This window comes from Prionailurus viverrinus, chromosome A2 (assembly GCF_022837055.1).
Source record: "Prionailurus viverrinus isolate Anna chromosome A2, UM_Priviv_1.0, whole genome shotgun sequence".
Taxonomy (NCBI): domain Eukaryota; kingdom Metazoa; phylum Chordata; class Mammalia; order Carnivora; family Felidae; genus Prionailurus; species Prionailurus viverrinus.
In genome coordinates, this window is record NC_062562.1 from 46,441,166 (window position 1) to 46,585,344 (window position 144,179).

General features: G+C 41.7%; 2 protein-coding genes across 2 annotated transcripts; both read left to right on the top strand.

The window, feature by feature from the left end:
* Positions 1-352: 352 nt before the first annotated feature.
* ARL8B (ADP ribosylation factor like GTPase 8B) lies at positions 353-50,296 on the top strand. The gene is made up of 7 exons (XM_047832658.1): positions 353-662; positions 36,291-36,371; positions 37,290-37,363; positions 37,769-37,862; positions 41,377-41,444; positions 42,282-42,352; positions 48,191-50,296. Exons 1-7 carry the CDS (start codon positions 540-542, stop codon positions 48,238-48,240), a joined length of 561 nt encoding a protein of 186 aa, XP_047688614.1. The 5' UTR covers positions 353-539; the 3' UTR covers positions 48,241-50,296.
* Positions 50,297-58,280: 7,984 nt separating this feature from the next.
* On the top strand, positions 58,281-87,931 carry EDEM1 (ER degradation enhancing alpha-mannosidase like protein 1). Its single transcript, XM_047832645.1, has 12 exons — positions 58,281-58,881; positions 65,365-65,437; positions 68,363-68,466; positions 69,705-69,876; positions 71,097-71,280; positions 73,868-74,042; positions 75,638-75,758; positions 76,259-76,429; positions 78,273-78,346; positions 79,194-79,290; positions 81,404-81,607; positions 84,121-87,931. Exons 1-12 carry the CDS (start codon positions 58,385-58,387, stop codon positions 84,208-84,210), a joined length of 1,962 nt encoding a protein of 653 aa, XP_047688601.1. The 5' UTR covers positions 58,281-58,384; the 3' UTR covers positions 84,211-87,931.
* Positions 87,932-144,179: the final 56,248 nt, after the last annotated feature.

Genomic DNA, 144,179 nt, shown 5'->3' on the forward strand with positions numbered 1-144,179 from the left:
CCCTTTTAGGGCCACACTACAGTTTCTTTAATGAGGTCCCTCCTGATGTACACTTGTGGCTTCCCAACTTTTGCTACCAAAAATGTCAGAAGGGATTTTTATCCCGTGCTGAAGCCCACAGAGTCTTGAATACTTTCCGCATAGAACGAATGTAGAATGAATGATGAGTGTGAACCAACCAACATTACTGGGCGAGGGAGGTGTGGTCGAAAGGGAGCGGGGTCAGACGCGCTGCAGGGAGGCTCCAGCCGGTGGCGCTGCAGGCAGCAGACGCGTGTGGCCGGACCGGCCACGCCGCTCTTGCCGTGGGCGCCGACGGTGGCGCGGGGACGAGCGTGGGGGTGGGGGGCGGAGGGTAGGGCGAGTCATATGACCCGCTCGGCTTCCTGGCTTCGGCCGCCGCCGCCCGCCCGTGTCCGCCAGTGGTGCGCCGCGGCCCCGAGGAGCCGTTGAGGGGTCCGGGCTGAGGCCCGCTCGTGTGCAGGCCGTCGCTGTTGCTGTCCGCGCCCGCGCGTCCGTTCTCCCTCCCGGCCGCCATCATGCTGGCGCTCATCTCCCGCCTGCTGGACTGGTTCCGCTCGCTCTTCTGGAAGGAGGAGATGGAGCTGACGCTGGTGGGGCTGCAGTACTCGGGCAAGACCACCTTCGTCAATGTCATCGCGGTGAGTGCCGCCGGCTCGCCCGCCCCGGGCGCCGCAGCCCGCGAGTCCGGCCCGGTGCTGGCCCGAAGCCCGTGGCCGGGGCTCCCCTCAGCGCGATGGGGCGAGTGGGACGAGGGCTGGAGGCAACAAGGCGTTCCTGTCGCCTCGGCCGGGGCCGGGGTTTGGAGTTCGCGCGTGTTGGCGCCTGAGGCGTAGCGCTGAGCTCGGCCGCCGAAGGGTTAATTCCATTTAGTCGTGTTCTACAAAGGGCTGGGTCCTCGACGCGGCCGCGGCTTGGAAAGGGTAAAATCGGCCTTGTCACATTTTTCAGGATTGGGATTTCCTTGGGGCTTGCTCTGGGTGTGTGTGTTGGGGGGGGGGGGGCACCTGAAGGCTTAACTCCGGCCTGTCCCTTCCCAAGAGGGGGGGTGGATTTGGCGAGCTGTCAGTCCCGTGAGAACGCATGAGTAAGACTCGAGAGCGTCCCTCCAGTATCCGCTCGGGACGGAGAGCCCATCGCGAGGAAAGCAGGGGAGCGTTGTGGGCCCCTTCCCGGATTTTGTGGGCAGCTGGTTCCTTGTGACTCAGTTACTGGTTTTCAGTCGGTCCCCTTGGAGGGGGCGAGATCGAGTTCATTGCTGCCGGACTCGTTGCGAGAGAGACTGGGGAGAAACACTTCCAGCCAGTCTGGTCCACAGTAGTCCGCAGCCTTTACTTAGCCAAGCAGTTCGGGGGCTCTGCTTTCCCAGTGGTCGGAAGAGATGGATCTGTAGTCACTTAACTTTCTTGGGAAAGGGGGAGTTGGTCTTTTGTGAGAGTGTTTCTTGTTTGAAGGGGATGGCAGGGAAGTGACTGGGGAGCATAGCTTTTTCCAGATCCAGGAAATGGGGTGTCTGGGATGGAAATTGCCCTGGGAACCTAGTGTGTTGTTGATTCAGCAGTGATTGTGTGGAAGGATGATTATTAAATTTTGCCTGGGTGGTTAGTTGGGGAAGGGATAAGAGAGATTCTCCTCAATCTTTAGAAGCCAGGAGTCGATGTGACTCACTCTTAGTTGATAGGTGCTTGTACTTGTCAGGGATGAGCTTTAGAACTATTCTAAAGAGAGATGGCAGCCGTCCTTCCGTCTTCTAGATGGTGGTTGAAATCCTTATTTAATAGACTAGTTGCCCAACTGGTTTGGTTACAGGAACGATTGAAACACAGCTCCCTTGTGGGAGAAAATAGGTAACGTGTGACTCTTAGTCCTCCAGTAATAGAGTAGCAGGAGTAAGACTTGAAAAAGATTAGCAGAGATCCAAACTTCCTTTGAAGAATGTTGCGTATAAGTATAAAGAAAATTTACCCACTTGTTTGGCTCCTTTTGTGATAAGGTTTTTTAAATTTTTTATTTATTTTTTGGCTTGAGATGACTATCTTTTCAACAGGTATAGTGGAGTGGAATGTGTATGTGATGACACAGTAAAAAAAACCCAACTTGGATTCAGTATCCAAAGTAGAGCTTTTGTATGATGGGGAAAAGATAAGACCTCAGTTCGCTATACATTTTCTGGTATCCCTTGAGATAAGAAAGTTTCCTTGTAAACCCTATCCTTTTGACAAAACTGAATTAATATACAGCGTAGGTGTAGGTCTATCACTACATTTAGTTGTATTTGTTGCAGAGAAGGAGTTATGCGTTGGAAGTCTGAAAAGGTTTAGTAAATCTCTGAAGAACTTCTAAAGACATAGGCATGAACATCATGCTTATTTATTTATTTATTTTTATTGTAGACAGTGTAGCTTAATATAATGAGCAAGAACTTTGAAGAGAAGGAGCCCCAGCTTTGCAGTCTGGCTCTGCCACTTAGCAGCCTTGTATCCTCTTTCAGTCCTTGCTTTCTCATCTTTGAAGTAGAGATAATAATGTGCTTCTTAAAGAGTTGTTCTGGGGAGTAAATGAAATGACAGATGTGACCAGCACTATGCCTGCCCAAAGAAGGGGCTAGGTAGGTGGTAGCTGTTGTTATTTGTAGCGGATACACTCCTTTAATGCAGAAACAGTGTTTTGAAAAACATTCAGAAGGGAATTAGCTGTGGTCATTTCCTTCTTTGAATCTAATTTATCCAAACCTAGGCTCCAGTAGCGGGTTTATGGATTGTGGCAAATGATGACATCATGTACTCCCCCCGACCCCCCGTTTTTGTTTTGTTTTGTTTTTTTACATTGTATTAGATTATTTTAACAACTGAGCTTCTGCAGTGCTGTTGAACTTAAAGTGAACCAGTGGTGCCACTATTTTTTTTTTTTTTACATTAGACTTTTCTTTTTTCTTAACGTTTGTTTATTTTTGAGAGAGCACTAGAGTAAAAGCGGGAGAGGGGCAGAGAGAATCCGAACCAGGCTCCAGGCTCTGAGCTCAAACTCACACACCACTGTGAGATAATGACCTGAGCTGACATAGGACTCTTCACTGACTGACCCAGGTGCCCCTAGCCTATTCTTTTTAAATTATAATTATATGGGTAGGTTTGGTTTAGAAAAAATTCTGGAGTGTAAGTGGTTGTAACCCTTAAGATGCTGACAAAAAGAGACCTTAATAAATTTCACACTTAAAAAAAAAAAAAAACAACTCTAACCTAACCTGTGATTATCATAGACTATATTGAGGGTGAGGAAAAGGTTAATAAATAAAGGTGATGTTGCAGACTTTTCGATAAAAACAAAGTTTCCAGAATAGTGAATTTAGCCTTGTCTTTAAAAAAATTAACTGCACTGTTCTTTGTATTTTGCATAAAATGTCTGATTTATAGACTCACAAGTACACATGGGTTGAGTGTGTCACTTTAGAAAGTTGGCCATTTATTTACTCACATTCAACAAGTAACTTAGGCATGAAAAGCTTTAGGTAAAGGCAGTTTTCTTCAGGTAAAAATCAACTTTTTGTAAACATAAAATGTGGCTCTATCTTCTGCCTTAAAAGTTATGAAAAATTTCATAAATGTCATTTAACTTACTAGAGAGGTTTGTGTAGGGTTTGGTCCATTCTGAAATTAGGCAGTTTATTTACAGAGAGGTTCAGTCTTAAAATTTATATTCTTGTGATTTTAAAACTTCAGTGATACTCCATTTTATCTGGTATTTTTATACAGAGACCCTTAACGTACATACTGTATTCTTTGATTTGGACATTAAAAAAAGAAACCCCTCTAATATTTAATTTTCTCATTAGTGTTAGGGAATGAAATATTGCCCATTGCCAAGTATTCTGGCAGTTATTGCATAATAAATCATGTGTCCTATATGTGTAATTTATGTTGAGTAATCTTTATTTTTAACAGAGACTCTAACACGGGTTATAAGATAATTACTAAGAAATGTTTAGTAGGATTTACCAAGGTGTTATAGGCTAAATTTTATAGACACTGTGTATTTTTGAGATGAGTAGTATAAAAATTTGTCTACATTTTTATGAAGTATTAGTGCTCCCCAGGTTATTCACGGAAAAGTTTATTAACTTCCAAGAATTAGGAAAAGGAGATATTTTGAAAGATTGTAGAAATTTGAACGTAGAATAATTTTTTTTAGAGTTTCTAGAAACTTTAATTAAGTGGTTTAATTTTATTCTCATTTTATAGATGTAGCTAGAAGATCCAGAAAAATAAGTGAAATTCCTAAGGCAACAAAGCTAATTAGCAGAGATAAAATTAGAATGTAGGGCCAGTGTACTTTCTACTTTTCTTATCTGCCTCTGTAGGATCTAGCTGAGATTAGAATCCTAGAGCTGTGGATTGGGAAATCTTAATCCTTTAAATATCTTTTTTCATGTATTTGTACATAAATACACTCTTCTTATGAATGTGGATAACACTTTATTTATTATTTTTTAAAGGTTTATTTTATTTTATTTGTTTTTGAGAGAGAGCACAAGCAGGGGAGGACAGAGAGAGAGAGGGGACTGAGGATCCAAAGTGGGCTCCATGCTGACAGCAGCAAGCCCGATGCCGGGGCTCAAAGTCACGAGCCGCAAGATCGGGACCTGATGGTCATGGTTGGACGCTCAGCCACCTACCCACCCAGGTGCCCCAAATCTGGATAACATTTTAAATCCAAGTATCTTAAGCATGTTGATTGACATTTGAGGACTATTTGTATATATGTGTGTGTATTTATATTTGAGGATATGAATTAGAGGAAGTAATGAGCATCTGTGTAAAGTAGGAATAGTGGAATATTGTTTGGACATTTAAATAACAGGCTAACAGGCATTGTTGGGTTATTGAGCTATGTCTGTTTTCTTTAAAAAGCAGAAATAGGGGCTCAGTTGGTTAAGCATCCTACTCTTGATTTGGCTTGGGTTATCATCTCATGGTTCTGTGCTGACAGCTGGGAGCCTGCTTGGGATTTTCTCTTCGACCCCTCCCCCCACATGCAGGCTCTCTATCAAAATAAACATTAAAAAACCAGAAATAATTCTGGGTTTGATTAGTGTTTATTATTTAGTTACTTTAGGGCAAGAATGGCAAAAACGGTTTTTAAAGAAAATACAATGTAGCTGAAGTCTAAAGGTTAGTAAATTTGAAATTTTACTGTAAAAACTAGCCTTCCAACGAGGTAGTCTTCCAATTCACATTAGGAATTGTGGAACCCGAGGCATCCTGCCAAGGAGCTTCTCTTCTAGGCTCTTTATCTTTCACCCCTGTTGCCATTATTTCTGCCATGCAGACCTAGAATCTCAAAAGCCACATGTTCTCATGAAGAAGGTGGTGCAATAATGCATTTTAAATTATTGACAGGGGTGCCTGGGTGGCACATTGGTTAAGTGTCCAACTCTTGATCATGGCTCCGGTTATGATCTCATGGTTTGTGAGATCCAGCCCCACATCGGGCTCTATGCTGACAGTGCGGAGCCTGCTTGAGATTCTCTCCCTCTCACTCTCTCTCTGCCCCTCCCTCAGCTTGTGTGCACTCTCTTTCTCTCTCAAAATAAATAAACATTCCAAAACAAAGAAAGAATTTCTAAATTGCTGACTTAGAATATATCTCACAATTTGAAGCCCTTTTTAACTTTCTCAAAGATAAAAGTGGGTGGTAAGTGAACATGGATACAAAATGCATCACAGCTATAAAAACTAGTTACTTAAATGTTGTTTTAAGAATTTTTTTCTGATTGTCAATATAATACAGGGTCATGAGTAGAAATTTGAAAAAGGAGTATAAAGTAGAAGAAACCACTTGTTACCTTCATCATCCAAGGTTAACTAACTGTCAGCGTTTCAAAATATTCCCAAAGCCCCCGGCTTTGGGCTGACAGTGTGGAGCCTGCCTAAGATTCTCTCTCTCTCCCTCTCTCTCTGTCCCTCCCCTGCTCTCTCTCCCAAGATAAATAAAGTTAAAAGAAAAGTATTCCCTTTTTATCCTTTTTAAATGTATGCATTGAAATGCCTTTCAACTTAAAAAAAAAACTTTAAACTTTTTTTTTTTTTTAAGTTTTGAGATGATACCTAGTTTGTTTTTTTAAAATTATGGTGTATGCATATTTCTGTGTGTAAAACCATTTTAGTGCCTTTATAATTTATGTTATGGCATTCATGTGGCTATACCATAATATATTTGATTATTTCCTTATTATTGGACATTTGGGTAGTTTCCAGGGTTTTGCTATTGTGTATCAATTTGATCTGCATTTCCTAAGGATGGGTTCCAGAGTTACATCATGGGGTCAGAAGATAGAAACGTATTTCATGCCAAATGGCCAAATTGCTTCCAGAAAGTATGCGCTATTGACAATGTCTTATGAATAGATTTCATGTATAAAGTTGGAATTAAGCTAAGCACTTGTTCTTTGTTATTTTTAGGGAAAAACATATTTAGTTTTGTTGATAAGTAAACCAGTAGTATTTTTAAACTATTTTATTAGGTAATTGCTCTGTTTCTGTGTTTAATGTTTAAAGAAGTATCTTTATGTTTCAGCAACTGCTAAGACTGAGACTATAGAGAACATAATTCCTTTTTCAATTTTCTTTTTTATTGAACTTTGCAGGCAAGTCTTATAAATACAGCTCATCCCCTTTAGCTATCTGCATCTAATTTGTTTTCAACTTACTGGTGGATTGCATTAGGAGTTTGTATTCCAGGAATCTGGCATATTTCCACGCAGTCCTTACCTAATCTTGGCCTATTATGGTGTGATGCTGCCTTTTCTTGGTGGGCGGGAGGGTGTCTGTATGCTAAATATTCTTTTCTAAATCAGAATCTAAGAGCGTTTGCTAAGGAGACCACTTTTTGAGGGCTGTAGCATATGATTTGTGTGTGTGTGTGTGTGTGTGTGTGTGTGTGTGTGTGTGTGTGTGTGTTTTAATGGTTATTTATTTTGAGAAAGAGAGAGCAAGAGAAGAGAGAGAGAGAGAACACCTTGGAGCAGGGGAGGGGTGGAGAGAGGGGGAGAGAATCCTAGGCAGGCTTTGCACTATCAGCACAGATCCCAGCAGAGCCTGATGTGGGGCTGGATCTCACAAGCCATGAGATCATGCCCTGAGCTGAAATCATGAGCCTGAGACTTAACTGACTGAACCCCCCAGGTGCTCCTAGTATATGACTTGTTTTGAATGAATAACTTGGGTATCATTTATGATTATAAAAGTTGATTCATGTCCTTTGTCCTCATATATGAAAAAAACCATAGAAAAATACTAACTTATTTGCTCAATAGGGCAAAATTAAATGACAATTTAAGTCATTTAGTTTTTCTTTTTTTTTTTTAAATATAATTTATTGTCAAATTGGCTTACATACAACACCCAGTGCTCATCCCAACAAGTGCCCACCTCGGTGCCCATCACCCTTTTCCCCTCTCCCCCCCCCCCCCCCCATCAACCCTCAGTTTGTTCTCTGTATTTAAGAGTCTCTTGTGGGTTGCCTGCCTCCCTCCCTCTCTGTTTGTAACTGTTTTTTCCCCTGTCCCTTCCCCCACAGACTTGTTAAGTTTCTCAAGATTCACCTATGACTGAAAACATAGGATAGGATATCTGTCCTTCTCTGACTGACTTATTTCACTCAGACATTTAGTTTTTCTAAGATGTAGCAAACCAAAATTGGAGTCTCTAATGAAATAATGTGAGTTAATTTCTTTCTTCAAAGTCAAAACCACAAGGCTTATATTCTATTGTGCTATTTTTTTAAAGGTTACACTGTTTCTTAAATTAGACATTGGATCTTGTATTTGGATCGGATTTCATAGTTTGTCTAGTTTTATTCACTAGAATAACGTTCTTCATATCCCAAAAGGAATTTTTTTTGTATTAAATCTAAACTTTAGGGTTAATTTAATTTAATTATATGCTTTAGGGTTCATTTTAAAATCATCTCTAAGAATGCTGTATTTTTAAAAAAATAAAATTCTGGCAAAATAGTTTTAGGTTTCAGGTATCAGAGTAGTGACATTTCTGCTTGAAAATTGAAGCCTTTCCTTCTAAACTAGGTTGGAAAAGTAATCATTTGTTATTAAAAAAAAACAAACAAACAAACTTGGATTATGATTGGCAAAATAATCCTAAAAGTGTCTTTTTAACCAGTTTACTTGATAACAATTACTTTAGACTTACCAAAGTAGTATTACTGAAGAATATATTTGAGCCTACATTTGTTGGCATCTGAGTGTGGTATGAATGAGTTTATTTGGAATATGTTTAAGTGGCTGCAGGAGTTAGAATGGCATAGAAGTTAATAATTGAGAGCCAGACTGTTGAGGTTCAAATCCTTATTCTTTGACTTGTGTTATTTTTGGCAAGTTATTTAACTCCTCAATGTCTGTTTCCTTAAATGTAAAATGGGAATAATAGTAGTTCTCCCTCATAGAGTCGTTATAAGTTAATATTTATAAAACATTTTGAACAGTGTTCAAAACAAAGCATATACTATGAAAGTGCTTCATAATGTTAACCACTAGGTTATTGTATTGTGCTCTCCTTGAGGTCAGGGATTTCTGTTGCTTTTGTTCACTGATATATTCCAAATCCCTGAAACAGTGCCTGGCACTTACTAGATGCTCAAATATATTTTCAAATAGACTTATTCACAATAAAAAATTAAGAAAAATGTCTTTATGAACCCATATTCCCATTTTCATAGTTAAGTTTGCAAACTGTAGCATAGTGTTAAGAATGTGAGTTAAGAATGCAGCTTTATGGTACTAGGTGGAGAAGTAGACTGATCCCAACAGGAAGAAAAGAGTGGCCCTTGGCAGTACTACCTGCCCTCTAGAATTGAGGTGCCGTGTACAAGTGTATGCTTGGATTGTCATTGTAAATTTGGTTAAGACCATACTATTGGCATCCATTTACATGTGTTTGCTTTGATTTTTGAATGAAGATTTATGATTAGAATGGGTTTAATCACTGTTGGCAGCCATAAATTTGCAAGCCCCACCAGGCAGTAGACTGTGTGGTAGGCCATCCTCTCCTAGATGAGAAGTGGGCCCTTGAGGGTGCATGCAGCCTGTACCAGAAAGAGCTTTTGGCAGAGTTTCCTCTCTGAAGGTGACTTAAGGTCCCGTTTAGACACTGATCACTAGACCCAGTTTTTCCTGACAGCTCATTTTGTCTAGAGAATGTTTGAATGCAATATATTGACTTCATTATTTTTAAATAGTTCTTATCAGAGGAAAAACCAGGAAATGGAAGAAACCCACTTTTTTTCTCCTCCAAAATCTAGCTGTTTCACTCCCAGGTTTTAGTTTTTTTATTTAATTGTATTATTTTCTTCAGTGGCTGAATTAAAAAACTTAAAACATTTGTTTCTTAAAAAGAATACACATAATCCATATTGTTTAAAAAAAAGAGGGTAGATACAGTGCACCTGGATGGCTCAGTTGGTTGAGCATCTGACTTAGCTCAGATCATGATCTCCTGGTTTGTGGGTTTGAGCCTTGTGTTGGGCTTTGGAACCTGCTTAGGATTCTCTCTTCTTCTCTCTCTGCCCCTCCCCTGCTCGTGCACATGCGCACTCTCTCTCTCAAATAAATGTTTAAAAAACTATAAAAAGAGAGTATAGATACACAAATAAATTCATCTTTAATACCATTAGGACCTAATCATTATTAAACTGTATATCCTTCCAATTTTCTCCCTATCCCTTTATATATATATATATATATATATATATATATATGTATACACACACACACACACACACACACACAAATAATATACTTTTTTGTTATGATATAATTAACATATAACATATTACATTCAGGTGTATAATGTAATGATTGCATATTTGTATATATTGCAAAATGGTCATCATAGTAAGTCTAGTTAACATCCATCACCATGCATAGTTAAAATTTTTTTTTTGTCTTGTGATGAGAATTTTTAAGACTTTTTAGCAGCTTTCAGATATGCAGTGTAGGATTATTAACTACAGACTGTGCTGTACATTACATCTTATTTATTTTATAACTGGAAGATTGTACCTTTTGGCCCCTTCGCTTGTCACCTGTTTCCTCTCATTATCCCCCTACTCCCTGCCTCTGGCAATCACCATTTGTTCTCTGTGAGTACTCCCCCCGCCCCTTTTTTTTTTTTTAAAGATTCCACATAGAAGTGTCTTTCTCTTTCTGACTTCTTTCATTTAGCACAGTGCCCAGTATATGCTTTCTTGATAACAGTGACAGGATCATATTGTACATACTTAGTCATCTCATGTAGTCTATTTGATTTATCTACTTTGATGGCTAATAGGCAACTCAAGTTTAATCAGCTCAAGATGGAACTTTTGATCCCCTTCTGCCTCAATCCAGGGCACCAGCATCTATCCTTTTCTAAAAAATATTGAATGAAATGGATGCTAGAGGCTTTAATTTATCTATATATTTATAGTTTGGTTGCAGGCATTATTTTCCACTGTTCAGTGATGAAATATTTGTGCCTAAGACTTTGTTTTTGCAATTTTCTTTTTTTTTTTTTTTTTTTTTTTTAATTTTTTTTTTTTTTTCAACATTTTATTTTATTTTTGGGACAGAGAGAAACAGAGCATGAACAGGGGAGGGGCAGAGAGAGAGGGAGACACAGAATCGGAAACAGGCTCCAGGCTCTGAGCCATCAGCCCAGAGCCTGACGCCGGGGCTCGAACTCAGGGACCGCGAGATTGTGACCTGGCTGAAGTCGGACGCTTAACTGACTGCACCACCCAGGCACCCCTGTTTTTGCAATTTTCTTTGGAGTGCCTGAAGATGGGCCAGTTTGACCAGTTTTAACCTTTCCATGCTCCTCTCACCCTGTCTGTAGCATGTAATTTCCCAAGTTAGGATTGATCATATCACCTCCGTCATAATTTTCACCACACTTACCACCTTAAGAAGTTATCTTGGGGGCGCCTGGGTGGCTCATTCGGCTGGGCGTCTGACTTTGGCTCAGGTCATGATCTCGCGGTCCGTGAGTTCGAGCCCCGCGTCGGGCTCTGTGCTGACAGCTCAGAGCCTGGAGCCTGTTTCAGATTCTGTGTCTCCCTCTCTCTCTGACCTTCCCCCATTCATGCTCTGTCTCTGTCTCAAAAATGAATAAATGTTAAAAAAAATTTTTTTGTTAAAAGAAATTATCTTGTTTATTGTCTTTGTCTCTTTTATGAATGTAAGTTCTTTTATGGATGTAAATTACATAGGGATAGAGCTTTGTCCTTTTTTCAGTACTGTATTAAGTACAAAGCACTATGCCCTGCGTATAATAGGTTTTCTAAATATTGAGTGAATGTATATAAAACAAACTATTTTATGTATTCTTAAATTGTGTGCAAGGCATTATGATAGATGATTCATAAGTGTATCAGATAAGGTTGTTTTGCTGGAGTATGTGCCTCATAGTAGCCATGTATAGAACAGAAATGTTAAGTGCCTTAAGACTGGCACAAAATGCTTTGGGAATCTCTTTACCCTGACCTCACTAAGACTTAGGGGGTGTTTTAGAAAGTCGGTTTAGTGGGACCATGGTGGGAATGGCCACTGAGGGGAGCTTTGAGAGTAGAGTGGTTTTCATTTATCAATGAGTATTTGAAGAAGCAGTGTTGTAGGTAGCATAGATAGAACGAGGAACAAAACAGACATTCCTTTACTTGTGCATCTTCCAGTATTATGGAGGGAAGAAAAGATGTTCAAGAAGGAACTGTGGAAGTAGCAAAGACACAACTGAAGGCAAGAAATTTTGTTGAATTAAGTGTGACTTGCATGAAGGAGAAAACAAGAGACTGGAAAAGTAGATCTGTATGCCTGGGGAGCCATTGAAGATTTTTGTTTGGGGGAACGAAGTAAGACTGTTTTCCAACGGATTAATTTAGTAGACCAGTGAAAAGGAAGTTGGTCACAAGATCATTACAAAGGTCTGATTGAGAGGTAATGGGGTGGTGGGGGGGGGGAGTTAAGGAGTAAGGAAAAGATGAGCTTTATTAGGGAAGTAGAATAGGTACAATTTAGTGGTCGAATCAGATATGCAGGGCAAAGGGGGATTTGTAAGGAGTTGAGTGAATGTTGGGGAATATGGCTGTGGGATCAAGTAGTGGAAATGGGGTAGAGAATGAGAATGAGTTTAGAAGAGATAAGGATGAATTGAGTATAAAATGTATTATTTGATTAATGATATAAAGGGGATTTGTATTTGGGAAGGGCATTCATTCTATTATTTTTAGATATAGTGGGACTAAAACTGAGAATTAAAATGTCATCATTTCATATCTTTATCTTAGTAGTAAGGGACTTAAGAAGTAGTTGAGAATTCAATCCTGGTTTCTCTTCTAAAGAATGTTGTAGAATATTTTCTTCCTTCTGATTTGTGTCAATTATCCTATTCTGCTGATAACTTATTTTGCAAATGTTTTATAAGCAAGGAGTAAACAAAATGTTCTCCACTCTTCCAGAATTTCAATTGAGCTATCTTGATTTGTTTATGGGGCTATGTACATTAGTCTGTGCCCAGTTTGCAGGCTGCCCAGAAGACGTCCTAATCCATAGGCCCTTGAGGCAGCTGAATGAAGGTTGTATATTCAGAGTGGCTGAGGCTCTTGTAGGCTTGGAAGTCTTCCTGATTTAATTTAAAGAGGAATGTTCTATCCCTGGAAAGTGTCTGATTTAATTTTGTATGCTGTCTTTCTACTGAAGAGAAAAGCTGGTATGTATAATATCTTGTGCTTTAAACATAAAGGATATCTGATGTCTTGGGATTTCAGTTGTGATTTTTTTTAGGTGCTGGGTCAATATGTAGTAGTCTTAGACTCAGGATATCATTTTTCTTTCTTCTTGGGTCACATTACTGATTATTTTACTGTGTGATTGAAAAGACGCAGTGTGATCCTCAGTCCTCCTATCCCAGTTAGGCTGTCTGATACCTGCTAAGAGATTTATTTAGTACAGTCTTTTGTGGACTTAACAGTGCTCAAAGACACCTGTTCATCTTAGAACATGTGGACATTATCATATAACAAAAAGGAACTGGCTGTACCATCTCTGCCATGTCATTCTTAAGGGTAGTTAATGCAAAGAATATTCGTAGACATCCTACTGTTTCTTAACTGTCCTTTTCTACAATGCAGAAGGGGTATTCAGTGAAAACCTTTTTATTTATTTATTTATTTATTTATTTATTTAGTGAAACAGTTGATTGTTTTATGAAGTGCACTCACATACGAAGCATTGTATGATTCTTTTGGTCTCCTTGTTAAATAGATACTCACTGGCTTATAAAAGGTAAAAAGAGCTCAAGTGATACAGTTTTGAGATAGATCTGGAATGCAACTCTAACGCAGCCTGGATGTTCTGTTCCATAAAAAAGGTGAGCTATGATGAATCCTGTTTACAGACAAATCCTTTAGGACCTTGGTTTGCCACTTGATATAGTACAAGTTTTCCAAGTCCTGTGACTCAGACTACTTGAGAAATTTGATATCACCTCTTGTGGTGTTCCTTAGGCATTTTTAGCTTTCTTTGGCAAGTCATTGCCAAATACTTTAAGTCTATTTTACTGGTTGTTGTAATACTTTTCTGTATTATACTTCCTAGGAACACTTGTAAATTTTAGTGGTTTGAGTGTGTGTGTGTGTGTGTGTGTGTGTGTGTGTGCGCGCGCGTGTGTGTGCGCGTATGCACGCATGCGTGGCAGACTTTGGACTGGGCCTTAAATTTGCCAGTGAAAATTAGCAAGATGGTTGTAAGCAGAAAGAGGAAGCAGGCTTTGAAATACATGTTAGACCGTGTTAATGATGGAGAATGAGACACCCAAGATACCAAGCCATTTTCCTTTGTCTGCAATACATTATCTCCTGGTCCTCCTTTTCCCTTAGACAGCACTGTCTTACACATAGTTTAGGTCCCATATCTGTGGAGCCTTGCCTTAACTCTTTTCCCAGGCAAAGTTAATTGCCCTTGCTCTCTTTTCATAGCGCTGTTAAAAATTGTGTTTATTTGTGCCAATTTTATATCTTTTTATCTGTTTCTACTTACAGACTGCAGACTTCTTGTTTATATCCCCTAAACGTATCTCTGTGCTTGACTCAGGAGGTGCTCCATAATTATTGACTTACTAGAGTCAAGCACTGTAGGGTATTGTTTAAGTATGTTGAGTCAGACAAGCCTACATTTGAATTCTATATCTGTTAGAGCTCTCTGCCCCCCTCAAAGTTTCAGTTTCTTCATTGGTGATTTGAGAATGAATGAGAGTAGTTGTCCCATGGGCTCATGGTGTGAGGTAAGATAAATCAGCATAGTACCTGGCATAAATGCTCCATAGTTGATAATTATCACTGTGGTTGATGTGATATTTGGGGGGGAAGGGCAGGAGCATGTGCTCCAGTTAGATGGCAGATGAAATGGATCCTCCCTCACCCCTCAAGTAAGCACTGAATAGGGATTCAGTTTTGGAGGAGGATGAAAGGATTTTGAGTTCCAGGATGGAGGTCTGCTGGCCACTAGGGACCAATTTCTGATTCTTGATGAAGGTTCTGTCATTGTGAGAGAAATTAAAATCAGACTGTCCTTTGCCATAATCCATTACAGATGTGCTAGGGTGCTTGGGCAACTTAACTGAAAAATTTACTGGTCTATTTGTTTTGTCTTCCTGTTGGTAAACTTGGTAGTAGTGACTAGTTTCGGCTTGGTGGAATACTAAATTTGTATTTTACTACGTATGCTTAGTATAGTATCTATTTATAATCTCTCAATTGACCATTGAGGTTTTTTTTGTTGTTCCTGTGTTTGGGCAGCCTAACGTGGACTACAAGCTTCTGTACATATAAAAATCTTTGCTTATTTATCAACAGATAACTCTCAAATGTGTGAAGCATTTTACTCAAGTAGAAAGTAGAATAAAGGTTTTGAAACTCAGACTTGGGTTCAGATCCAGTTTTCCTGCTGTGTGTGTGACTTTGTGACCTTGCTCTCAAGCTTCCTTTTCTGTAAAATGAGGCCAGTAAAGTGAATGGTGTCATGTTGCTGTTAACATTATTACTATTGTTATTAATAGTGTAAGTCAGTGGAATGTGTCCTAGCTAATAACAATGATGTATTCTTGATGCAGGAGTCACATATAACTGGAAAACATTCTTGACACTCCAACCCCTTGTGCATTTTTATTTCCCTGCCAGGCTCCCTACCTGGATGGTAGTAAGTGGGGTTGTAGACAGCTACTGAATAAATAATGATGTTAGCATTTAGAAGACACAGCAATTTGGAACTTGAGCACTGTACAATGACTCAGTATTTCATGACTGCCCATCATTTAAGAGCTGAGTTTCAGTATGAAGCGATGCTGATAACACTGAGTAGGCTAATGGAGTAGCTTTGGCATGTTTGGTGTTTCTTCAGGGACACCCAGAGAGAGCCAGAGGGTGAAAAATAGCCATTGAAAGGGAAATAGATGTATTCAGGCCATGGCATTTTCTGCAGCCATACCACTGTACTGCCAAACTAATAAATGTAGAAGCAGAGATGTCTCTACTGATACATGAATAAACAGCTGCAAGACCTGATGTATTCTAGTTTAAAAATGTTTTTAGAGATTTAGTACCTTTAATATTTTAAAAAATAAGCAGTGTTTCTAACTGCTTTACTTTGTTTTGGGGGTAAAAACAAAGCAATCCACATGATGTTATTAGTGGAGGAGATAAGGATGCAAATCCACAAAGCAGGAAAATGTTACAAGTTGGAGATAAACGACTAAAATTAAAATCCAGGTTTTAATGTATCCTAATGATAGGTGCCAAAGTTTGCTTCCTCCAGAGTCTGACATCAGAATTGTATTTATAAACATTTTCTGCTTCCACTACTGCTGTCAAGGATGCCTGGGCTACTCTTTAAAAGATAAGAAAGAGAGTATTGCTTATCTGTTTCATGATATACCTGTGGAGCAGGGTTTTAATAGCTTTATTTATCGTCCAGTTAGAAAAGAGATCTGATAAGAGGACATGCATATGCTGTCATCTGGCGGGATATGCTGTAATCCTTGGTTACATTTAGAGGCTTTTTCATTCTAACATTTAAAGGTTCTGAGTAGCAGTAGGAGTCATGGGTTAAATTCTAAACTAGGGGACAGTTTCTGGATAACTTCTCAGTAATGTTTCTGACATTTGTTTAATTGCAGATCTAAATAGCCACTAATGGATGTTACAGTTTCAGTGAGCAGTGATGTTTATTGTCTCGGAAGTAGAATGAGGTAGACTCAGAAAATGATATAAAATGTTCATCCCCAGTTAGATTTCTTGATAGCCCAGAAAAACCCCTGTATAACTTCTTTTAAAGAAATGGAGCTGAACGGGAAGCAGAAGTGGTTATGGATGATGTTGGACCTGGGAATTCTGAATGAGTCAGTTCAATTCCTACAGGATGTCCTGTCTCAAAGAAATTAGGGTGATAGGTGATGTAAAGCTTGCAGGGCTCCCTGTGGCCTTCCTAGTTCTGTTCTTTAACAGGTGGCAGTGGTCATGGCCTCTTCCCATACAAGATGCAATTAGGTGATTTTCTTCACTTTGGGGACTCTGCACAGCAGTTTTAACAATCATGCTCTGGTTGGTTCATCAGGAACTAAACCTCATGGCTAAATTCCAACACAGACTAATCTTGTAATCTTGTCCTTAATTCTCTATATAGTGAGTGTTGGAGAAGGTTTCCAGACTTCTTCAAACTAATCCAAGGGTACAATAAGAAAAGACAACATGAGGAATGCAGCTGTAGGTGTTTGTTGTATTCTGAAATTTTTAGGTTAGAATAGATGGTTCCTGGGTTACCAGAAAACATGTGTGGGTTTACCAGGAACCTCATGATGGAGGTGGGGGTTGGTACACTCCCACTCCCCTACCTTTCCACACACCAGCGTTTGGCTGAACAAAATTGACAACCTAGATCATTCAACAGATGATATAGATCTCCCTTCCTCAAGGGCTCTTGTCCCCAAATCACAAGCAAATCTAGTAATTCATAGAACTTTGCTGTAGATTGGTGTGAATGTTCTAGCTGTTTTATATCATTCTAGTTGTTTAGGACATGTAGCCACCTTTTTGAATATTGTAAATTACCTTTTGGCATCAGGGTAGTGCTAGACTCCTAAGATAAGCTGGGAAATGTTCCTGCCTCTTCTATTTTTTGGGAAGAGATTATGTAGAATTGGTGGTGTTTTTTATTTAAATGTTTTTTATTTAAATGTTTGGTGGAATTCACCAGTGAAACCATCCAGGCCTGAAGATTTTTTTAAAAAAGACTTAAAATCTGAATGCCTGGCTAGCTTAGTTGGTGGAGCATGACCTCTTGTTCTTGGGGTTGTGAGTTTGAGCCTCATGTTGGAGAGAGTTTACATTAAAAAAAAAAAAAAGATCTGAAGTCACTTATTACATTTTTTTAATTGACAGAGAACTATTCAATTTTTTTCTTCCTGGGTCAGTTTTAGTAGATTGTGGCTTTCAAGAAATTGGTCCAATTCGGGGTGCCTGGGTGGCTCAGTTGATTAAGCATCCAACTTTGGCTTAGGTCATGATCTCACAGTTCGTGAGTTCAAACCCTGTGTTGGGCTCTATGCTGACAGCTTAGAGCCTGGATCCTGCTTCCGATTCTGTGTCTCCCTCTCTCTCTGCTCCTCCCCTGCTCACTCTCTGTGTCTCTCTCAAAAATAAATAAATATTAAAAAAAATAAAAAAATTTTAAAATAAATTGGTTTCTTTCAATGGGGTTGTTGAATTTATATGCATAGGGTTTATAGTATTTCTTATTACCCCTTTAGTATTTGTAGAGTTTAGTGATATCCCTTCCTTCATTATTAATATTGCTAGTTTTTGTTTCTCCTGTTTTCTTCTGTCAGTTCGTCAGTTTTATTTATTTTCTTAGAGAATCGGCTCTTGGTTCCATTGATTTCCTTCTATCGATTTTCTGTTCATTATTATTGATTACTATTCTTACTGTTTGCTTCTGTCTGTTTCAAATTTATTTTGTTCTTTTTTCCTCCAGTTGTATTGAGATATAATTGAAATACAGCACTATGTTGTTTAAGCTACATGACCATAATGACTTGACTTATATATTGTGAAATGATTATCACAGTAAATTTAGTTAACATCCATTGTCTATAGATACCAAAAAAAATTTTTTTTCTGTGTAACGAGAACACTTTTTTTTAATGTTTGCTTATTTTTGTTTTTAATGTTCATTTTTTTATTTTCAGAGAGAGATACAGAATGAACAGGAGAGGGATACAGAGAGAGGGAGACAGAGAATCCCAAGCAGGCTCCACATTGTCAGCGCAGAGTCCAATGCGGGGCTCGAACTCGTGACCTGAGGCAAAAGCAAGAGTCAGACGCTTAACCTACTGAGGCACCCAGGCAGGCACCCCTAATGTTTGTTTATTTTTGAGAGAGTGAGAGTGAGTGGGGGAGGAACAAAGAGAAGGGGGACAGAAGATCCCAAGAAGGCTCTCTGCTAACAGCAGAGAGCCCAATGCAGGGCTTGAACTCAGGAACTGTCAGATACTGATCTGAGCTGAAGTTGGATGCTTAACCGACCCAGCCACCCAGGGGCCCCTGTAATGAGAACTCTTAAGATTTCTTTTTTCTTTTCCTTTTTTTTTTTTTAAATGTTTATTTTTGAGAGTGGGTGCAAGTGGGGGAATGGCAAAGACAGCGTGACCAAGGATCTGAAAAAGGGGCTCTGTGCTGACAGCAGTGAGCCCTGATGTGGGGCTTGAACTCAGGAACTGTGAGATGATAATCTGAGCCCAAGTCAATGCTCAACGGACTGTCACCCAGGTACCCCTTAAAATTTATTTTCTTTCTTTTTTTTTTTTTTTTTAATTTTTTTTTTCAACGTTTATTCATTTTTTGGGACAGAGAGAGACAGAGCATGAACGGGGGAGGGGCAGAGAGAGAGGGAGACACAGAATCGGAAACAGGCTCCAGGCTCTGAGCCATCAGCCCAGAGCCCGACGCGGGGCTCGAACTCACGGACCGCGAGATCGTGACCTGGCTGAAGTCGGACGCCCAACCGACTGCGCCACCCAGGCGCCCCAAGATTTATTTTCTTAACAGTTTTCAAATACAGCATACAGTAGTGTTTTTTAAAATAATATTTATTTATTTATTTATTTATTTATTTATTTATTTATTTATTTATTTATTTATTTATGAGAGAGACAGAGACAGAGTGTGAGCAGGGGAGAGGCAAAGAGAGAGGGAGACACAGAATCGGAAGCAGGCTTGAGGCTCTGAGCTGTCAGCACAGAACCCAAAACGGGGCTTGAACTCACGAACTGTGAGATCATGACCCAAGCTGAAGTTGGATGCCCAACCCACTGAACCACCCAGGCACCCCAATAATTTTATTTTTAATGTTTATTTAATTTTGAGAGAGAGTGAAAGAGAATGAGTGGGTGAGGGGCAGAGAGAGAGGATCTGAAGTGGGCTCCGCACTGACAGCCAATAGCCTGATGCAGGGCTTGAACTCATGAACCCTGAAATCGTGACCTGAGCCAAAGTTGGATGCTTAACTAAGCCACCAAGGCACCCAGCAGTGTTAATTATAATAATAATGTTGCACATATTTATTCTTTTTCTAATTTCTTAAGTTGTTAATTTGAGAATTTTCTAATACAAACATTTGAGTGTCTAAATTTCCTTCTAAGCAGTACTTTAGCTACGTCTCACAAATTTTGATGTTTTTCATTTAGTTTAAAATATTTCCTAATCTTCCTTAAGACTTCCTTTTCTAACCTATAGGTTACATATAATAAAATATTTGGTTATTCCCAGATATTGTATTAATTATTTCTAGTTTAATTCCATTATAGTCAGAGAACATACTTTGTTTGACTTGAATCTTTTTAAATTTCATAAGCTTTGTTTTATGGTCTGGATATGGTTTGTCTTGAATGAATATTCCATGTTCATTTGAAGAAAATGTGTATTCTGCTTTTTTGAGTGGAGTGTTCTATAAATTTCTATAAATGTCAATTAGATTCACTTGATTGCTACTGATGTTAAATTTTATATCTTTGCTGGTTTTCTTGCTCTTTGTTCTGTCAACATGAGAGGAATGCTGAAGTCTCTATAATTGTGGGTTTATTTCTCCTTTCATTTCCATCAGTTTTAATTTTATTATTTCATTTCATTTTTAGAGAGAGAGATAGAGTGTACAAGTGGAGGAGAGGAGGTGGTGGTGGGGAGAATCCCATGCAGGCTCCATGCTGTCAGCACCAAGCCTGATGTGGAGCTTGATCTCACAACTGTGAGATCATGACCTGAGCTAAAATCAAGAGTTGGACATTTAGCTGACTGAGCCACCCAGACGCACGAGGAAATAGATTTTAAATAAATTCTTTGTGTTCAAGTCTACTTTGATATTAGTATAGCTACTCCAACTTTCTTTTGGTTAGTGGCTGCCTGGTGTTACTCTTTCCGTCCTTTAACTTTTTTTTTTTTAAACCACTTTATTGAGGAATGATTGACATGCACAAAGCTATACATATTTAATGTACCCAACTTGATGAGTTTAAGATGGAGCTGTTTTGGTTTTTAATTTACATTTACATCTGTCATTTAATTATTTGTTTTCTGTTTCTCTGCTTTGTTCCTTTGTTTCTTCTTTACTGCTTTCTTTTCAGGTGGACTATTTTTCACTAATTTATTGCGGTTTTGACTATTCTCTTTGTATGGCTTCATTAATGCTTGTTCTAAGGATTACAGTATGTATACTTTACCTAGTTTACTTAGAAACCTTCTACCATATAGGTCCCTTTATCTTTCCTCTATGGTATGGTTGTCATATTATATCTACACACATTGAAAACATTACCAGAGAAGCTTGTAATTTTTGTTTTCAACCATCAACAATTTTAAGTATTCAAGAGGAAGACAACATTTGTTGATATTTACCCAGATGTTACTATTTCTGTTGCTTTTTGATTTGCACCTGTTTTTGATTCACATTTCCCTGATGATTAGTGATGTTGAGCTCCTTTTCATGTGCTTGATGGCCGTCTGTATGTTTTCTTTGGAAAATATCTTTTCAGGTCTTTTGGCATTTTTTTATTTAAAAAAATTTTTGTTAATGTTTATTTATTTTTGATAGAGAGAACACAAGGTGGGGAGGAGAAGAGAGAGAGGGAGACACAGAATTCGAAGCAGGCTCCAGGCTCTGAGCTGTCAGCACAGAACCTGACATAGGCTCGAACTCACAGACCATGAGATCATGACCTCAGCTGAAGTCACTTGCCTAACCGACTCAGCCACTCAGGTGTCCCTCTTTTGGCATTTTTTAAAACCAGATTGTTTGTTATTGAGTTGTAGAAGTTCTTTATATTTTGGATGTCAGCCCTTCATTAGATATATGATTTGTAAATATTTTCTTCCATTTAGTAAGTTGTCTTTTCATTTTGATGCAGAAGCTTTTTAGTTTGATATACTTTGAATTATTTATTTTTGCTTTGGTGTCAGGATTCAAAAAATCATTCTGAAGACCTTTGTCAAGGAGCTTAGCACCTGTTTTCTTCTAGGAACTTTATGGTTTTGGGTCTTATGTTCAAGCCTTTATTTTGAGTTAAGTTTTGTGTATGGTGTAAGATAGTGGCAGTTTTCCCAACACCATTAATTGAAGACACTGTCCTTTCCCCATTGTAAATTCTAGGCTCCTTTGTCACAGATTAATTGGCCACATATTCATGGGTTTATTTCTGGGCTCACTACTCTGTTTCATTGATCAATGAGTCTTTTTTTTTTTTTTTTTATGCCAATACCATACTAATCGACTACTATAGTTTTGTAATAGAATTTGAAATCCGGAAGTGTGAGGCCTTCTTCTTTCGCAAGATTGCTGTGACTATTTGGGGTCTTTTGTGGTTTCATTCTCTTTCTGTTATTCTGGGATTTCAGTGACATGAATGTTAGACCTTGCGCTACAGATCCTTGAGGCTTGGCTCTTTCTTTTTCCTATGTTTTTCTCTTTTTTTTTTTTTTTTTCCTGGTTGGATAATTTCTGTTGCTTTATCTTCAAGGTCATAGAATTTTTCTTCTGTCATCTCTATTCTTCTATTGAGGCCATCCAGTTAGGTTTTTTTTTTTGGTTATTGTATTTTTCTTTTTTTTTTTTTTTTAATTTTTTTTTTTCAACATTTATTTATTTTTGGGACAGAGAGAGACAGACCATGAACGGGGGAGGGGCAGAGAGAGAGGGAGACACAGAATCGGAAACAGGTTCCAGGCTCTGAGCCATCAGCCCAGAGCCTGACGCGGGGCTCGAACTCACTGACCGCGAGATCGTGACCTGGCTGAAATCGGACGCTTAACCGACTGCGCCACCCAGGCGCCCCGGTTATTGTATTTTTCAATCTAAGATTTTCATTTGGTTCTATTTTACAACTTATTTGCCTGCTGAAATTTTATGTTACATTCATTTAATCCTTCTTGGAACATGGTTATGATAGCTAGTCTCTGATATTTACAACATTGGGGTCATCTTGATACTGGCATCTGTTCAGTGACCTTTTCCCTTGTTAGTTGAGTTTTCTTGATTCTTCAGATGTTCAGTTATTCTGGACACTTTGAATATTATGAGTCTCTGGTTTTGTTTACATCCTATAGAGAATGATTTGTGGTTTTGTTTTAGTGTGCATTTGACCCAGTTAGGTTCAGGCCACAAGATCCAACCAGCCTTCTTCTGTGGGCTGTGGTTCTAAAGTCAGTCCAGTTTTCAAGGCCTCAGTAGTACTGTTTGGCTATATACTGTGCAAGCTGTTATTCAGAAGCCTGGCTAGTGGTTCTACCTCCTAGTTTAGTTTTTAAGACCTTTGATATGTTATTTAGGGTCAGATCCACATGTTACAGTTTAGGGATGAGCCCAGGAGTTCATGTATAACTTTATGGGGTCTGTTTCTCTAGAAATTTCCTTTGCAAATTTCACCAATACTATGGGTCACAGCTCTGGCCCCACTTTCCTGATCCTCTGTCTGGAAAGCTGGGCTTCATTATCCCTCCTTTGCTATGTCCTTCCCTCAACTGAATCTATCTTGGGGGCCAAGAGAATAGACAAAAAGAAATAATAATAATAATCAACAGGGTTTCCTGTCTGTATTTTCTCCACACTACCAAGCACTTTTGGAACAGGGTTCTTATGGTTAAAGAGGATCCTTTTCTTTCTAAGGAATGCCTGCCTGGCAGACTTGGTTTTGTCTGGAGGCTATGGCATGAGAGAGAGGAAAAAACCCAGGAGACTTTTCCCACTCTCTGTCCTTTCTTCCTCTTGGCTGCCCCCCCTCCCCGCCCCCGAAACACACACACACTCCCCTACCTCAGACTCAAAAGAGAAGGTGCTTCTCTTGGAACCTTTTCTGTTCGTGCTTGGTATATGTTTGTTAGCATTTGGGCTACCTTTGATTACAGGATAGGAGATGGGAGGAAAGAAAACGACTAGGAAATAGCACCAGATTATTTGTGCTTTTTAAGTTCTGATTTCCTTTTCTAATCTGTCTGCTGCCACTTACACCCTGAGCAACCCTCAGGTGCTGCATACATTCTGTCCAGGGATTTTAGTTACCTTCAGTGGAAGGGATAGGGTGGAGTGTATTTATCTAATCCTTTTTTTTTTTTTTTTTTGGAGAGAAAGTGTGCAGGTGGAGGAGAAGGGCGGAGGAAAGGAGGGGGAGAGAGAGATACAGAGAAGGGGGGGCGGGGAGAGAATACCAAGCAAGCTCCACGCTCAGTGTGGAGCTGGACGCAGGGCTTGATCCTACAACTTTTGGACCATGACTTGAGCCAAAATCAAGAGTCAGACACTCAACCGACTGAGCCACCCAGGTGCCCCCTTACTTAATCTTAACCAGAACCCTGTGCATTACTTTTTAACATTGCATTTAGTGGACTCTGTGTAATGATGATGCTACCAAATGTTAAAACCTTTTCCATAGCTGTTTCTGAGGCAGGCATTGTTGTAAATTCTGTATGTGTTTTAATTAATTTAATTTTTTAAAATTGATTTGATTTTTAGACAATTCTATGAGATAGAGACTATTACCTCCACTTTACATTTGGGGAAAGTGAGGCATTGCAAAGTTAAGGAACATGCAGGGAGGACATATAACTAGGCAAGTGGTAAGACCAGAGTTATAACCCAGTCAGTATAACTGTCTCCAGCGTCTCCATCATAACCACCAGACTAATACTATCTCTATTTCACTGTGTTGTAAATTACCTGAGAAAATGAACAGGATCTCTTCTAGTAACTCCACACCCACTGGGATTCTTTAAACTTTACTGAAATGATTGTCAGCTATTTAACTTTCTTAAGATGGGCTTTATTAATTACATTAAAATTTTTATTTTTCTCCTGATTCTGGCTTACTTTAATAGATTTTGATGAAGACGAGGCTTGTTACTTGTTTTAAAAAGTATGAAATTCACTATACAGTTTATTTGCAGGTTAAAACTTTGTTATGTATGATGCACCCTTTCCATAAAGCAGTTTTCCTTATGACTAGAGGACTTCTGTTACATATATAACTTACTGATTTATAGCATTTGGGTAGTTCTAGGAATCCTCCTTTTGATTTAGTAATAGAAACCTATTTTGAGATTTGAAGGAAACTTTTTGTAATTTCTTTTTGAATAGCTATACATGGACACACAGAAGGGCACATGCAGCAGAAAATAGAGGTCTTCTTCTCATTCTATTTCTTAAATACCCATTTTTTTCCCAGAAAGAGGGAAAGAAACTTTTAAATATAGAAAATCACTTTCTTTATGAAAAGTATTTAAGTTAGAAAAGTAAAAATAAAAAAAAGTTGAAACGTCTAGAGACCAACAAGTAGAATATATCAAGGCCTGAAAACGTGACTGTATGCTAATTTTCCCTACTCATGCTTTTGACTTTAGAACCTGCTTTAGCCCATGTGAAGATTAGTAGTCTTTTTATATAAAGACACAGGTGTTATTAAAGATTTATGGTGGACCCTTGATGTTTGTGGGAAATAAATCCAGACATATTAGTGACTTGACAAGTTAGCAGAAACTATATTTGCTAAAGGTCTCCAGCACTGATTTCTTTTGGGGTCCATTTTCACATTATTACTGTGTCGTGATAATTTCTGAGTATCTGAGTGAAAATAAACCGTGGTATATGGTCTTTGAGGGTTTGACTAGGGATGTTCATTAGCAAATCGTTTTACAGACAAGCAAGTTGAGTTTTTCTTCAGTAGTTCTTTGGATATAGATTTATAAAACCTTTATTAAAGTACTTTTAATGAAAGGTGTAGTGAATGTAGGAAATAATCATTACAGACCTTTTGAAATGAATTTTCTTCAAGAATGGAGGTTAGCAGAGATGAGAGTTTTCAGGCTCCTAATTGAAATTGTGGGTTTGAGAACATTTTAATCCTCAAGAGTTATCTTTATAAAGGAGATTGCTGCAGAGTAGCTCTACTGGTATTAGCAGGCAGTAAGGATTAATTAGTTGTTCAAAATGAGTTGAATTGGAATGACAGGCATTTAATTAGTAGTAACAGAGTTCCCTATGCCATTATGCTTTTAAAAAGTTCTTATTTGATGGGGCGCCTGGGTGGCGCAGTCGGTTAAGCGTCCGACTTCAGCCAGGTCACGATCTCGCGGTCCGTGAGTTCGAGCCCCGAGTCGGGCTCTGGGCTGATGGCTCAGAGCCTGGAGCCTGTTTCCGATTCTGTGTCTCCCTCTCTCTCTGCCCCTCCCCCGTTCATGCTCTGTCTCTCTCTGTCCCAAAAATAAATAAAAAACGTTGAAAAAAAAATTAAAAAAAAAAGTTCTTATTTGGAGAATTTTCATCTGTTAAATTTAGTTTTCGTAGCCTAATGTCAAAGAAAACAATGTCTTTCGGTGAGTTTTTTTTTTTAATTTTTTTTTCAACGTTTATTTATTTTTGGGACAGAGAGAGACAGAGCATGAACGGGGGAGGGGCAGAGAGAGAGGGAGACACAGAATCGGAAACAGGCTCCAGGCTCTGAGCCATCAGCCCAGAGCCCGACTCGGGGCTCGAACTCACGGACCGCGAGATCGTGACCTGGCTGAAGTCGGACGCTTAACCGACTGCGCCACCCAGGCGCCCTTGTCTTTCGCTGAGTTTTAATGTTACCACCCAAAAAGAGCTATTTTAAAATCCATTTTTCTCCTCTTTGGGGTGTTCTATGTATCCTACTATGTAAAACCTACCAACAGTTCACTTGAAAAGTAAGCTAGCCACCTCCAGTCCCCACAAGGCAAACCTGATTGCTTGCCAAATTAACATAATTTAACAACATTAATAACAAAACAAAAGTACACTGGCAATTTTAACACTAAAACCCAGAGACTTGCTTTCCTAGACCCTTAGATTCAGGAGTAGTCTTCAGCTGAGAAGTATGTCAAGAGTGTCTCTGCTGGCAGGCAATGCTTGAGTGGTTTGTAAGGACGAGGACAGCAGTTAAGAGTTAAATATTGTATCTTATGGGTTGGAGTGGGTCTTTTTGCCTCAGATGAAAGGAATGCACTTGTTATTAAAGGCCTGCTCTTTGCGAGCGGGAACTCCTATCTACAGTAGCTTTGGGAACTCAGGAAAGAAGAAAAGCAAAAGGTTGGGAGTGGTAAACACTTGAAGTAATGAAGAAGTGAACTAGCTATAGGTACTTAAGTGGCAGTAAGGAGAGAGGTAGAACCTTTGCATTCTGAGTAAAAGGGTTGTTCAAAGTTGTATGTATCTATATATAATCTAAAGTGATATAGCTGGGACCGGAATTTAGATTTCCTTACTGATATTCAAGTAGCACAGTAGTTAGGTTATCTGCAGAAGCTGCCGATTTAAAATGATCTTTAGATGTTTAAATGTCACTGTTTCAGAGAGGCCTTTCTAGATACCCAGTCACCTCATACTGTCTCCTTTGTTTTAAATAGTCTATATTCATTGTGTGGTATTTTTTAGGTTTCCTAGTTTCTTTTCCTTCCTTCTGTTTGAATGAGTGAGTAAATAAATGAGTAAAAACACAGGCAAAGTAGCTTTGTGGGTTTATAGGACAATAGAGGAAAGGTGAACAGTATAGGTGTTTGTGAGTCAGTACAACACACAGTCATTGTCTTTGTATGCTGTTGATGATTGGATCATGTGTGAAATAGGCTTTTATTTTTATTTTAATTTTTTTAATGTTTATTTTTTGACAGAGAGAGAGAGAGAGATCGAGACAGAGTGTGGGCAAGGAAGGGGCAGAGAGAGAGATGGAGACACAGAATCTGAAGCAGGCTCCAGGCTCTGAGCTGTCAGCCCGGACAGAGCCCAACACAGGGCTCGAACTCACAGACTGCGAGATCATGACCTGAGCCGAAGTCGGGTGCTTAACTGACTAAGCCACCCAAGTGCCCCTATTTTTATTTTATTTTGAAAGTTTTATTTATTTAAGTAATCTCTCCACCCTACGTGGGACTCAAGCTTGTTGCTTAACTGTATTTTAAGAAGCTTGTGAATAAAACACAACATCATAAACATTAGAGGTAGAACTGAATTTGGACCTACTCTTGCAGTTCCCTCTTCTTCTAGATAAGATAGCTTCATTCCAAAGGTAAAATGACTTGCATGTGGTTAGTAAGTAGCATAACTGGTAATAAGATTCCCTGGCTTAGAGGATAGTCTTCTTTTTACTATTTTATTTTGCCTCAATCTATTTTGTCCAACCAAATTCCAGGAATATTGCCTTGAGACTTTGGCTTATGGATGACAACAGTTGCATCCATCATCACAGAATCAGTGAGTGCTACTTGTATCCTACTTATTAAGTGCTAAGAACAGTTCTTGGTGTTATTTAAGTGTTAAATTTAAGTAAATAGAATGATACACTGCTAAGTAGTATATTTTTTAAGCATTGATTTGCTTCCTAAATTGCCAGTCTCATTTTAGTGGCATAGAAATAAGTATTCCCAGTTATCTAGAAAACAGTTGCTGAGTAGTTTAGTCATTAAGCACAAGCTTTGAAAAGTGAGGAGTAAGATTTGACACTTGGAAAGAAGTAGAAAATGCTTCCAAGTGTATAAAGTAGTTATACCACAAAATCCATGCATCACAGTTATTATTTATTACTTATTTAAACATTTATTAAACATATTTCTGTGTTCAAGACATTTGGGATTAAAAACTTAAAAGACTTTGGACTTCAAGCGTATTACAAAGCTGTAATCATCAAGACAGTATGGTACTGGCACAAAAACAGACACTGAGATGAATTGAACAGAATAGAGAACCCAGAAATGGACCCACAAATGTATGGCCAACTAATCTTTGACAAAGGAGAAAAGAATATTCAATGGAATAAAGACAGTCTCTTCAGCAAGTGGTGCTGGGAAAACTGGACAGCGACATACAGAAGAATGAACCTGGACCTCTTTTTTACACCATACACAAAAATAAACTCACATTGGATGAAAGACCTCAATGTAAGACAGGAAGCCATCAAAATCTTTGAGGAGAAAGTAGGCAAAATCCTCATTGAGCTCAGCTGCAGCAGCTTCTTCCTCAACAGGTCTCCAGAGGCAAGGGAAACAAAAGCAAAGATGAACTATTGGGACCTCATCAAAATAAAAAAGCTTCTGCACAGCAAAGGAAACAGTCAGCAAAACTAAAAGGCAACCGCTGGAAAAGGAGGAGATATTTACAAGTGCCATATCAGATAAAGGGTTAGTATCCAAAATCTATAAAGAACTTATTCAACTCAACACCCAAAAAACAATCCAGTGAAGAAATGGGGGACACTTCTCTCAAGAAGACATCCAGATGGCCAACACACACATGAAAAAGTGCTCAACATCACTCATCATCAGGGAAATACAAATCAAAACCTCAATGAGGTACCACCTTACACCTATCAGAATGGCTAACATTAACAAGTCAGGCAACAACAGATGTTGGCGAGGATGCAGAGAATTTCTTTTGCACTGCTGGTGGGAATGCACACTGGTCCAGCCACTCTGGAAAAACAGTATGGAGGTTCCTCAAAACGTTAAAAATAGAACTACCCTATGACCCAGCAATTGCACGACTAGGTATTTATCCAAGGGATACAGGTGTGCTGTTTGGAAGGGACACGTGCACCCCAGTGTTGATAGCAGCGCTCTCGACGATAGCCAAAGTATGGAAAGAGCCCAAATGTCCATTGATGGATGAGTGGATAAAGAAGATGTGGTGTGTGTGTGTGTGTGTGTGTGTGTGTGTGTGTGTATACACATGTACATACAATGGAGTATTAACTCAGCAATCAAAAACAACGAATCTTGCCATTTGCAGCTACATAGATGGAACTAGAGGGTATCATGCTAAGGGAAATTAGTCAGAGAAAGACAGATATCATAAGACTTCACTCATACGAGGACTTTAAGATACAAAACAGATGAACTTAAGGGAAGGGAAGCAAAAATAATATTAAAACGGGACAACATATAAAAGACTCCTAAATATGGAGAACAAACAGAGGGTTACTGGAGGGGGTTGTGGGAGGGGGGATGGGCTAAATGGGTAAGGGGCATTAAGGAATCCACTCCTGAAATCATTGTTGCACTCTATGCTAACTAACTTGGATGTAAATTTAAAAAATAAAACCAAAAACTCAAAAGACTTGGGGCGCCTGGGTGGCTCAGTTCGTTAAGTGTCCAATTTCAGCTCAGGTCATGATGTCATGGTTCGTGGGTTTGAGCCCTGCATCGGACTCTGTGCTGACAGCTCAGAGCTTAGAGCTTGCTTACTTCAGATGCTGTTTTTCTCTCTCTGCTCCTTCCCAACTCGAGCTCTGTCTCTTGCCCTCAAAAATAAACATTTTTAAAAAAATTAAAAAATTCAAAAGACTTGATGACCTAATTTGCAGCCGTTGCAGGTTAGCAACTGAATTAGAAAAAAGTTATTGTTAGCTTCTGCCACCATTGAGAAGTATTGGTGAGGAAAGAGCTGAAGAAACATCCAAGAAAGTTTAGGGGCACCACCCCAGTATACTGCAGACCACCCCCCTCCATCATTTTATCTTTGAGTGGGTGCTGTAATTGATGTTCATAATCATTAAATTTTATTGCCAGAAGGGCCCTTACAGGTTATCTAACTTAGTTGTCTTGTTTTACATTTGGAAAGTGACCTTCAAATACCAAGAACACATTAAATCATGTTCCATATATTGTATGTGAGAAGTTAGCCAACTATGTGTGCATCTTAGAAAGCTTTCTATGCAAGCTAGTTTAAAAGTTTTGGTATTTAAAAAGTTTAGCTACCATTTTTGGCTGCTTCATTATATAGCACATCTTTTTCCTAATGATACCAAACAAATGAGGCATTATCTCACATAGATCTCACTTCAGACATTAATTAAAGGTTATTACAATACATAAAATTACAGTGGAAATCTTTAAGAAAAACAGAATCACCCACTATTGCTATGTGACCTTGGGATTTATTTCCTGTTCTATAAAATGATACTGGTAATTGCCTCTTCTTAACAGCAATGAGTTTTAAAGTTGTGGTAAAATACTCAAAACAGAAAATTTACCATCGTAACCCTTCTTAAGTGTACAGTTAGCTCAGTAGGTATTAAGTGCATTCACCTTGTTGTGTAACCGTCACCAGCATCCATCTATAGAACTTTTTTTTTTTAATCTTTCCAAGCTGAAATTCCATACCCACTAAGCAATAACTCTATTTCCTCCTTCTCCCTAGCCTTTGGCAAACACCATTCTACTTTCTGTCTTTGCAAATTTAACTATTCTAGGTTCCTAAGTAGAGTCATATAATATTTGTCTTTTTGTATCTAGCTTATTTCACAGTATAATATCTTCAATGTCATCTGTGTTTTAACAGGAATAAGGTTTTTAAGGCAGAGTAACACTACATTGTAGGAATAGACCACATTTTGTTTATTCATTCATTTACCAGTGGCACTTGGCTTTCTTCCATCTTTTGGCTCTTATGGATAATACTGCTGTGAACGTGGGTATACAGATACAATTTTGAGTCCCTACTTTCAGTGCTTTTTGGTATATAACCAGAAGTGGAATTCCTGGATCATGTGGTAATTCTATTTCAAAAATTTTCAGGAATTATTATACTGGTTTTCATAGTAGTTGTACCATGTTATGTTCCTGCAACAGTGCACCAGGACATAGCTCCATATGCTCACTGTAGTTTGTTGTTTTGTTTTTTGATAATAGCCATCTTAATAGGTTTGGGGTGGTATCTTCATGGTTTTGATTTGTATTTCCCTAATAATTAGTGATGTTGAGCATCTTTTCTGTCCTTATTAGCTATTTGTGTATTTCCTTTGGAGAAATGTCTTTTCACGTTCTTTGCCCATTAAAACAGATTTTTGGGTAATATTTTTTAAGAGCAGTTTTAGGTTTACAACATAATTGAGGAGGGGACGGTATAGAGATTTCCTGTATACCTCTTGCCCCTACACTTACAGCTTTACCTGTTATCAACATCCCACACCAGAGTGGTACATTTGTTACAATTGATGCATTTACACTGGCACATCATGATCACCCAAGGTCGTAGCTTTACATTATTTTTCACTCTTTGCGTTGTACATTCTGTAGATTTGGACAAATGTGTAATGACATGTATCCATCATTATGGTATCATGCAGAGTATTTTTACTGCCTGAAAATCCTCTCTCTGTGCTCTGCCTATTCATTTCTTCCCCACCCCCAACTCCTGTTAACCACTGATCTTCTTACTGTTTCCATAGTTGTGCCTTTTTCAGAATATTTTTGGAGTCATATTTTTAGTCATTTTGTTGGAATCATATAGAGTACGCAGTCCTCCCAGATAGAGTCTTTCATTTAGATATGTTTTTAATATTCCTCCATGTCTTTTTGTGGCTTGGTAGCTTGTTTATTTTTAGTTTTGAATAATACTCCATTTCTTGGATATGCCACAGTCTATTTATATACTTAACTGGAGGACATCTTGGTTGCCTCCAGTTTTTAGCAGTTATGCGTAAAGATGCTGTACGCATTAATGTGCAGATTTTTGTGTGGACTTCAGTTTTAAACTTCTTTGGATAAATACGAAGGAGAATGATTGCTGGATTGGAGAGTATATTGAGAGTATATTTGGTTTTGTAAGAAACTACCCACCGTGGCTGTACCATTTTGCATTCCTTCTTGCTTCCACCATGGCTGTACCATTTTGCATTCCTACCAGTAATGAATGAGAGTTCCTGTTGCTTCACATCCTTAGCAGCATTTGGTGTTGTCAGTGTACAGATTTTGGCCACTCATTGATAAGCGTATAGTGGTATCTCATTGTTTCAGTTTGCATTTCGCTGATGACGTATGATTGCAGCATCTTTTTGTATGCTTATGTATGCTTATGTATGCTTATATGCCATCTTTGTATCTTCTTTGGTGATGTATCTGTTAGGGTCAGTGGCTCATTTTTTAAATATTTTTTAATGTTTATTTATTTATTGGGGGGGTGGTGCAGAGAGAAGAAAGGAAAGAGAATCCCAAGCAGGTTCTGCAGTATCAGCACAGAGCCTGACGTGGGGCTGAGATCATGGCTGAAATCAAGAGTGGGATGTTCATACACCCACGTGCCCCATGTGGCTCATTTTTAATTGGATTGTTTCTTTTCATATTGTTGAGGTTTTAAAAGTTCTTTGTATATTTTAGATAACAGTCCTTTATTGGAAGTATCTGTTACAAATATTTTTTCCTGCTCTGTGCCTGTTTACTAACTCTAATTCTAACTCTTGTTCACAGGACAGATTTTAATTTTAATGAAGTCCAGCTTATTGTTGCTATCATGGATAGTGCCTTTGGTGTTGCCTTTGTTCCTTTTTAAATCAGTTTATATTTTTGTTTTTGCATCAAGACTAGTTTTGTATGTAGTTTTGATGTCATGACTTGACTTTCTCATATTAGTCATATGTGAAACTTCTGAGAATTATGTCTAATATAAATGAAAGTAGTGATTGTGGTTAACATTTTTTCTTTCATTTTTTAAATTATCATTTAGTTAAAAATTTTTTAAAGTTTATTTTTGAGAGAGAGAGAGAGAGAGAGAGCGTGCGAGCAAGGGAGGAGCAGAGAGAGAGGGAGACACAGAATCTGAAGCAGGCTTCAGGCTCTGAGCTGTCAGCACAGAGTTGATGTGGGGCTCGAACTCACACACTGTGGGATCATGCCCTGAGCAGAAGATGCTTAACCGACTGAGCCACCCAAGTGCCTCAACATCTTTTTTTTCTGAAATCAGCCTAAATTCCACTGAACGGGATGGGGGAGTGAGGTATAACTTTGGAGTTATGTAGAGGATATTAATTTATAAAATTGGAATTCATTGTGTTTGGGGCTTGTAGACTGTTTTAGAATCATGTGTGGCTAGCATAAGGTCACAACAAACAATTGGCCAGTGTTAGGACCTTGAAAATAGTCCTATTTGTTTAACCATTCCTGTCTTGAGAGATTTCATAATCCTGGGCTGTTTACCTAAAAAGTAAGAGTCAGGTCAACTGAGAAATTAATATTGGGTAAATAAAATATATAAATAGATAAAATTAGTATTAACTGTGACTCATTTGATGTACTTAGTAATTGCAGTCAAGGTAAAGAATACGACAAGAAGCGTGAAAGAGCTGGTAGGAGAATTATGATACTTTCCTGAGGATTTAAAAGATTTGAATGTTTGAGTGGACAAACCATGTGCCTGGAGATGGAGAGATTTGATAGTTAAATATTGTGAATTGATACAGAGCAATCCTTAGAATAGATACAGTTAATATAATTCCATTCAGTATTTTAACTGAAATATGAATTTCTAAAGTTTATTTGGAATGTGAGCAGTGAACCATTCCAAATTCTTGATCTTCTGTGTAGTGTGATACATTGCACAAACAGACTAATGGAAAAGAATTGAGGACTCAGAAATAGAACTGTCTCTGTATGGCATTTGGCAAATCACTTCAAATTAGTTAAGAATGGGTGGATTTTTTTTTTTTTTTTTTTTAAGTAGGCTTTGTGCCCAGCGTGGAGCCCAGTGCAGGGCTTGAATTCACAACCCTGAGATCAAGACCTGAACTGAGATCAAGAGTTGGACTCTTTAAAAAAAAAAAAAAAAAAAGTTTTAATGTTTATTTATTTTTGAGACAGAGACAGAGCATGAGTGAGGGAGGAGAAGAGAGAGAGGGAGACACAGAATCTGAAGCAGGTTCCAGCCTCTAAGCTGTCAGCACAGAGCCTGATGCACGGCTTGAACTCATGAACTGCGAGGTCATGACCTGGGCCGAAGTCAGATGCTTAACTGACTGAGTCACCCAGGCGCCCCAAGAGTTGGACCCTTAACCTACTGAGCCACCGAGGCACCCCAGGAATCCATGCATTTTTAAATGAGGAGTGAGATGATTGAAAAAAGGAGTTTTGCACTGTATAATCAAATTCCAGATGGGTGAACATTTTAAATGTAAAAAAGTCATTCAGTAGCAGAATGTATGGATAAATTGTTGTCTATTACTATAGTGGAATACTCTACAGCAATGAGAATGAACAAACTGCAGGCAGCATAAATAATGTTGAAAGAAATACAAAATATTATGTCGTAAGAGTTTATTAATATGAAGTCCTGGAACAGTAAAAACTACTCTGTAGTGTTAGGAGTCAGAACAGGATTAACTTTTGGGTGAAGAGTAGGAAATAGTGATTCAGATGGGGCAAGATAAAGACTTTGAGGTTCTGGAAATGTTATGTTTTTTTGATGTGGGTAATTGTCTTTAATCCAGTTGTTCATTGTGATTATTTATTGGTCTTCATACTTACGATTTGTGTACTTCTTTGTATGTATATTTAGAAAAAAAAGAGTTATAAAATTAAAAAAAAAGAATAAGTCATTCAAATACTAATAGAAGATACTTCAGTTTTATGACAAGAAGGTCATAAACCAAAAAGAGAACAGAATTGATTACATAAAAGGAAAACCTGTAAAGTGACAAAATAATTTGGGATGCCTGGGTGCCTCAGTTGGTTGAGCATCCAACTCTTGATTTCGGCTCAGGTCATGATTCCAGGGTTATGGGATTGAGCCCCACATTGGGCTCTGTGCTGAGTGTGGGGCCTGCTTAAGATTCTCTTTCTCCCTCTGCCCCACTTCCCTGCTCATGTCCTCTCTCTCTCTCTGTCTCTCTCAAAAAATAACTAAATGAAATAAATAAATAAATAAATAAATAAATAAATAAATAAATAAATAAATAAAATCATCTCTTTAAAAGAAATGGCAAAATATTTTATAAGCCTTGTTACAAGACAGACCTGGAAAAGCTATTCAGCCATGAATTGTAATAGTTATTGTCAAAATAATTTAAATGCTAAAAATGGAAAACTTTGAAGTTTTACTTCTGATTTCCCACTTTGTGTGTTAACATTTACGTACAGGTGGGGAAGTTAATAAATGTTTCTTCATAGTTGTATAATAATTCTTTTTTAAATTTAAGGATATACGTAAAAAATTTTTATTATTTTTTAAATATTTATTTATTTTTGAGAGAGAGAGAGAGAGAGAGAATCTTAAGCAGGCTCCGTTCTGTCAGTGCAGAGCTCAACTTGGGGCTCGATCCCATGAACTGTGAACTCACAACTTGAGCCAAAATCAAGAGTTGGATGCTTACCTGACTTAGCCATCAAGGTGCTCCCAAAATATCTTTTTTTAAATGGGAGAAATGTGTTTGTATGAACAAAATATATCTCTTCAAGAATTAGGGGTATAAAGCATGTTTTTTTTTTTTTTAAGTATTTTTTTAAATTTTGTAATGTATGTTTATTTTTGAGAGAGAGAGACAGAGAGAGAGAGAGAGAGAGAGAGAGAGAGAGAGAGAGAGAGAGAGGGAAAACGTGAGCAGGGGAGGGGCAGACCGAGAAGAAGACATAGAATTTGGAGCAGGTTCCAAGCTGTGAGCTGTCAGCACAGAGCCCGATGCAGGGCTCAAACTCACAGACTGCGAGATCGTGACCTGAGCCGAAGTCGGAGGCTTAACTGACTGAGCCACCCAGGTGCCCCTAAAGCGTGTTTTCTTAAGACATTATTACCACCCCTAAAAAATTAGTTAAATACTAAAATGGTTACAGAAGCATTGTTGATGCCTGAAGCTTATACCATGTTATGAATCTTAATAAATATTGATTAATCTAACTTGAGATGTTTTCTTTTCATTCAGTCAGGTCAATTCAGTGAAGATATGATACCCACAGTGGGCTTCAACATGAGGAAGGTAACTAAAGGTAACGTCACAATAAAGGTATGTTATCTTGCCATACTTGACTTAAATTGTTAGCATACATAGCTAGAAATCTTTGTTTCTTTGTTTTTTACATGCTTATTTGTACTTCTTAACTCATGAATGGGTAAGTTTCGAAAGAATGTAAATCAACTGTTTTGTTTTTTTCTTTTTCTAATAGATCAAAATGTGTAAGTTGAAATGGTTAAGTGCCATAAAAAAAAATTAAACATATGGTTTGGCAGAATAATGTTTAGGGTCTAAATGTTTCTAGGAAATAAAAACCCCATGTTTGAGATCCCTAGTTTGGGATGTAAAGAAAAATAAAAATCCCATGTTTGGGATGTAGTGTTACATTATTTCATGGGTAGTATTTTATATTGAAAGATAATTTATTATTTATAATATTGGTAATTTAGTATTATATTTGTGGTATATATGTGGTAACCTAGTTTTCTCTTTCTTTGTTACTAAGCCCTAAAATTAAAACTATAAAATTGGAAAGTTTATAAAACTATAAACATAATTTTTTTTTACAAAATGTTTATTTATTTTGAGAGAGAGAGCGTGAGGTTGCATGAGCAGGGGGAGGGGCCGAGAGAGAGAGGGAGAATCCTGAGCAGGCTTTGTGCTGTCAGCATGGAGTCTGATGTGGGGCTCAATCCCACGAACTGTAAGATCATGACCTGAGCTGGAATCAACGGTCGGACACTTAACTGACGGAGCCACCCAGGCACCCTTGAACATAAAGTTTAGAATGGCCCCAAGAACTTCTAGATGAAGAGCTTGTTTTATTAGCTCAAGTTTTTCAGGAGTAGTTTGGCTCTAACGTTGTGGAAATAAGCACACCTGCCTAATCTTTCTCTGCCTCTTGTAATTTTTTCCTTCCGTGTATTACTTGAAATATCTTTCTTAAGAATTGTCTTTCTTGGTTTAAAGATTTGGGACATAGGAGGACAACCCCGATTCCGGAGCATGTGGGAACGGTACTGCAGAGGAGTCAATGCCATTGTGTAAGCACTTTTTACAAACGTCAATTTAGGTTTCCAGGAAGAAAAGTTGTTTTTAATACTCAAAGGCTCAATTTTTATTTCACACAATAACTTCCTCAGATATTTTCTTAGTGTAATTCCATTAATATGAAACTTGAAAAAATGAATCATAAATGAGAGTTTTATTTATGTCTTTTGTTTATGCAGTTAAGAGCTGAGGGATAGAAATGTTTTACTGCCATGTTTTAGCACCTAAGAATAGTCTATTTAAAAGTATTTTTGGGTACTGAGCTTCTCTTTATGTAGGCCTTTATTTTGATTAACAGTTTCAGTAGTGTAAATCTTAAAATTAAAAACCTTTATTCCTAATTGTGATCATCAGAGAATTTGGAGAAGACATATTGAAACTGCTTTTTTTTTTTTAAGTTACATGATAGATGCTGCAGATCGTGAAAAGATAGAAGCCTCTCGAAATGAGCTACATAATCTTCTAGATAAACCACAGTTACAAGGAATTCCAGTAAGTATGGAGTTTTTGGTATATTATATGATTATAATATATTATTAGAAGTATAATTCTTTGATTATGTTATGTTCAAAACCAGTAAAATGTCTTCTGTTTTAAAGGCTTAAAAGGCTTATATTTATTGAATATGAGTCATATACTGGGCACTGTGCTATTTATTCATTTCTTAAACTATATGCAGTAGGAGCAGTGCTCAGTCCTGGGGATACAGTAATGAACAGAAGTGAATAGAATCATGCTCCCTGCCATCATGGAGCTTGTGGTTTAGTAGGAAAGGTGGATGCGATGAAATCATTTGAATAGTACAGCTCTGATAAGTGCTGCAAAGGAGAGGTACAAGGGGCCATGAAAGTTGTAAGTTAGAGGAGAGATTTGATCTAGTTTGAGGGAAGAAAGAAGGATTCCCCAAGGAAGTGATGCTTGAGCTGAATCGTGAGGGATATGGAGGCATATGAGGGTTGGTTGGGACGATTGGAGGAGAAGGGAGTTGTAGACAAAGAGAGCGCCTTTGGAAGGAGGAAGCAAGGCACTGAGAGGAGGCCAGTCTCTCTAGAACACACAGCAGAGTGAGAGGGTGGTGAGCTATGAGGCAGCTAGGACACTAGAGGAGGCTGGGCTAGGCTGGGCTGGGCTGGACTGGACTGTGTGGGAGGCTGATGTAACATTTGAAATGATCAGATTTATTATTTAAGTCACTTATTTCAGTTTGAGAGTAGATTCAAGGGTCCAGAAGGACTATAAGGAGGACAGTTTTAGGAAGCTGTTGAAGTTGTACTGCAAATTATAGTACCATGAATTAGGGTGGTAGTAGACAAGATGGTGAGAAGGAAACAGGTATTAGGGATATTTAGGAACACTGTCCTCAGACTTGATAATGGGTTAGAAGAGAAAATGTAAAGAATAATTTCCTAGTTTTCTGGTTCGTGCATTTGTGTGGAGGGTGGTGCCTTTTGTTGAGCCAAGAATGCTGGAAAAGGACCAGGATTTAGCCTCATGACAATGAATGTCAAGGACTTGAGGTGTATTATCTCTGTGAATTCTCAGAACATAATGAGGTTCATGGTTATCCCTGCTTCATAAAAGTTGTTACTTATTCAGGGTTACATGGCAACATTTGTATGTTGTGCAGCCAGGTTTTGAATCCATGTCTATCTGACTTCAAAGCCAATTCTTTATCTCCTGTTTTAAAACCTGGTTCTATATACCGTAAGTAAACGTCAGCCTTAAAGTCATCACGAGTCTTCTTAGTTGCAAGCAAAAGAAAGCTGCCTTAAGCAGAAAGGAATTCATTGAAAGGACATTGGGTAGCTCTGAGAAGGCAGCACATAAGCAGGCTCAGGAAATGGGCTGGAACAAGGAAGCTCAGCAGCTGCCAGATACCCAGACCCACACCACAGAGTAAATCCGGTGACCACATGCAGGTTCTAAACACTGGACGTAATTTTTCTGGTTGGAAAGTCATCTAGGTGATTCTCTTTCCCTGTCAGAATGGGTTCTCCCTCCTGCTTTCTTGTGTAATTGGCTCTTCCTGGAAGGTTTTGGTCAATTCTAGATCTAGCAGAAAGGAAAGCTGGGGAAAAATGATCCACAGAAGCAAGAAGCTCTGTTGGGAGGCAGATTCATATGGTAGGAGGAGGTTTCTTAAATGTAGTAAGAGGTCTAAAATGCTAGGCAACCTCCAAACTGACCACTGATAACAAATGACCGTGATGTTATTTTTAGAAACTCAGGCAGGTCCAGCTTGAGAGCCTGGTGTGACTTAAATAAGAGTATAGAGAGGCATGGGAGTTGGGAAAGGGGAGACAGGCTGACCAAAGATATTGAGGTTTGGCTCTTGGCACTCTGACTCCCTGTAGTGCATTCTCCTGTGAGCCCCTGGTGTCCCTGGCTTTCTGTCCTTTGTGCAGAGTCACAGTCTGGGGCCTAGGAGTACGATTGGTCAAAGTGTATGGAGTCAGCTGAGAGTATGCTGTATTAAGTGAAAGGAATAGGTATGACAAGGTAGACCTGGCATGTACTTTGTTGAGATACAGGTTTTTTAGAAAACACTGACTTTAGAGTTTGGATATCATCAGGTATGTTACAGGTACTCATATTCTCGCTCTCTCTAAGGCAGAAAGGACATAGCTGAGAAAGATAGATTGGTAATTGGGAAGCCTGTTTCTGCTTTCCTTTCTTTTCAAAGCACATCTAGCAACCTGATGACAGCATTTATTGCTACAGTTTAGAGCTGCTATATTTATCCTGAGCTCCAGACTTAACCATTGTCTTAGAATATTTATACGTGGTATTCTGTAGGATGGATCAGGAATTTTAAAAGCCTATTTATGTGTTTATATGATTAATGGTTAACAAAAAAATGGCTAAAAAATTGTTCCCCCACTCTTGGTTGTGTTGGTAGAGATTTATTTAGAAATAGCAGAATGCATACCATAGACTCAGATTTTTTTTTTTTTTTTTTTTTTGAGAAAGCATGAAAGCACAAGTTGGGGAGAGGGAGAGAGAGAATCTTAAACAGGCTTTACACCTAGCTTGTAGCCTGCCTTGGGGCTCAATCTCATGATTGTGAGGTCATAACCTGAGCCAAAATCGAGAGTTGGACACTTAACTGACTGAGCCACTCAGGAGCCCCTAGACTTAGAATATTTAATTTTTTATTTTAGAGAGAGACAGTGTGAGTGGGGGAGAGGGGCAGGGGGAGAGAGAAAATCTCAATCAGGTTCCATGCTCAGCATGGAGCCCACTGCGGGGCTTGATCCTATGACCCTGGGATCATAACTTGAGCTGAAATCAAGAGTAGGACACTCAACCAACCGAGCTGCCCAAGTGTCCCTAGACTTAGAATATTTTATTTTATTTTTATTTTTTAAAATATTACTTGTTTTTCAGAGAGTGTAAATGGGGGAGGAGCAGAGAGAGGGGGACAGAGGATCTGAAGCGAGCTCTGTGCTGACAGGCTGACAGCAGAGAGCCTGATGTGGGTGGGGCTTGAACTCAGGAACCATGAGATCATGACCCGAGCTGAAGTTGGATGCTTAACCAACTGAACCATCCGGGTGCCCCTAGACTTAAAATATTTTAAATGTTTATCTCTTATTTTTGAGAGAGTGAGAGTACCAGTTGAAGAGGGGCAGAGAGAGAGAGGGACACCTCACTGGCAGCAAAGAGCCCGATGTGGGGCTCAAACCCCCGAACTGCAAGATCACAACCTGAGCTGAAGTTGGATGCTTAACCAACTGAGCCAGCCAGGTGCCCCAAGACTTAGAATATTTTAAATAGAATTTGGCAGCCACATGTTGGATTAAGGGCATCTATGTGGGAGAAGTTAAAATGGATGCTGATTTGAATGACAGAGTGAATGAGATAGGCTACCACTTAACACAAATACGCCTTAATAGTATGGCATGTGGTACCATTCCAGTTTTCATGTCCACAGATATGACTATCATATGCTTCTGTGACCTTTTCTTACATAAAAGTTTATTGTTAATATCTTTTCTTTTTAAAGGTACTAGTACTCGGAAACAAGAGAGATCTTCCGAATGCCTTGGACGAAAAACAGCTAATTGAAAAAATGTATGTCTTTTATTTTTTTTAATTTTTTTTAATTTTTTTTTTTTATTTTTTTTTGGGACAGAGAGAGACAGAGCATGAACGGGGGAGGGGCAGAGAGAGAGGGAGACACAGAATCGGAAACAGGCTCCAGGCTCTGAGCCATCAGCCCAGAGCCTGATGCGGGGCTCGAACTCATGGACCGCGAGATCGTGACCTGGCTGAAGTCGGACGCTTAACCGACTGCACCACCCAGGCGCCCCGAAAAATTGTATGTCTTAAGAAAGAATGATGGTGTTTTTAAAAAAGTTTGGTTCTCAATTACACTTTTTTGCCCACTACTTTGTTTAGCATCATTATATTATTATTTAATTTTTAATTTTTATTTTTAGAGAGCACGTGAGACGGGGGAAGGGGCAGAGAGGATAGAGAGAGAGAATTCTAAGCAGGCTCCACACTCAGCACAGAGCCCAACATGGGGCTCGATCCCATGACTCTGGAATCATGACCTGAGCTGAGATCAAGAGTGGGGCGCTCAACTGACTGAGCTACCCAGGCGCCCCTTAAGGATTTTATTTTAAAGTAATCTCTACACCCAACATGAGGCTCGAACTCACAACCCCAGGATCAAGAGTCACATGCCCTTCTGACTGAGCCAGCCAGGCGCCGTTATTTAGTAATGCTTATTGCTGTGTTTTTAGGTAAACATGGTAAATTTGGCCCACCAGAGAAGTGAATTTCTAAAATTTCAGTAGTGGTAAAATAATTTCTTCAGTATAAAAAGACCAGGAAATGGAACAAAGGGTGATAAGTATGGTTGTTTTAGGCACTGACTTATTCTCTTAATTCTGCTTCTTATAGGAACCTGTCTGCTATTCAGGATAGAGAAATTTGCTGCTATTCAATTTCTTGCAAAGAAAAGGATAATATAGGTAAGAAATGACTGTTGAAGAAATGGGTATTACTGGAAAGGTGTCTTAATGCTTTCTACTGTTTATTTTCCTCATTTCTGTTTAATTGACTTCCCTTTTAGAGTACTGTTGTTTTTGCCTCAGGAAAAATAATAGACATTATATATTTTGACAGCAAATACACATCCTGAATGTGCTCTGTGCTATTTAAAGAAGTGAAATAGACATGAAGTTAAACATTATGTGATATCAATTTATTGTATTAATTTTGGTCGAGCTAGTATCCAGCTGTGCTTTTTAACAATGATGTTTTTGAAATAAGACTTCACAAAAATTGGTCTATTATTTGGTCTATAGGCACTGAAACAATTGTTCATTTATTGAACCAGTATATTACTGCAATATGTCAGTACTCTATTGGAGATATAAGCCAAAAGTACCCATTATCTATTAAGTGTCTGTATAAATTTTCTAGAATTGCCATAGCAAAGTACCACAAACTGGGTGGCTTAAAACAGCAGAAATTTATTTTCTTAAGTTCAGGAGGAGAGGCATCCAAACTCAAGGTGTCACAGGGCCCTGAAGGCTGCTGGGGAGTATCCTTCCTTGCCTTTTCTTAGTTTGTGATTGCCTGCAGTCTTTGACTTGGAGATGGCATAACTCCAGCTTCTGTCTCTGGCCTCACACAGCCTTCTCCTCTGTGTGTGTCTCTGTGTGTATTTTCTTTTCTTATAAAGACATATATCATTGGATTAGGGCCTACCTTAATCTAGTGTGATCTCATCTTACATCTGCAAAGACTATTTCCAAATAAATTCTAAAGTTCTGGTAGGTGTGAATTTTTAGGGGACTCTCTTCAATCTAGTACAGTGTCCTTAAAGAATACATATATCTGGTTGGACTTTAGTTTCTTAACTAATTTATGAAAGATTATGTAATAAAAGTATATTGGAATGGGTAAAAAGAGTCAAAGGTAAAAAAGAAAGAGGACTGGAAGAGTTTGACAAGATAAATGACTATTCCAACCTGTTAGTTGCTTGCTTGAATGAACAGACCTCTAACAATGCAATAAAATATACTCAGTGGTAAAGTATAATCTTCACGAAAAAAGCTACTCACGCTAAGTCACATGGTTCTTGTCTGGACATGACCGGCTCAACCAAAGTATGAAAGGAGAGTTCAATGCATGCATCTTGAAGCGGCTGGGTAGGAGCCTAGGGATTTTTGTGGCACCTTCACTTTTCTCAGTTTTGGTGGTCACTGATGAAAAAGATCACTGTGTGGGTCAGTACAGAAAAATGAGGCTATCTGTCATTGCTGCATAGTAGGCTACAGACAGCATGTGCTTTGGAGTCACGCAGCCTCAGGCCAGAACACTTGGTCCTAAGTTACTTTCTGACAGGCCTTGGACAAAGCACTTAACCTCCCTGATCTCCAGTTTTCACTCATCTATAAAATGGTGATAATGGCAGCAATTTCAAAACTCTCTTGTGAGAGGGAATGTGACAGTGCATTACAACATTTGACATATGGTGGATGTCACATGGGGGTATTAGTTTTCTATTGCTGCTGTCAATTAGCAGCCTCTCATGGTTCTCACTGAGCTAGAAATCAAGGACTAAAATGACAGGTTGTGCTCTTTCTGGAGACTCTAGGAGAGACTCCTTTTTCTTGCCTTGTTTTCACCTTTTAGATCCTGCCTGCTTTCTTGGCTTATGGCTCCTTCCTCTATATTCAAAGCCAAAAACATTATCTCTCTCTGACCATTTTACCATAGTCACACCTCCAATTAAAAAAGAAAAAAAAAAAAACAACAACACCACCGAAAACTTGTGTTGGCACTTGTAAATAGTGCCAAAAAAGTGTGTTTAAAAGGTATTTTGAGATTTTTTTTTTTCCTTTAGCCTTGTTCATTATGTATTGGTTCTTACCATAGTTAACTTTTTTCCCAAGTCATTTCTAGTCTATCAAGTTTTTCCCCATACCTTCTCAAACATGCTCTGATGAGCTCAAACTGTTGATAGTTTTCTGGCTAATTCTGGGCTTTCTTTCTCTTTTATTTTATTTTATCTTATTTTACTTTTGAGGGGTTTCTTTTTTTTTTTTTTTTTTTTTTTTTTTTGAGTTTATTTGAGACAGAGAGACAGCATGTGTGCATGAGTGGGAGAGGGGCAGAGAGAGAAGGAGAGAGAGAATCCCAAGCAGGTCTACGCTGTCAGCACAGAGCCTGACCCTAGGCTGAGTCTCGAGAACCATGTGTTCATGACCTGAGCTGAAATCAAGAATCAGATGCTTAACCTACTAAACCATCTAGGTGCCTCATAAAGATTTTATTTTTATTAATACTATTTTTTAATGTTTATTTATTTTTGAGAGAGAGAGAGCGAGACAGACAGTGCAAGCAGGGGAGGGGCAGAGAGAGAGGGAAACAAAGAATCCGAAACAGGCTCCAGGCTTTGAGCTGTCAGCACAGAGCCCGATGCAGGGCTTGAACCCACAAACCGTGAGATCATGGCCCCAGCTGAAGTCGGATGCTTTACTGACTAAACCACCCAGGCACCCCAAGATTTTATTTTTAAATAATCTCTGCACCCAACATGGGGCTTGAACTTAACAACCCCAGGATCAAGAGTCCTATACTCCACTGACTGAGCCAGCCAGGCCTCCCTGAGCTTCCTTTAAAGAACACCTAAAAGCAGCTTGATTGAGCCTAATAAGTTGGTGATGGACACAAACTCTCCTCTATTAAATGGGTAGAATAAGTGGTTTGTTATATTGTGAGCATTCAGATAATTTGCAGACTCTTCAAACACTTAGGGTTACATAGTTTATTAACCCCCCCCCCCCCCCCCCCGTGTTAGGAGGAATTCTTGTTAAATTTTAAGTTGTGACGCCATGAGAGTATTTACTTATACAACAGTGTTCTCATCAAAGGACTTTTTTTCCCCAAGAGATGTTTGGCAACGTCCAGAGACACTTGGTTGTCCTAATGAGGACTGTGATGCTGGCACATAGTGGGTAGAGACCAGAGATATTCTAAACATGCTACAGTCTCCACGGCTAAGAATCGACCAGCCTAAAATGTCAGCAGTAGTGGCGAGGCTGAAAAACACTGTTCTATACTAACCGTAATTTTTAGGGCATTGTGCTATTCTGTAAATCTATTTTACCACCTTGAATACTCTCTAGTATTTCATAAAATAGGAAAAAGAAGTTATTGAAAGGAGAAAAAAAATCCTTTATTTTATTACTTTAACAAACTAGCCAGATAGTTTCTTGAAAAAATCCTGGGAGCTCATTTAGGAAGGAAATGCTGGAGAGCTGATGAGAAAGAACTTTTGCTATTTGAGGCTGATCTTCCTAGTCTGTCATAGAGCTCCAGAGACACCAGTGTGTGATTGTAGAACTCCTGCTTCACTTTGTATTATCAAGCCCTAGGACATGGATCCACTCTACCTAGATTCAAATAAGCAGTTTGTAAATGAGAATTTGGAGCAAGAAATGCAGCTAATAGCGAATTAGATTAGACTTCTTGGATAATCAAGTCAGAACATCCTCCTTAATTTCAGCTTTTACAACATTTTAGAACCAAATTCGTGAATTTACTAAATTGTTCCAAAGGTATCTCAGTACACATGGATTGTATATTCTCCTTCCAGCTTCCTAATGTGGCATATGAAATACTTGAGTAATGTATCCTCAGACCACACATAGAACAGATTGCTTCTGGGAACATGATTTTTGCAAAGATGTCTCATGTTTGTGGCCCTTTTTGTCATGGAAGATGACTCTTTTTCTGAGTATCTTATTTCTTTCCTGCCTTTTTATCTAGTCTTAAGGATCCATCTGTCTTTAGGATATGACTTCTGTCCAGTGTCCACAAGTTTTGATTTTTTTAAGTGAATATCTTAAATATTTAAAACTAGGCATTTCACTTTCAGTTTTACCTTTCTTTCCGTTCAGTTCTAATGAACATGGCTTTGCTCTTACTGCATACTGCTGTCCCCCTTTGAAAGTGCACAGTCTGGTTCAGCAATCAGGTTAAATCATTGTTTTCACAACTCTGAGCAGATCATGTTTGTTCAGATCTCAGCTCTAGGCTATTCTTTATATGTGTGTGGGGTACAGTTTCTGTAACACACGTTAGCTGGGAAACTGAATTTGCACTCAGCTCCCAGGCTTGGAGAATCGAATGCTCCTTTTGATAGATGACACATTTTAAAGAACTCAATGACAGTGACTCAGTGTTTGACTTAGCTGCTTTCTCTTGTCACTCGAAGTGCTTTTCTTAGCTAATTTCAGCTACTATAGCTTCACCTGCCACCTCTATTATGGTACCTTACCAGTCCGCATCCCTTTCTGAGATCCATAGAGCTAAAACTACCTGCTGGACATCTCCATGCCTGTTATCTTCTTACACCTCAAACCTGATGTGCTTTATAGCTTAATTCTTTTTTTTTTTTTTTTTTTTTAATGTTCATTTATTTTGAGAGAGCACAAGTGAGGGGACAGGCAGAGAGAGAGAGAGAGAGGGAGAGAGAGTCCCAAGCAGGCTCTGTACTGTCAGTGCAGAGCCCTATGTGGGGCTCAATCTTATGAACTATGAGATCACGACCTGAGCCAAAATCAAGAGTCAGACGCTTAACCGACTGAGCCACCTGGACGCCCCTACAGCTAAATTCTTAATCTTTTAATTCTCAAGTCTGTTCTTTCTTTAGCCACTGTGTTTGTCAGCAGCTCCATGACATACACAACTCATTGAAGTCAGAATATTCTTTCTCACCCACTACATATAGGCAGTTTGTTCTATTCTGTATGTTAGTCAGTTCTGCATTTCCTTCTTCTATCCCTATAGCACTTGTTTGCTTCAGGCCTTCCTCCACTTCCTATTCCTGCTGTGGTATTTGGCATCTGTATTAGCAGCTCTCCAAGTTGTTCTCTGTTGCCATTGTTGAGCATGCTAAAATAAAGTAATATATGTTCTCTGCTTAAAATTCTCCAATAACTTCTAGTTGACTTGAGAATAAAACCCAAACTTAGTAGCACCTTAGAGTGAGATACAAGGATATCTGGCTCCCTCTTGTCTGTGGTTCTTTGTTGAGGACATTTTTGCTCCCAGGGGACATTTGGCAATATCTGGAGACATTATTGGCTGTCACAACTATGAGTGTGGAGGGGGAGTGATAATGGCATCTAGTGGTAGAGGTCATGGATACTGCAAAATGGTCTACCATGCACAAGAAAGGCCCTCTTCCCATCCCAGCATAGAATTACCCAGTCCAAAATGTCCAGAAGGTGAAGTGAGAACTCCTGCTGTAGCCTTAGCAACGAGTGGCAGCCCCTTCCCCCATCCCTGTGCTTCATCCACATCTTATCAAATATAACCCATCCAGATCTCCACAGTGTTCATGTCTTTGTTTATTCTTTTGCTTTTGTTGTTTCCTTTGCCTGGAATTCTGCCGGGCAACCCTCCTCCCAACCCCAAATGATTTCTTCTCTGTTTTCCAGCTTTGACACTAAAAACTCCCTGAGGGCAAAGAGGGTTTCTCCCATATCTTTGCATTCCTGGCACTTCATGTAATAGTACCTTGTCTTAAGGCAGTTAGTAAATTTTTGAGTGAATAAAAAGATGGCACAAGCTGTCCTGAGCACAGAGACCTCATGAGTCTCTCATAATTCCTTAGACTGCCCTCTTGATGTTTCGGTAATGGAGAATAGTAGTATAGATGCAGAAAAGCAGAAGAGGGCAGGGCCAGCATGTGTTTTGAATTAACTGCATTTTAAATATTATCTCTCATGTTTAGTAGTTTCTTAACTTTGATATCTTAATGCCTTCAATTTTTTTCCCTCCATCTTTAGATATCACACTTCAGTGGCTTATTCAACATTCAAAGTCTAGAAGAAGCTGAAGCATCTCCTGAAGTCATCCAGTCCTTCCTGGCTATAATCCTAGAATTATTGTCCGTTCCTCTGAAGTACTTCCCAGAATACGGTCCTTCCTAATCCCAAGAAATTGCCTTTTTCAGAGTTTATTTCTCATGTGCACTGCTGAAGATGTGTATCCCTAATCCTTCATAAAGAATCAGCTAGAGTTGTCATGATAAAGTCAGCACACACAAAAAAGCTTCTTATACATACTTGTCTTAAACAGTGTGTAGAGCTTTTTTTTAAAAAAACAAAAAACAAAAAACAAAAAACCCCAAACACATGTGACCATCTTAAATCAAGACAATTGCATATATATGTTCTGGTCTTTCTGGGCCAGATTTTTATATTGGTTTTCGGTAAATGTCTATGATATTTCGTTATAGAGTCCATTAGCTTAATACTGATACTGACTTGATACAGCATGAAGTTTCTAGTGCCACACACAGTATTTAGAAAACCTTTAGCCTGACTCGTGGGATAAAAACATAATGTTTACCTGTCTCACAAATGCATGTGAAATGTATAATTACACCTTAGGAATTTAAAAAATGGTCTGCAAAGAGTGAGCGAAGGCACCAGATCAGTGTTGTTAATTGGTTCTTTGCACTGGTGAGATCGTATATGAGTTTAAAAAACATTCTGCTTTCTGAGAATTCTTCATCACCAGATAGCAGTTGGGAATATGGGAGGAACTGAGGCATGCTGTTGTTGTATCTGTCCAGATCATTACTTCTCTATTTTTTCTTCTTCTTTTTTTTTTTTTTTTTCTGGGTTCAACACACTTTTTTAAAGGGTTGGGAATTGAGGATTTTCTCAAAAGCTTTCATGAATTTAGAGCATTCCAGCCAATATAATAAAATGTGCTAAGAATGTCAGACTTTGTTCAAACACCTGTTTGTTCTTTCTTTCTCCAGTCATTAAATCAGTGCTGCTGCATGACACTCTAACTCTCGACTTTTTATATCCAGTCATAGACTTTCAGCACAATAGATACTTAGAAATAAAAATTCTTATTTTTCTCTCTTATTGATGTAAGGTTTGGCACTCTTTTGTCTGGTGCCATTAGACATCTCGATTATTGTGACAACTCTAGACCTGCCTGCTCTATCTAATGTAATCATGCGCAACGTCTACAGGTTGTTTAATAATCACCCGGGGAACTGAGGAGCTGATGCTGTGGATTGTTTGCTTCTATGATACAGAGATGTATACAAACTTAAAACGAACATGTTTTGTAGTTTAGTGATGTCCATATACACAAAGGGACATATTACTACTGGTTCACTTGTAAATTGTTATTCACATAAACCACTGTAGTAGATAAAACTCTATGGTACACCCGCTTATGTGTTGCCTCACACTGTGTGTGATTTTGTTTCTTTTGTTAAGCAGCACTCATGTAGACAGTGCATTTCCAGACATGTTGAGCACTCAGAAGTGCAGTCAACAGTGAGTTCTTTTAATGAATACCAGTTTTAATTTATAGACTGCCATGGCCTTAACAATATTCTGTACAAAGTACTGCACTGTGTTGCACAGATACTCCTTGTTTTCCCCCATTCGCATTTTTATGAGTAGAATCTCAGCTTTTAAAATTCTGTTCCTGTTCTTTGAAGCATGTTGCATACTTCCCTGATGGGATGGATGGTTCTGTAAATGAAGGGAAATTTAAACTTGCTACTGTAGCTCAACACCATTAATGGTCACTGTGAACCATTACAGAGAATGTGGCAATTTGCTTGTGCCTAAAAGGAGGAATTGGAACTAGAAAGTGTGACTCTGTGGGGATCGCATAGGTTTGTTATTTGACCTATAGCTAAACCTTAAATGTGTTTGTGTGTCTGTTCATTGCTTTCAGCATTTCAAGACATCCAAACTCTACTACCAACATTTTCCTGTGCATTAACTTCTGCATGTGAAAACTTAACAGTTACTGAACTTTGTAAATACGTGAATTTTTTAATTTAGGTGATGCATTTTTTTGTCTGTTTACTGCTCTTCTCAGCTTTATTCAATAAACTTGCATTTTGAGGGTTGTATTGACCATTTTAACTGAAAATGTGCATCCTGATGGAAGGTGCTGACGTTTTTGGAAGGGGACAGAAAGAAAGTTATCGTGAGCAGGGTCCACAGACAATGTGCTAGAAAGAAATCAGCTCATTTCTCAAAGAACTGGGTCTGTGGGCTAGTTAACATAGAAGTAAACTTTTACAATATCCACAGAATTGATACTAGGATTTGGCGGGGGGAGGCAGGGTGGAGGAGATGCTGTTACCTGTAAACTGTCATGATAACACCAAATTTAAGACTTTCACAAGTGGCAAGAGCTAGTTAAGCATTTTATTATCTATTCTTTTTAAAAATCATAATGAAACTTTATTAATAAATTGAAGTTGCAAGGCATGCCTACTTACTGACTAGAGTTCCAGAATGAAAAGATTTTAAATGTCAAACGTTATGGTTTTCCCACAAAGGCACATGTTTAAAGTAAAGCCATTTGGTCTCCTTTCCTGTGTGTTACCTTTTGCACTATAAAAGTGAACATTTATCTCCTCAAAGCTACTGCAAAGATGGGATTTTTTATGTAGTTTTACTCAAGAAAAGTTCAGCCTGGCTTTTTCTCCTATATCCATACTGTTGTTCTGGATAGTCAGTCCATGTTGGCCAATTGGGTGTGATTCAGCATTTCTAGGACAGAAATTTCGAGGATATCCAGATTCAGTTTTTGTAGGGGATTGGTGGAGAGATTGAGTTAGGCTGTTCACCTGCCCTCTTCTCACCACCCTCCTACCAAAGTGATTTTTGAAGGAGTGTGTGTGTCCCTGGGGCCAGTGGGTAGGGGTGCAAGGGAGGATATAAGTTTAGCTTCCTGTATCCTTGATTTTCAAGTTGATATCTGCTTTCAAAAATTGAGACTTACAAAAATCTGTCCCTTTGATTCCGTCAAGTAAATTGGATGTATTGGGCTGTGGCTACTTTAGTATTCATTGTTTTGACTGAGGAATTAATTGTCTTGTGTAATTCTATCCATACAAGATCCAGTTACACTGAAATCCTGTTGATTTGGTAGTTCCAACCTCTCAGGGTCTGGCAGATTGACAACTGGAGTGGAAGTCTGAATTTACCATAGTCAGCATTATAATGTAACATCGAATTGGCCAAATACTTTAAAAATTCCATTGTGGGGAAACCAGCATGTTTAGTATTCAAGATGTTTTTTTCTCTTAAAAAACTTTAAATGTGCCCTCAACAACGTGCATGCCTGTGAACATACTTGAAAAGGAAGACCGTAAAGCAAACACTAGCCTTACCAACTTCCCTTCAGCTTGCACATCTACAAATGTGGGGGCCACTGCAGGTGTTTCCTGTTGATTAGTAAATAGCCTCCACACAATTTCTGTTTAAAACTCAGCTATTAATAAAAATGGGCGCTTTTGTAATTGCTGCCTCTTGAATGTTCTTAGGGAAACAGAAGCAAGTCATTGACATGATAGATGGCAATGGGAAGTTCCTTAATCTAAGCAAAGGCAGTAGTCATTCATTATTCCATTTCATTAACAAGCTCTCTCTTCAGTAAGGTAATACTGTTTTAAAACCGCAAAGCAGCTGGTTTGCAAGGCAGCTGGTAACTTAGGTGATGCAGATTTCCTAGCAGGAATCAGAGTGGGAAATCTACTTTAACTTCATTTTATGGGGGCTTGCAGGTCAAGGGATGAGGCAGGGAAATAATTTGTCAGTTGAAAATGCTAATACAGTTTGACTCTGTCACAAGTGCTGGATTGACATTTGAGAATATGGGTTCTTTTGTTTTTATTAACTGATTGTGTGATGAGTTGCTGAATCCCTTCTGGCTCTGTAGTTTTCCCATCTATAAAATGAAATGTAGAAGATTTCTAATATAATTTCTCCTAACAGACTATGGTTCTACAGTCAAGAGAAGTGGATGGTGGTAAAACAGCAGAGACGAAAGATGAAAAGGCCCATTCGCCCTAGTGAATATGTTAACTTTGCATGTTATTCAGCTTGCAAATAATCCAAAAGCACAAATATTTACATTTTATCACTTTAACACATTTAAGGGCTAGAGATCACAGACATGTTATAGAATGGTACAGTAACTTAGATTTTGTTTGAAGGAAATGCTGTAAAACATAGGGGCTTATATTTTGAAAGCCATTTAAAAATTTTAAAGCTTTTCTCCCAGACTGCAGAAAAATGTTTATTCTGGTATACAGTGTGGAAAAATACATATCTACTACAAACTCGGGGGCAAACATTTAGAGCTAATGTTTAACACTTTATAACTGCTGTGTTGCTGGGTTCTGCTAGAATTTATTTGGAGCTTGGGGAAAACTGGAACAGTTAAGAAAATACTTCTTTTCAAAGTAGTGAGAGGGGAAAAAAAACAACAAAGCCAGCGTATTCCCTTTTGAATATAGGAGGTGGAACATTAATAGATTGCCCGTTACGGTGTCTCCTTCAACCAGCCTTTAGATAATCTACAGCTTTGGCCTACCCTCAGTTTTGTACAATCTATATCACACAATGTGTGTCTTCTTTCTACATATTAAAAGTGCATCATTTGTATCTGCTGCTACCCAGTATATGAATTAGGTAACTCCTTTTTCTATTTGTATCATTTTGTAAGGAAAAAGAAATTGTTCACGTTTATCATACCACTAACTGATGGAAAGCACAAGCTCTCACCCTTAAAAGAAGGTTAAGAATTTTTATGATTTCCACTTTCTCTGTAAACATCAGTTACCTAAAGCGTGGGGCATGGCACATGGATGGTGAACATTAGTTCTTGATGGATAATCACTGCATTGGATTTAGTGATTTAGTAGTTAGAACAGGTGCGGAAAGGAAGCTTACCACTTCCTAGGTCCGCTTTATTATTTTTGTAAATGATTTTTAAAAAAAATTTTTTTAACATTTATTTATTTTTGAGACAGAGAGAGAGAGAGAGAGAGAGAGAGAGAGAGAGAGAGAGAGAGCGCATGAATAGGGGAGGGTCAGAGAAAGAGGGAGACACAGAATGCGAAACAGGCTCCAGGCTCTGAGCTGTCAGCCCAGAGCCCGATGCGGGGCTCGAACCCACGGACCGTGAGATCATGACCTGAGCGAAGTCGGACGCTTAACCAACTGAGGCACCCAGGCGCCCCTTTAAATGATTTTTAATAGGTGAGTTACATGATTCAACAATTGAAAATACCTAAAAAAAAAATGAACTCTTGGTTCCACCCATGACTGAGTAACCAACTGCCCTTCAACCACCACTCTGGCCTTACAGGTAATCCTTAAATCACTTTCTTCAAAAAAAAAATTTTTTTTAATGTTTGTTTATTTTGAGATAGAGACAGAGTGCGAACAGGGAAGGGGGAGAGAGACGGAGACACAGAATCTGAAGCAGGCTCAAGGCTCTGAGCTGTCAGCACAGAGCCCAAGGCAGGGCTCGAACCCACAAACCGCGAGATCATGACCCAAGCCGAAGTCAGACACTTAACCGACTGAGCCACCCAGATGCCCCTTATATCACTTTCATATTTATTTTTCTAGTGTTTTCCTTATACAAAATAAAAGCAAGTAGAAATATGTATGCACTTTTTTTTTTAATTATTTATTTAAATCCCTTTCTTACATTGAAGGTGGCATACTGATTTGAACATGGCTTTTTTCCACTTACACTTCCCTGGCGATCTTTCTGTATCAATATAGAGAGAGGTCCCAATTCTCCTTCACAGCACCATGGTTCCCAATTCATTGTGTATGTGGTTTTCACTCTTACAGATTCCAGTTTACCTAATGGTCCCCTGTTGATAGACATTTGGGCTGTTTATAACATTTTGCTTATGTAACCACTACTGCAGTGAATCATGGACGTTTGCTGTAATTCACATAACCATGACTGGGTCAGAGGGTAAATGCATTTGTCTTTATGCCAGGAGTTGTCAATCTGCCCTTTATAGGGGATGGGCCACTTTTTAGTTCTAGTTCCTGTCCCCCGTGTCTTGTCAGTCAGCAGAGTGTGTTGACAAACTTCTGGATTTCTGCCCATTAAATAGGTGGGAACGATAATTATATACTATACAGTTTTGAGTATGAGAAATTTAGCTTTTCTTACCCAGCTGAGGAAACAATATTACCTTAATTCTGGAGTTGGATCACCAAATTGATGGGATAATAGGTAATCTCCTCCCTGTTTTTGCTTAAGTCTGCCCCTACCCCTACTCCACCTTTTACAAAGCTAGTAGATACTGCTTCAGAAAGAAGCAATGCTGAGTTTTAAAAGTTATCATTACATCACTTGTTTCTTTTTTACATTACTGTTTTGGGTACTAAATCATTTATAATTTCTTAGAGTAGAAAAATCCTCCTTTTAATAGACTATTTTAACCCTGATATTTAACATAGGAATCTCTGGGAGTATCCTTGTACCTTTTGAGGTTGTTATGGGGCCAGACCTATTTTCTAGCTTCACAGTTTTAGGAACCTAGTGCACTGATTGACTCAGACTCACAAGATTGATTCTGAAAACTGGAATATCCGCCTATTTATTTACAATGCAGGATATCTTTAAAAGCACCAACATACACCTAGGTCATCTCCTTCAACTATCAGAGTTAAGAGGAGATTGAATTTGGATCACCTTGTGGGATGTAACTCCACATCACAGAGATTTAGGACCGTGAGTATAGAAGCTAGAACAGGTTGAGTTAAATAGAACTGGAATTAGATGTGAGGATTCAAATGTCTTTCAGGCGTTCTTGGACTGTGGTGAGTTTATTCCTGTCCTAGCTTACATTAGGTTTCCTTAGATATATTTTTCTCCTAAAACAGTGCTTTGAAAATAGGAGGGGCTTATTCATCCAACAGACCTCAGGTTCAAAAATACTAGGTGCTTTTACTAGATGCTTGTCAGTTCAGAGAGTTTGTGAGTAGTAAAAATAGGGCTTACTAAAAGTACTTTTGTAGGTACATTATATACATTCAGTAATTGAATTCTCACAACTGCCATATACTCATATGTTTTTTTTTGTTTTTTTTTGTTTTTTTTTGTTTTTTTTTTTGTGAGTAGGCTTCAGGCCCAGTTTGGTACCCAATGTGGGGCTTGAAATCATGACCCTGAGATCCACCCCTGAGCTGAGATTGAGTTGGACCCTTAACTGGCTGAGCCACCCAGATGCCCTTGAGTACTGGTTCCTTTTTTTAAAATGTTTATTTCTTGGGGGGGTGGGGGGGGGGGTGGAGAGAGAGACAGAGGGAGAGTGGAGGAGGGGTGGAGAGAGAGAGGGAGACTTAGGATCCGAAGCAGGCTCCAGGCTCTGAGCTGTCAGCACAGAGCCCAATGCAGGGCTCAAACTCAGGAACCGTGAGATCATGACCTGAGCTAAAGTCAGGCGCTTAACCAACTGAGCCACTCAGGTACCTCGAGTACTGGTTCTTATTACCCTCATTTTACAGATGAGAAAACCAGCTCCAGAAAAGTTAAGTAACTTTCCAAGGTCACTCAGAAGCCAGAGCTACGATTTGGACATCTGGCAATCAGACTTGGGTCTGGGTTCTTAGCTATCACCTCTTTTACGTCCCCCAGAGTAAAGGCATTTTTACCATAGTACGTTTCATTTTTTTAATCAGCCCCCTAATGCTTTTGTAAGATTGTGCAGAAAACAGTTTTCTTGAAGAGTTGCTTTTTAAAATGAAGGTTTTCTGATTAGATAGGGATGTTGTCCCAATCTTATCAGCCACATTTACCTTGAGGGGAATCCTAGGCTAATCTGAAAGGCTAGCACAAGATCTTCTGTTTTCTTTTGGTTCCGTTTAATTCGAGATGAAACAGTTTCCGAATCTAGCCCCTAAATCTTGGACTGTGCCTTGCAGGAAGCTAATGTCAACATTGTTGCCTCTGGGGTATCTTGGGAAGAGTAGAAAAACTAGTCTTCATTTGCTTTGAGGGCCAGCTAGTTTGGGTTAAATTTCACTAAAGTTCAGGAGGGAGACCTGGGCAGTAGCTTGTTTTCTGCCTACAGTAAGTAGCTCAGAGAACTTGAGCCTTCCGACCTGATTTCTTCCCTTTTGGCTTGTGGAATGGGCCTAACAACGCTTTCTGTGAAGATTAAGGGAGAATATAGGAAAGGATTCTGAAAACTATAAGACATATATGAGTGGCAGCTATTGTCTGTTTTACCATCAAAAACATCTTTTAGAAGTTGGATGGTTTTCTCTGGTTATGAAGAGAAATTTGTTTTTGTTTTTAACTGGAGCTCATTTCCAAATGTGAGGACAAGAGCTGTCATTAATGTGGTCTACACTTGACCATGGTGCAAGATCAAATTTAAAACCTTTAATATTTGCTTATAATGAGATAGCTTAAGAAGGAAACCTGTAACACATACCTTAATATTCACATTCAGTTTGCAAGTTCTGGGAAGGCAGACCTGAAAGTTCAGGGTCAAACCTTAAGATTGGACTTCTGGCAGGGTTCCCAGTTGCCTTTCACAGAGGAGTAAAAGCAGAATCTTCATAGGCAAAAGACCATGGCTCAAGCTATCTTTATAACTCTTTAGTGCCTGGGCAGGCTTAGCTCTCAGGATTCTGGAGGAATAAGGCTCAGCCAACAAAGAAGGCCATCTCAGGTGCCAGTTACCTTGTGTGTTGTAACGAAATGTTTCTTTGTGCTCCTTCTCAGTCCCCATTACATCTCTGTGTTGCAAAAAGTCCCCTGACTCTGAGAATGTGATGACTGAGCCACATGACAACTTTATCATTCTCTTAGTCACTCCCTTGGTGGCTCAGCCAGTCTCTGACGTGGGCCATTGATTAGGCTTTGTTTCCTAAGCTTTTCAGAAACTTTGGTGTAACAAGCACATGGTCTAAATTTGAGGGAAAACCTTAACCGATACCTACAAATGTAGCAAACAAAAGAAAACAAAACCCCTCAACTATTGAATCTTTACGTGAAAGCCATAGCCTTTCAGAGCTGACATTAGCAACCCTCTTAATTATAGGAAGTAGATATAGAATGTGTAAAGTGATTTGACCAGGAATCTATCCTACACCCCAAAGGTTAGGTCACTACTGTGGTGCACAGGAGAGATGGTGGGAATAGAAGGAGCGGGAGGGGACGTGGTTAAATAGATTTGACAAAAATAATTTGGTGGTAGTGGCGGCCTTGATTCTTCACTTCTTTTTTTAAAGATCCTATTTCCTAGACAAAGGCAATATAATCTAATTCAGTATTTCTTGAAATTGCCAGATGCTAAGAACAGCACACGACCACTTGTTACACACACATTCCCAAGACCCTCCACTGACGTTTGCTATGTCTAGGACGGGATCTGGGAATATGTGTTTCACAATCACAGCAATTCTTACAAATTAGTGTTCTGATAAAAATAGAATTCAGGATACCGTTTAGTGCAGTCGCTAGCTACAAGGTAGTATGCCACCCCCGCTGTAAACAGACGGTCGAGTTAAAAAACCCTGCCCTTGCGATGCCTAAGTAGCTCCTTTTGTAAGGAACTGTCCCTTTCCCTCCTCTTCCTTCAGTCATTTGACTGGCACCATCCCAAACCTACAGCTGGAGTGGCTTTCTCCAGGCCCAGCTAGGCGGGAGACACACACTACCCTAAGCCGGGCGGTCGGGGAGCCCCGTCTCCGTCCGGCGTCCGGCTGGTGCAGCCGTGCCGCTCTCCCATTGGCTGGAAGTTTCCTCGCCAGTAGCCCGAGCGGCCCCTACTCGCCACGCCAGCCCTTCTGGGCTCCGACCGCCCAGGGGGCGGGGCGGAGGCAGGGGCGGGGCCCAGAGGGCGGGGCAGGAAGATGGGGCGGGGCCTCGCGGCGCTGCGGAAGTCTGGGCGGCCTATGGCGCGGGAGGGAGTCCCCGGCCGCGCCCCACGAGGCCGGGCCGGGCCGGGCCAATCCCGGGCGACTGGGCGGGCGAACGCGGGGCCCGGCCGGCCGGCCCGAGGGACTGGGGGTGGGGGACAATGGGCCGGTTCCTGGTGCGTCACGGGGGAGTTCCTTAAAGGGGAAGTGAGCGGGGCTACGGGCGGGTGCGGGGTGCGGTGGTCCGCGGGGGAGGCCCCCGCGCTTTAAAATAATGCCCGCGGCGCCCGCGCGACCATGCAATGGCGAGCGCTCGTCCTGGGGCTGGTGCTCCTCCGGCTTGGCCTCCATGGAGTGCTGTGGCTCGTCTTCGGGCTGGGGCCCAGCATGGGCTTCTACCAGCGTTTTCCGCTCAGCTTCGGCTTCCAGCGCCTAAGGGCCCCCGACGGCCCCGTCTCTCCTGCCTTAGGGCCCGCGGGCCCGTCGGGGCCGTCGTGGCTGCAGCCGCCGGTCCCCGGAGCGGCGGCGGGGCGGCGGCGGGCTCCGCGGCGGCCCGGGCCAGGCATGTGCGGCCCGGCCCACTGGGGCTACGTGCTGGGTGGCCGGGGCCGCGGCCCGGACGAGTACGAGAAGCGCTACAGCGGCGCCTTCCCGCCCCAGCTGCGCGCCCAGATGCGCGACCTGGCGCGGGGCATGTTCGTCTTCGGCTACGACAACTACATGGCGCACGCCTTTCCCCAGGACGAGCTCAACCCCATCCACTGCCGCGGCCGAGGGCCGGACCGCGGGGACCCGTGAGTAGCCGGCGCTGGCCCGACGCCCCGGGCCGCGCGCACCACGCGCTTCCTTGCGTCCTCCGGGTTCCCCAAGGGATGCCATAGCGTTTAGGGTCCAGCGGGCCACACCCGCCCACCTGGGGCCTTGGCCCGACCCCCCGGAGGTCCCCCTGGGCTTGGTGGGGGTGTGGATGGGTCCGTGGCTGTCCTCTTCCTCGATTCTCCCGGAATGTCAGTTACAGCACAGCTGTCTAGCTCAGTCTCTTTTACAGATGGGGAAATTGAGGCTCAGAGACCGGAAGGGACAGTGGCAGTACCAAGGGGTAGCTTCGGGGGCTTTTGACTCTCATCTCCAACTCCTTCTCCAGATGAATATATAATTAAAATGAAATCCCTTGTAAAAACGCAGTTTCGAAACAAGCCCTTATTTCCCCGCACCTGCTCGCATCCCTGGCTTTTCTGTGTAAAAATTCGAGAGTTGATTCTGGGAAAGGACCTAAAGCCAGGTAATGAGTGCGAGGCAGAGCGGGGTTACAACCTTTCTCCTTCATTTACAGGGGCTGCTTCTTAGGCTGAGGATACTTACATGAAAGGGAAAGAGGGAGAGGGAGGGAGGCAGAGAGGCTAACTAGCTGAGATTTGGGGTCCTGATACTCAGGCTGTGATTCCCTGGCCGCAGAATTGACTGCCACCTTTATCTGTCCCATAAATTCCTCCCCTCTGGTGGCAAGGTTGTCACGGAAGTTCAGCCAGTGTTCCTTTCCACCAGCCTTGTCTGTGGAGGCCAAGCTTCCAGGGTCACTGCTGTTGACATCAGAGTCCAAGAGGACAGCACACTCAGCTGAGGACCTTCCACCTGGAGGGAATGGGTGTGCTTTGTCACTGACCCTGTTAGACCACATTGGTGACTACCTTCCTCTGTGTGGTGAGGGTGGACCAGAGGAGCTGCTCAGTGTCCTGGCCCCACATCCTGGGGGTGGCTTTGTACTTCTGGGGGATGTACTTTCCTTCACCTGGGGAAAACGAGTCCGATCCTTAAGTTCTGAAAAGGAAGCCTGTATACTAAAGGGATTTGAAGGGTTTTAAAAAATGGTTTGGTTATCTCCAAAGTCATATTTTAAATGACAGTTTGAGGAGCATGAGTTTCAGTGATGTAAGGGCACATTCCAGGCTACTTTCAAGGGACTGTGCCTTTCTAAAATTGCAGGAAACTGATGAGTTATTTTTCTTGCTTCACTAGATCAGGCTTTGTGCATATAAATATCTTCTATCTTAATTTTTTTTTGAGAAAAAGTTTTCTTAAGTTTTGAAAAAAAATTGCTGGGCCTTTCCAGATGTTTGGAAAGTAATGAGTCGTTTGTTGGTATTTAACTGTACCAGGCTTTATGCCTGTGTATTTTCTGTTAATTTCATTTTTTATTGTTGGAGGAAAAAAAAATTAAAATTTGAAAAAATGAAAAAGCCTAAAACCCCACCAGACATTTAATTTATTTTTCCTTGCCAGCTCCTGCTCATATGCCTACACATTTTTTACATAGTTGAAATCAAAGTGTGTGTACACATTTTGGATCTTGATTGTATTTTCTCGCTAATGCTCATGGTATTACAGGAAGGGAGAGAATACTTTCAGTAAGTGCCCTTATTCTCTCTCGAAGACTTTTTCCTCAGATTTTCTTTTATGGCAAGGACCTAAGGAAACGGTTTAATGAGTGCTTGTGATCACACTTTCAGTTGGGAATATGGTGGTCTGGAGAGTTAGCTGATGACATTTGGATGCTTTTCTTAATGAATCTTAGGAACCCTTTGGGGAGTTGGAGCCCCTCTCCAGCAACGTGATGTGTCGGTTGATTACCCTACTGGGCCCTGTGGTAGTTCCGGGTGGCGTAGGCCTTTGTTTCAGACTAAGTCTGCTGATGAGTGTCTTGGTTTGATTGTGTAGTGGCGGTGTGGGTAAACTGAGGTCAGATTGCTTTGAGACAGTTATATTGCTGTTGGAAAGATGGAGTTTGAAATGTCGAGGGGGTAGCATTTGGGAAGGGTCATGCCCAGAGGTTAGTAAACCTTTTGGTTGATAAACTTTTGATGTCTTTGAGGAGATGAAAGAATTCTGGTGTTATGGTGATCTTGAGTAGATCCTCACATTGGCTGCTTCCAAGGAGTGGAAAGGTTAAGTTTTTTACTCCCCTTTCTTTAACTTAACTCCTTTCAGACTAGTATTTGCTTTTCTTCTTTTTTAAATCATATATTTTTTTAAAAAAGATTTTATTCTATGCTTTTTATAGCTTATTTATTTTTGAGAGAGAGAGAGCGTGAGCAGGGGAAGGGTAGGGAGGGAGGGAGGGAGGGAGGGAATCCCAAGCAGGCTCCATGCTGTCAGTGCGCAGCCCAATATGGGGCTCAAACCCATGAACCCTGATATCATGAACTGAGCCGAAATCAAGAGTTGGATGCTCAACCAACTGAGCCACCCAGGCACTCCGAGATTTTTTTTTTTTTTTTTTTTAAGTAACCTCTGCACCCATCATGGGTTGCAAACTCACAACCTTGAGATCAAGGGTCACATGCTGTACCTACTGAGCCAGCCAGGCACCGCCAGACTAGTATTTTCGAAGAAAGTTTAGAACCAGAGTTTTGGCATTCTGGCTCTGAAACAATAGGATAGTTTATATCCCCCAAGTAAATAACCTGCAATAAAAATTTTTCAGATTTTAAAAAATCAAATGTATTCTAATAATTGTTTTCAAGCGTATTCTAATGATACATTTAAAATATAGAGTGACAAAGCCATTAGAATGTTATGCAAAAAGTACAGAAACAAAATATGGGTGCTCAATATGTGTATCTTTTCTTTCTAGTCACATTTACCTGAGGCATATCTTGCCCGTCATGTTTAACTATAAATAGGGTGAGGGTTTAACATGAAGTAAATGAAACCCGAACGCTTTAAAATAGAAAATCTTTCTGTTCAGCTACAGATGACTATGCAAAGTCAGTCACTCTCATATCCCCAATTTGGGTTGGAGGATCCAAATTCAAAAGTTTCCTCAAGTGAATTTGAATGTTCTATTTTTTGTAACCTTGTGAATAATAACGATAGTTCTGGCCCTGGGCACGTGACCCTTCTTTGCGTCCTCCCCAGCCAAGTTGCTGTTCAAGTAAAAAAGCAAATCGCCTTTGAATCACCCTAACCAGTATTGGCCCCCAAACCAACCCATTCCTCAGCAACGAAGCTTAAGATGGCCTCCTCTGCATTCTTCTTTCTTTCTAAAATCCTGTCCCACTACACAACTCGGGCCTAAGACTTTTTCTATGATGCCATTGAACTTTTGAAGACAAGTTTCTTTGATTTACTCGGTTCTCCTTTCAGTTCCTTTTCTTTAAGCTGCTGTTCCACATTTTAACATCACTTGAGAATTATGTATTCACCTTCCTTTCCCTTTGTCTTGTCTTCCCAGATTATCAATCCCTCGACACAGAGACTGTTTCTTGTATTACCTCTGTGTCTACCCAGCACCAGGTATATTTCTGAACAGCTGGTACAGGTTAAGTGTATGTGGGAATTTTTTTTTTTAAACATATGTTTGATTTTGTCAGTTACGTCATCAAAAATTTTCTGTCAAAGGTGTAGTTTTCTCCTCTATCTCTGTTTTGGGGTGATAAGAACCTTAAGAATTCACAGTAGAGTGGGATCGCCTGGGTGGCTCAGTCAGTTAAGCGCCCGACTTTGGCTCAGGTCATGCTCTCATGGTTCATGGGTTCAAGCCCTGTGTCGGGCTCTGTGCTGACAGCTCAGAGCCTGGAGCCTGCTTCAGATTCTGTATCAGTCTCCTTGCTACTCTCCCACTCACACTCTGTCTCTCTCTGTCTCTCAAAAATAAATAAATATTAAAAAAGTTCACAGTGGGGCAAATGTCATGAACAGTCACACATGGTAAATTAAGTGGAGAGTTTAATTCTGGGTCATCATGGTTCAGCCAGCTGGTTATGTGGAAAGATGTGTACTTGTGAGCCTAGTCTTGTACTAGAAGATTGAGTTCTTGGCTTGAGACACTTAGCAGATATGAAGTCAGGCTGGCCATTGGTCAAGAATACCTACAAAGAGCAAGACCACAGTCTTACATACTGGGCTGGCCTAAGTGGAATCACAGTAATATGGTGCTGCTAGGCCAAGAGCGTTCTATGGAGTCTACATTTCCCTTCTCACTCCTCTTCCTTTTCTATTTTGGCATATTTTAAAGACTGTATAGCAATTACTCGGTAGAAAATAATTAAAAGTGTTTTAATGAACACCTTAGATTTTTCAGTCAAATCCTTTAGGGGGATTTGTCTGAGTGGAGAGAAGGAACCAACTCCATTATTCCAAATATTTATTTTCTTTTACTATGGCATTTCTTATAACTGTTAATTGTTAGTGACTGCTTGGGCACTGTATTGAGAAGTAGGTTGAAATTGGGTCCATTTTAGTTATTAGCCTAAAAGGAAAAGTGCTACAAAACACATGAAGGAGTGCAGTGATCGAAGTTAGTAACACCTTCCACCGACCTGTGTAGGTGGAAAGAGTGGTGTTGGCCCCAGATGAGGGTATAGCTCAGGAGAGCGTGTGTTTCACACGTAGTTTGAATGCTAAGTGGCGAAGGAACTATTTTCTAATGAGGTGGGTGTTGCAACCCACTCTTTGTTTCTGAGCAATAGAGCAATGCAGTTAAATATTTAAACCCAACAGGATGTTCTTGAATTGGCAGAATTAAGCACAAGGATCTTCCTGTCTACTTTGACCTTCTCCTCCAACTTTCGACATTTCCTGTATGTTTTCTTGCTGGCACTGCCCTTGAAGTGCTTATTTTTACCCCACGGCTCTCGTCTTTAGAGCACCTTTTGGAATTATATGAACATATTTAGAAAGAATCTACAAATAGAAGAAGCAGGTGCAGTTTTTCAGCCATGCGGTGTGCTGGCCTCATGGCTTGTAAGGGGCAAAATAACCCTGGTTTCTAGATAGCCTGTTCTGTATGGCTTGTTTTCAAAAGTGTATCTAAAAGTTAGCTCTAAATTCTTTGTCCTAGATTTAGTGGGGTAACAGCATATAACAAAGCAAGTGGAAGGCTCACGTGAGATCAGATGTGAAGTGTCGAAGCTGTGTGTGCCTGCTTCATGTAAGGCCACTGACCCCGACCAGGGCACGCTGGAGGGTACATTTTCAGAGAGCGTAGCAAGCCATCCAGGACAGGGGAAGTGAGACCAGGTCCCGTAGGTGTGACTGAGGGAGTAGCTATGGTGGCCTGGGACGTGCTGCAAGATGTTTGAGTTTTGGTGAATCTGTTGTCGAAGATGAAACTCGGGCTTTTCACTTTGGTCTTTAATAAATGTAACCTTTTTAAAATTTTTATTAAAAAATTTTTTTAATGTTCATTTTTTGAGAGAGTGCTAGAGTGAGTGCGGGCGAGGGGCAGAGAGCAAGGGAGACACAGAATCTGAAGTAGGCTCCAGGTTTCGAGCTGTCAGCACAGAACCTGATGTGGGGCTTGAACCCACAAACCATGAGCTGATGACCTGAGCTGAAGGGGGATGCTTAACTGACTGAGCCACCCAGGTGCCCCAATAAAAGTAACCTTTAAACAGCTGTCCCATTTCTCCTTACTCCAGCCTTTTCAGGCTTCTGCAGTTACTCTCGGGGCTGGTGGGAAGGAGAGAGGAGAATGACTGAAGTCCCTGGAATTTGTCAAGCTGCACTATTTCTCCGTCCTTGCCCTTCCCGGATGTTTTCGTTGTCCTTGTCATCGTTTTCAGTGTTACAAGGAGCAGTCTGAGTGACTGGGGAGCTTTACTTTCCCTGCAGGCCTGAAGGCAGTGTCTTAAGATTGCTCCAGGAAGGGAAATCAGTGTTGACTATGGGGGCAGGAGGAGTGCGGCAGACAAGTCTCACCGTGGCTCATCTCCTCCGAATGGGTGGAGGTGATGGGGATTCATTGGTTGAATGAATGATAATGAGAAAATGAGATCAAGAGGTTAATTTATTCCCCCAACCAAAGCACCGTGGTGATAATGGGAATATAACTGAAGGTATTTACTTCTCTTTGTGTGTAACCTGCTGGAGTGTCTGATTTCTATATTTAAGGTCACATGACAGGGTCTTCCTAGTTTCGTTAACAATGATTTTGAAATCAGAGCTTTTTGAAGCTGGTCAGAGAGATGATTTGTGGTGATAAAACTGTGTCTCAGGGCACACGATTCTGGTTCACCGTCTCCTGACTTCCTGTTGCATGTTTCCTCAGTAGCATTAAGGGTGCATCTATTCTGTGAGTTGAGTCTACTTACAGACACCATAGAAAGGGTCACTTATGAGATGGAAAGACTGTTGCCATACTGATCCACCTGTAATTGGCCCTGAATAAATGAGAGTTTCTAGCAGTTTTAGTTTCTAATGGATGTTTAGTTTTATTGCCCTTTTTCTCTTTTAAAATAAAGTACCTTTGTTTAATTTTAATTTTGTTTCTTTTTCAGTTCAAATCTGAACATCAATGATGTCCTTGGGAATTATTCATTGACTCTTGTTGATGCATTGGATACACTTGCGGTAAGTGTGTAGGCTTGTTATTATTTTTGTAATTAATTAAGGCATTTTGGAGTTGCATACCCCTAGTTTCCACCATCGAGGGAATTCCAGGAAACCTGATATTCAAAATGTATTCATAGCTTTGATAGCCATTGTTTATTTTAATGACCTTAATGCTGAGAGCAAGAAAAGCATTCAGGGTTAAAGGGACGGAAATGTGATTCCCCTAAAAAAAATGGAGAAGAAAGTATGATTATTTTGAGGGAACATGTTTTTCTCCCAGTTTCCCACTGTTTTATTCCATAAAGGAGCAATGGAGCATTCCATTAAAGTTGACAGTTACTGTAGTTAAGATTTCAGAAGTAAAAGATAAGCTCAGGGTGGGTAGGGCCCCTGAGATAGCATTCAGCTACTTGGTCCCCTTGTGTGTGTCCTGGGCCCTGGTCCCAGCCCCTGCGTGAGACCCCTAGAAATGCTCCTCTCCTATGTGGGACTCCGTAGTTTGTAGACACTCCCTACTCCACATTTGGGCTGCCAACTTGGGTGCCGCCTTCACCCCCCCATCCCCTGTTTCCTTCAAGGAGTCTGGGAAACTGGAGCTTTTTGAGTGGATCTGCAGAAACACACTGAAAGCAGGATGGCACTGTGGCATGGTACTTAACCATTGGGCTGTGTCGTGTGCCTGGTCTGCTTCTTGGTTCTTTGCTTCCAAGAGGCTGTCTTCCAGAACAGTATGTTAAAACCTCCTTGATCAAGGTGATTTCACAACCTCTTTGCTCCTCGTCATTGTCCTGCACGGCTTTACCACTAGAGAATTCTTACCATAGTCAAGCCCAAATACTGCATTTAACAACGTACTCTTGTCTGTTTGGACGTCCCTGAGAAGAATTTAAAGCCGTCAGGGGTTAGAAGTGGGTCATGCTAGCTAAGTTTGCGTTACAGCTGCCCAGTGTCTTGCTGGCAGAAGAATCACCAGAACATGGGAAGAGCTTGAGTGATTGCTCTGCATCCTCACAGGCCCGGGGTCTGCGGGGACTATGGGCTTTCATTCTGCCAGGCTGTGATTGCATAGCACTTTTGGTTTCCCAGTCTCTCTGGGGTTCTTGCTGCTGCGCTTCAGTCATCCGTCATCCATGATCACAACGTGCCCAGACAAGTATGCTCAGCCTAATTGGAATTAACTTGCCACATATACCAGAGGCTGACTCAGACCATAGGTGTTGGTTAAAACAGAGTCCCAAAACTTAGATATGTTATGAAAGGCATAACATCTCTTCTCCCTGACCCCTCTTTTTTGGCCTGTTGTGTCTTTTTATCCTCCTGCTGTGCTCATTAAGTACAGAGACCTCATCTCTATTACTCATTGTCCTCTCCACACCTCATGTGTCTGATACATAGTAGGAGTGCAAATATGTGTTCAAAGAATGAATTCCTACAAAGCCAGCATTTCCCAACACCATTTTCAAGGGTGTTCTCCCTGAAGGAAGAGTTGCTTTCTCAAACGAACTTGAGAAATTCTTCATGCCTGTCCTACTATTGGAGAACCACAACATACACCAGCCTTTCAGAGGCTCTGAGAAGTTCTTCAGTAAAGAAACTGTTTTAACTCTTTCTTTCCAGCCCACATTTTCTTAAGCCTGAGTGAATGATTTCATAGCCTGCTTACTCTGTTCTGTAGCTGCCTAAAAGGGTAAATTAGAGTATGTAATTGAAAGTCACTGGCTTTCTTCACCATGCTCCACTTGATCTGAGATTGTATCAGCCTCTGCAGGTGCTAACAGATATTGTTGCTGGCGAACATCTGTAAGGAAACAAAGCCACTTCTGTGGTTTTCATTGTAGAATATCCGGTGTTGAGTGTGCTAGCACTTTAGGCTTATTTTTCAGGTGTTACTTCAGTTGAGGGTTTCTTGATCTCTTGCTAACATTTTAAATAGGCTCTAACAGATGTGCTGTGGAAACATTCAGATGATAGCAATCCCCTGACCACTGACTGCAACTTGTGGCATTATTGCATAATCTTTTAAAAAGAAAGAACTAAAAGTCAGGAAAGAAACGCCTGTACTCGATCTGCCTGTTTACAGTGAAATAACAACGAAGAAGGGACAAAAAGATGAGCTGGACCAATAAATACTGGGAAGTAAGGGACACTTGGAAGTAGTAGTATCTGGATGAAATTTTTTGTTTTCCCTTTGTGTGTATGTGTCCTGATGATGTCCTTGTAGTACCAGGATTGTCCTGAATTTTTGAACAGGATGAAACCATTTTGGTTTAGTGAATCTGTAACATTTTATGCCCAATTTGCACTTCCTATAGGAGAGAGCAGCTTAGCATGAGATCATATTGATGCACCCAAAATAGAAATCGTAATTTTAGATCACTCTTTAAAAAGGACATGGAGCTGATTATTTGTTTGTTTGTGTGTTTTGGATGCCACTGGTTTTATGCTGTGCTCCAAAAGATAATGCTTCATGTTCTCAAAGCGTTTAGACATCTGGACAGCAGGCAACAAGTCCATTTTCCCCAATGTTTTGGTCTCCCGGGAGCCAAGCCCCAAGCTGCTGATTTATTTGAGGAGCACCGGGAGAGTTATATTTTTGTTTCTTCAGTTTTGGAATTTATTTTTACTCATGTTAAGAGTTTTAGGAACTCTGGCGCCTTGCTTGCTAAATCGGATTAGACCGAAGTTTGAGGGAGAGTGGAGTGGGAAAGTGAGGGCTACTCATGGTTCATGAGGAATTACTTCACAGTTTTACCATTCGGAGATCGGATTCTTGAGTTGCCATCTGTCATGGAATATGTTCTAGGAGACAACTGTGCTTTTTCTGCCTTTTGTGTTTCCGCTCCTCCCGTGGAGGACTTTTAGGTGAAGTGGCCCAGCTCCTGCCCTCTCGGAGCCTCGTTCCATTACAAGCTATGGTAATGGTTTGTGTTCCTCTTTTTAAAGATAATGGGAAATTCATCCGAGTTCCAGAAAGCAGTCAAGTTGGTGATCAACACAGTTTCATTTGACAAAGATTCCACCGTGCAAGTCTTCGAGGCCACAATAAGGTAAAATAGTATATAAGATGGATTGAAGACTTCTTTTGTAAGTGTGGAAGGAGAGAAATTCCTGCGAGGATTTCCCTGTGAGATCCAGGTAGAGAGTCGTTGGAGACCTTATGAGCCCTGTGTCCATCTTTCCTCTTCCTTTTGGGCTTTATCAACAGTGGGACCCTTGACATTTCAAAGTAATTACGTTTGGGGCTGAAGAGAAAGACTCACCTAAGCTTTAATGAAGGTGGGAGTTAGGTGTGCTTTTAATGTAGATTTTCACTGTTGCACTTCATGTCTGTTTTCGTTTCCTTCCTTCGCCGTGTCCTAGGAAAACCCCTACATATTTCTGACGGAAATGAAAGTTTCCCATTTTACCTACCACCCACAGAGGACCGCTGCTTACCATTCGAGTGTATTTCCCCCTTTTCCCTCTTAATGCAACTCCCTCTTCTCTCTCCCTCCCCCGCTCCGTGTTCCACACTCCAATTTGCTTCTTGTCTCTTTTAAGTTGATATGTTGTGACTATTTTACTATTTCATTTAAACTTTTGGAAAATTATATTACTGCACACCATTCTAGATGTATCATTTATTTCAAGTTAAAGTTATAAAACCGTTTGTGCCGAAACACGTCACGATGTACCTGAGATCATCGGAGTGGTACATGAATTCCTGGCTCTTAGGGACGTAGATCTCAGCTGGTGGCCGTCTGCCTCTGAGCAGGTCATTTTCTCCTCCTCACCTTCTTCTCTTCCTCACCTCACATCCTCACCAGAAGTTGGGTGATTTCTGAGCTGTTTGGCAGCCCAAACAGGGAAAGTGACTTAGTATTTGTTGTTTTGCCCTTTCCTGTTTCTTAGATGGTTAATTGTGTTCCCCATGTGAGAGAAATCAAGAGTAATTTATTCATATTGAAAGGTAATGTTTATTCTGAGGACAGCTAGTATACTCTCTTCTGATGAGATGGCTGAGACTGCCAGCCATTAGTTTTTACTTTATGTGAGATTATTCTTGGAAGCCCCAGATGAACGGTTCTCTTTCTCCCGGGCAGTAGTGTGGTTAACTAAGAATCGGTTATTTATTATTAGGGCTGAAAAGAACTTCAAGAAACCATTAAATTCAGTCTCTCTGATTCTTGGCCACTCTGAATTCACGAGGGATTTGAGGCTGCTTCTGTCCCTTGGAACTGGATTGTGTACATTGACGAGCAATATGATTTTATTATTTTTGTGTTCTTGTCATCTTGTCTTCTAGGGTCCTAGGAAGCCTCCTTTCTGCCCACAGAATAATAACTGACTCCAAGCAGCCCTTTGGTGACATGACAATTAAGGATTATGATAATGAATTGTTGCACATGGCTCATGACCTGGCTGTGCGGCTCCTCCCTGCTTTTGAAAACACCAAGACAGGAATCCCCTATCCTCGGGTAGGTAGACTAGTTTGATGTTTCAGCATCTTCCTGAATTGAAACTCTTTAAAAAAAAAAAAAAAAAAAAATTATATTTATTTATTTTTGAGAGAGAGGGAGAGACAGAGCATGAGCAGGGGAGGGGCCGAGGGAGAGGAAGACACAGAATCTGAAACAGGCTTCCGGCTCCGAGCTGTCAGCACAGAGGCCGATGCGGCGCTCGAACTCATAGACCGCGAGATCATGACCTGAGCCAAAGTCGGACACTCAGCCGACTGAGCCACCCAGGCGCCCCTAAAACTCTCTTTTGATTATTTTATTTGGAGAAAGGAGGGAGGTGATGTGGAAGAGGAAAGCTGTGTCCTAGAGACAATTTGGCCCTAAATGCGATGTAAATGTTTTCTAGTTTGTTCAGCATTTACTGAGCACCTACCGTGTGCCAGGCACACAGTGACATACCTGATCTTTCTCTTAAAGAACTTAATGTTCCTGTGCTCAGGGTTCTTAAATTCTTCTGCATGTGAGGTTTATATCCCCTGCTACAGAATAACATGGGGAATTTGTCTTTCTTTCTGACTTGAGTACATGTCCCCAAAGACTCTGATGTGTATATTGTAAGGATCCTGGTGAATGTTCTTTGGAGTGCTTCACATGGATCTTTCAAATAAAAGCCTGCACAGCCCAACAAGTTAGCTGCTGATTTACATGCAAGATCTGGAATGAGATTATATGCTTGTGGCACCCGATTTGCTGAGCCCAGAACTCCCTTGGGAATTGAGTCAGCCTTTGACGTAACCAGCAGAGAATTGCCAGACCACAGAGCCTCAGGGATGAAACAGGCTGTCACATTCTCCCTGTGTCTCCTTTCTCTCCCAGTCTGCAATTTGTTTATGTTTGCTGAGCAGGGGTGAGTTCCTAGTAGGTCACTTAAACTTTGTAAGGGGTTCCACAGCAGAGCTCTGTTTCTAATGCCAAAGCCTGGTGCCCTGTAACCATGAAGAGAACCCACTGGAAAGAGACGGGTTAGTGAATAGCATTGTGACGATGCCCCTAAGACTTACTAAAATAAGGTGGTGGTGTTCTTATGGTCTTGTAGGTGTGACCTGGAAAGTGGTGAGCTGAGTCACACTGCAACAAGTTTGGGTCATTGGTGGAGTCTGGTGGCTGGGACATGGCCTTTTGGCCCTGGAGGGTTCCTCAAGTTTTGCCACAAATCCTTTGTCTCTTCCTGTCCCCAGGTGAACCTGAAGACTGGCGTTCCTCCCGACAGCAATAATGAGACCTGCACAGCAGGAGCTGGTTCCCTCCTGGTGGAATTTGGGATTCTGAGCCGACTCCTGGGGGATTCTACATTTGAGTGGGTGGCCAGACGTGCTGTGAAAGCCCTTTGGAACCTGCGGAGCAATGATACAGGATTATTAGGTGTGGTGGCACTTTCTCAGGCCATTGGGACTGTGTACCTACGACCCCCTTTCCTTCCCTCTTCTCTGGGGCTCTCTCCCCTCTCCACTCCTTCTGTCTTGCACCACGAATCTGACAAATGACTCCTCAGAAAGACTGGACTTCTGTGTCTGCTGTATCGGTTTCTCTGTGGGGATTTCTGCTTAGAGGGAGGCTGTAACATTCAATGGGAAAGAATCATGCTTTTGCTGTTTGAGGGTTCCCTTCTGATTTGAATCCTTTGGCAATTCCACTTGAAGATAATTGTTAATGGAAATGCTGTAAGAACTGCCTCTAAGGCAGATTATATTGTTTCAATCTAAATAGAGGGATTTAAAGTTACTGGTAGAGTGGCTTTTTCCTTTAAAAAAAATGTAGGCACATGGTAGGAGGTTGAAAGGCCAGATTAAACTTATATTAGGTGTTTTGGGTTTTTTTTTTCCTCCTTTGTGAATGTTTGGTCAAGATGTTATTTGAAAAATTATGGGGCCGCCTGGCTGGCTCAGTTTGTTGAGCATCTGACCCTTGATTTTGGCTCAGGTCATGATCTTAAAGGCTGGGGAGTTTGAGTTCCACTTTGGGTTCCTTGCTGACAGTGTGGAGCCTGCTCGGGGTTCGTTCTCTTTCTCTCTCTCCCCTTCTCCTTCCCCCCTCCCTTCCCCCACTCATGCTCGCATTTGTGCATGCACACACTCTCAAAATAAGTAAATAAACTTAAAAAAAAATTATTATCGGGGTACCTGGCTGACTTAGTAGAGTGTGTGACTCGATCTCAAGGTTGTAGGTTTGAGCCCCACGTTTGGTGTAGAGATTATTTAACAATAAAATCTTTAAAAAAATTATTATGGAACGTTTCAAACATGCAGTCATAGGGAGAAAGTGTAATGGATTATAATTACCTATGGACTCATCATTCATTCTCAGTAAGTAATAGTTCTTGCTAATTCAATATTTTATTTTAAACTGTCTTATACTGAGAAAATTTTTTTGTGTCATTGAGAAGTAACTTGATTGCTTCTCCTAGAGCCATGCAATGTCATTCCAAGAGCACTACTTTTTATTTTTATTTATTCCCCCAACCTTTTAAAAATTTTAGTTAGTTAACATGCAGTGCAATATTGCTTTTAGGAGTAGAATTCAGTGAGTCATCACTTACATAGAACACCCTGTGCTCATCTTAAGTGCCCTCCTTAGTGTCCATCGCCCAATTAGCCCATCCCTTACCTACTTCTGTGCAGCAATCCTCAGTTGGTTCTCTGTATTTAAGAGTCTCTTGTGGTTTGTCTCCCTCTCTTTTCTCCCTGCCCTTGCCATATGTTCATCTGTTTTGTTTCTTGAATTCCACTATGAGTGAAATCATATGGTATTTGTCTTTCTCTGACTGATTTATTTCACTTAGCATAATATAGTCTCCCTCTCTCTCTCTCTCTCTCTCTCTCTCTCTCTCTCTCTCTGTATATATGTATATGTGTATGTGTATATATATATACACACACACATACCACATCTTCTTTATCCATTTATCAGTCAGTGGACATTTGGGCTCTCTCCATAATTTGGCTATTGCTGATAGTGCTCCTATAAACATCGGGGTGCATGTATCCCTTTGAAGGAGCATTTTTGTATCCTTTGGGTAAATACCTAATAAGAGCACTCCTTTTTAAAATGATTTTTTAAAAATAATCTCTATGCCTAGCTTGGGGATTGAACTCATGACCCCGAGGTCAAGAGTTGCACGCTTCACTGACTGAGCCAGCGAGGTGCCCTAAAAGTGATTTTTGATTATTCCTTAAGTTCTGAAATGTATTTATGAATTTGTTGTATTTAACAACAATGGTAGAAATAAAGTTGCCCAAATTGTCACCCCACCACCAGATGATTGGCCGGTGTCAGCACAAATTGTCACCTTTTAAATTTCCCATAGGTTCTTTCAGCCTGGCATTTGTAAGGTTTATATACCTTCAACTTAAAATATAAATAAACATTTTATTCTGTGTCACATTTGGCAGTTCAGGTGTTTTCAAATTGTTGCCTTGTGTTTATAGCTACTGTCTTTAAAATCTACATCTAGTTCATCAACTCTTCCTGTGTTGGACACTTGGATTCTTTCTGTTTTTTCTTTATTTTCCCCCATTTTACAGATAATGTAAATCATACAATTCATAATTCTTGAAAACAACATAATACTTTTATTTAAAAACATTTTTTTTTTTTCATTAAGGATAAATTCCCAGGAATGGCAGTACTGAGTCAAAGGCTTTGAACACTCATTTGGTATTTGAAATGCACTGTTAATCTGGAAAGGCAAAATGACAAACTTATTTTTCTTTTGCCTTCAGTGTTTTCCCCATTTTTGTGCCAGTGTTTAAACACTGTATTTTCAGAAAGATCTCCTGGCTGCCTGTGCCTCTGCTGGGACCAATAAAACTGTGAGGGCCACATGTTCATCCCTTCCCTTTTCTGCCAAGGACGAGGGTGTTGAAGCACATGGGGCTGGAGGAAAAGGGCACCCTGGAGAGGGAGCTGCCCCAGGATAATTAGGCCCCGTGGGCTTCGTTTGTTTTTGCAGGCAACGTGGTGAACATTCAGACGGGCCACTGGGTCGGAAAGCAGAGCGGCTTGGGTGCTGGACTGGACTCCTTCTATGAATACCTCTTGAAGTCTTACATTCTCTTTGGAGAAAAAGAAGACCTAGAAATGTTTAATGCTGCATATCGGAGTATTCAGAACTACTTAAGAAGAGGGTGTGTGTCCCTGACATCTGTTCTCTTGCTCTATGAAACAAATAGAATGCATTCAGAAACTCCCCTACTTTTCTCAGCATGAATTTATGGGGTCTTTTGGTCTCTGCCTCAGTCATGCACTTCCTGGCTGTTGGTCAGACATTCGAGGGTGAAGACCTGTGTTGGCTTTCTACTGTGCCATAATAATTACCCCGGAACTTAGTGGCTTAGAACAATAAACATTAGCCCACACAGTTTCTGAGGGTCTGGAAGCCAAGAGCCACGGGGCGGATCCGGGGTCTCACAAGATTGTCATCTGGCTATTGGCAGGGACTGTAGCCATGTCAAGGATTCGTCGGGGCTGGAGGACCCACTTCTGGGCTCACTCTGGTGGTTAGCAGGCTTCCATTCCTCACTGGCTGTTGGCTCACAGCTCCTTGCCACATGGACCTCTTTGTAGACAGGTCTATGGCAGCTGGCTTCCCCCAGAGTGAGTGATCTGAGAGAGAAAGACCCAAAGTGTGCTTTCATGACCTAATTTTGGAATGACAAACCAACACTTCCATCCAGCTCTGTAGGTCCTACAGACCAACTCTCATACAGTGTGGGAGGGAACCTTTGTGACTGCCAGGGGTTGGGGATCTTTGGGGCCATTGTGGAAACTGGCTGCCACAGGGAGTGACATTATGCCTGTGTTTCACTGTGGCTCTAATTGCAGATAGAGCTGTAATACAGGACAATTACTGAGTTATTTTGGTTCTTTTACTTTCCAAAGAATTGTTAGGATTGGTCTTTATCCCTAACGAGAGAAAGGACAATTATGAACCCCCCTTCCCCCACCCCTGTTTGTTTCAAACACCATTATTTGCTACTATCCAGTTGTACAATCAGGAGGGCGGAAGAGAAGTGCTGTTTGAAGCTTCTACCCCGGGCTTCTACCCCGATGTCACCTCACTCCCTTAGGTCTTTCTTTGTATGCTTTTGTATATTAAGTGTCCAGTGCAAGTGATAGCTACTGGGTTTGTGCATGCTAGGATTTTCTTAGATCCATAAGAAAGCTGTTGTAGGAATGCATAAGCTGTTGTAGGAATGCATTACGTGAGTGCTGTGTTTTAGTAAGAGGCCACTTTGCCAGGGTTCAGTCCTTTTTGCTTTTTGAAGTCCCAAACTAAATTGAGAAATAATCCGTGAGTATCTTGCTCTGCTGTGATCTTCCAGGCCGCTGGTGTAAGACCTCATTAGAGAAGAGACTCTTCGTGTGTGTGTAGAAGTAACTAGGCCTCCCACTCAGGTCAAATCCAACAAAGACCCATGCTGTATGCCACATTACGTGGTGGTATTCTTAAGCCTGAATATCAAGTGCTTTCTGCAATATAGAGTGAAATCCCTGGTAAGTTACACTGGCTGACTTTGGAACTTCTTTTCTATGGCACCTGTTACTTTCTGCTAGATCCTGGTATGGACAGGTAGAGGCAGTTGATTCCCAAAGGTTTAAAGAATGAGGTAGGGGAACATGTTAACGTTGATTCCATTTGAGGTAAAGGCTGCTGGAGTAGGGCTGGAGCTCTGTCAGCAATCTCTCTTTTCACCTTTGACCGCTCTGCTTGGGTCACCAGTCGGGAAGCCTGTAACGAAGGAGAAGGAGACCCCCCGCTCTACGTCAATGTGAACATGTTCAGTGGGCAGCTGATGAACACTTGGATCGACTCGCTACAGGCTTTCTTCCCCGGCTTGCAGGTGTGTTGCGAGGAAAAAGCAATCATTTTTTCTTTATTTCTTTTATTCTTTTCTTTTTATTCTGTTCTTTTTATGATACCAGAGCATTCTCTGGCTCCTCCGGATTTGGGAGCTTATTAGCACAATATGTCTTGATTATTCTGTTTGTGAGATTAGTCCCCAGAATGTTGAACAGAGCCACAGGAAGCAAGCACAAACCATGGTAAAAAAGTAACCGTATGTGATTTTTGGATCATCTGTCTCTTAATTGTTTATTCTTTGTTCATTGGTACAGTTAACCTGCTGTCCTGTGCAGTTCACATCAGTTTGGTGTTGATGGTCACATAGGGAGGGCATCCTTTTCTCTGGGCTGCTACTTTCGGGTTGGTTTAGTCTCCACCTGTGTTTGTAGGACAGATGAGAACTGGTGGGCAGAGGGAGAGCCCAGGCAGGGCCTCTGTGTTCTGCCTTGCCACGCTGAGAAAAGCGTCTTAGCCTAGTGACCTGTGTCTGCTCCTCAGGTTCTGATAGGAGACGTGGAAGATGCCATCTGCCTCCATGCCTTTTACTACGCCATATGGAAACGCTACGGGGCCCTCCCTGAGAGGTATAACTGGCAGCTACAGGCCCCTGACGTGCTCTTCTACCCGCTGAGACCGGAGTTAGTGGAATCTACGTATCTACTGTACCAGGTACTAGGCTTTGTTGACCAGTAGTTTGTGTTTAAATGCTAGCAGGACTCGTAGCAGTTGGGTTTTAGCACACATTTACTTATTGGTGGAGAATTGTGCTCTTCATAGTGACTCTGATACAGCTACTGCCTGACCGTGGGCTTGTCAGTGTTCCACGTGGTCATGGTCCCACAGGACAGAGAAGGCATCTGCGGCCACACGCGTCGTTGAGTCTAACCTTCTGCAAAGCTGAGCATGCCCGTACCGTGGGACTTTTCTCTCACGCCCTCAAACATTAGAGAGGATTTAGTACTCGGTGTTTACCGGATCTGTTTGGCCAGATAACTCTTTTTTGGGCTACAGTTCTGTACTCATGCACGGTGGAACCCTGGTCTGTGTAATAATTATTCAGACAAAAGGAATTCTTTTTCTTGGTAGAGGGAATCCTCTGGGATTCATCTGAATGCCTATTTTTGTTTAACGCTTAAAAAAAAGTATAGCATTCATTTTTCCATGCAATTCAGTGCCAGAGGGAATGTCACTTTAACTGTGAGGTCTGCCCTGCAGGCTGAGGCAGGTATTTGTCTGTCTGTGCACACGGAGCATCTGCACGTGTTCACAGGTCCTGCAGCTTTCTACAGAGACGGCCTTCAGTGCACTTCAGTAGACCTGTAATACATGCCCACGGTGGGCAAGCCCTCACAAGAAGATACTTAGTTTCATGACTTCTGAGAGTAGGATTAAGACTCTGGTTTAGATTTATTAAAATAATAATAATAATAACGCTAAAGCCTTGCCCTTTGCTTCTAGATGAAAAAAGGGAGAAATGCTATGAACCTGGTCATAGTCCTTGAGTGTAAAGAGAGCCCTCGTGAGTTTTAGATGACCTCTCAGACAAGGAAGAGATAGCCTCTGAGCTGGCTTCTCTGAGCTGGGTGGGCGGTCAGGCTGCACGTGCTGTGAGGAAGTCATGCCTCGAACCGCTCGAGTCCTCCTCCTAAGCTGCCTGAGTCCTCCCCCTAAGCTTAGGTCTGTTGCCTCTGGGTTTACACCTCTTGATTTCTGTCCTTGCGTCTTGCCTGTTTTCAGCTTCTTCCTTGCGTTGTCTGTTCTCTCAGAATCCACAGAAATGTCCAGCTTCGTGTCCCTGCCTTCTGGGCCATCTCCCTGTCCTCCCCTTACGCGCAGCCTGCTACCTTACTAGCGGTTTGCATTTGCTGCTGCAGGTTGGCACTGGGCACGACTTAAAGGCGATCCCTAACTTTTAAACCGTCTGTGGGGTACAGGTCTCATCTTCTCAGAGAATTGTTTTCCTAAAGAAACCATCTGCAGGCATGTGACAGCAGAGTAAGGAGCCCCAGGGACTAGGTTCTCAGGGCAGCTGGAGAGCAAAGTGTGGGGGCCTTCTGTGTGAAAGCCTTCTTGTTCCTGTTAGCTTTTCCCAGGAAGGCCCTAAGTGGATTGGGGGCAAGATTCTGCTTCCCTGGGCCTGCATCTTAAGTTGCTAGAGAGTTCCGAGGCAAGATAGAATTAGATTGGTTCTCCCATGTGGTACTGTCCGTGAGGCATTATTTCTGATCACGACGGGGATCAGGGGCGCCCAAGCAGGGTATTGGTCTGCCCTCAGACAGATTGTCTTAGCCCTGGTTAAGGTGAAACACATTGTAGATGCACTTTGACGTGAGCAATGGAACACCTTAGTCCTGTTACATTTGCGACCCTTCCAGATAAAGTGAGCTGGGCGCTGCACCTGCTTTCGGCCAGTGACTCACCTGCTCGGGAGATTCCTGCAGTCGCTGTGATGTTTGTTGATGGCATGTTTTCCAGGCCCTTGCTGGATCACATTCTCTCATGTTCTCTCTAGGCAACCAAGAATCCCTTCTACCTCCATGTAGGAATGGATATCCTGCAGAGTCTGGAAAAGTACACAAAAGTCAAGTTAGTTTTCTAAGTTCCTTCCTTTTTTCTGGCCCTTTTGATTTATTTTCAGTCGTTTTGGGGAAATATTCCACTTTGCACTTTAATTTATAAAACAGGTCAGTACTGTTAATTCTGTAGGGAAATTGCCTACTGTTTGTGTGGCAGGACTGGTCCATTATAATGGGAATTACTTTTTATTACCTTTTTTTTCCCCCGTAAGGTTCCAGCAGACTATGTATGTTCTTTTTAGTAATTTATTTTCCCTAGTTATACAAATACATGTGCTAAAAAGTTTAGGGAGTACAGAAAACATGGAGGTAGAATATTATCACTGTATTCTCCACGTGCAGATAACCACAGTCCACATTTAAGTGTATATACTTTTTTATATATTTATATGCATAATGTGTTTATGTGTGTGTATATAAAAAATCTCTATATTTCAGTTTTGTGACCTGCCTTTTCACCTAGCAGTATAAGTATTTTCTTACAAAATAGTATTTTAAACTGTCCAATGATAAGTCAGTTCTACAGGTACTGGGACAAAAAAATTTCGTTCAGTCCTAAATTTGCTGCCTGTCATTTTCTTGGTGTCACATTAAGCACTTGGCATGTCCCATCCACCACCCCCACTCTCTCTTCCCCCTACACCTAACCTGGTGATTTAGCAGCCAAGCCACATTTTAATGAATTTGCAAATAATTTCTGGGCTAAAAAAAGGATACCTCTTCAACCTAACCTAATTTGCTTTTCGTATGGCATTTGATAATTTGGTTGATTACTCCAAATTACTATTTTTGCTTTTCAAATCAATAAGCAAGTAGGAAGGAGCAGAGGCAGGACTAACTGGAAAATTGTTTTGTAGGTGTGGGTATGCTACGTTGCATCACGTCATAGATAAATCCAAAGAGGACCGGATGGAGAGCTTCTTTCTCAGCGAGACCTGTAAATACTTGTACTTGGTATGTGTGTTACAGGGTTATAACCAAGAAATGTTTTTTTTTTTTTTTTTATGTTTATTTATTTATTTTGAAAGAGAGAGAGAGAGCAGGGGAGGGGCAGAGAGAGCAGGAGAGAGAGAATCCCAAACAAGCCCCGTGCTGCCAGTGCAGAGCCCGAAATCAAGAGTCTGGGGCTTAACCCTAGGTGCCCCAAGCCAGGAAATGTTGATCACTGCTTGGAGCAAGCATTCATTCAGAGTTCTGTCCAAGCACATACTCCCTGGGCACTGCTTCGGGCTGCACATGTGCTGGCCTGGCGACACAGTACTGTGCACACAAGAGCATATTGCCGTCCTCCACCCTGGTTTCTAACGCTGTGGTGCTTGGGATAGGTTCCCATGAGGACGAGAGCAGTGTCTGTAGCTCTTACGTCTCTCGATGTGTGTGAGTTTGGCTGAGACCCCCAGCCCGGCTGGCTCTCTGTCCACACACACATACTCTCGTGTGTGTGGAGAGCGACAGAATCACGGGCCCTGGAAGAAACCTTGAAGGGGTCATCTTGTCAGCGTTCATTCTTCCCCTCACGGGAGCTGCTGTCTTCATGGAGAGGCAGGTGTGACTTGCCTGGATTTTCGGGGTGACTGCATGGCGGAGCAGAGGCTTCAGGCCCGGTCCTGACTCCTTCTTCAGTGCTCTTCCCCCTTCCCTGCTCTCCTCCTGCTCACATGCATGGTGGTGGTGTGTGTGGGTACCTACCTACTGTCCTGCCTTGTCTGCCACTCTACTCACTGTGGCTGCATACCAAAGGCTGCTTCCTCAGGGCACAGAGTGTCAGGGTCCCCGTTGGGGAAACAGTGAGGGGGCTGAGATTCAAAGGTAATCGAGCAGTGGTGATAGGCTGTGTTATTGAGGCCGCTGGTTCCCAGGCCTTGGGGCCAGCTGGATCAGAATCACCCTGGGGCCCTTGTTAAAATTACAGCCTTGTTGAATCAGAATCTTTACATTTTAGATTCAGAAGCGGCTCAAGAATCTGTAATTTTGACAAGTAGCTTGTGATTCTGCACAAAGCCAGGGTTTGGAACTTCCAGTCTAATCTGGTGTGACTTCACAGAAGACTGCAGAGGGGGCGTGTCCACCAGCAGGCCACATGGCCCATGGCATGATGGCTGTCCTGCTGTCAGACCCCCGTGGGGGCCTAGGTCTCCCTGTCAGAGCACGCCTTGGACTTGGAGCCAGGCTGGCCGCTGCAGGCTGATGGGAGCCCTGCACGCATCCCTGTCCAGCAGCCATTGGTGCATGGGGTGTGCACCAGAGTGAGTGAGGGAGATCCCCTAGGCCATTCTAGAGGAAAGAGCTCAGGGTCTGGGGCCAGAAAACCTAGGCCTACCGCATTCTTCCTTAGCTGTGGAAACAGACCAGCCATGCTGAGTCTTTCCTTATCTGTAGAATACTTCAGGTGACTGTAAGGTTTCTTACGTCACCGAGATTCCTGTTCTGAGCATTGGCTCATTTAGCATTTAGTGGACACCTGCCTTCTCCACCCACCGACCTGTCCCCTCTTCGGTTAGGTGTTCTTTCTGGACACTCCTGCTGCACGCCTCCTGTTGAAGGAGGGCACTGCCCTGTGAGCCTCTGTCCTCAGGGTCTGGCCCGTGTTCGGACAGGAAGCAATGGGATGGTGGTACAGGGTCAGGCTCTGTGCCAGACCCTGGGATAGGGTGAAGGCGTGTGCGTCCTCCCTTCCAGCATTTTCCAGTTAGGGCCTAGGTGTGTGTGAGGTGGGTGGTGGTTCTAGAATTCCAGTGTCAGAACTCTCAGGGGAGCCTTGGAGGGGAGATCATCCTGAGAGCTTTTATAGACTATGCAAGTTTGGGTCTCAGCCCTCAGATTTCTCAGTCTTTAGGTCTGAGCAGGTGGGATGGGATGGGAGACATTCAGGCATTTGGGTTTAAACAAAACTGGTGATTCTGTTTGCAGCCAGAATTGGGAACCACCTTTTCACCCATTTGTTGCTGAAAAGCCTGAGGACCCAGCAAATTCTGCTCCCTGAATAGTCTGGGACACTGTCTCTGGAGTTAGTTCCCAAAGTGCTACAGTTACATTTCTTTTTTCTTTTTTTTTCCTTTCCCACCAGCTATTTGATGAGGAGAATCCAGTCCACAAATCTGGAACCAAATACATGTTTACAACTGAGGGACACATTGTATCTGTGGACAAACATCTTCGGGAATCACCCTGGAAGGAATTCTTTTCTGAAGACGGAGGGCAGGACCAAGAGGGAAAGTCTGTGCACAGGCCTAAATCTCCTGAGTTAAAAGTCATCAATTCCAGCTCCAATGTAAGTGGCTTTCTCCAGCGGTGGTTTCTGTGCGGAAGAGGAGAAAATAATACAAATTGGTCATTTAGAGTCCCGGACAGAAGATTGGTGGCACACTGAGACTGGGTCGTCTGAGAAGAGTTTCACGAAAGACCCTTAACGTAGATAGTGTAGATAGCATCAGGGCGCAGGGAACCATGGGAGCACTGCCTCATTGTCCTAGCTGCAGGGGCTCGTGGCTCCAGGAACCGGGGTGGGGAGAGGCGTGCTGGAGGGGGCAGTCTCCTGGCAGAAGCCATATTCCGAGCTGGCCTCAGTGACCTTGCAGGAAGGGAGCCAGCGGAGTAAACACTGACCATTGTGCTTCCTTCTAATCTGCTGGAGCCCCTCGTTGGCTGCGCGCACCAGAAGGCAGAGGCCACTGCAACCTTTCAACCTCTGGGTATAATCTGCCAGCTTGGCCTCTGGCACCAGAGCAGGATGGGGAAGGAGAGTGATTTGGAAGGACAAAAGGAAGAGATCCAGCCAAATCACTGAGCAGCAGGGGAGGGAAAAAACGCAGTCATCAGTCATCCTGATTTTTAGTGAAATGCTCTTTGAGGTGCAGAAGAACCCAGTTTCGTTTAAAGCAGGGTTTCACTAAGCATGCCTCCCTCCATCATCCTGGTAAGTACTGGGAAAGATTTGGAAATGAGTCCTGGAGTTTCTGGTAGGAGTCCTAGGTTAGTTGTGTTGGTTTGAAGCAAATAGGATGGTTTGTAAGCGAGGATGCGGAAAGAGGCATCAGTCGAAATACCAAACCACGTTACCCCACGGTGCAGTGGATGCCACCTGTCTTCCCAGAAACAGCCTCTATTGTCAAGATTCCTACCACCCAGCCCCACACTGCCTTGGTGAGGGACACCCCTTCATCCCAGGCTCCTTAATGGTCCTGCTGAAGGTCTTTACCATCAGTCTGTGAACTATGTGGACAGCCCAGCACAGAAGTGAGTCCCCCAAATCTCCATAAGGCTGTGGAGTATAGATTAGGTGAATATGGGCCTAATTGAGAAGGAAAGGGGAGCAGGAGAGTTAGGAGGACAGAGATATTAATAAGTCACCTTTTGCATGTAATGCATACCGTTGCCCAGGCCCCTTTTCCAGGTGGTCGTGTGGGTGAATTTCTCACAGCAGCCTTGTGAGGTTAGGTGCTTGGTATCCCCACTCGACAAGTGGAGAAAGGGAGGCACAGAGAGATTCAGGTTGCGAGGTGGAGGCAGGAGATGGACTGGAAGGATACTCATCTGTTGGCGCATCCCAGGGGCCCCAGTGGGCTCCCCGCCCCGGGTGTTTGTCACTAAGGCACCGCGTGCGTGAAGTGCTGGTGAAACAGAGGAGCTAATCTCCCAGGGAAGATAAAAATAGGCTTCATCATGGAGGCTGCTTTTCAGAAGTTCCTAGAAGGGTGAGGAGAAGCTTCCCAGGAAGGGGTGTTCAGGCAGCAGGAATAGCACCTACAGATGCCTGGCTGGGGAGCTTTGGGACCCACTGAAGGGGCTGCCAGCCTTGATCTCACGAGGATGGGGAGTAGGGCATGGGGGAGTCAAGTTCAGAGCAGTGAGTGGGAGTGTGTGTCTTTGGGGACAAGTGTGTAATGAACGGATGTTTGCAGACAAATGTGTTTGGTTTACAGACTCGCACCTCATTTGAGGGGGTAAAAAGCTCTCTTAAGCATTTAGGTTTTAGCTGTGGATCCGAGAACCATAAACTCAGAAAAACCACCCACAGCTGACTCTTGAACAACGCAGGTCTGAACTGCATTCAGGTGTTTTTTGATAAATACGGTGCAGTCCTGCAAGTGTATTTTCTCTTCCTTATGGTTTTCCTAGTAACATTTTCTATCCTGTAGCTTATTTTAATGTAAGAATGGAGTATGTAATACACACAACATGCAAAATTCGTGTTCATTGACTGTTATTACCGGTAAGGCTTCCAGTCAACCGTGGGCTGTCGGTTAGTAGGGAAGCAGAAGTTACATGTGGGTTTTTGACCGCTCTGGGGGCCGTGCCCCAAGCCCTGCAATGTTCAAGGGCCAGTTGTGTTTTCAAATAGCCGAGGTGTTTTCTGAAATTCTGGGTGGATTAAATGAAGGCCCCAAGGGGATGAACTTTTCGTCCCAGTCACTCTGCCCTTGGGCACATGTCCTTTAGCTGCCCTGAGTCTCCATTTCTTCACTCGGGAAGACATTAAATTATATCAGTGGTCCTCACCTGGCGTGGTTTTCTCCTCACAGAGGAGGTTTTCTCCTCTGTTCAATGGAACAGAGTCTGGAGACAATCTTGGTTTTCACACTAGGGGAGCAGGGGCTCGGGGGCGTCTAGCGGGAGACAGCAGGGACGCTGCTAACCATCCTGCGGCGCACAAGATGGCCCCCATGACAACGGTGTGCAGATTGACAAACCCTGGTTTAGGTCATCCACCTGCGTTTCCTGGGCAATTAATACCTGGATTTTTAATTCCAAGTTGACAGTTTTCCTCTTCTGTTTTCTTCCTAGTGCAATCGTGTTCCTGACGAGAGGAGATACTCCCTGCCCTTAAAGAGCATCTACATGAGACAGATTGACCAGATGGTTGGCCTGATTTGAGGTGCTCTCCACCGTGTGGCCGCATCGGAAACCGGACGTAAACAGCTGAACCTAGGCCATGCCGAGATACGTTCTGAAGTGGAAGTGGGTGGCAGTCTGGCCGTCCATGACGGTGTTGGCATTTCCGGCTGGCTCCGCACACACGTCTAGCAGAATCGTGCATACGCTATGTTTCTCTTCTGTTCAATAAAACGCCCTGTTTTTCTTAAGGATATAATTGGAAATAAGAAGGTACACAGAAGTTGGCTTCCTATGACATGCTGATTTCCTAAGCACAGTGTGGATGGGGCATCTTTGGATGGATCTTCCTAGCCTCACACTTTGGAATCCAACGAGTGTGTTCCCGTCTCCGGCACTTGTGACTGCAGTATTGCTACCTCTCTGTTAGAGGACTGTGAACGAAATTTCCGTGCAAAGGGCCTGAGGTTCATCCCTATTTATTGCATTTTGTTATCCTTTCTCTCTCTCACTAGATAATTGGACTCTCCCTCCACCTATGATTTGGGATCACATGGGGGAAAACCCCCGAGTTATTCATTTGCATCCCCAGTAATCTTCATAGTGTTATGAGTTAATTGCTTATGAATAACTTTGACCTGAATTTCAAAAGGCAGTCTCTTAAGTTGTCACAAGGCTAGATCTTTTGGATGGTGTATTACATTTATTTTGAACTTACCTGAGGAGCTCCTGTAGTTCCATAACCAGGTGCCTTTTAGGGGGAGAGAAATACCTAAGAATGTCTGAGCTTCCCTCTGTGTTGTATATACTAACCAAGGATTCTCAGTTCTGACCGTGTTTGGGTTAGAATTGTGTTTTGTTTTTGTTTTCTGTGTCTAGTGCCAATTAGCTAAGTCAGGGAGGAAGAAATGATCAGATGACTCTCTGGCCCCCTTGAGCCGTTTCTCTGTGTAACACAGGTGTTAGATTAGTGCCTTATTCGATTTTGGTGGGGGCTGCTGGTCGTCACAGCTGCTGGCACGCTTGTAACAGGCTTGTTTTGTATTGCCACATGGTGGGACCACAGTGAAAGGGGGATGGGATGAGTATTACGAAGACTGGAAAATTCTTGGCCGGTCCTTGACTTTCAGCCTGATATTTTTAAGCAAACCTACATTAGGAGGAAGTTGTGCTCAAACGCCTTCTTTGTTGTTGTTTTCTTAGCCAGAACAGAAGTATCTGTCTTTGAACTTACACTGAATACTCATACGAAGCAGAGGTGGGTTTGAACCCTCAGCCTGGCTTCGTGTAACATCTGAGGTTGAAATGAACCCCAGTAGAAAGGCTGGGAAGTCTCTTGAACACCTCCACCCTCACCTGTCATGTTGTGCACCTGTCCCTGCTTGCACACTTCCAACGATTTCTCGTTCATCTTTTTAAAACTAGAAGTGTACTCTAAGCCATTGCATATCAATCAAAGGGAAAGATTTTATTCCTTCTTGAAAATTTAAGTGTTACTGTTTTTTTTTTTTTTTTTAAGACAGAATTCAGTTCTTGGAGATTTTTAAAAAAAGGATTTTTCAGTAATAAATGTGTCACCTCTACCTTTTAAATATTTACTATGCAAATTGTTTTAAAGTAAACACAATCAAATGCTTCTGTCTTACCATTTTTCTTCTTTTCAGAGGCATTCTCTTTATCGACCTTGTCTTATCTACTGAATAGAAAATTTTCTTTGAGAATATATTTTAATTGTTTTCTTTGACTTAGTCAAATCAAAATGCCACATTTACAGACACATGTGCACACAGGCCCGAGCGTCCCTGTAGCTCTTCTCCAGGCACATTGACGTGGGACTATAAATGGCCCATTTGGGAGGATGGGGCACATCAGGGAGGAAAGTGGGTCCTCCATGCATCTGCCCTCTCTCGTGGCCTTGCTGGGTTCCCTCTCCAGCTTCTGTGACAACATTGATGTGTGGCATTCTGACATCACCCTCTCCTCCAGGCCCTTAACCTGTCACCTGCTCTGGTGTTGCAGCCCCCTCGTGCTCAGGAGTGGGGATGTGTGCCTGAGTGCTGCTGATGTACCCCAGGGGCTGGAGGCAGCCCGGGAGGTGTCTTGCACGGAGTCAAGACCCTCTTGCCTTTTGGGCACTGCCTTGTACCAGTTGGCGAGCCTGAGGGTGAGCGACATACTGTGGACTCATCCTGGTGGTTGAGCTCAGAGACTGCCCGGTCCAGAGTGATGCTGCCTAGTCCGTGCTCTGTGGGGCTACATGCAGATGAGCGCCTAGTGCCAGCCACAAAACGAAGGTTCTTTTAGCCAACTTCAAAACTTGCTCGTGTTCTGGTTGGAGATCAGAATGTCCACAGCTTTGTTACATCTTGCAGGGCTTTTGCTGTGTCTTTTATTCTGTGTCGCAGGATATGGGGTAGGGAAAGGCGGAGGGGGGAGTGCTTTGCCCCAGGACTGCCCTGATTCTGAATGGATGCCATCCTTTGGAACGGCCGTGGGCCTGCATCAACCTCAAGTTCCCCTGTGTAGCCAGGGTCTAGAGTCTGCTCTGGTCGACGTGAGGAAGATGGTCTTAACAGAACTGCTGTAGAAAGCTGCCTTGTAGTTAGGCTGGGTGGAGTCTGAATCGCCTCCCACAAAGTTCTAAATCGGTACAGGGCAGGCTCAGTGTGACAGGGAACTCTCATTTCCTGAGGAGTAGGTGACGAAGGAAGTCTGGCTTACAGTTGCGCTGGCTTTTGTGAAGAACCAGCTTCCATTTGCACATCCGTCCTGCCGTTAGTTCCACCGGAACTTGGTCTGTGCCATTGAATCCCAGGTTCTCAGGCCGTCCCGGATCGTTGCTGTTCATGCACCAAGGTGGTGTCTGTGCAGGTGAATTTTAGAGGAGGGTCTGTATACAATCTGAGGGCCTGAACCTGTTTCCCTCACCTTCTGTCCCCTCCCCGACCAAAGAAAGCCTCTTAGCTATTTTCTTAGCTCAGTTTACTGAATGATTGCAGACAGTCATCCTTTGCTTTGGATCTTGTGGAATTAGCATCAGACATCCTTTTCTTCTTTCTGGAGGGCTCCGGGGTCTTTCTCTTTTGACACTTTCAAACTGAATGGTGAAAAGGTAGGGTGCATGATTGCTCTAACCAGAGTGCCTGAGCAGGGACTTCTGAAGAAAATCTTGGTCTTTCCTTTTCCGTTGCCAGACATCCAGCTCCTTCTCTAGTGCCTGTTCCCTGCAGGGCAGGGACCCTTGTGAAAGAGAGAGGGTGGGCTGGCTGGGTTGTGTGTCCCCAGGTTTTGCAGGGCTCAGGGTTCTGTTCCTGCTTGAGTTTGGACGTGACTCCGGGAAAATGTACCTGTGGACCTTCCTGATTCCTTACCCCCTTTCCTTCTTTCTGAGAGGCAGAGAAATAATATTTTTTAAAAGGTATTTTGTTTTAGGTTTAAATAGCAAAACACAAGCTGCATTTTTATTTATTATGCACAAGAAAGGTAAATCTGTTTTTACAAAAAAATCTGGAGTTGGAAACTCTGGGAAAACCAATTAAAACATACACATGCTTCTCTCTCTGTAATGTGCAATATGCTCTGCAACTATAGATGATATTTTATGTTTAATCTGTAAATAAGAAATGTATTTAAATTAAGAGGGAGCTTTTTGTAAAAGGACCAAATGTTCTTTTATAAATGTACTAAGAAATATCTTGTTCTTAGAAATTTATTAGGATTTTTATGAATAATTTTTATTAAAAGATTCTTTTTTTTTTTTGAATTGTCTTTTTGTTTCTCCTTTATAAACTCATATGTACACATTACATGCAGGACAAACCAGGGGGAAAACCCTTTAAAAGGAAACCATAAAGCCAGATGATAAAAACTTTATTCTGTGTGTTTTTTGTTTTTCACAGCTGAGCCCTGACTAATACCACTCTGTTTTTGTCTGTCACATGTTCCATTTACCTGTCCTTCCCATGTGGGCGAGAGCCACACGTAATGATTTTTGTCTTGTCTCTGCCCTCCTCTCTGCATTAGCCTCCTTTGTCCCAGCCACTGACCTGTTCTCAGTTCTCATTGCCATTTATCTGAGTCTTTCTACCTTCTGGAACCAAGTCTCTGTTATCTTAAGGCAATTCATTCCTGCTGGCCTCCTACAGGTTAAGGTGGGGTAATGGCACATGCGGTCAATGTGGGGGCAGCGGTCTGCGGGAGGCATGAGCCAGGAGGGTTTCAGCAGGACGGCCCCCATCCCTGCAGCTACCTGAGTCGCGATGCACTGGTTCTGCCCTGTGCTACCTTGGTGTCCCGCATTTGTGGCTGGGCAATTCTGACGGTGCTTTTAAAAACCTCTGCGTTGTAACAAGGAGAGGAAGCACCTTGCTGATATTAAAGCACACCGCCTTCGTATGCGTTGGTGGTGGTTGTGTCTTTGAAGTCTCTTGGGTTTGTCACCCTCTTGACAAGGCCAGGTGGGACCCCTATGCCAAAGGTGCAGCTGAATGGCCTTGATGGTGGAAGCACCCGTGCCCTTGGTCAGCGGTGGCATGTGGGAGCATCCTGTCTAGACACTGCCGGGGAGCATCAGGGCCAAGAGTGGACTCTGGACCCACGCTGCGGGAGGTGCGGGCCTGACTCTGCCGATGAGCCTTCTGCCCGGTTGTACAAGGTCCACAATCTTGCTGGGCCTCAGTGTGCCCATCCGTTATATGGAATGACAACAACAGTCCATATGTACAGGGTGGATTGAGTGGATTCGTATGTGTAGCATGCTTAAGATGGCACCTGGTACCCAGGACGCCCTGCCTGTGCATTTCCTAAGGTTATGGTCGGGTTGGATTTGATACCCCGGAGCAGTTGTAGGATTTTTACCCCAACCCTAAGGAGGGATAAGAACTTGGACTGGCATGAAGAGGACTGGGCCGGAGCCTTGGCCTGTCCTTCTGGATTAGCAGCTTGAGTCAGGGTCTCACACTGTTTACTCGTTTGTAAAACCAGGGGCGCCTGGGTGGCTCAGTCGGTTGAGTGTCCAACTTCAGCTCAGGTCGCGATCTCAAGGTTCATGAGTTGGGAGTCCTGCGTCGGGCTCTGTGCTCACAGCTTGAAGCCTGGAGCCTGCTTTGGATTCTGTCGCTCTCTGCCCCTCCCCCACTCACGCTCTGTCGCTCTCTGTTTCTCCCTCTCTCTGTCTCTCTCTCAAATACAAATAAACATTTTTAAAAAAAACAACAAAAAACCCCAGATTCTAGCACCTTAACTCCTGGTGTTCTTGTGAGAGCAGAATGAGCTACGTTTTAGCAAAGCCTGTTAGGTGCCAGCTGCTAACATACTTATTATATATGTGACTTCTCTCCAAGTTAAAATTTTTTTTTTTTTAATTTCATTTTAGAGAGTGTGAGCGGGAGAGAGAGGCAGAGGGAGAGAGAGAATCTTAAGCAGATTCCACACTCAGTGCAGAGGCCAATGTGGGGCTGGATCCCACGACCCTGGGATAGTGACCTGAGCCGAAATCAACAATCAGACGCTCAACCAACTGAGCCACCCAGGGGCCCCAACTTCTCTCAAAGTGTAATCAGGGAAATGTGCTGCTGTTCTGTCCATCGTAGGATGCCAGAATGCAAGGTGCAGGGTGGTTAAGAGAGATGCCTGTGCCCCACACTCCCTGGAGCATTGTGGGCAAGTACCTGGCACATTCTGGCACATCATACAGTCCTTCATGTGTGTGTTTGTGCATGTGTGTCTGTGCACATGCGGCTTAAAACCTACCATATTCAAGCATCACCCGAATCCTGGGAGAGAAATTCTATTATTCTATTTCTACAGTTGAGGACACTAGGCGGTAAGAACCCTACCCTAGGTCACAGTTGAAACACTGAACCCGTGACTTCAAGCTCTCTTAAGTAGCAGAATGAATAGCTTGGCTGTAGCCCCAGGATGGAGAGAGGGGGGTCTTTGCGACAGGGAATAGCCTGGGCCATTTCCAGAGGGATGTTGCTCAATCCTTGGTCTGAGAACCCAGTGGCCCCTTCCACAGGGTGGAAGGGAGGAGGTTGGGACAGGGCAGGAAACCTGCTTCTGGATTCCGAGGACCCCAGCCTGAGGCACCCAGGCCCTCCCAGCTTCTGGTAATCAAGACCTCTGAGGCTGCTCTGCATTGCACAGATCAGAATGTTCTCTGTACTGGTGGGCATGTGTGAAGGAGGCAATGAGCCTGCCCGCCCTCCAACCAATAGAAAGCCCCTCTGCAAAAAAGATTTGTTACTCAGTTATTACTGTCATTCTCTTAGATAAAATATACCCCATAAAAGCCTTCCACAATTTATCAAATTCACTGTACCTGTTATTTAAAAAAAAACAAATTTTTTAACTTTATTTATTTTGAGAGATAGAGTGGAGGAGGGGCAGAGAGAGAGGGAGAGAGAGAATCTCAGGTAGGCTCTGTGCTGTCAACGCAGAGCCTGATGTGGGGCTTGAACTCATGAACGGTGAGATCATGAAGCCAAGAGTTCTGAGCTCCTGAAGCCAAGTTGGACACTTAGCCAAATGAGCCACCCAGGTGTCCCTCATTGTACCTGTTATTTTTAAATTTAGAGGCACCTTACAGAACTGAAATACTCACAAAGTGCGAGGAAATTAAAAAATATTAACTTCAACACATCTCTGATCATACATTAAAAGAAAGTGTCTTTGTCTTGTTGCCTCCTTTAAATATATTTACGTCAAAACTCCGGAGCTGTAGACTCACCCCCTCAATTTGGAGGAAATATCCACCCTGTAACTTAATTGGCTAAGCAGGTCCTGGTTTTCACACTCTTCTGCCCTAACAGGCTTATTTGCTGATGGGAAAAGTCCAACTTTATTTTTCTGTCCTAATGAACATGTTAATTAACACGAGAGCCCTCTCGTGTCTGCATTCTAGCACAGAGCAAGGCGGCCTGAAGTTTTGCTGAGTTTGCTGCAGGAACAGAACGAGGCACTTGGGGCTCTGCCGACAAGCCAGGAAGGGAAGAGGCAGAGTGTTTCCTGACAGATATTTCCCAGGGTCCCTTTGGTGCTCCAGAGATTTCTACACGCCAGGGCTGTGCACGCAGAGCAGTGAGATTCCAGGTCTTTGAGAGGTGTGCCCTCCGATCAAGTCCGACAGGGATCGTGGGGACTGAGAACTGGTAGGTCACAGGTCAAGCCGTAGCCGAGCCATTTTCCGGTGCGACTACAAATGTGTACTTTGATGTTGTGTATGGTGAGGATTTGGAAATGTCCCTTAAAGGCGGTGGTTGTTAGACGTTAGAGTTCCTTGGAGTGTTTATAGAAACACAGATTGCTGGGCTACCCCCCAGAGTTTCTGACTCAGTAGGTGTGGGGCGGGCTGAGAATTTGCATGTGCCAACCAGTTCCTGGGTGAGCCTGATCGCTGCCAGTGTGGGGACCACAGTTTGAGAATCTCGCTTACCGTTTTTCCTGAAGACACGTGTACCCCTTGGAGAGTCTTCCAGTGCAAAAGACACTCTTAACTTTCCCATGTTTTGTAGGGGGCAATCCAGGTTTTGGAGGGATGTCTTTGAGAAAAATAAGATAAAATTACAAACGCAAAACTAGACATGCAGAAGTAAATATGTATGCAGGATAAAAAAAAATCACAACAAATTTTGAAAAGCTGACAAATACCATAATAGCACGCATTTCATAAAAATGACAATGGTTTCATTAAAATGACCTGATTTACTTCTTTTCCTAATGTTTTTGGGTTATGTACTCTTTGATTATTCTCTATACTTATACTAATCTGTATAGATTTTGTGCCTCACATTTGTATGCCCTTTCCCCAACATATACCCTCAACCGTCTGGTTCTAGAACCTCAGCTTCCTTCCATTCCTTCCAGCAAAGAAGGAATGTAATTGGGTTGTTGGCCTTTCATTGTCTAGCCATGCCAAACCTACGTCTTCAGTAGAAGACAAGTGGTTCTGAGCCAGAAGAGTTTATGTAGAGTTGTAGAAGGGCCATTCCACTATTTTCCTGATTATGTTCTTAAAAAACTAAGATGGCAACAGCTAGCATTCATGTCTTTGTGACAAACATTTTTTTTTAACACTTATTTAATTTTGAGAGACAGAGACAGAGCACGAGTGGAAGAGGGGCAGAAAGTGAGGGAGACACACAATCCAAAGCAGCCTCCACGCGGTCAGCCCAGAGCCTGATGCGGGGCTGGAACCCACCCACCGTGAGATCATGACCTGGGCTGAAGTCGGACGCTTAACTGACCGAGTCACCCTGGTGCCCCGCTAGCATTCATTTCTTAAATTTCATGTTTGTAACATGGCAAGCTTTTCCCATGTATTATCTCATTTAACACTTGACTAAATCAATGAGGGAGCTTCAGTCAAACATTCCGAGAAGTGTAGCATCAGCGCAAGTTCTCTCAGCCAGTGAGTGATAGGGTCAGAATCTGAGCCCAGCATTTGAACATCTGACTGTAGCACCTAAATCTTAACCACTAGCAGCATTATATATGCTCCACCTGGGGTAGTTTGTGTTGGGTCTCTGTAAGGTGATTAACATTGGACAGTGGTTTATAGTCTTTTTAAAGAGCTTATAAAAGTCTTCAAATAAAATATGTAGTGACTGAACTTATAAAACAGATGAAAACAACACCACCACCACGAACTTGTAGCTTTTGTTAAGTATGGGTGGGAATGGGGACCCTGAACCTCCCATCTCCTCCAACCAGGTCTGTTTTACAAGAACTAGGGTTTCTGTACAAACAGAAACAAACAGAAGCCACTCACACTGCTTTCTTCACTAGTAGGGTTTTTGTTTTTCCGGTTTTAATATTGTCTGTGGTCTTTCACCCATTTGCGGGTTCGAGTCCTGAATCAGCCTCGACCAACAGTCTTGGTTGACTGTCTTTTATTAGTAGGAGGATCTTTCTAAGTTTAAGGGTATGATTTGAATTACCCAACAGTCCTCTCAGCAGTGTATAAGCATGGATTTGTGGGAAGGGGCAAGAGCGAGTTCAAAAAACACAGGCTTCTTGCCATTTAAGTGCCCAAGGAGAAATGCATGATCTTCACTTTACAGGAAAGTAGTATTTCTTTTTTTTTTTTTTTTTCAATATATGAAATTTATTGTCAAATTGGTTTCCATACAACACCCAGTGCTCATCCCAAAAGGTGCCCTCCTCAATACCCATCACCCACCCTCCCCTTTCTCCCACCCCCCATCAACCCTCAGTTTGTTCACAGTTTTTAACAGTCTCTTATGTTTTGGCTCTCTCCCACTCTAACCTCTTTTTTTTTTTTTCTCCTTCCCCTCCCCCATGGGTTCTTGTTAAGTTTCTCAGGATCCACATAAGAGTGAAAACATATGGTATCTGTCTTTCTCTGTATGGCTCATTTCACTTAGCATCACACTCTCCAGTTCCATCCACGTTGCTACAAAGGGCCATATTTCATTCTTTCTCATTGCCATGTAGTACTCCATTGTGTATATAAACCACAATTTCTTTATTCATTCATCAGTTGATGGACATTTAGGCTCTTTCCATAATTTGGGTAGGGAAAGTAGTATTTTCATCAGAAATACATGAACTCAAGACTTGTCTACTCTTCAGCGAATTGCATAGCAAAACTATTGCATACCCATGCCTTTGGCAAAATTAATGAGACCAGCCCCTGGTAAGGATGTGAGAGATGGGGACATTTCCACACTGCTGGTGGGAATGCAAATTCATGCCTCCACTCGGGGGGGAAGAGCTTGGTATTCCCCAGCACCAGTGAATGGGAACATGCCCTGTATGGCCAGGCTGTGCACTGCACCAACTGGGGCTGCCATGGAGTCACGCTATGGGCTGGCCCCGGCATTGTCACTCCTAAGAGTCATCTTTAGCAGGAGTCAGCAGACTATCGGACCATGGTCCAAATCCGAGCTGCCTCCTGTTTTTGTTTGGTTTTGTATTTTTGAATAAAGTTTTATTGGAACACATTCATACTCATTTGTTTACATAGGGTCAGCATTTGCTTTTCCTATACAACGGCAGGGTTGAATAGTTGCTAGAGGCCATCTTGTTCACAAAAACCCCCGAATTCACTGGCCATTTGCAGAAAACGTTTGCTGGTATCTAGTCTAGATGATCTCTTGTATGTGAGAAACTGGTGACACTTGTGAGACCATTCATAGCAGCATGGTTTGCCAAAGGCAAAAATGGGAGACACTATCCAAATGTTCATCAAAAGCAGTGACTTGTTCAATGGAAATATTATAGAGCAGAGACACACTTCACAATGGTCCATTTATACACACTTGAAAAGCAACCCAAACTGAATTTATTGCTTAGATGTGTAAACACATGTGGAAAATTATAAAGAAAAACAAGGAATTGATTATCATAGAAGTTAGCCTAGGGGTCATCCTGGTGTGGATGTGATGGTGGAGAGGCACAGAGAGGGGTACTGGCAATGCTCATTCTCATCCTGAGTCCATTTTTAGTGGTATGACTGCTTACTTTATTTTTCTTTTTTTATAATTAATTTTATTATTTTGTTATTAAAAATTTTTTTTAAATTTATTTTTGAGACAGAGAGAGAGAGAGAGAGATAGAGTGTGAGTGGGCGAGGGACAGAAAGAGAGGGAGACACAGAATCTGAGGCCAGCACAGAGCCTGTTTCAGGGCTCCAACTCACAAACCGTGAGATTATGACCTAAGCTGAAGTTGGGCACTCAACCAACTGAGCCACCCAGGCGCCCCCAATTTTCTTCTTTATATGGTTCACATGTTTTAGATGCTCTTCGGTGTGCATGTCAAATTTCAAGATAAATGAATTTTAACATTGTATATGAAACTGGTTTTTCAAATTGTGAAAAAGAAGTCATAATTCAGTTTGTCCTGATACAGTGTGAAAAATGGCAAAATGTTCTTCAAAATAGGAAAAAACAAAATCATGTGCTTCATCCAGTGGAGAAATCTATCAAGGATTTTGTGCCCCCTCAGACCTTTTAGGTACACCTATCCTAGCCTTAGTCTTTTTTTTACCTTTCATGGACACAAATGTAGACCAGGGCTTGTCAGTGAGTTAGCAGCTGAGTTTTGAAGAGCAGTCCAGGGGGGAAGGTCTTTCTTCGGAAGTGGTATTTGGGGGTGCCTAGGTGGCTTGGTTGGTTGGGCGTCCGACTCTTGGTTTGGCTCAGGTCATGATATCACGGTTTGTGAGTTCAAGCCCCGCTTTGGGCTCTGTGCTGACTGTATGGAGCCTGTTTGGGATTGTCTCCCTGTTTCTTTGTCTTTCTGCCTCTCCCTGCCTCTCTCTCTTTCCCTCTCTCTCTGAAAATAAACTTAAAAAAAAAAAAGCACTATTTGAAGAAAACACAGTAGTATACACCACGTGTCCAGTAAGACTACCGGAACGCCCAATTTCAGAGAGTATTTCTAGAATACCTGCTGTTGACCCACCTGGGTGATTGAGGAGCACAGACTAGGAAGGCTGGCAGTGGACGGGAGAGACACAAGTATTCATGGCCTTGCGGAAAGGCTGGCAAGCATGGCCTTGGGTTTTAGGCATGCAGTTTCAAAACCCATCCACACTGAAAACAGGCCATGTCCCTCCGGTGGGCTTCCAAAGATCCTGTGTCATTCAAGCTCTATTAACTGTTGTAGACACCATGACTTCCACAAGAGGCCACTCTTGTTTCACTTTTTCAAAGGGGGCCTTTGAAAAATAGTTTTAGCAACCAGTGGTACAGAAAAAAAAAAAAAAAACACCATTGGCATGTTTTAAACTCAGCATGCAAAAATGTAATTTCATGGTCTTTTGGAATCTTGCATCGAACTCTTGGTGTGTGCTTGCTAATTGAAACACGAGTAATAGTGACGATGGCAGTGATGGCATCAGATGTCTCTATGGGGTCTTCCTCCAGAGAACAAACTCTTTTGTATGTATTATTCAGGGAAGACTCACAATGCCATATGTCTTGGGGTTCTCGTTTTCTGAGAGCGAGACCAGGTAAATACCACAAGCTGCTTAGTTAGATGGTGATATTTCAGAACCAGGGGTAGGTAAGTAAGAAAAGGGGAAATGTAGAGTTTTTCTTTGGGACGTGCCCCAGGCCTGCCTTGGCAGCCAGGTGGATGGTTTAATTTTCATCTTGTAAGGTTGTTTTTGGCTTGCTGTGAATTTGGGTAGATACAGTTTCTAGAAAAAACTTGGGAGGTTGTGTCTTGGCACCCACAACTGGGAGATTCCCAGATGACAGCTTCCGTAGGCTCTCCTTTATGGTTTTTCACCTTGAGCTTGTACTCTGGATGTGAGGCACTTCTGGGTCCTGTTGAGCCTTCCCTTCTACTAGTTACTGTCCTGCCTTAGGTTTTGGTTGTCCAATCTGGCAGACAGAAAGTGGCAAAGAAAGTCAACTTTGTAGGTTTGAATCTGGACTCTGCTCCTTATTAGCCGGGTGAGTTATTAAGCCTCCCTGAATCTCAGTTTACTCATCTGTAAAATGGAGCAAATTATACCCATCTCACAGGGTTTCATGGGGATATCCTTCCCTTTCTTCCTCCCGCTGCCCTCAGATCAGCTGCCTCTGTGGTTGTGAGCCCTGGTTCAGAGAAGATTCACAGAATGTTCGCTACTAACCTATGTTCTGTAGTCCTTGAAGCAGTGGTTCTAACGTTTAAATGAGAATCTCCTGTTCAATTCTAATACGGCTGGCCAGGCTGGGTCTCTATGGTGATCTCCCTCCTGGAAACGTGGCCAGGCCTGGGCTCTCTGCCACCTCCACCTGTGGTGAGTGGCTGAGCAAACAAGATCATCCTACCCATGCAGGCAGGCATCCAGTCTGTTGAAGGCCTGGATGGAACAAAAAGGCAGAGAGAGGGCAAATTTGCTGTCTGCTGAGCTGGGATGTCCATGCCCTCCTGCCCTCAGACTTTAGGACTCTTGGCTCTCAGGCATCTGCCTGGGAGCTCCCTCCATGGCTCCGCTAGTTCTCAGGCTTTGGGGAGGGGACTGAAACTGTACCATCAGCTTTCCCTCGCCTCCAGCTTGCAGCCGGCTGATTGGGGGAAGTTAGCCTCCATACTCAGGTAAGGCCAATCCTTCATAATAAATCTTTCTACAGATCTAAAAAAAAAAACATCCCCAGTGTAATGGCTCAACAATTCCTGATGGCCCTGAGCCAGAGTCTGCCTTGTAACAGACTCTCCGGAGGAGTCTGAGGCTTGTGGTCAGAGGATCACAGTTTGAAAACTGCCTTGGGAGTTTGCTGGGGGAAACCTGCACCACATCCTGCATTTCCAGGCTTACTTTTGGGACTGATTTCATGAAATTTGCAAATGCAGCTCATTTAGGCCGCTTCCTGTCCTACCCTTCTATGGCCTCCTGCCATCCATTAGCTGCCCGCCAACCCTGGAATACAGTTAGAAAATGCAGTCTTTGTGGGAAAGCTCCTTCTCAAAATGTGGTTCCTAAAGCAGCAGCGGCAGCACCTGAGAGCTTGTTTGAAATGCAAATTCCTGGGTCCTACCCAAGATGTACAGAAGGGGAAAGTCTGGGGGTGGGAATTTGGCAATTTGTTTCAAACAAGGATTCTGCACTTAAAAAAAATTTTTTTTAAGTTTATTTATTTATTTAGAGAGAGACAGAGACAGCATGAGCCGGGAAGGGACAGAGAGGGAGAGGGAGAAGCGAGAGGATCCCAAGCAGGCCCCACACTGTCAGCACAAAGCCCAACATGGGGTTCGATCCCTCGAACCATGAGACCATGATCTGAGCCAAAATCAAGAATCAGATGCTTAACCAATGTGCCACCCAGGTGCCCCAAGGATTCTGCATTTGAAAGGTGGGTGACCTTGCACAAGGGAGGGTTGGTCTTCCTCCCAATCGGGTGTAGCAGATTCCAGAACCTATCCACTTCCTGCCATTCTTGGGCTGGTAGAGGTGGGAGGTGGGGTTGTTCTCCACTGTTCCCAGTGTGCAAGCGCTGAGTATTTAGGAAGCACCTCCTAAGAGTGCTGATCTTTTATCCTCCCCTCTGCTATGCCTCGTCACCTTAAACCATGTTATTTCTAGTAGAGAGGCAGGTTTGGTGTTTCTGATTCATTCACTCTTTTTATTGAACAAATACTCCACAGCCACTATGTGCCAGTACTCTTCTGGGTACTAGGGTATGGTGATAGGATTGTGCCAGCACAGAAACAAATCAATTTAAGCTATAATGTCAGAGCACGGCAACAGCTTGAAGGCAAAGCAGGGTGAAGGGCTGGCATGCTGGGTGGAGGAGGGGACATGGGGCTCTTCTGTTTCTCTGGGATGATACGGAGGCCTGTATTTTGCCCTTTAATCCTTGTTCTGGGGAGACCGTCTCCATCTTCACTCCACCCCCCTCAGTCCAAAAGGTTTCAAGAACTTAACTTACCCTTTTGGTGGAGTCATGTGATGCAGGCCCAGCCAATCAGCATTCATCTCCCTGCCTCCAAAACAGAGAGGCTATTTGAGGTAGAACTGAGGGCAGGAGAGAGAACTGATCACCTTGTTTGAACCACTAAATCCAGCCATGCCTAAAGCCTTTACTCCTGGACTTTTTAGCGTGGTGAACCAATCCTTGAGTTTTTCATGTGGAACCTTCTTCAGTCTTTTTTTATTTTATTTTATTTTATTTTATTTTATTTTATTTTATTTTTAAGTTTATCTATTGAGAGAGAGAGAGACTGCAGGGGAGGGGCAGAGAGAGAGGGAGACACAGAATCCAAAGCAGGCTCCAGGCTCTGAGCTGTCAGCACAGAGCCCAGCTCAGGGCTCAAACTCATGAACCATGAGATCATGACCTGAGCAGAAATCAAGAGTCAGCTGACCAAACCGACTGAACCACCCAGGTGCCTCACCTCCTTCAGTCTGTTGAAACGCAAAGGGTTATAATATGAAACTCAGGGAAGGTGGCTTCAACTCCAGACTCTGCCACTTTCAGGCTGGGAGGTGTTGAGTAAGGGGTGGCTGGACTGTAGAGAAAAACCAGCCTCAGGCCAATTTCTTTTTACCTTAGCTTAGTGGTATTCACATTTTGTGTTTCAGAGACATGTGACTGAATTTCCAATGACGGGGTGACTGGCTGTTCTATTTTTCATCTTATTCTGACAGCCCAGATGGTAAGGGCTCTTGCTCCTTGTCTTTCCCTTTCTCCCCACTCAAAGACACACGTGTGCCAGTAGAGACACTTTTTTCCTTTTCTCAATGAAATGCGATTACATTGAATTCATAACATTGATGATATTCATTGTCTCAGATTACACTGTTTCCTGGTGCTGGGCTGAGAGCTGTATAATAAGGTACTGATAAGGATTTTCTCTTTCTAACCCAAATTGTATGCAGATAGATGACACCTCCTTAGGACACTTTCTTGTGTGTGTGTGTGTTTTCAAAATTACTGAAAAATCAGTCATTCTGAAGCTCATTTACATTGCATGTGTTTTTCACACATCCATCAATTTTAAAATAGACTTCAAAGAGGAAAAAAGTAAAGTTCTCTCAGCTCAGACTTCCGAATGACTTGGTTTTAATAATATGCAAAACAGGGATGGGGGTGAGGGAGGGCTGGCCAGGCTTAAGCGCACTGGCAGCTGAAGGAGGCCAGAAGCGTTTCCACGGTTCCATGGCTGAGAATAGCTCTCACAAGATCCCAGTACTGACAGCCTGGGAAGGGGGTGGAGGTTCTGTAAAAACCATCTGGACTGACCAGTCCCTAGACTGGGAAACTACCCAAGTCACAGAAAGAACCCGTTTCTGTGTTTGAGCCGTTTGGAATGCTGGGGCTCGGTCACCACCATCACTGCAGGTGGTATCCATCTTGGGCAGTGTTCCTCAGCTTTTTATTTATTTATTTTTTGCATTGTTGCCCCCTCCTAAGGAGACGTGTAGAGTTTTCCTAATCCTTCTCAACCCCTCTTCCCATTATGAAATTTTAATACCAAAGATACACTATTTACCTGTTTATGCACTGGATATAAATCTATGCTTATACATAAAAATAGTAAGTCTGTATTTTTTTTTTCTTGCTTCTAAGAACTGTTTTTGCCCTCTTGGTGATATTGTCCCCATTAAGGACACATGACCCAGTGTTTGTATGCATCAGGCTCTCTTCTGAGTGCTTACTTACATCAACTAATTCAGTCCTCACAGTGACCCTAGCAGGTATCGCCATTTTGAAGTTGGGGCGCTGAGGCACAGAGAAATGCCTAAAGTCACAGAACTAATAGGTGTTTGTTTTGCATTAAGCAAACTACAAAGGTTAAGGGAACAGTTTCCACACAAGGCTTCCCTCACCTCTGATACCAAAGGGAAGGAATTCTGGGCCCCTACGAAGTTAAAGGGAGCAATGCCCTTCCCAAACCATCCTTGGGTTTGCTAATTTGCTTGAAGTGCTCACAGACCTCACAGCTAGTATACCTACTCCTGGTTAGAATTTATTACAGTAAATGGATACAGGTGAATCAGCCAAAGGAAGAAAGGCATAAGGCACAGTCTAGAAGGGCTTCAGATGGGAAGTATCTATTGTCCTCAGGATGCGTTACCCTCTCGGCATCAATGTGTGACAATATTCATGGAGTATTGCCAACCAGGGAATCCTTACCCAGGATTTGGTGTTCAGTTTTTATTGGGCCTTCATTACACAGGCATGATTGATTGACTGATTGATTGCTTCTGTGGTTCAGCTCAGTCTCCAGGTCAATTGATAGAGCTAGACCAAAGCCCCCACTCTAAATCAGGGTTGGTCTCTCTGGGCATGGCCATCCCTCACCCCATGACTATCAAGAATGGACAGCCCCACTCCAAGATCCAATATGGCCAGTCTCTGCCCTAAACAAAGACACTCCTATGACATGGATTACCTCTCAGAAGCTGAGGATGAAGTCCAGAGCTGTCTCAGGGGAAGGCCAAATTCTTCATTGCACAGGGCTGGGGCTGGGATTTAAAGACAATTTGGATCCTTGTGGAAGAGAAACGGGCCTTATATTTGAGTTTTATAATCACTGGAACAATATCGTGAGGAGACAGGCGTATTCACACTGCACAGGAACTGAGTAAACTGAGTATGGTAGGCTGAATAATGGCTCCTCCAAATCTAGGTCCTAATATCTGGAACCTGTGAATGTTACCTTACATGGCAAAGTGGACTTTGCAGATGTGATTTAGACCCTTGAAGGGGGAGAATATCCTGGATTGACCAGGTCATTCCTGAATGTAATCACAAGTGTCTGTATAAGAGGGAGGCAGGGGGTGAGTTGGCTCAGAAGAGAAGGTGATGTGAGCAGAGGTAAGAGTGATGAGCTTTGAAGATGGAGGAAGGGGCCAGGGGGTTCCTCCAGAGGAACCAGTCCTGCCTACACCTTGTTGTTAGCTCTGTGTAACTGATTCTGGACTGGTGGCCTTCACAACAGTAAGAGTATGTGTGTTGTGTTAAGCTGCCAAGTTGGTAGTGATTGGTTACAGCAGCCATAGGAATGCATTGAGACTGAGGAGTTGAATGTTGCTAAAGGCTCTGGGGCTAAGAAGCAGCTGTTTGAGAGTTTTAACATGGGCCTCCCTGACTCCAAAGCCTGTTCTCACTTCTGCAATCCAGAGATGGCTTGTTCAAGGCATTCTGTGTTGCTGCCTCACTCCTGTGTTGAGACTGGCTATTGCTAATTGATTATAATTCTCTTCTCTTGATCTGGGGGTGAAGAGCAGAACCCTTATCAACATGATGCTTTTGGTGGCCATGGTCTAAAGATGGACTGGGATCAATACCTTGACCTACCTCCTTGAGAGTCTTAAAGAGACTATCAGCTACATTCTCTTCCTTTTTTTTTTTTCTTTCTTTTTTTAAAATACCTGAGTTTGTAATGCCAACTCCAACACAGCAAATACTCTGTATAGGACCATTGTTTTTACTTCCTCCACACCAACTCCTGTTGCTTGGATATTTGGTCTTTACCATTTGCAATAGTGTGCCAGCACTTGGCATATGCCCTGGGGGACCAGCCCTGCATCTTGTACCTTTTATCACTCTTTTAGGTCAGTTCCCTAAAGCAGAACTTGAGACAGGAATTTGGATTCCCTGAGTGGGGGATAAAAATGTATGGAAGGGAGTGGGGGAAGGAGGATAGTTAAGAGGAAAGAACAGGGCAAGTTTGGAGATACAGGGAATCTGGTCCTGGCACCACAGTGCTGTCTCCTTGCCAGGCAGTCGGCCACCTGTGAGTGGCAAAAGCCTGCAGCTTTCTGGGAGATGGGACTTCTAGAGAAAGGGGAACTGTACCATGAGTGGCCAACCTTCCCACTGGGTGCTATGGGGGATGGAGGGATGAGTGATCCTCGCAGGAAGGGGGATCTGGGTGGGGTGCCAAGGACATGAAGGTCAAAATCAGGACCTAGTTGACAAGAGGGCTCAGAAGAACCTGAGTAAAGTTTGGTCAAGGAGGGAGTCCTTGTTACACAGGAGTCCTAAGTCCACTCTGCACTGAGGAGGGACAGTGACACTGCCTGCAAGAACTTTTGCAGGATGAACTCCTGCCGGCAGAGATCTCTGACGATGGTCACCAGTGCTGTCAGCCCTCTTGTCTGTATCAGGCCTGCTCAGGAAGTACCTGTGTAGAGAGAAGAGGTTCACAGAAGGTTTGTGAGATGACCCTCTGCTTACTTGCAGTGGGGGAAGGAGACTGCTCAAGTTCCCTTCATAGTGGAAACACCTTTGGTTCTACAACAAGAAACAAAGCTCCTGCTGAAGAAGCTTCTGGGAGAAAGGCTGCATGACTCTAACTGCAGCAATGGATGGTATGCGATTGATCTAAGGGTTTGGTAGAGGAATGGTGAAGTGGAAAGGTGGTGTCGAGGGGGCCTAGATACCTTGGCAGAAGCAGCAGGAAATAGAGATAGGCAGCTATGCAGGTCATGGTTTCATGGTTTGTGAGCCCTGTGTTGAGCTCTGTGCTGACAGTACGGAACCTGCTTGTGATTCTCTCTCTCCCTTTCTCTCTGCCCCTCTCCCATGCATGCACTTACTCTGTCTCTCAAAATAAATAAATACACTTTAGAGAAAAAAGTTAAAAAGAAAAAAAAAGGAATAGGCAGCTATAGATACTGAAGACAGAAGGCGGAACAATTTTGAGTCTTGAGAGCGCGTCGGCAGGGAAACACATGTTTGTTGATCAAGTGGCATGGTCTCCATTCTGTGCTGTTATCCTTCCCTCTGAATAACTCCCTCTTGCTCCTCCTGGGACTCTTCTCCTAACTCCCTCACCCTGTACAGAATCTCACTGGTCCACTTCTTCCTTATGTTTGTTTGTTCATTTGTTAAACAAATATTTATTGCCAGAAATCACATAACATCAAGTGTTAGGGTCCAGTGGTGATTCAAGAAGCAGATACAATTCCTGCTGTCATGGGGTTGACAGCCGAGAGGAAGAGAGAGACATCAACCAAATAACCACTGAGATGCATACTTAACAAATTCCCACACAAGCTGAGCCACCGACCCTTGCCACTACTCCGGTCACCATCTTCATTAAGAAAACTTTACTGTTGACTGTGTGTAACAGCACACACGATGCCAGAAGCCAAAATCACAAATAGCTGTGTTGTTTGTTTGGGAAAATCTATTTATCCAACTTGGGTCTTCCCAACTAGCTGTCATTAGGGTAAGTGTCCCTTTCTCAGGGCAGTAGGTTGTTTAACAAGGCTCATCAAATGACTCTTCAGGACTGTTTCAAAACCCTTGCCCTGCTATGCTCACCAGTCCTAAGTGATTCTGTTGTGAAACTTGTAAACGCCCAGTCAGTCCCTGCATTGAAAAAGCTGCCTTAAACCAGTCCCCCCAAATCTCCTAGATATTCCATTTGTTCCCTCCCCCTCTAAGATGTGACTATATTTCTGGTGAGACTGTGTTCTCCCTTATAATGAAAGCAATGAACTTGAAGTTGACAGGTAATGGTGTTCTGAAAGGGTGGACTGTAATCTTTTACCACAAAGAACTGGGAACCAATCTAGAGGCTTCCCCAGAAGTGTAATGCTTGAGCTGAGTTCTAAAGGATGTATAAGAGTAAATAATGCAGAGGGAAAGAGGGGAATGAGGGAGGGCAAGGAATGAGAAAGGAAGAATGTGCAAAGGCCCTGGAGCAGAAAAGAGTGTGGACCTTGAAGAGACAGTGAAAGGCCAGAGTGGCTGGAGCCCAGGGTCAAGGATATTGTAGTGAGGGTTCATGCTGGGGAAGTAGGTGGGAGCAGGCCACACAGGGTATTATAAATTCACCACATTAGTGATTGTGGGTGTGTTTTGAGAGAGAGAGAGAGAGAGAGAGAGAGGGTACAAGTGAGGTGAGTGAAGGGCAGAGAGAGAGAGAGAGAGAGAGAGAGAGAGAAGCAGGGCTCACCCAGAGTGGCACTCAAATCACAAACTGTGAAATCATGACTTGAGCTGAAGTCAGATGCTTAAGCAACTGAGCCACCCAGCCGCCCTCAGTGATTGTGTTTTTTTTTTTTTTACCTGAAGAGCACTGGGAAACTATTATAGATTTTTTTTAGTCTGATTTTTATAAGTGCTCATCACCCACAATTAGCAGGGATGATAACTAAGTGGCCATGGTGGTTATCCCGGGGAGAGACAGATTAGAGTGCTAGCAGGCGGAAGGAAAGAAATGGTGGATTTGACAGTCTGTAGGAAGCAAAACTGAGGGCTGGATATGTTAAATCGCTTGACCAAAGTCACCAGAGGCTACTTAAATAACTTATATCAATTAAAATGACCTAAAATCAAGCATTCCACCTTTCTCAGGCACATCAGCCATAGTACAGGTGCTCAGCAGACACATGTGGCTACCTTATTGGGCAGGCAGCTTACAGAACATTTCCACCGTTATAGAACAGGCTGATGGATAGCGCGCATGCGAATTCAGGACTACTGGTCTACTGCAGCTCCTTGCCTAAGGCACAGCCTGATTTCCTCCCTAGTCAGTTTGGAGTCTCTAAATGTTTGGGGGCTGAGGTTGGCAACTCTAGGCCGTGCTTGACCTGGAGGTGTTCCCCAGCCCTTAAAGCGGAGGGGAGTCCCAAGCCGTTCAATTATTTCTGCCCCTTCACACCCACCTGAGAAGCAGGAAGCGGCTGTTACTAACTTGCTCCCGTGAGCTTGATCACAGGGCCGCAGGGGCTGCTTGGAGGCGTGGGGATGCCAAGTCCAAATCCTTCTTTATGTGCAATCAGCCTGCCGGCTTTTGCCCAGCTTCCGGGAATATTGGCATGCAGCACACACATTTCATGGCTGGAATTGCCCATTTCTGAATTAGATAAGAGATGTCAGAAGAATAATAAAGTTACTTTTGGTGAGTACATATTATCTGTAACGAAATAAAATGGGGATTGCGGCAACTACAACTCAATCTTCCATCTCAGGTTTATTAACGCTAATCCCCCTAGAATCAGGAGCAGGATCTGAGAGTGTAATAAAATGGACTCATTTTTCACAGTTTTTTCTTCCCCTGTCAAGTGCTAGTGGTGTAAAAAGAGCAATATTAAAAAAAAAACAAAAAACAAAAAACAAAACAAAAAAAACCCCACCACACACAAGCATTTGTTTACATTTTCTGCTGCTAACTTATGACTGATTTTTGGAACAGTCCTGTTGTTTTTGGGGATAGTGGCTTTCCCCTCACCTTAGGTCAGAGCCAGGATGACAAATCCATAGCCTATGTCTTTGCTCCCTGATCCCTTGCAGACATCATTAATCAATCATGAAACTCTTACCCATAACTCCAGACATGGCCTTAGAATCCTTCTCTCCCTACAGTCCTCACGAGGAGAAAATAGGTCAGAAACCTAGTTGCTATCCATGGAATAGGAACAGGCATTTTATCTGAGCTGGAGTAGGATAGATACTCATTTCTCAGAACAGCAATGGGAAATGGTTCAGAGCTTTCTACTCCTGGGAAAGAGGGGAATACTTTTGCTGTTTTGGGGGGTAATTAAGGAGAAATGGCTTACCCCACTCAACCCTACTCAATGGTAGTAATAGCATCATAAAGAATTATAGGGACCCTCGGCATGATGATGAAAACATTTCTCAGCATTTCCATTGGGCTGTTTCTGTTCCTAGAGAACTTATTCATTAATATTTTTATAGCGGAAGTCTTACTGATGAGACCTGGGCTGTCTTTCTGCCAGTGCTTGGACCACTGCATCATGTCACTTCTGGGTGAGTTGGAAGTACCTCACATGACATCCTTTTAGAAGGGATCCCGGATTAATTACATCTATACAAAAGTCTATTATTAGTATATAGTATAAACAGAGCTGGCTGAAGCAAAGTGTCAGAAACATGCTACCAGTTCTATCCCCCCACCCCCCAGTTTATTACTAGCAAAGGCTCCAAGTGTGAGGTCTTTGTTTTCCCTGCTGAAAGATGAGTACCATTATTTTTGTTTCTAAATAGTTGTGCACAACCTCTTCAACTGCTCTAAGACTTTTTCACGAATCCTGGCTATTCAACTCCTTGGACACAATGAGTATCCTAAATTGTGAATACGATGAAGGTACAGAAAGGATTTGGGGCCTCCTCTTGGACCTTACTAAATAATCCAAGGTGCTTATTTAAACTATATGCAAATGTCCCAGGAGCCCCTCAGGAAAGTCCCTTACCCTTGAGACTCCTAACACCATCATGTAGTGACTTTTTTATTTAATGGGTGATCAATGGAATTAACAAACTGGAGCTAGTTTCTAACAGTCTTTTTGTGGGGTTTCCTAAGCTTTCTGTGTCTTTTCCTGGATATGGGCTGCAAATCTGCCCACACAAAGTAAGAAAATTCTTAATGTTCGCAAACCGTCTGCTGAACTCCCCTTCATTTAAAAATCATGCTTGCTTGTTATATCTGTTCTCAGGTATGTTCTTATACATATTACAGAGAAGCTTTTACTTTCTATGCCAAAAAAGGCCCAAGAGAGTTTTGTGATGGACTAGAACTACAGCTTTTAAAATTTCTTTCCAGGGAAGAGCACTAAAAGGCATCAAACTCTCCCTCTCCTTCAGGAACAGTTGCCCTAAAATGGTACCTGCAAAGTTTTCTGTCCTGCCACTTTGCTGAGGTGGTCCAGGGCTGTTGACAGTATTGAAGGAACCAAACTTTCCCAGAGGTTAGGAGCAGGGTGGGAAATTCTTGATGTAGATTAGCATGGCTTCTGGCAGGCAATAATGAGAGAGGAAAGCCACTTTTGCTGAGTCTTTATGTCCAGCACTTTCTGTCTTGGTGTGATTGCATGGGCTTGAAATACTGTTTAGGCCGGGGAGGGAATCAGACCATCTGATTGATTTCAGGACATTGCAGGTGGCCTTGATTATACCACTTTGTCTCTAGACTTTGACAGAATTTATTGGCCCTCCCCGGGTGCGTAGGTGAGGTGGCATTTCGTTCTGTTGTTTTAGGTGCTAAAGTTATGTAACAAGTTACTGCAGCACATAGAGTGACTCATACCCATGGATTCTGTGGGTCAGGAGATCACACAAGGCACAGTGGAAGTGGTGTGTCAATATTCTGGGATGTTGGGGTCCCAGTTGGGAAGACTCAAAGGTTGTGGTGATGCCAGTGAAAGGGGCAGGAGTCTCCTGAAGGTTCATTCTTGCACATCTAGTGCCCAGAGTAGGATGGCTCAGAGATGGAGCTGTCTCACCTGTTGACCTAGCCTCCAAAGCCATCTGCGTCAACTCTGAGCTACTGTATTGGTTGAAGCCCATGCAACCCTACCAGGATTTCAGGTTGGAGAGTCACATTGTAGAAGAGCATAGTGCGGCCACCTTTGACAAACACAATCCTCCCCCTCCCTCAGGAGCTCAGTGTGAGGAAGCCAGGCTAGGGAGAGGGTGACAGTTTCCATTGTATGCACTAGGCAAGTGCTCATGTTTCCTGCCAGTGCTCCGAATTTCCTGGAGTGCTGTTCCTTCTGTAACAGGGATACCTCCATGGGGAATGGTGACTCAAGCCAGTTAGCACCCTGGCTAGCATGTAACAATTTCTCCTAAATGCTAACTTGCCGAGGCGGTTGTTAACCTCCATGGGGCCTTTATATAAATTAGAAAAAGATAGCTTTTGGATGTGGGGGAAGGGCAAGCAAAGCACAGCCCCTTTGGCCTTGGGATGGCCACGATTACAGTGCATGTACCACACAGCCAAATGTAGCCGTCCTGGTTTGTAGTAGGTTTTGCCATTTAAAAACACAACCAATGCATTTAGCAGTTTCCGTGCCAAGGGTCCTCCTGGTTGCTTTCACCAGTGCCCATTCCTACCTGCCCTCTTTACTAGACCTATGCTCTTCCATTTCTGAAGCTCCCACAGTTTCCCAGAAACAAGACATTCTCTGTAGTGGACCATGAACTTGGTGAGCAGGGGCACATTCCTAGGAATGTTGATGGCTTAATGGGACTACATATGCATTTAGCAATTTCTAAACAATGCTTTTATTTTTCATTTCAAATGCAATAGATGTGTTATGAAAATTCAAGCAAAAAATATAGAGAGGTAAAAAAGATAGTGACTCCAAAGTCTCTTGTGGGGATTTTCAGCAGTATAGAAGATCTATGTGAAAGTAGAGTAGAGGGGTGTGTGTGTGTGTGTGTGTGTGTGTGCATGTCTCAAAGAAAGAGCAGGAGAGAGACAGAGACAGAGAGAGAAACAGGTGTGAGGAGTTGCCAAGTAAAAGACAGGTCCCTCGGTTAAATCAGAATTTCAGATAAATAATGAATTTCTTTTTAGTGGAAATATGTCCCAAATATGTTTATCTGAAAGTCTACTTTAATTGGCATCCTATATTTAGTCTGCTAAATCTGGCAGCCTTTGTGTGTGATGTGTGAGTGGGGAGTATATGGGGTGTGTGTGTGCATGTGTATACGTGGTGTGTGTGTGTGTGTGTGTGTGTGTGTGTGTGTATGATGTGTGTGGGACTTCTGTTTGGGTGGGGAATGGGAGGTCAGAAGAAAGAAAGAGGAGATACAGGAAACCCGAAGGTGGTTTTTAAAAGTTTTCCCCATTGGCTTTGTAACATACAGATTTTTAGTTTTGTACTTTTAATACTTTATTGTAATTTATTGGTTTACATGTCAAGATTCCTATGAGACACAGGGGTCAAGTCTTGTTTATATTTAATCCCTGAATGTGGCATAGAGAAGACATAGAACAGATACCTGTCGATTTTGCTGTCGTCCGACTTCAGAAGAGTTAGTATATTAGTGTGTCGGGGCCACTGTAACAAATATCACAGACTGGGTGGCATAGGAACAACAGAAACTTGCTTCTCCAAGCTTGAGGTAGGAGCATGGTCAGGTTTTGGTGAAAGCCCACTTCCTGGTCCAAGATGGTGCCTTCCCGCTGTGTCCTTACATTCTAGGAAAGGTGAGGGATGTATGGAGAAGGGCAGAGGTGGAGCCTCTTTTTTTTTTTTAATGTTTATTTATTTATTTTGAGAGAGAGAGAGAGAGATAGTGAGCTTGGGAGGGACAGAGAGAGAGGGAGAGGGAATTCTAACCAGTCTCTGCAGCTGTCCAATGCTCAGAGCCCAGTGTGAGGCTTGAACTCATGAACTATGATAGGGTGACCTGAGTTGAAATCAAGAGTCAATGCTTAACTGCTTAACCAAATGAGGCACCTAAGGGCTCCAAGGTGGGGCTTCTTTTATAAAGTCGCTAATCCCATTCATGAGGGCTCCACTCTCATGTCCTAATCAACATCCAAAGGCCTCACCTTGTAATACGATCACCTTGGGAATCAGAATTTCAACATATGAATTTTGGGAAGACACAAACATTCAGATTCTAGCAGCTGAGGATTTAATTCTGGTGCATCAGTCTCCCTTACTATCAGCCATAAAGCCATCCACTGCTTGCATTGAATATCTAGTTTTTGGTATGTGACAGAGTAGTCTTGGTTCCCAATTTTGGGCCATCAGAATCACCTGGAGAATTTGTTTATTTTTTTAAATTTTAATGTTTATTTTTAAGAGATAGAGACAGAGTGAGCAGGGGAGGGGCAGAAAGAGACAGACACACAGAATCGGAACCAGGCTCCAGGCTCTGAGCTGTCAACAGAGCCCGATGTGGGGCTCAAACTCATGGACTGTGAGATCATGACCTGAGCTGAAGTCGGCTGCCCAACCAACTGAGCCACCCAGGCACACTGAAAATTTGCTTAAAGTACAGTTTCCCAGGACTTACTCCTCCAAGAATTTCAGGAAGCCTGGAGTGAGAAGGAACAGTGTACAGGAATCGCCTGGACGATGACTGTTGACATTTAATCATCTCCTATTATAAAAGGAAAAAAGCAACAGATTCAGACCCATGAGCCATGCTGTGAACAACTGAATGTGTGTGTGTGTGTGTGTGTGTGTGTGTGTGCATGCACATCACATGCACCCAGGCAGCACAAAGTGTAAAAAGTAAAACTTGGTTCATTGATATTTTATAAAGATTTTTCCTCTATGAATTTATATTGGTGCTACTAATAATAAATCACTTGCCTTGAGCAAGTAATGAAGTCATAAAGATCAGTCTGCAATGAGCTGTGCCCAAAAATGTCTGTAAGGAAAACCAAAGGAAGCAGAGGTTTTATTTTCTAGCAGCAAAATCCCAACTATGCTTCCCAGAGCAAATGTGCATCTTTCAGCTAAATAAAGTACCTCTGTACTAACGCTAGGTATGGAGGACTTGGTGGTGGAAAGGGCCCAATAAGTGTGTCCAAAAATAAAATTAAACATGTACAAAGAAAGGAGCCACAGGGTGGAAGAAAAGTAGCAGTTGATTCTTTGAGTTCAAAGTTCTTGAGTTTAGACGGTCTTTCAGATTTTCTCTATGGCTTTTCCTCCATAAAGACCATTTTAAAACAACAGAATTGTGGTTACTCAAAAGGAAGTCAACTCTGTGAATGTAGTAAAAACCACTGAATTGTGTACTTCAAATGGGTGAATTGTATGGGTATGTGGATTTTATCTCAATAAAGCTTTTACAAATAAATTCTAAACATCAGGAGGACCAAATTCCTTAAGCGCTAAGGATCAGGTCATTTCACAGTCTGGTGATGAATCGTAGGGCAATTTATCTTCCAAGGATGACCTTGTTGCAGACTTTCCTAGGAAGGTTTTGTAATTGAAGTACATAATACAAATTTAAAAAATACAGCAAGATGAATGGCACTGTTTCAAATACTAAAAAGGTAGATTTTTAGAAAACACTAATGGTCAAGAGCATCAAATTGTTTCTTCTGTTATCTGCAGTTAGTTTATTACCTGGTGCCCATTTGGGCTTGGGAGGGAGGGAGGGGTGGCTGGGGATGAAAAATACTGGTGAGTCGGCAGCTGTTAATGTTTCTCCTAAGCCACATTTCCTGAAATCTGTAATTTGAACAAGGCCGTTCTTTGAAATGCTCCGGTCTCTCAAAGTTCAATCAATTTCTTAATCATGTAACAACAGCACGAGTCACTGAAAAAGACAAGAGCTAAAGAAAACTACACATGCTCCTTTTCCCAGTGTAGAGAATATGGAACCCAATACCTCCTTCACAAAAGCTCTTGTGATCACACTGCACATCCGAGTGGTCAGGGGGAGGGAAATGGAAAGTATTTTTAAATGAGAAAAAAAGGAATTCAGAAAATATCACTGTTAGATGAACAACACCAACAAAAATCAAGAGCTCCTGGTGAAAGGCAAATTATACTATTCGCATTGATCGCTTTTTCTCCCCATTTTCAAATGATTTATTATCCTTTGATATTACAATCAGTTAGCTAGCTAGCTGAAGCATAAATATTTGATCTTGGCTTAATGTTTTTTTCAACTGCTTTTTGCTACAGTGAGACATCCTTGCTTTTTTCCCTCCATCTTTCCTTGGTGAAACCAAGGAGGCAAATATTAGGTGTGCAAAGAGACTAGAAATCACCGACTTGTTAATTATCCAAGGGAGGGAAAGCCCCAAGGATTAAATAAAATACCGGCAGGGAGAAACTCCCAAACGGTATTTTTTGAGTGCTCCATTACCTGTGTCTGCTTTCTGGGGAGAATCAGGATACCGTGGAATTCATTTTGTTTCCAGATCACTGTTTTGCGCTGTAGTTATTATTAAAAGCGAGCTGTCCGAAGAGGGGCGCTGGATTTTCAGACAGTCATTATATGTGTCAAAATTCGGTTGGGAAGCAGTAGCTGAGTCAGAGCAAACATTCCGTTGCTTTGGGGTACATCCCCATGCTAATTCTTCAGAAAAGGGTGCCCCTGTGAGAACGTGTCACTAGCATTCCCAGCAACTTGGCTTTGAGAGGACTGGCCTGGGAAGGGGTATCTGAGTGGGGTGCTGGCAGCCTGCACTGCAACCACTGATCTGAGTTCTGTTTTCTGATGTCAACAGATCTAACCCAGCCTCCCTAAGCAATAACCCTCCAAATACTTGCACTGTCCTATGCCTGCCTCTGTTGCACTCTTTCCTCCAGGTCAACCGTGTTCTGGTCAGTGCTCCTCTGACATGGTTTTAAGTCTCCCTCATCACTCGCCTGGGCAGCCAGCATCCCAGATTGAAATCGGGGTTCCACTTGGGTCTGTGCGGGGGAGGGGGTGTTCCATCCCCTTATTCATCCACAAAGCAGGGGTGCAGTGCCAATTGCCTTAAGGGGAGATGGGAAGAGGACACGAGAGCTGCTCCTGGAGGGCTTAGCAGCGCCTGGCACTCATCGCTGAGAGCACAGTGAGGATTATTACAATTCTCTTTTATAGAGCCCTTTGAAATCAGTCCTAGTGGCTGCTGGCCTTTCCCCCTGGCCTGGAAGGCTTGTCTTTTTTGTTCTTCCTGGTTCTGGTCCATCACCTCGCTCTGACCTTGGGTTTCCAAAACAAAGCTGTGCACCACAGCTAGACGCTGATGCGACTCGGTATTAGTCAGCATTGTCACTTGCCTCGGGCGATTTATTTGAGCTCTTTGAGCCTCGGTTATTGCCTGGAAAAATTGTACCTTCCTCTCAGAGTTGTGGGGTCAGATGGGATGACTTGGAAAGGGGCTGGTGTATAGCAGCCAATGATTACTGTCATTCTCCCTACCACAGGCCTCCCTTCTGCTTTACTCCTTTTCCTTCCTTCGTTTATTCTCATTTGCCTCAAACCCAAGTTCAAATGTCACCTTTTCAAAGAGGGCTTTTTGTTTTCCTTTTTTAATGTTTCTTTCTTTATTTTGTTTTTTGTATTGTTTTGTTTTTAATTTTTTAAATGTTTTATTTTTGACAGAGAGAGAGAGAGAGAGAGAGAGAGAGAGAACACGAATGGGGGAGGGGCAGAGAGAGAGGAAGACAAAGAATCCGAAGCAGGATCCAGGCTCTGAGCTGTCAGCACAGAGCCAGATACAGGGCTTGAACTTGTGAACGGTGGGATCATGACCTGAGCCGAAGTTGGATGCTTACCCAACTGAGCCATCCAGGTGCCCCTATTTATTTATTTTGAAAGAGAGAGAGTGTGAGCAGGGGTGGGGCAGAGAGAGAGAGGGAAAGAGAGAATCTCAAGCAGGTTCTGCACTGACAGACATGGGGCTCGATCCCACACACTGTGAGATCATGACCTGAGCCGAAATCAAGAGTCAGATGCTTAACTGACTGGGTGACCCAGTGCCCTGATGATACATAATTACTGAAGGAAGATACCGTGATCATCATCACTGTGATGGAGAAAGGTAAAGAAGGACTAAAGTGGTTTTCCATCACTAGTATTTTCAAATACAGCATGCTCAAACTTGTATGGCTTTAAGCAAACTCAAAGGCCACGTCTGTGTTTCTCTGAACATAGGGCTGAATTGATCCTCATGAAATGGGGGTCCACTGCGTGTAAACAGGATTCTGAAATTCTATTCTCACACCTAAGTCTCCTCTCCTATGAACACACTCTTTCTGGGTTTCATCCTTACCCTTTTCCACTCAACCACCAGTTTTCCTGCTAAAAATGGCTAATGTTTGTTCAACATTTATCATGTGCCAACCATACTGCACAGTGCCTTGTAGGTGTTATCATCCAAATCATAACAAACACATTTTGTGATTGAATCACAAGTATTCCTAGGCTAACAGAGTTACTAGTAGTTTATTCCTAGCAACATTGGGCTCTGACCATGGATCTTGAAAAGAGAGAACAGGAAGCCAGGAGAAAGCAAATATGGGTAAGAATGGAAATAGAAAATAGTTCTCATAAAGTGGTGGTTGAGATAAAACTGATCAGAAATCAGTCAAGAAAGCATAAGTCACCAATCCCAAATCCAAGAAGTTAACCTGATGTGGGAGTCCACCTTTCCCAGGGACCAAGACCAAAGGCAAGCAGAATGTTGCCAGTCTAGACAGTGGACACTCAAAGGCATCCTGCCCAGGCAGCACATGACATAGAGATCATGGTCCTTTCTTATTGGGGCACTCTCCTACAGCTGCGGCCCCACAGAGGGTCCAACCCCAGATTTGCCAGTGAAAATGGGGTGGGGGGAAGGCAGAGAGAGGATGTGAACCAATTCTACTGGAGAAGGGAGGATTCATTGGTAGTCACTCAAGATAGAAAACATTATTTACTTAAGATTCTTTTATTTTGAGAGAGAAATAGAGAGAGAGAAAGCATGTGCATGGGGGGAGGGGCAGAGAGAGAGAATCCCAAGCACGCTCCATGCTGTCAGCACAGAGCCTGATATGGGGCTCGAACTCATGAACCGTGAGATGGTGACCTGAGCCAAAATCAAGAGTTGGACTCTTAACCTACTGAGTCACCCAGGCCTCCCTACAAAACATTTTTAAAGGCATCTTCACCAGGGTTGTTCTTTGAAAATGGGACAGAAACCTCCCGAATGTTTAGAGATTTTTTTTTTTTTTTTTTTTTTTTTTGCCAAGGCAACAGAATGCTGAGGATTGCAAGTAAAGATTCTTATTACAAAAAGGTGCTAAATTCTGGATTAGGGTTTAATTATACCTGAGGTATTTCTGACTTGGTGTGCGTGTGGGAGGCTCTGCCTCTGTCTCTATTGCTGTTATTATCTCATGGGTCTACAGTTTAATTTTTCTCACCATGGGGCTCCTTAGTCATCTTTCCAATCCCCAGCCCCCTCTGGGAGGCAGTTTCTGGCAAAGCACTCAACTGCCAATAAAAGTTGCCCCCTGAGTCTCTGACTATTAGCGATCAGATTCCTGGCCATGGCTAATCATCAGGTTTAATCACACGTTAATCATCTGCCAGATGGCATAGGGGCAAGCTTCAGATATTCCCCGAGGCTGGATCTGTACGGTACAGATATGTTTGTTAGAGAAACATATCTGCTGAGAGCCTTTGTCTAACGGCATGCAAGAGCTGAAGACAGTGAGAGGCATGGTTGCATTTCAGGCTGCCTTGTGTGATCTCTCCGAATAGATTCCTCTCCTCACCGGCTGGCCTATCTTTAATGCTGTATTTGATATGGTCCATCTCTCAACCTCTCTGGCAGTTCTCCATTTGTTTTGCTGGCTTCTGCTGAAGATTTTATAATCGAGTATTTACCAGGGCCTCCAGAGGTCATTGGGAACCCCATCAGCAGATTTGCCTTCCATGGATGTCCGTTCATCTAGCTGGGCGAGCTCTCAGGAGCAGGTCAAGGCCATGTGCCCTTTACTCAAACCCTCCAGGGCCATCCCATCTCATTTGGTGGAGGTCCAGGGGCCTGGCCAAGGCACATAGAGGTCTGTGTTATCTGGCCTCTGGCTATTTTTCCCATTTCATCTTCTCAGCCCTCTTTGCTACTACACTCCTGCCACGTTGGCCTTCTCGCTGTTTCTATTAGTTTTCTGTTGCTGTGTGGGAAATTGCCGCAAGAGAAGCAGCTCAAAACATACTCCTATTTATTATGGCTTCACGGTCTCAAGGTCAAAAGTATGGGCAGGCTCAGTTACATTTTCTGCTTAGGCCAAAGTCAGCTCGCCTGCTGGTATGGGCTCTTATCTCACGGCTCTTGGGAAAAGTGTACTCCCAAAGTCATTCAGAGTTTTGGCAGAATTCGGTTCCTTGCAATTGTAGGACTGAGGTCCCTGGTTCCTTGCTGGCTGTCTGCTGAGGGCCACTTTCAGCTTCTGGAGGCCACCCACATTCTTTGCCATGTGGTGCCCCCCACATCTAAGCCAGCAAGCGTGCACGGGATCCTACGAGCCAGCGATTGTATTGAATCCTTCTCCTGCTTTGAATCTCTCTGACTTTCCTTTCTGCAGATGACCAGAGAAAGCTCTCTTGTTTTTAAAGTCCTCATATGGGGGCATCTGGGTGTCTGACTCTTGATTTCGGCTAAGGTCATGATCTCATGGTTCATGAGTTCGAGGCCTGCATGGGGCTCAGGGCTGACATCGTGGAGTCTGCTTGGGATTCTCTCCCTCCCTCTCTCTCTCTCTGCCCCTCCCCTCTCTCTCACTGTCTCTCTCTCTCAAAATAAATAAATAAATAAATAAATTTAAAGCACTCATGATTAAGTTAAGCTCACCTGGATAATCTTCCTAACTAAATTAGGAAATCTTAATTGCAGCAGCAAAATTCATTAAATGTATATAATCATGGGAGTAACACGGGAGGGGATGATCACAGAACATCTTTTTTAAAAAAAGGGTTTCTTTTGATGTTTATTTTTGAGAGAGACAGAGACAGAATGTGAGTGGGTTGGGGCAGAGAGAGAGGGAGGCACAGAATCCGAAGGAGGCTCCAGGCTCCAAGCAGTCAGCACAGAGCCTGATGCAGGGCTCGAACTCACGAGCTGTGAGATCGTGACCTGAGCTGAAGTTGGACCCTCAACCGACTGAGCCATCCAGGTGCCCCGATCACAGAACTTCTTAGTCCTGCCTCACATGTTGTTCCTCCAACATGCTGTGATCAGTCTCACTTCAGGACCTTTGCACTGGCTCTTTCCTCTTTCTGGAACTCCTCCTCAGATACTCACATGGCTTGCACAACTGACATATTATGTATTTACATGTTTATTTGGTTATTCTCTCTCTTCTCTCACTGGCACAGAGGCTGTTGGAAGATGGGGGCTTTGCCTGCTTTAGTCAGGGCTGTATCCTCAACTCCTGGCACTTAGCAGATGCCCCACACATGTAAATAAATAAATGCATAAATGAATCTTTAGCTCTTCCTTCTCTCTCCCTCTAAGATGTGTCTAAGTTTTAGAATTCCCATAAAATGATCACTATAAGGGGTTTTTCCCTCACTGAACTCAAGCTTTATCTCCATTTATCAGCCTTTCTTACAGTTGACACATTTGTCTCTTCTTTGCCTGGCATGCACCTTACACATTTCCATCTTTATGTCCGGTTCAGGCTTGGAAATGTTGTGAGAATGTTTGATTGTAGCTTCCCATTCAATGAGAGACTTGTACAAACTGGAATAGTCTCCCTTTCCTTGCCAACAATATTCCCTACTTTTAAAGGCCCAGGTCAGGCCTCACAGGCTCTGAGGCATTCTTTGATTGGTACAGTTCATAGGGAGATCTTTCTCTTTTGAACTAATTTAATATCTGAATCAGGGGCCCTGAAGGCACTACGGCTGGATCAAGTACATTGGTCTCTTTTCTGGCATGTACAGCCATTTTTTAAACAGTTGAGCCTCATGTAAAGGAGATTGCAGTAAAAAATCTGAAATTCTCTCTTACAATATGTAGAAGTCAAACCATTATGTTGTGTGCCTTGAACTTAGGTAGTGACGTATGTTAAGTATTTCTCAATAAACCTGGGGGAAAATAAACACCCTGGGATTCTCATTTCTCTTAAGAGTAAAACTTGGGCAAGACTGTGCTCCTGTTTCTGTAGGAGAGAAATCTCATTTCCATGTGGTGGCACTTGGGGCTTGAGTGAAACCTTCCTTTGAGCTGGGACGTGTGTGTGCAGTTTTCCACCGTCTCTACTTGTCCCTACTGTTTGACACCAAATGAGGTCTGACTGTTAGTTGCTCCTTATCATCATTCTTGTGGCTGATATTTTAAATTTATTTTAAACTTATTTATTTTTAAATGTTTATTTATTTATTTTTGAGACAGAGAGAGCACAAGCTGGGGAGGGGCAGAGAGAGAGGGAGACAGAGAATCCGAAGCAGGCTCCAGGCTCCGAGCTGTCAGCACAGAGCCTGATGTGGGGCTCAAACCCACCAATTATGAGATCACGACCTGAGCTAAAGTCGGACGCTCAACCCACTGAGCCACCCAGGTGCCCCAGGTGATATTTTTTAAAGCAAAGAAATAATTCTCTATATCCCTGTTGTATCAAAAGTGAGAAAGTGGATGATAGATATACTCACCCTACCTTATGACTTTCTATCACCTGCATGGCCTCTGTAGGCTTTTGAGTTTGATGGTTTCTACCCAGTTCTGTGAGGCTAGAAATCTGCCTACCTTGTTTGCTGCTGAATTCTGAGAGCCTGGAGCATCAAAGGTGATCAATCAATGTTGACAGAATGAACAAGCACCTGGTATCTAAAGTCTGTGCAACTCACCTAGCACCTAATAACACCTGACTTTACTGTTGTCTTTTTATGTGTCAATATCCTTCTACAAACTCTGCATGTCACTGTCTCCCCAGTAATCCCTTTAGAGCCAGAGACCATATCTGTATTTGTTTCCTATCACTGCGGTAACAAATTACCAAAAATGTCAAGTCTTAAACAATAGCAGTTTATTCTCACACAGTTTCGTAGGGCAGAAGTCTGAAGCCATGGTGTTGGCAAGGCCATATCCTCTCGAGAAATTCTAGGGGAGAATCTTGCCTTTTCCAGGTTTGTTGCACTCTAGGCTTTTGGCTATGGCAGGATCTCTCTGATTTCTCCCTCTGACTTCCTGGGGCCTTCGCCTTTTCTGTGTCTCTGTCTTCTCTTCTGTCTCTTGTAAGAGTACATGGGACACCTGGGTGGCTCAGTCAGACTGACTGACTTTTGATTTTGGCTCAGGTCATGGTCTCATGGTTCATGAATTCGTGCCCTGAGTCAGACTCTGTGCTGACAGCATGGAGCCTGCTTGGGATTCTCTCTCTCCCTCTCTCTTTACTCCTCCCCTGCTCATACATGCTTGCACGTGCGCTCTCTCCCTCTCTCTCTCAAAATAAATAAACATTAAAAAAAAGAATACATGTCATTGGATTAGGACCCACCTTTAATTCAGGGTGCTTTCACCTCAAGAACCTTAATTTAGTCACACCTACGAGGACCCTTTTCCTAAATAAGCACATTCATGGGGACTAGGTGGACATGTTTTTTGGGGGAGAGGATGGGACTTTTCAGTCCAGTACATTATCAGATGGTAGTTCCTATTCTTTATTTAAGAAAATATTAAGAACATGATGTTTATGGGGCTCTCTGCTGGGTACTGTATGCAGAAAGATACTGATCAAGCAAATAAAATCCTTACCTCTGGGAGGGAGAATTAGAAATATATGCAAGGAACTGTTATATAATCATGTTCATAAAGAATACTCTCAGAACATTCAAAGCACTCTTGGGTCTCAAAGGAGAAAGATTTTGGGGGATTGGGGACAGAAGGGAAGGGATTTAACTGTGTCTTAAAGGAGGAATAGAATCTTGAAAGATTGAGGATGTTTCTGGCAGGGTGAAATGTATGAAAAGCCCAGAGCTGAAAAAAATACCACACAGAGCGATTACTTATTTTGGTGAAACATCCAACAATGCATCCCTAGGGTGCCCTTTGTATATAGTAGATGCTCAACAAACATCTCATTGGCTAGAATCACTTATTAAACCCCCATGCCATTGGTGCCATGCTTGGGATGATATCAAATTTATATACATTTGATAAATTTACAGTTTTCTGAAAAATTGTAGCTCATGATAGAGAGGTAGGAAATACAAACAAGTAGCAAATTAATGGCATTGTCCTTATGCATTTGGAGGTGATATTTGCTGTCAAAGCCCTCAGGGTGATATGCAGATTGGCACTTTAATCTCATACATACACAACTGAGCCCCAAGGTTTTCCGGTTTTCACATTCTAAACTCTGATACTGTGGGCTGCTAATCATATGCTGATCCACTCGGAGCCCACTGTTTCTTTGTTGTTTCCAAATTTGATTAATGTTCCTGCCTTCATTCACCCTCCTGGTGGTGAGGCAAAATGCCACAAATAACACCCACTAGTGGGTTTCAGGCAGCAGAGGAAATTTCTTTCTAACCATGAGGAGCTCAAAGGGAATTTCTTGAGAAAGCTACCTGATCACATCACAAAGGCAATGCCACCCTGGCGTTGTGCAGGAATGAGGAGATTACTGCTTCTCAGGCTGGAGGGAGATAATGAGGGGCAGTGGGCAAGCCATTTTCAACAGACGCCAAGGAGTCACGTACACGAGAAAAATATTTGCAGTAAGTGCTGGCTGCCTGTGTTGAAAGTAATGGTTCTGATCTTTAGAGTATTTGTTAACACAAATTTAACTTCATTTAAATCTTCGATTAATGTGGCTTTGTTATAGATGAGTAGACTCTCACAATATAGACATTTTAATAAGATGTTGGATTCAATACGTTTATTGTGCCAATGATGGGCTTGTTCAGTGGAATTTGGTGATGCAAGCCCTGCCCCCAGATATTTGCACATGGGCTCTTCAAGTTTTCAGGTGGTTTGGTACCCAGAAGGTCATCTCATCCAACTAACTTGCTTGAATCCATCACTCCCCCTGTCTATACCATCTGGCCTGGCAATTGACCAGGTGCTATTTGAACACCTGAGTGATGGGTCACTTTTTACCAGAATAGGAGACAATTCTGTAGAGTGACGTTGGTTTTCCTTTTATCTGATCACCAACAAAATATGTTTAAAACACTTACCTGAGTTTTTAAACAGAGAATTAATATACACACATTAACCTGCATCAGTATAAAAGGGCACATCCTGAAACATTGCCTTTATTTTGCCATCTATCCTTCTGGCACTCTTCCCAGTGCATTTCATGTATATTTCCAGAATATTCTTGCCTTAACACAAATGTTTGTGTATGTACACAGTCTCCCCCCATGGTTTTTCTTTTTTCGACCCATATGGAATCATCCGATTCATGTGATTCTGTACCTTGAATAAAATTTTTTTTAAGCAATGTACCTTGGAGGTGTTTCCAAATTAGTACCTGTAGTTCTGCATTCATTTTTTCCATCTGTCTAGTATTCCACTGTACAGCTATATTATTGGCTATAACCAATTGTCTATTAATGGCAATTTAAGGGTTGCTTCAAAGAACAGCAGATGTTTTTGGGTCCCCCTCTTTGCCTTCTTTCATCTCCTCCCAAATCAATCACTACCTATCCCCAGTCCCACTTGACAACATCTATTTATCCATCAACCAATTCAGCCTCCTTGGAGGAGCCTTCCCTTTATCCTTTGCAGGTTTCAGAGAGCATTTTACACACACCTCTGTCAGAGCATTTGGTGTTTAACTTTCCCTAGGATGTAAGCACAGGGCTGGCCTTCTACCTCCCCTGGAAACATGGAAAAACCTTGGGTCAGGCTCTGCCTTTAAACTTGAGGGGCCTAGTATAGTTTGGGTCTGGGTTACCTGAGGGCACAAGGAACCGCCCCAGACCTATTGTTTTATCAGGAGCTATGGGAGGCAGAGAAACATAGTTCAGTCATGAGAAATATTTATGACTGGACTCTACAGCCATTTTTGAGAAGAGATTGCTTAAACCTGTTGTAGATATTGTAGATAAGTTGTTTACATGCTTCACTGTGCCTCAGAAGAACTTAGTGATAGAGGTTAGAATACAGATGCTGGGCCCTTCCCAGAGAGGCCACTTCAGGAAGCCGGGGACAGGTGTCGGCCATTTGTATTTTTTACAAATGACACTGATATGCAGAGCCCGCCTGGCCAAACTCTCTCCTTTTTGGACAAAAATAAGAAGTGGAAGTAAGTGTTTTGACCCTCTAGGAGGTCAAAGTCTAGGTGGAGAGACAGAGAGAATGGGAAAAAGGAAGTGACATTTCAGTACAAAATAGTGAACGCATGCTGACCAGTTGTCTGTGGGGAGATCGACCCTGGCAGGCTGGGGCGTTAGAAAAGGCTTCATAGAGAAAATGAAACTTGAGCGGGACCTTGGAGGTTGGGTACCCAGTCTGTGGTGTTCTGTGGGCTTGAGGTTAGTCATTGTACAATAGTCTTTTGAAGGAGGCAGTGGAGTGTAGACACAAAGAACGAGGGCTTTGCAGCTAACTGCTGTGCGAAATTTCAGTCACGGCTGCACGACGGATTGGCTATGTGACCGTGGCCAAATAAGTTCCATATCCAGGCTTCAGTTTCCATATCTGTTAAATGGAAACAACAACGGTTCTCACCTCAGAAGGTTGTTGTGAAAGTTAAACAGGATTAGTTTATGGAAAAATCTTGATATCTGTAAGCCCTTGAGAAAGGCGACTTTTTAAATAATAAATGAAACACAGATCCAGGTTTTATACTAAATCTTTCTCTCAGGAAAGTCAGATGGGGTATATAGGGACTGAGGACTCAGTGGGAAAACAAGAAAGAAGCGTCTATCACAGAGCAGGGCTGAAGTACTTTGAGGGCTCCACTGAAGTTTCAGCTCTGAGGCTCTTAGCCACGACCAACCACTGATTTAAACCGCAGGCCCACGGAACCCACTGAGCCTTCCCTCCGCTGCCTATCTGAGGTGAGCATCCCAGGGTGCGGGGCAAGCTGAGAATCAGGGCAAAATTGGCTGCAACCAAGGAATGGCACGTTTCCCCCCAAATCCTATGAATCTAATAATAAAAAAGAACTAGAATATGGATTAAAATTATTTGCCATCTAAATCTTCCCAGTGCCACAGTTTATCACATTATTTTGCATGAACATTTAGGACTGTTAGGAGCAGGATTTTCTTTTACTGTCTTTAAGCAATAGCAGCACCAGCTCAGCGGTTGGCTGCATCCACTTTAGTCCCCATGCCCTGCCCCCCCCCCCCAACACGCCACAAATCCCTTCTCTTCAAAGGACCTGATAGGAGCTTTACCATGACCACATGAAATGTTCCACCATGTGAAAAAGCACTCTCGATGGATGTTGAACTCACAGTCTCAATGGCTAGAAATAAGTAATGGTGTAGACAGAAAAAGGAGAAGAGGAAGGTAAGAGTCAAAGCAAAAAGTAAAGAAAAAGAAGGCAGAAAGAAAAGTTGAACAGAAACAAAGGGTGAGGAAAGTTGAAAATGAAAATGCAAGGGAAGAACACACAACAAGAATGGAAAGAAAAGAAAGATATGAAAAGAAGAGAGAAAAGAGAAATGGGTTTCCTATCCTTTCCTGCTTAGATGTGGGCTAAGCCAAGGGCTGCCCTGTTCTGCCATGGCAGGCGCACCATTGTGTGGGCCAACCTTTATGTAATGAACAAAGTATCATTTGTTCCCACATGTCTGCTGACATCAATCAATAAGGCTGTTTCTCTCACCCAGGTACTACAAGGTGATAAGGAAAGATGTACAATAAGCACTAACTAGTACGAACAACAATTATTTTTGAACTTTAATGAGGTACCAGACAAGAAAAAGCAGTTAATTTCTACTTAACGATCTGTTGTGGTCCTTGGAGTCATGCTCTGGGGTTACATTGCTTTTATTGAACAAAGCTCTCAGTATTGTCTGACCACGTGTCCAGCAGAAAGCCGCTGATCTGATTCAGGGACTGCAGAAAAGACGTAGCCACATAGTCATTTTTTAACCCTCGATTTCTAAACTATGGGGAAAGAATAGGAAAGAGCAACTCTTTATTTCTAAAGAGAAATCCTATTAGGTGAAGCCTACTTTATGGAGCTGGAATGTGAAGAATAAAAATGTAAGCATATTGGGGCACCTGGGTGGCTCTGTCGGTTAGGCATCCAACTTCTGCTCAGGTCATGATCTCACGGCTCATGAGTTTGAGCCTCGCGTTGCTCTCTGTGCTGACAGCTCAGAGCCTGGAGTCTGCTTCGGATTCTGTGTCCTTCTCTCTCTGCCCCTCCCCAACTCGTGCTCTGTCTCTCTCTCTTAAAAATAAATGAATTAAAAAAACTTAAGCATATTATAGGTTTCTTACGTTGTTATGTAGAGAAAAACCCTAGATCACTTTTCTAGACAGTGGCCCATTGTGGAAAGATGCTGATATCAACTCATTTCCTTAATGCCATCAGTTATGCTGAGCATTAAAATAGTTACTCTGTTGTCTGTATATAATAAAACACACTGGATAACTCTAGATGAATGAATGTTGAAGCAACTATGACTTTTGGAGGAATGAAGCCCAGATGGCACACGGGCTGCCATGTCTCTTTGCGCAAGGAGAGAGACATTACTAATTGATTGCTACACAGATCCCGTTAGGTCCCTATGTGACCTCAAAATTCTTTTCAACATAGCACTCGAGGCAGAACCACTGCTTGACCGGAGCTGTCATTTGAAATGAAGCCTTTTCCATTCCTGATGTAGATCATACGAAAAAGTTGTATTTCTCTTCTCTCCTTGCCGTTTGTTTTTTCTTTTCCTTTCTTTATGAAAATGCTTAAGGATAAACAGCCTGGCCTTTGTATTTCCAGCTGAATCACTAAATGGCTCATTGCTTGTTATGTCACTTTGAAAAGTGGGCCACTTTAGAAGTTCCACTAGGGAATTTGACAGGATTGCTGAGGCAAGGCTTCATTTGATTTTTTGAGCTTTTTACTCCACACCAGACATTGATAGAAGCCAACTTCTGGAACAGATGGAAAATTGTGTATTTCAGGAGAGACAGCAAATGGGTCACACCACGTGAGAATCTAATTCCTTAGAGTGAGAAAGTTTTCTCTGATGGCAACTCAACACCAAGTGACCCCGAATGCTCATGTCTACGGACTCGATTTCTTCCTTTCCTGTGTCTTGAAGTTACAAGCAAAGTCAGGCAAATGCCTGCCCAGAACAAAATAATTTGATAGGAGGGAATACTTAGGCTCCAGTTTTCAAACTTGAGAAGTGAAATGTTTTCATTAAAAATGCATTATTCATACCATGCAAAACCACAGCCCTCATCTTTGGTTGACACATGATCATTACATTCTTCAGGATTACTTGAATTTGTTTTGCAACTGACACACCACAAATGGCATCAGAACATTTTGAACCAAGGAAGCAATTTAAAAATTCAATATTGCAGAAAAAGAAAACAAATAGGCTTTGTCTGTTTGTATACAACAGCCCTAAATATACACACTGCAATTTCATGGCTGACCTGTACTATAATTTACTCCCGGTGGTTCACTTATTGAAATTTTAATTCTTGGGACTCTACATTTGGCCAGAAATGATCTATATTTGAAAACCATTACATAGCCTCTCTCAGCAAGAAAAAGAAGGACAAAGTGATGGGCATAACTTTAATTTCTGTGTGGTAGCTGAGGAGAACCAGGGCTCCAGAGTGTTTGAATCCTGGGTGTGCAGCCTTGAGCAAGTTATCAAACTTTGCTGAACCTTAGTTTCTTCATGTATAACTGGAGTAATCATACACATCTTAGAGTCGTCGGGGAGGAAGAGATAAGTTGGCCCATGTGCAGAGCCTAGCACAGGGCCTGATACACTGAAAGGGCTCAGTAAGTTCTATTTGTTATTTTTCTATGGCTCTGAATGGCAGTGTGCTTTCTGGTTTAGATAGTATTTAGAAAAAATGATCTTGGAATTGTGGAATGGAAAAGCTTCCAAAATTATTTTCCTGTGCTTTTGTTTGCAGCCCTTTTTTTCATACCTCTTATGGTGGGTTACAAAAATGGGCCAGTTCTTTCTCTTCCTCTGTCCACACCCTCTGCCATGTGACTTTGAAGCCCTTCCCATTGAGAAGGGGCTATGTTTGCTTGTCCTTTGTTTCTGAATGTATCATGCCATTTCCTTTGGCCAATGAGATGGTAGTGGACATAATAGAAAGACTTGACGAAGCCACTGAGTGTCTCTGCTGGTTCTGAGTCATTCCACAATGAAACTCCAAGTATTCTCCACATTCCTGGTAGGATTTTGAAGGTCAGTTCCAGTTGGTCAGTTCCCATAGTCTGGCACAGCAGTGAGTCATTTCTTTCAAATTGTCTCATGCCATGCCTGCGGCCTGCTCTGGGCTTCAAAGCCAAGGGCATCACCGAGAAGCGCTGCCAGGTAAAGAAGCAATGTTGGCAGTTCATATATTGGAAAACAAACCAAAATTACAAGACAGATATAGTTCCTTTGGTCTTTGTGCAAAATTGCATTATTTTCTTGGGAAAATGTTTTTGCCTTATCTAAAGAAAAAATAAAATTTAAGCATTTTGTAGTTATAAAAACGTGCATATCTGCCATTACCATGAAAATGCCCAGGCCAGTCTGCTGGAGAATGAGAGCCACATGGAGGTGAGCCAGTCAGTACAGCTAAGATCATCGGCTCCCAGGTATGTAATCAAGCCAAGCCAAGAAAAACAGTCCCTTGGCAGACCACCCTGGATTCGTGATCAATAAGTAATAACTATAGCATGCCGCTGAGGTTTTGTGGTTGTTTGGTATGCAGCATTATTAAAGCCATAGATAACAGTTACACCTCTGTTGTAGCCCACATTCTCTTGTGTTGCAATTATGGCTTATCTCTCAGGGTCGCCAGATGTATTGGGAACTCCTTGAGAGTAAGAATGATGTCTTATTTCCCTTGTGTCCCCGTGGCCTAGCATAGTACCTGGTGGCAAATATATATTTGTCACTTGAAGTTCTGGCTTTAATAGGACATTCCTCCACTCATTGGTTTACTTGTTATTACATCCATGCTCTCATTATTGAATGCCTACAATGTACCTGGGCACCTTGTCTTTGGGGCTATAATTTTGCACTGGAGGAGGGAGGCTGGAATTAATTTTGATTCCAGTTAACGTACAGTGTTCTATTTAGTTTCAGGTGTATAATATAGTGATTCAACAGTTCTACACATTACTCAGTGCTCATCAACATAAGTGTACTCTTAATCCTTTTCACCCATTTCACCCATCCCCTTACCTACATCCCTTCTGGTAACCATCAGTTTGTTCTCTATAGTCAAGGGTCTTTCTTGCTTTCTCTCTCTCTCTCTCTCTCTCTCTCTGTCTTTTTTCCTTTGCTTATTTGTTTTGTTTCTTAAATTCCACATGAGTGAAATCATATGATATTTGTCTTCCCCTGATTCACTTATTTCACTTAGCATTATACTCTCTAGCTCCATCCATGTTGTTGTAAATGGCAAGAATTCATTCTTTTTATGGGTGAATAAAATATTCCATATATATATATACATATATATAATGTATGGAATAAAATATTCCATTATATATATACATATATGCACATTCTATATATGTGTATATATAATGGAATATTTTATTCAATTATATATGTATTTATTTATATATGATTATTTCATTTATTTAAATATATATATATATATATACATATGTATATATATATACACACACATACACACATCTTTGAATTAGTGTTTTTGTATTTTTTGGGTAGATACCTAGTAATGCACTTACTGGATTGTAGGTTAGTTCTATTTTTAACTTTTGAAGAACCCCCATACCATTTTCCACAGTGGATGCATGGATTTGCATTCCCACCAACAGAGCATGAGGGTTCCTTTTCTCCACATTTTTGCCAACACTTGTGTCTTGTGTTGTTGATTTTAGCCCTTCTGACAGGGTGTGGTGATATCTCATTATAGTTTTGATTTGCATTTCCCTGATGGTGAGTGATATTGAATATCTTCTCCTGTGTCTGTTGGCCATCTGGATGTCTTTGGAGAAATGTCTGTTCATTTGTTCTGCCCATTTTCTACGTTCATTATTTGTTTTTTGGGTGTTGAGTTGTATAAATTCTTTATATATTTTGGATACTAGCCCTTTATCAGATATGTCTAGCATTCTGTAGGTTTCCTTTTACTTTTGCTGTGCAGAAGTTTTTAAAATTTTAATGAAGTCCTAATACTTTATTTTTGCTATCATATCACTTGCCTTTGGATATCTAAAAAAATGTTGCTACAGCCGATGTCACAGGCATCACTGCCCGTGCTCTCTTCTAGGATTTTTATGTTTTCAGGTCTCACATTTAGGTCCTTGATCCATTTTGAGTTTATTGTTGTGTATGGTGTAAGAAAGTGGTCTAGTTTCATTCTTTTGAATGTAGCTGTCCAGTCTGAGATTCTGTATTTCTAACAAACTCCTAGGTGATGCTATGCTGCTGATTCCCTCTTCCATCCTCTGAGAAATAAGAAACTAGTTGATTAAAAAAAAAAAAGAAAAAAAAGAATCTAGTTGATTGTTGCCATATGACCATGTCTGTCTGGATTTGTCAGCTCATTGGACCTTTTTAAGAAAAACAGTAATTCTCTGATCTGAAATATCCTGATTTTTCATGGTGGCAACTAATGTTTGCAAAGATACTTACAAAATGGAAAACGTCTCTTTGACTATTTCGTGGCATTACGTACATGAACTATTTGATTCCAAATGGTAGGATATCACCCTTGCTGACTTCACCATACTTTGGATTTTGCATTTCATGGGTTTGCCCTTGTTGATCTATGTTTTGCATTTCTCAAAATAGATCTTGAGCTTCTTAGGGGCATGGATGGGATCTTCCTGTTTTTCTATGTGCTAAAATATATGACAGAATGTTTCAGACGCAGTGGGAGGTCAATAGATACTAGTAAACCAACTAATGGAGATAAATGGTATATTTCGTAAAGCTGGAATGGATTTTCATATATTATCAGTAGGAGTTTTATTTTGGAGTGGGCAAGCAGAGAGAGTTGCTTGATTTTGTTAATCACCCTCATTTATTAAAAAGCATATTAATAGCTTCAGGAAACCTTGGTTGGCATGGGAAAAAGTTTAATATACCACGGTGGTCATGATGGCATGTGACTGGGCTGTGGGGGAGAGAGGACAGTGCTGTCATTATGAAAGCAGTTGAGTAGTTAAAAAAAAATACAAACTCAGTAAAAGGCCCAGTATTCTTAATGATTTAGGAGTCAATGCTAGAGGACAAAAGTGCAGATTTTCTTATAAAACCTAGTGGTTTTGCAGATGACACAGTGGAGAAGAATTCATGGAGGCAAACACATCTTAGTTCAGGGTTTCCAAATATCTTTGGAGAGGCCACCTTGGGTGGATGCCATTATGAACTTGTCATACCCTGAAGGTTTACTTCTGAAAACCACGAACCCTTCACTTAAGGTACAGCACCCCTTTATACACGTATGACATTCTAGAGTTTTCTTCATTAGCTAAGCTGAGCTCATAACAGTCTTGTAGGTCGGCATAGAAGATAGTGTCAAGGAAATTATCCAAAACTTGAAAATAGGCAAAAGGGAGGATGGTTTTCTTTCACTACAACACAAACATTGGCTAGCAAATCCTCCAGGGATTATCTAAGCCTACAAGGGTGTAGCCTGTTGACAAGGCCGGGGGTCAGAAAACTTCTGGAAAGCACTAGATGCTAACTATTTTAGACTTTGTTGAACATATACATTAACTGTTGAATATTCTTCTTCTTCCCTGCTTTTTAAAAACAGCTTTTTAAAAATGTAAAAGCTATGCTTATTTTGTGAGCTGTACAAAAACAAGCTGTGGGCTGGATTTGACCCATGGGCAGTAGTTTGTCTTGCTGGCTCTTGAACTAGGCTATTTTACAACTCTGTAGGGATAGAAATTAACTTGTAAAAAATGAATAGCATTGCAAATGATTCTTGTCTGTGAGAAATGTAAATAATCCCTCTCCACTGGGATGTAAATAAATCTTGTCCAGGAGAGATGCAATTGATTTCCCTGCGGTGAAAAGGGATAACACCAAATATTACCATTTATTACCAAATAATACCTTGTAGGGTATTAACCAGTTTTGCATCTATAAGGAAATTTATTTTGGCATCCCTTTGAGTGACTAAATATATTTCTCTTCCTTGTACTGTCCTTTGAACCAATCATAGTGGCTGTCTCATTAACGAATGCGTTGAATAAAAATTTTAAACACACGTTTGTTTTATATTTTCCTATCATATTTTTAACTGTTTGAGAGTTACGCTACAGCATTAATATTATCTTCTCCTAACAGATTAGAAAACTGACTTTACCAGTGACAAAGGGTTTGCCCAAATTAAACCAGTACATGGTTCAACTGGGACTTGAGCATGTCTTTGGATTCTTACTGGAGGAAGAAGCAATCCTGCCGTTTTGCCCTCAGTCTAGCTCTGACCTACTTAATGAATTTAGTTTTCCTCCTTCTGGAAAAAGAAAACATTTTTTATTTTATTTTGTTTTATTTATTTATTTTTGAGAGAGAGAGAGAGAGAGAGAGCAAGTGAACTCATGGGAGGGGCAGAAAGAGAGGGAGAAAGAGATAGAATCTTAAAGCAGTCTCCACACTTAGTGCAGAGCCTGACACACGGGTTGATCTCACCACCCACCATGAGATCATGACCTGAGCTGAAATCTAGTTGGATGCTTAACGGACTGAACCACTGAGGCGTCCCAAAAGGAAACATTTCTGAAAGAAAACAGTTTGTATTTCTAGAAGGGAATGGTTTGCATTTTTAAAAGGCCTTGCATCTCAAGATAGGCCATGAATCAGTAATTTTCTGACAGCAGCCACGAATAATCAGGGCATCCATAAAGAACCGGACTCACGGATGGCACCAGATTCCTCAAAAGCCTACTTCTTAGGTAAACCAAGAAAAACAGAGATGTCGTGTATTTTGTTATCCAAAACAAAATCTCCAGGTGGCTTAATGAAGTCATGAGCTATGTTAGTGACAAAGCTGAGTATAGAACATATATTTCCTAATTTAAAAATTTTTCCTCTGCAACATTCTGTCACCCAACATTTCTCTATATTGTCCATTTACAAAAGTGAATTTAAAACGGGATGGGCCAAAAGGTCACATCATCTCATTTACACTGGCTACTCAATTTATTTTCATTAATATTGTGATTTTTTTTTTTTTTATTAATGTGACTAATGTTCCTCACAAGGCTGGGAAATATATAAATTATGGGGTTAATTAGTGTTGATGTTTAAACTCAGAATGGGATCATATTAATCGAATGCATCTATTTGATGGGGGTTTAATTAATTAGGTTCTGAAAACCTCTTCTGATAAATTCCACTCCATGCTAATGAACTCCATGGATCACCTTATTAAGCTCTAACCGTTGCTTCCTTTTTCCTCTGCACTATTAAGCCGTGTTTAATTTGTTCACATAGTTCCCATAGTCAATAACAAGGCCTTTATTTTTACACCATGTAATTGGGGTTAGGAATATTCAGTTTCTCTCATTTAGTGCACTGTGTGCATGATGCATGTTGTGGAAGATGCTTAGCTAGAGAATTGTTAAGCACTAAAAGGAAAAAATCAAATTGGCATTAATGAAGTGTAGGAGTAATATAAAGCTAAAAATGGTATTTATAAGAGTCAGTAAAGCTTTAAGTTTGAAAATGGTTGCTATAAAGTAGCACAGGGATAGAAATTGTAAGTTTTAAATGGCATTTATTTCTTCTTCTGCATCCTTTTGAAAATAAACATATATTTCTGTAATGGGATCTAATTTACATATAGTCAAATTTGCAGATCCTAAGTATACAGTTTGATGAGTTGTGAAAAATGATGTGCCCAGGTAACTATGGCTCCAATCAGGGTAGAAAACATTCCCAACACGGCAGAATATTTGCTTGTGCCTCTTTCCAAACAGTCCTTTCACCCAGTGGCAGCTACTTTCTGATTTTTTTCACTAGAGATTTGCTCTTCCTGTTCTTGAACTTGATGTGAATGAAATCTTACAGAATGGACTTTATTTATTCTGACATCCTTGATTCAATATGTTTTTGAGATTCACCTTTAATTGTTGTATACATTTGTTCTCTCTCTCTCTTTTTTGCTGAGTAGTATTCCATTTTATGAATGCCACAATTTGCTTATCCATCCTCCCATTGATGGACATTTAGAGCCTCCCTGCCCCAGTATTTGGCTTTTATGAATGAAGTTGCTACAGACAATCTTATATAAATCTTAAGAGTGAAATTAATGGGTCCTAGGGTAGGTAACATAAGAAATTGCTCAATAGCTTTCCAAACGCTTGTATAACATTGATATTGTCAGTTTTAAATTTTAGCCATTCAAGTGGGTGTGAAGTGGTATCTCATAGTGTGTTTAATTGGCCATTTTATAATGACTAATGATGTTGAACACTTTTTTGTTTGTGTGCTTATTGGCCATTTGCACACATTCCTTTGTGATATACCTATTCAGTTCTCCTCCTGCACTTTTTTTTTTAAACATTGGGTTACCTTTCTAGTCTTGGTTTATGGACATTTAAATGTTCTGAATATGAGTATTTTGTCAGATACATGCATTACTAATATTTTCTCCCATTCTGTGGCTAACTTTTCCATTTTCTTTAAAAAAATTTTTTTTAATGTTTATTTATTTTTGACAGAGAGAGAGAGAGACAGAGCATGAGTTGGGGAGGGTCAGAGAGAGAGGGAGATGCAGAATCCAAAGCAGGCTCCAGGCTCTGAGCTGTCAGCAGAGCCTGATGTGGGGCTCGAACTCACTGACTGCAAGATCATGACCTGAGCCGAAGTCAGACACTTAACCGACTGAGCCACCCAGGCACCCCAAATTTTCCATTTTCTTATTGGTCTCTCTTGATGGGCACAGTCTTTCATCTTGATGAAGTTGAATTTATGTATATTTTAATGGCACACTTTTTTGTGCCCTGTCTAAAAAAATCTTTATCTACATCAAAGTCATATAAATGTTTTCTCCTACAAGTGTTTTAATTTTAACTTTTATATTTAGGTCTATGATTAATTATATTTTGTGTATGATATGAGATGGAAGTCAAGATTCATTTTTTCAATGTAGATATCTGGCTATTTGAATACCATTTGTTCAAAACACTTTCCTACTGCATTGCATTGGCATCTTGTTGAAAATCAATTGAGTGTGTAAGTGGAGCTCTATGAATTCTATATTCTGTTTCGTTAATCCATTTGGTTATCTTTATGTTAGTACTATATAGTTTTGATTCCTGTAGATGAACAGTTTTTATTGAAATTGAGAATGCAAGTCTTTCAAGATTTTAAATTACTTTTCAAGATTGTTTTGGGTATTCTGGTTCCTTCTATGTATGTTTTAGACTTAGCTTGTCAATTTATACAAAATCTTGTTGGAAATTTTGTAAGATGTTCATGAGTTAGGTGAATTTTGGGAGAATTGACATCTTATAAATATTTTCCACTCCATGAATGTGGTATGTATCTCCATCCATTGGGGTATTCTTTAATTTCTATCAGCAGTATATTGTAGTTTTCAGTAAAGAGATCTTGAACTTTTTTTTTTTTTGATAAATTTATACTATGTATGTGCTATTTCTTGTATCAGTTTTGGAACTATGTAAGGTAGCAGATGTAATCTTTGGGTTACTCCACTCAAGGTGCAGATTCCATGGAGGCATTTATGATTCCTGGCTTAGGTAATGTGCCCTAATTTTTCAGAAATGGGTGGTTTGGGATCTTGACTGCCAGTCTGTGCAAGACTGCGTCTAAAAGCAGATGGGAGAGTGCAAGAGTCATGGGTACAGTAGGGTCTCTGTTACTCAGAGAATGAAGAATATATCTTGGGAGACAACGATAACAAATATCTACTACTTGTTACAGTGCTAAAAACTTTACATGATCTCATTTAATCCCTACATTATCCTCCTCAGGTGCATAAATATTTCCATTTTACTAATATTGGTACATTTTTTGAGCATTTTTAAAGTTTGCCTAAGATGTCTTCATGCTGTTCTAATAAGAATCATTTGAATATAAAAAGTAACATGTCCAATATAGATTGTTCTTTTTTGTTCATTAAAACTGGTACTAATATAGGTACTACAGTGAAGAGATTTTCAGATTAAAGTTACTAATCATGTCCCTTTAAGATAGGGAGATTAATCTGGATTATCTGGATGGACCCAGTGTAATCACATGAATCCGTAAAAACAGAACAGGATGTAAGAAAATGTGGTGGAAAAAGAAGGCAAAAAGAGATGTTCTAGAAAGGGAGGTCAGGGAGATTTGAAGTGTGAGAGGAACTTGGACCCGCCACTGCTGGTTTTTCAAGTAGAGGAAGAGAGCCATGAGCCCTGGAACACCAGCTCCTCTAGAAGTTAACGACCTCTGGCTGATAGCCAGCAGGGAAATAAGGATCTCAGTCCTACAACCATACGGAACTGAATTCTGCCAGCAATGTGAGCGAGCTTAGACCCCAGTCTATCCCAAGAACATCCAAAAAGGAATGCAGCTTTGGTACACCTTGATTTCAACCTTACAAAACCTGGAGCACAGAACCAGCCTAGCCACGCTGTATCTAGATTTCTGACCTACAGAACTATGAGTTGATTATTGGGTATTGTTTTAAGTCACTAAAATTGTGGTGATCTGTTATGGCAGCAATAGAAAACGAATATATCAGGATTACAGACTCATACATGGGCAGTGACCAAGAAGAATTATAAATAGGCACGTGTATATTTCTTGGTGATGAATGATAATTGACCCTTTGCCTCCATGTTTGGTGAGTCAAGGAGGAGTGGGGGGGCCTGGTAAAACGAAGGGTTCTATCTAAAAGGCATCTTTACTACTATGCTCCAACATATTCTAAGAAGGTGAGCCCTGTAATACAAGATATGTTTATTCCCACTAGGCCAGAAATCCATACTTTAATGTGAAAATTTCTGATTTTAGACAGTTGACAACTACTACAGTTTATAAATAGAGACAGAACATGTCTGGGAAATAGCTGTGACCTGAGGGATATTAGTTTGTGACTTTTTGACAAGATGCCCTAAACTTGTTTGATCTTGCCAATGGAGAGAAGTATAATATGAGGTTTATAGTAATAACAAAAAAGAACAAAGTCAGTTCTGAATTGTCCCTGAATGGTTATTTCATTCCCATTTTAGAGATGGAAGTGTTACATTCCATCTCTAAAATGGAAATAATGATTCTAATTTCATAATCATGTGAGGATTAATGGAGAAACTGCATGTAATACCTTGCACGTGTGTATGTGCATCAGTGTGTGTTAATCAGTATGTTATTTTATTGGTACAGAGGTGAGTGTAGGTTGGAATTGGCTGTCACGTTCACAAGATGCAGTAGGACTCACTCCTATGCTACCTTCTGTGAGCTGTATAAAACGCATGAAATGCATGCTCCACAGTATCTTCATCTCTTCGGGAGACACAACAGCTACCCATGGACACAGTTTCTTTTGTTCCCTCACCCACAAGGGCATGTAGGCTTATCCAGAATCAGAACCTGGTCTGTGGGTCACTTGGACAGAGAGCAGTGAAGGCCTTAGTTTGCTACCCACCTTTTACACACCTCTATCCATGTAAGTGCATGGTCTGTGTGTCAACTCACAGCTCCCCACACCAGGCTTTTGTAGCGAAGAAGGCCAACATAACACTCCATCCACATTTATCTCAACGCTATAATAGTTGCCAAGGAGACCTTCATTTTCACAGCCAGGCCTTGGTCAGTCCAGAAATGATTTAAACTCTTTATTCACAAATAATAACAATCCTTTTAAGATAGTGTGTTACTTTCCTGTGGCTGCCTTAACAAATGGCCACAAACTTGGTGGTTTAAACTAGCAGTAACTGAGGGTACCTGAGTGGCTCAGTCCATTGAGCCTCTGACTCAGGCCATGATCTCACGGTCCTTGGGATCGAACCCCACACTGGGCCCCGTGCTGACAGCATGGAGCCTGCTTGGGATTCTCTCTTGCTCTGTCTCCCTCTTTCTCCCTCCCTCTCTTTCTGCCCACCCCCCACTCACATGCACATGCGCTCTCTCTCTCAAAATAAATAAACTTAAATAACATTAAAACAACAATAATTTGTTTTGTCACAGTCCCATAGGCCAGAAGTCAAAAATCAAGGTGTCAGTGGGATTCAGCTCCCTTCGAATCTCTGGGGGAGAATTCTTGCCTCCTCTGGCTTCTGACACCTCTCAGCAATTCCTTGGTTTGTGGCTGCATAACTCCCATCTCTATCCTGTCTTTACACGGCCTTCTCTGTGTGTCTCTATCTTCTGCTCTTCTGACTATTATACGGACACTTATCGTTGGATTTAGGGCCCATTCAGATAAGCCAGGATGAGCTCATCTGGAGATGCTTAATTTAATTACATCTGCAAAGATTATGTTTCTCAAATAAAGTCACAATCCCAAGTTGTAGGGGTTAGGCTGTAGACGTCTCTTTGGGGCGTTGCCATTCACCCTGCTACAGGTAGGCAGTGAGCATATTATTACTCCTGTTTTAGAGACGCATGCTCTTCAGAGTCAAGGATCCAGGTGCACAGGCAGATAAATCATGCCTCAAGACCAGGATAAAGTTAAGTGGCCTGGATATATATTGAATGTGTGGCCTTGGCCTCTTTAGCACAGTCCTCTGCTCCCAGAGAAAAATGAACACTTTATAAGGAGGACTTTAGTTTTAAAAAAGTTTGGTGTTAAGTTTCCCCCTAGAATGAGAGCAATTCAGCTGGGCTTACCATGTGAATGGTTGAGTGGCACTCCAGATGGCTTTTCTGTGCCAGTTGGTATGATTTAGGTTTAAGAGCCCAGCTCCAGGAAGCATGACTCTGAACTCCTCAATTGTTGGTCAGTTTATAATTGGTATCATTGCTGATTGTGATGCATTTCCCAGGAACTGTAAAGGACAATAAGCATACAGACTTGCTCAAACAAACACTGGATTATTCTTTGCTGGAGGAAGTAATCTTTCGAATCCGTTTTCTCTAGCCTGCATCTCTGGAAATCAGATTCTAGACTCTTTGTTTCCACTAGTGTCCCTGGGCTGGTTTGGACTGGGATTGACAAAATGGCTCCTCCTACAACGGAGTTAGGAGACACCTTCTTCCTTAAAATAGAAACAATTAGCACCTGACATGAAACCTCATTTGACCCTAGTCACCAGGCATGCCTTTATCCCATGCTAATATGCTAGTCTGGTGTGAATTTATGGTTTCATTTCCTTTTCAGTATATAGTGTAATGGAATCCTCTCTCAGTCTCAATTTTATAAAATAATGGGGCAGAAGGAGATGTAGTGAGGTTATTAAGTCTTTCCCCAGCCTTAAGATACTCTTAATTCTTACTCTTCTTAACACATCAACGTGATTTAGCTATGATTACCCAGGTAATTCAGGCAAAATACCCATTCCCTTGCTTTTACTGTTTAGACATGTCTTTGACTGCCTGTTTAATGAAAGGCAGTAAGTTTAACAATTCCATTACATTTAGTACCCTCTAAAACACATATAAGACATTAGAAGCATCAGTGTGCATGAGTATTTAATAATGGGAACTAGAGCTTTGCAGGGCTTCACAGTTTATAAAGTGCCTTCTATTTATTACCTTCTTTAAACTTTGTAAAAGATTAGTAATATTATATCCATTTTAAAGATGAGATAAGTGAGGGTCAGAGTATTTGGGCATCTACTATCCCATTATATCTAGAGCTGGAACTGGGACCTAATTCCTCCTCCTTTCTTTTCTACACTGTGGTCCTTTTAATATAGGTACAATTGTTTAATCCAGGCAGCTAAAAGCAAGGACCATGGGTGACTCATTTGTTCACCTTGTGGGATTTTAAAACTGGTTGGGATCTTATGGATAATCTCATTGTATCACTTCATTTTGCACCATGGGGTTGGAGATATTGCTTCCCATAGTCCTTTGAAACTTTCAGGCTTAGTTGGACTGGAGCTTGTAAAGACTTGTGCTTTGGCCTTCCTTATGGGGTGATAGAGAAGCTGGAGTTCAGGGAGGATGAGAAGCTTGCCCAAGGTCACGCAGCTGGCTGGTGGTAGAGCTGGGAGTTTGGATCCAGATCTCACATCACCCAGTGCCATGTCTTGTAGCATCTTAGTACTCAGGGAGAATTTCACTTAACCTGTTTACCTTAGGATTCATGTAGGTTTTCCTAGGAAGCAACTTTTTAAAACTGCTGATTAAATAGCAGGTATAGACAGTTTATGGATTTCTACACTAGCCATAGACTACTCCTGAGAACTATCAAGTTGTATCATCTGTGATTCTCTCTGAAGTACTTAAGTACATCCAGCCACACAGAAACTCTCAATAGAGTCTTCAAAATAGAAATAGGCTGAGCCATATTTTCAGACAAATAAACCTAGACATAATGAAAGGAGCTGCAAATAGATAAGCAGAAACTTCACCAATTAGAAATTAGAAATATCTTTATCGGATGATTCCTTGGACAAAGAGAACATCAAAACTATATTTAGAAAATATAGGTACTGAAAAAGAGATGTATAAAAAGTAGTGGAATATAGCCAAAGTTGTATTGAGTGGAAAAATCATAACTTCATATATCTGTTTTAAATGAGAGAAAAAAATACATTGTTTAGTGCAAGAAATTAAAATAAGTCTAATGAAAACCTAACAGGAGCCTAAATAGAGACTTCATACATATTATGTGTTTATTAATGAACAATAATGTAATTAAAAAAGAAAAATATATAGAATTGGTATGTTTAAAAATTAATTTTTTTAAATTTATTTATTAAAAATTAATTCTTTAAAAACAAATCAAAACATACTTTGAATCTAGAGAAATCAGAGGAAAAAAGTGAGAGAAAATACAAAGACATAAATTGGGGATGAGAAAGCGGTAAGTAGCAGAAAAGCAGAATAACCAACCAAAAGAGCAGTTAGAAGATCACAAGAGGATCCAGCCAATGAAAATGAAATTAAAAATTAAAAAAAAAAAATTTTAAGTGTATTTATTTATTTTGAGAGAGACAGAGACAGTGCGAGTGGGGGAGGGGCAGAGCCAGAAGGAGACAGAATCCTAAGCAGGCTTGGTGTTGCCAGTGCAGGGCCAGATTGGGGGCTCCAACCCATGAAACCACAAGATCATGACCTACGCTGAAACCAGGAGTCGGACGCTTAACCGACTGAGCCACCCAGGTGCCCCTAGCCAATGAAAATAAAATTAAAAAAAAAAAATAATGCATGTTTTATCAGGGAAAATGTAAATGCCTAAAATTGACTTCAAGAAGAAGTAGGAAACACAAATATGATGGTTTCATGGACAGGTTCTTTTAGAATTTTAAGAAACATAATTCCTAGTCAATGTAAGCTATTGGAACAAAAGTGAATAGGGACAAGGATCCATAGTTTTAAAAACAGAAGCATAGTAACACTGTTTTCACACCTAAAAGAAAACTACAGGGTTCTCTTGTCTGTATATATATACAAAAGTTCTAAATAAAATATTAACTAATTGAGTTCTGCAGTATACTAAGGTAATAGCAACACAATCAGGCAGAATTCACTTCTAGAAACACACTCCTTCTCTCTTATTCAGGTACCAGTATCCTAGTTTGGGAGCGAACATCAAACTAAACCAGATGAATTGTACCCTTTCTTCTGGGAGGTTGAATTTAGAATATAGTGATACAAGAGTAAGAAATTGTAGGTGTTTACCTGGAGCTACATTGAAACTAACCATTAGTTTCTCTTACCCAGATTCTTGCCATTGCCCTGCTTTCTATGTTTCTGAACCTTCATTCTTCAGATTTTCTTTTGGTTCTGTAAACTACTGCATGTAATTCCAATAAATTCCTTCTTTGAGGTAGTCAAAATTAGGTCTATTGCTTGCAACCAAACCATTCTAAATGATACAATACCACATAAGTAGACTGTTGTGGGTTGGATAATTTTTCTCAGTGCTTCAGCACCTCCCCCCACTATACCCCTTGGCATATAGAATGGGTGGAATATACATTGCACTCCATTGATGTTGGGCTTGGCCATGTGGTTTGCTCTGATCAATGGAATGGTAGCTGATCTGATACGAGCACAGACCTTGAATATGCTTATGTGATTTGGCCTCTTGCAAATCTGCTATTTGCCATGACAGGAACATGCCCTGGGTAACTCTGGGCCAAGGACATAATGGAAGCATATAGAGAAAAACTGAACTCAGCTTGAATTCTGGAGCCAAGCCCAGCCAACCTGCAGCCTGAAGCAGGCCTGCCTCACCTACCCTACAGAACTGTAAGCAAAAAAGTAAATAAGTGCTTATTGTTGTATCCACTGATTTTTACATAAAATTATAATTTTCACACCCTGTTTCCTCTATTATTAACAACTTACTTTAGTATGATACATTTTTCACAATTAATGAACCAATATTGCTACATTATTGTTAACTGAAGCCCATATTTTATTGAAATTTCTTTAGTTTTTCCTTACTGGTCTTATTTGGGTCCAGAATCCTGTGTAGGACACCTCATTACATTAATCATCAGACCTCCTTAGGCTCCTCTTGGCTGTGACAGTTTTTCAGACTTTGCTTGTTTTTGATGACTTTGACAGTTTGGAGGAGTGCTGGTCATGTATTTTGTAGAAGGCTCCTTAACCCCGATTTGTCTGATGCTTTTCTCATAACTAGACTGAGGTTATGGGTTTTTAGGTAGAAGACTCCAGATATCAAGTGCCATTCTGATCACATTATATCAAGGCTATATGCCAATAATGTGATCATCAATGTTGATTTAATCTTCATAACCTGACTGAGGTAGAGCTCGTCAGGTTTCTTCACTGTAAAGTCACTTTCCACCCCCAGATCCTTTCCATACTGCCCTTTCTAGAAGGAAGTCTCTGTGCACAACCCACACCTAAGGAGTAGGGAGTTAGGCTCCAACTCCTGGAGGATGGGGTATCTATATAAATTATCTGAAATTCTTCTGCTTGGGAGTTTTGTCTCTTCTCCCCTGATAATTTCTTTATTCAGTCATTTATTGGTATCAGTATGGACTCATGGACATTTATTTTATATGTCAGGTCTTAATCCAGTACTATTTTGCTTATTTTCTTGCTCACATTCCTCCAGCTTTGGTCGTTGGAAGTCCCTTCAGTTGGCTTGTGTCCTTTTGACATATCCTTTCATTGTGGGTTTTTTGGAAACACTTTTACTTTCTGGTACTACAAGAAAGAAATTTCAGGCTCATGTTCTATATCTCTTTCCCCCATCCTACAGTCAGCTGTCCTCCAAAGTGCTCTGGTTCCTTTTATTGGAGAGTGATTAAAATCTAAGATCCACAGTGTGCTTAATGTGCTAGTTGCTACAGACATGGTGTTTCTGGGCCCTCCCAGATGAAAGAGCAAGGAAATATACGTGTATAGTAACCTGTATACATACACATATCTTTGAAAATGTCTGTAAGTATTCATCTATATCTATATTAAGCTAAATATGAGTCCCTACTAATGTCTCCAGCTCTAATCCATTAGCCCATGGATCATTCCAGACACCTGCCTTTGCTTGTTTGTAACCTCCAAGACTAAAAATAATTTTTTTTTTTTTTACCATTTGCCATTCCTGTATTTGACTTTTTAACCCCAGGATATGTGTATAGCAGTGTCAGAATTGTTAACCTGTACCTCCATGGGAATCAAATTTATCACATTGAGTGTTGTGTTTTTTTCTTTTATTTATTTTGAGAGAGGGAGAGAGAGAAAGCGTGTGTGCGTATGCATGGAGAAGTGAGCAGGAGAGGGGCACAGAAAGAGGGAGAGAAAGTCCCAAGCAGAGAGAATTCCCAAGGGAGATTTCATGCTGACAACACGGAGCCCAACTCAGGGTTTGATCTCACAAACCCTGAGATCATGACCTGAGCTGAAACCGAGGGTCAGACGTTTACCCGACTGAGCCACACAGGCACCCCAAGTGTGGTGTTTATATGAAGTTCTTTCCACCTTCAATCTTACAGACTTAACTCATTTCTTTTTTTTAATTTTTAATTAATTTTTTATTTAAATCCAAGTTATTTAATGTATAGTGTAATAATGATTTCAGGAATAGAACTTAGTGATTCATCACTTACATTAACACCCAGTGCTCATCCCAACAAGTGCCCTCCTTAATGCCCATCACCCATTTAGCCCATCCCCCCCCAACATCCCTTCAGCAACCCTTAGTTTGTTCTGTGTACTTAAGAGACTCTTATTTTTGCCTCCCTCTCTGTTTTTATCTTATTTTTGCTTCCCTTACCCTATGTTCATATTTTTTCTTTCTTAAATTCCACATATGAGTGAAATAGTATGATATTTGTCTTTCCCTGACTGACTGATTTCACTTAGCATAATATACTCTAGTTCTATCCACCTTGTTGCAAATGGCAAGATTTCATTCTTTTTGATCACCAAGTGATATTCCATTGTGTGTATATATATATATCACATCTTTATCCATTCATCCGTCAATGGACATCCATCAATGGACATTATCTATAGTGTCTATATTGTCTATAGGTGCTGCTATAAACATTGGGGTGTATGTGCCCCTTCGAAACAGCACACCTGTATCCTTTGGATAAATGCCAAGTCGTGCAATTGCTGGGTCATAGGGTAGTTCTATTTTTAACTTGTTGAGGAGCCTCCATACTGTTTTCCAGAGTGGCTGCACCAGTTTGCATTCCCACCCACAGTACAAAAGGGTTCCTCTTTCTCCACATCCTCCCCAACATCTGTTGTTGCCTGAGTTGTTCATTTTAGCCATTCTGACATGTGAAGTGGTATCTTACTGTATTTGTATTTTCCTGATGATGAGTGTTTAGCATTTTTTCATGTGTTTGTTAGCCATTTGGATGTCTTCTTTGCAAAAGTGTCTGTTCATGTCTTTTGCCCATTTTTTTCACTGGATTATTTATTTTTTTGGTGACTGAACTCATTTCTAAAGTTACTGAAGTAGCACCTATTTTCATGAAGCCTGCTTGAAATTCTCTCTCTCTCTTTCTCTGCCTTTCTCCCTCCCTCTAGCTCTCGCTCTCTCTCTCTCTAAAAAAAAAAAAAACTAAAATATATTATTTAAAATTATGCATGTAAGTTTCCATCATATTGGAATAGAATCATTTTTATAATGAACTTTATAATGAAAAATATGCCAGAAACAATAAAGAAAAATTTATAGATTTGATTATGTAACAAAAACAACATGTATACACACACACACCTATTTTTACAAGTTTTATGTATTTTTGAGAGAAAGAGAGAGAGAGATTGAGAATATGAGTGGGGGAAGGGCAGAGGGAGAGAGAATCCCAAGCAGGCTCTGCTGACAGCATAGAGCCCAATGCAGGGCTTGAACCCACAAACCATTAGATCATGACCTGAGGGAAACCAAGAGTCTGTCGCTCAACAGCCTGAGCCACCCAGGTGCAACCCCACTCACCACACTTTTTTTATACAGAAAAAAAAAGTCATAGACAGCCTTTAAAAACAAGTTATAAACACCAAAAGAAGTTTTTACAGAAATCATTTTAATGTTTACATTTTGGGACACTATGAAGGAAACTCTTGCTGCTGCATGAATCATGTGGTATGGCACATGTGTGGTGGTACCTGGGTATCCCCCTGCAGACATTAATAATCAATCATAGCTCTCTTCCCTGATAAGCATATGTGGTCTCAGGATTCTTGTGTTTTTCAGTGAGCTCTTATCAACTGATCAGAGATAACACACATAAGCCCTGCTGCTTCCTTGTAAAACTCAGCTATGATTAACCTGGTGGAGTGCAGAAAAGATGAGTTCTATCCCATTAGTGGAAACAGCACAGGTTTCCTCAGCAGTGAGACAAAAGACACCAGCAACAGTAGCCATGCAATGTTAATGGGAAACCATGGCAAGTATTTGAACCAAGACTTAGGAGCAACATTTAAGGATTACCACCTCAGTGGCTCGATGTATGCTTTGGAGCAAGGAGATACTGGATGAATGGACTCAAAGAGGAAAGGAAGTTTCAGTGGAAGTCATCATTATCTCAACACACATTCATTGAGGTTTTAACGTGTGTGAAACTTTGTTCTAGGCATTCTGAGGGACACAGAAATGAATATAAAACAGTGTTCAATTTCCAGGAGTCCAGGGGCATGGCTTAGACATGAGTGCTATGGAGAAGAGTCTCATTTAGAGAG

Bases quoted from the DNA above. Each gene is read 5' to 3' on its own strand.
- ARL8B (XM_047832658.1), top strand. From the start codon at position 540: ATGCTGGCGCTCATCTCCCGCCTGCTGGACTGGTTCCGCTCGCTCTTC. The intron at 36,372-37,289 runs GTATGTTATCTT...CTTGGTTTAAAG, and splicing joins AAGGTAACGTCACAATAAAG to ATTTGGGACATAGGAGGACA. The intron at 41,445-42,281 runs GTATGTCTTTTA...TGCTTCTTATAG, and splicing joins AAACAGCTAATTGAAAAAAT to GAACCTGTCTGCTATTCAGG.
- EDEM1 (XM_047832645.1), top strand. From the start codon at position 58,385: ATGCAATGGCGAGCGCTCGTCCTGGGGCTGGTGCTCCTCCGGCTTGGC. The intron at 78,347-79,193 runs GTTAGTTTTCTA...ATTGTTTTGTAG, and splicing joins GAAAAGTACACAAAAGTCAA to GTGTGGGTATGCTACGTTGC. The intron at 79,291-81,403 runs GTATGTGTGTTA...CTTTCCCACCAG, and splicing joins CCTGTAAATACTTGTACTTG to CTATTTGATGAGGAGAATCC.